Source organism: Tenebrio molitor, chromosome 2, assembly GCF_963966145.1.
Source record: "Tenebrio molitor chromosome 2, icTenMoli1.1, whole genome shotgun sequence".
Lineage (NCBI taxonomy): Eukaryota > Metazoa > Arthropoda > Insecta > Coleoptera > Tenebrionidae > Tenebrio > Tenebrio molitor.
Window position 1 is genome coordinate 11,894,951 of NC_091047.1, and position 144,179 is coordinate 12,039,129.

Sequence of the window (144,179 nt, forward strand, 5' to 3'; positions counted from 1 at the left end):
GATTAAAAATCAGCTGATTTTTTCAGTGACCGGTGAAGGAGTAAAAGTTTCCATTTAGCTGTTTTTTGAGTAATTTAAGTGATTTGTCCGCGCAGATTTCCCCCACCAAATGACATATCTCAGGCCGGCTTAACTCTATGACCGTAGAAGATCGTTTTTTGAGACAAGTTGCGACCACCCATCATCTACAGGTGAGAGTGGAAACTGTTAGAAGACAAAGACGTCTGGTTGAATGTGATTTACTTCCCAGACAACCAGCTTTAGGTCCAATTTTAACGTCAGATCATCGTCGAGCTAAGGTCAAGTTTGCTAGAGAGCACTCGAAAAGAAAAGAAAAGATGATGATTGAAGCCGCATCTTGTTTACAGACGAGTCCAGATTGATCGACGTATCAGAGTGCTTAAACGTAGAAACAAACTTTATTCTCAGCGCAACATTAAAAAATTGCTTCCGCTAAAATTTCATAACATGGGCATAGCTTGCTTGCTTCGACTACAATAATGTATAATGAGTAATAACCCTATACAGGGTGTTTCTGAAATAAGTGCATTAATTTTAACTGGTAATAGAATTCATCAAAAGGAACAACTTTTCTCTCTGCAATTTTGGCGAAAAACGTTGCGTAATGGCTTAAAAAAATAAGAAAGATTTTCCTAAAACCGTTCATATCTCCAAAACTAAGGTACCTAAAAACGTGAAACACCAGATTCTTACGAAGTGGATTTTTTGCTATACGGGTAGATTTATTTGAATTTCGATTTCTGCGTTAAAACACGTTTTCTGGATGAAAATTGATGTTTTTTTCATATTAGCGCTGATCTCAATTAGCCATTGCAGTATTTAGTGGCGTAGGGCTATTTTAGTGAAAAATCTCTCCAATTTTTTTTTTGGAATTAAACATGGTTTTTCGGCAAAATGGTAGATAGAAAAGTTGTTCCTTTTGACGAGTTCTATTACCAGTTAAAATTAATGTACCTATTTCAGAAACACCCTGTATAATAAATAACTCTAAACTATTTAAAAGTACACTAACTTTTTTTTTTAATTGACCCTTAAAAGTTGGTTTATTTACACCAACTGAAAAGGGCGGTTTCATTAATATAGGCACTGTTAGTATTTATTTAATTTTTATTAAAATAGCTACGTAATGTATTGGGTGATTCAAAATGATTGTGGCCAAGTATGGCAAATATGTACGAAAATTTATGTGGCAACTGTGTGGGTAGAGTAGAGTTGATATTTCTTTGACAGTTCATAGTCGCGCAATTTTGAAAACTGTCAAATCAATGTGTAATGATATGAAAAAAAATCAAATGCACGCTTATGAAATATCATACAAATGACAACTCTACCTCATCCACACAGTTGCCACATAAATTTTCGTACATAGTTGCCATACTTGGTCACAATAATTTTGAATCACCCAATATTTACTACAGACAACATTCAAGTAAGGTTACTGAATCCTTCATGTAGATTATCTTGGACAAAGATTGAAACCTTTAGAATTCTGGTACACATCTAGGGTGAAACCTTCAGTTTTTTCCTCGAGTGCAGTTATTGGTTGAAAAAGGTCTATTGTATAAATTTAGTGCAAGATTTAACTTTTCACTTTAACCATTTGTGAGTGTGCCTTTTTTTGTTTCAAAATTTGTCAATTGTTCCGACAAAATATCAAAGATACGTTTGTACGTTACCAGTGGTTTTAGAATTCTCCCAGTTTAATCGACATTGATAATTCGAATAATTCATAATTCACGATAAATTTTTCAACTGTAGAAATAAGCTACATTATAAGATAATATATTATATACCGTGAAATAAAAAATTAGAAGTCCTGTGTTTGGTACAGTCTACATGTTATTTACGAATAGCGTCGACTTGACAGTTTTTCGTATTAGATATTCAATTTAAAGAAATAAACTAAAAGTATTGTTATAGGTATTGTGGGTTAAATTATCTTATTAAGAATGTAAATTGCAATCTACATAAATATCAATGCAGCATTTTTATTAATTATTGTGAATAACAGTTATTTTACCAATTTATTCATGTTAAGTTTACACACATAACTACATTACTACAATTAGATAATACTCGTAGATTAAGTTATCTTATATAGATAATCTTTTTACGTAAAGGTTTGGTATAAAAACTTCAAACCAACAGCAAACAAATCATTTGGTTCGTTTAATAATAATTACTTAAATTCGTGACTTGCAATTATCTCTTATTTATGTTACAAGGAAGCTTGCAGAAGTTTGCTGACAGAAAAGTAAGTTTTAATTAATCAATAGCTTCTTATGTATTAATTAATAGAGACATCAGAGATTTTTTTTATTCGAAATTTATCCGATATTTTAACCAAGAAGAATATTTTATTTTTTAAACGTCACAAAAGTGAAATTTGATCGTCAATGTTAAAGTTTTACCTTATCTGATGAGACAAATAGAGTTGCTACTCTACATGTTGTCTAATCAATCATATAAAATAGAAAAATTATTTATTGTTATCATTCACCCTAACTATGAAAACATTATTTTCAGCTATAATATAACTAGTGGTATGATTATTATGGATGATATTATGAGTGAAATTGAGCTGGAGATTTCACGAGTCCGAAGGACAAGTGAAATGTCCTGCTTCAATTTCAGGAATTTAATATCATCGATGATTAATCATACCACGTGTTATATTCGATGAGACAATATAATGAATGAAATACAAAATTATTCATTTATTTGTTAAACTGAGAAATTTATTTCAATCAAAAATCGTAACGACAAAAGTAAATAAGATAATTTTTTTTTTATTATTATTATCGCTGTGATAGCCATGCAACTAAGGACTTTACGCTTTTTCATTGGATCATTCATGATCACGTGATACATGAATTATATTGTCACCTTATCACTATTCTACTTCAATCTTGATTTTACAAATTCCTATTAAATTGTTGTTTTTTTATCATTTTGTTACTCTTGTTGAAACTTAGGTTTTCATTGTGACATTTTAAAAAAATCGTATGTACAGTTGCGGAATTAACATTTCGGGCATTATTTTTCTGTCACTTCAAGAAAATCTCTGTAAAGCACCTTCTACTGTCATCATGACTGACATTCAAAAATTAAACTTTTCTGTGTCAGTCACTCAATCAATTTTGAATTTTGAGATTTCAGTTAGTTGTACTGAGTGTAATTAAATCATCGCTTTGATATGTTGCCTACCCGTTATTATGCCACAAATGACAATTTTTGAATGCCAAAAAGACAAAAACATGACAAGAGTAAAAAATAAGGTTATTAACGTAAAGGTTGTTTTAGAGTTTATATCATGACATTGACAATAGTGCCCGAAATTTTAAATCCGCAACTGTACCTATTCGGAGCAAAAATTGACTTTATGTGCTTAGGAGTCTTAATGCTCTTAGGCTCGGTTGTAATAAAGCGGTGTCAAGTTCGTTGTTAAAATTAACATAATGTCAAGCGATTTGATTGGAGGATACTTATTTAACACTGGATTTGAATCACCCAATCAAATGGGCGGATTTCCGACTTGACGCGTTGTTAGCTGACACGATGTTAACTAAGCTTTTTACAACCGGCCCAGTATGACATAATACATATATGTACTGTTAAACTCATTTTGTTTGTTGGAGTGTCGGCACAACCTCTTTTCTTCATGTATGTTAGTACGACTGAAGCTACGCCATACGTTTTTAGAAGTTTTGTTTTCCACAGCCATTATCTCTTCTTTTTTTGCCAATCATATTCATATTGTATAAAGGTCCCTTTGTCAATATAAACTTTGTTGACATTCAACATTCATCTGAATATCAGACTATAGTATAATTCAGAATAAGTGGCATCGCGGTAGGCGTTGATTCTCTAAAGTGAGCTTTATGTTAAGTCAAAAAATTTAGTAAACATGTGAAACCGTCATTACTTTATTCTGAGGTTATGCGTTACATTTTGACATGGTTTTCACCCACAGCAGACAAATAATACACTTTTCATAAATGAAACAAGGAAATTCCAAATACTTATAACAAGAAAATAAACACAAAACGATTCCAATGATAATATCAAGGCCAAATTAAAAGCGAAGGTTACCAACAGCATCGAAACTAGGGTATTATTAGTAAGGGTCTTGCTGCCAACGTAAATTTGAATTTCCAACGCCTACCGCGATGCCACTTATTCTGAATTATAGTATGTATATGTTCTGGCTTTCCACAAGTTGTACCTATACTTAATATTTGTATCGAGCCATCAAATTAATTTGTAATCGAGTCATCCGTGGATTTGAATCCGTATGTCTTTTGCGATTGATATGTCGAGATCTAACCTATGTTTCGCGCTGTGGTTATTGGACCATGGAGTTCAAGTAACGACATACGATTTCGGATTCATGGATAACTAGATTACAAATTATTTGATCGCTCTTTATAAATATGTCTTTGACTAAAGAAACTAGTACCAATTCAGACTATAGATACAAATAACTGTAACCTTTAAAAATTAGAGATTTATATACCTTATACTGTAGTATATATATAGTATATATATATACAGGGTGGTCCCGATATAACCTGCCAAAAAAATTCTGGGTCATTAGAAGGATCTGACAAGTCCAAAAAACCCCTTTTCATTAGGTCCAAAATAATGGGGATAAATTAACCCCTATCCACACCCATTCGACGCTGCTGACCACAAAAATACGTACCTACTCAGGAATTAATTGTTGGTGTTTGTAAGGATGACAGTATCTAAGCAATATAGGTACCTGAATCGTTTATGACAAATCTCAAATCTGACAAGCTAAATCAAATTAATGACATTTATTGAAAACGCTGTACACTGTGTGCGTTAATTCACCAGCTTATTTAGGTACAAAAGCTGATTTTGTAGACTAAGATGAATGAGTAACAAATAAAGTGATGTTCTTCAATGTGTAAATAAATGTACAGGTAGTGTGTGCAAAATTGTGTAATAAGAGTATCGTCTTAATTGTGGTTAAATAGCCAAAATAATGTATTGAATAAATTTATTTACACTTTTCATATTCGTACTTTCAACTCTAACTGAGAATATCTACTAACTAATGAAAGGTAAACTAGAGTAGAAAAATTATTTTATAATAAATGTTCTGTGTGCCTTCCGTTGGCATTTAAGCACATTTGAGTACGCCGGTACCAATTTTCATAAACAGAATTCAGCATTTCTGGGTTTTTTCGAATCTGGTTTGCGGCGTCTGTTACGCGTTTCTGGAGTTGGCCTTTTGTATTTATTTCAACTTCGTATACCAAATCTTTCGTGTGGCCCCAAAAATTAAAATCCAAAGGGGTTAAATGGAGGATCGGGGACGACATCGTATTGGAATCAGTCAGAACCAACCTCACATAAATGCAGATGTTGCTCCACAAAAGTACAACGGGACGGAAGGACTCCTTCAGGAAAACGCTCGCGTATGGTCGCCTTGCCGGTCTTGAATTACCACGTGTTTCGCCATAGAGTAAATGCACATCGGCGTATTCTTGTTTTGTGAATTTCATAATTTTTTGAAGGATTCGCAAATTTAAAATTAAACTTGACAAATGTCATAGGTGTTACAGGTACCGTTGCTAAAGAAATTGCAGCCAAGTAACGAGAATTACCTTTTTAAAACCGATTAACTCATTAGCGTACAGCAAATTTTGACCAAATTTTCAATTATTTTTATCTCGAAAACGAAAAGACTTTTATTAGAAACATTTTTTGTGTATGAGTTCTACTCGTCATCACCTATTACTGGATTTCTTCTGGCAGGTTATATCGGGACCACCCTGTATATCAATGTTTCTAGCATCGCAATTGGCTCGGCAATTTCAAGTGTGCCGCTTACAGGGTTATTATAAATTACTAAAACATCATAGTTGGCTGAGCGATTCGTAATCCTCTGTTCTAACAATATATGCAACTTTATGAGGTTACTTGTTTTACCGACTGCATAACTTATAGGGTGTTAATTCTTTATTAACCCCTTGCTAAAAACAATTCAAAGATAAGTAACAATAAGTTGTGTGAGTTTTAAAAATCATTTGTTTATACTAGCATACAACACCTTTTAGAATAAACAGCATTTTGGAGGATAAATCATTTTGGGTTCACAAATGAATTTAGAGAACATTTAAAAGCGAATCAGTCATTCCATGGGTATAACGCGGGTCTAAGTAGCAATAGTTAAATAGGTTTTGGATTTGGCTGACAATATTTCTTATTGGTAGGACCAGAATGGAAAAGCAGAAGGAAAATTTTACCAAGAAGATGTTATCCGAAAAAGTATTCACTTGTGCCATATGTGAAAACTTGCTGATGGTACCCGTAATGATGGTCGAGGACGTTGGAAATGTCTGTCACAAATGTTTTAGAAGTCGGAACGAAGAAAATGGGAAAAGTTTACCGAATACTACACTAAATTCAATCCTACAAGAACTAAAATTACCTTGTAAATTTGAATCGGAAGGTTGTGAGGTTGAAGTTATTTATGGGGATTTGAAAGACCACGAAGAAAAATGTATTTTTCGCACGGTTGAATGCGTTATGCCAAAATCTGATTGCGAATGGAAGGGTAAACTGGTAGATTTACTCAAACATTTTAAGGAGGAACATGCGAAACATGTTATAACCAGCCCCTATGGTATATTTTCTTTCGAGAATACCATCGCAAAATCTGCGAACGTTGTAAAGTTATTGAGCAACAAGAATAAAACCTACATCTTAAAGATTACGGAAGACGAAGATGGTAAAAGTTTGCAACATTTCATCTTAGACATTAAGTCTAACCCTGAAGATGAAGAATTGGTTGTGAAATATGTGGGTAAAACTGATCAGCACAAGTTAAAAGTAAAACGTATGTCATTCAATAGTTTGGATTATGAACACACGGCCAAGAAGATCCATCTGTCGACTCTACGAGAAATTGCAGCAGCCAGTGAAAACATCATGGTCACAATAAAACCTGCAAAGTGCATTTTTAAAAATATGAACGATGAAATACTGAAGCAGCTCGAGTGTCTCGTTTGCAAAGAATTAATGCGACCACCTATACGTCTCTGCAATACTGGACACAGTTTGTGTTCTTCTTGTCGCCAGAAGCTTGATGACTGTCCCACATGTCGTCAACCATGGAGTGGTAGTAGAAACTTCTGTCTCGAAGGCATCACTCCATCTGTACAGTATCCATGTGCATACAGTCAATTCGGATGTTGTGCAACATTTTTAGGAAAGGAAATCGCTCACCACGAAGGAATTTGTGAATATAAGATGTTTACATGTCCTGTATCTGGTTGCAATTTTACTGGAAATTATGTGTCGACTAAGAATCACTTCAAACTTACGCATAAAGACAACTTGAACGAAACAACATCTTATACATTTAATTTTGCGCCTTTGGGAGCTCGATCTAACAGCATCGAACACGTGAAGTATTTCTGCGAATATGGAAATATTTTCAAATTAACGTTCACCCGTTTATCAGATTCATGCAAATGGACGGTTCAAATTTTAAACAATTATGACATGAGTGTTAAGTACTTTTACAAAATTAGTATAACCGATCCCCGGTTGCAGTATCGGAAAATAACAAAATCAAATTTGTGCCTAAACTTTACCACCACCGTGACTGACCACAATATTATTTCATTCACATACTACGATTTGTCGTCGTACAAAAACGCAAATAACGATCAAATTAGTTACTGCTGTCAACTATTCGAACAAAAATCGAATTGATTTTGTCGAAATTTTTGCTAATTTAGCATTACTAGTATTTTTTACAACGTTTTATTGTATTTACTTGGATTTATAAGAAATTATCATTTTGTTTCCTTACATTTACCTACCAAAAAATGTATAATGTGTTCTTCACAATAAAGTGATTATTTTTATCGAACTAATTGTCGATTGACGTTACTTAAAGCAAGTCTAAAATAAATTGGAATACCTATAAATTGTATACATACATAAATACATAACGGGTGCTTTTCTTTAATTTGGCGTCGAAGTAAGCGTTGAACTGTCGATTGTGAAAGCACTATACAGGTTACGGATCACGGATCCACTGTTTAAATTTTACGCTTTTACACGAGTGGTGCGCTCTCAATCGACTCTCCAACGCCTACTTCGACGCCAAATTTAAAAAAACACTCTTCACATACATTCTTACTCTGTTATGACAATATAATTAAGCAACTTTTTCAGATTATTTGTTTTACTGGATGCTTAACCTACAGGATGTTAATTTTTCAATAAATGTGCCTTAAAACATAATTTTTATTTAGTTTATTATTATTTATTTACATTTAAGTCCCGGGCTTATCAGACGGTTATCGTAAAATTGTAAAAAAATAAATCAAAGTTACACCAGCAATGTGTGCTGAAGTTCTTCATCGTCCAGATGATTGATGAATGATTCCAGAAGTTGTTCTCTGTGTCGTTCTCCAGTAATGTTTCCATGAAAGATGAGCCCATACTCGTCTACCAGAAAGTGCTAACCACACTCTAACTTTCTGGATCCTGGGGATGTGGAGGTGTCTCAATTAAAACGTGTGGGTTTTTAAAATAAAAGAGACCAATGATAATAATAGACTACTAAATTGGTTTATAAAAGAACGTAATGACTGGAAGTATGCAAAATGCATATTTTCTCAGTTTTTCATAAATACATTATGTAGAATAAATTTTTGCATATTTAAGGTGTTTTTGCTTTTTTTTAAATTTGCGAAAGGAATTTTTTCATTTCATTATTTAACAGGTAGATGAACATCCGCACCATTAGAGATAGAGTTATTTAATCTCCTTTGCCTGTTTGCGACAAACGGACGGGGCGAACTGTCTTCCAGAAAAACATAGGTCATTTTCCAAGAGGTGAGTTGTTCCCAACAAGAGACGAATTGTTTCCTACTCGAATTAACCCCATGCGGTGATAATCTTCTTATTTGTAAATGTCATGCTTTCACCTATCTTAAAGTTCTTCTGCCCTGTGCTAAATACTTGGGGTACATGGCTAAAAACTGTAGATTTTATTTCAACAAATTGTATATACTCGTACATGTGACGTGAGCTTTTGTTTTACTTTTGAGCTCTGGGGTTGGATTAAAAAGCAACACTGGAAGAGCAACGTCTTTAATCAGAGTTAACGGAATAATAATACATCGTCACTTCGTCACCCTTTTATGTGGGCGTGCATTGGACGTGCTCCTGTCCTAGTTTTGGATCAGCAAAATGGGATTTCGCGGAAGACCTCGCTGCCTCGTGCCATGAAGTGGTACTTTTCGCATTATGCCTTGCTAGCGCGACGCTTGAAGTGGTACGATGAGGTAATTCGGGGCACCAAAATGCAATTCGAGGCGCCGAAATGCCCACATATACGAGTATATGTGTTAACCGTGGGACTCCACGAACGCCACGTCAGCACTGCGTGGACGATCTCGGTGGTACTCGGCGGGAACCGACGGCCCACGACGGGAGCAGGGAGATACGAATCTACCAGCAAAGGGCAGCAAAGGGTCCAGACTTGCATCGAGTTCATCCGGAATTAAAAAAACTCCTTGTTTTGAGGCTATTTGTTTCATTAATTTACCGCCCAATCACAAATCCTGCTAACACTAAGATATTGGCGCGACCTTGACGCGACCTTGAAATACTACAAGAGAGGAAAAAAGGCATTTGCACAAGGTTTGAATGGTGGCAAACGATCTAGGAGGACGCCCTGAGGCTGTCTAGCCAGAAAAAACGCGAAAATTCCAGAAGTAGTTAAAGTGAACAATTACCAAATGTAATAAATCTATATTGACAATCATTACGATTGGCGAAGGTGCTAACAGCTTTTGTAAGACTTGGTTTTTGCCCAAGGGCGTTATCCTTCAATATTTGATAATTAATCGATCAGACTCATCGGTACATATTTGTAAGACTTGGTTTTCGCCCAAGGGCGTTATCCCTCAATATTTGATAATCAGACTCATCGATACACATTAAATTAGACAATCTCAGCTACAGTCGTACGATAATCTACAATCGGACTCACCTCCACCTCATTCAGTCATTCAAACGGTAAAGCACAGGTTTGCTCAATGGGACGGTACAAACATGTAAATGATAAACACCTGACACATCTGTCGCGAATCAAGGTCATACAGTGACTCACCCGGGGGATTCCTCCCCCTAGCCCGATCATGACGAGGGGCTCCAATCACTGGCGTCGTCTTCAGAGCGCTACGTTCCGGGGTTGCGTTGGATAGTCTGGTAGCACCCGTAACAGCCCCGTGTGCAGTTTGGGATGCACGGCCCGCCCGAGGTCTCCACAGAAGAAGACCGCCACGGCCAGCGTGTGAGCCTACAACCCACTTCCATACGATACTGTGCTCCCTCAGTACAGGAGAGCCGGGGTTACCTCCCAACCGTTAATCAAGCACGTATGATCTGTTACATTTGGTTGTCACCACTGGCCGTCTCGACAAGACGCGCCCAGTCAACGGCCGAGCCGTGTCATGAGCCAAAGATGCCTCACCCGGACATCCGGTGCTCAGGAATTATACCATGGTATCTGCCAGAGGTTTTAGCGCATTGGTGGTACTGACATCATAGCCCAGGTTGCCCAAACCTGCTATCACCCAGTTACCGACACACCTGGTAACTGTATCACCGGCTAGCACAAGCCTAATTCACTGCACCACTCCCGGGTCACAGACTATTCACCTGCCGTCACTCTCGTACTCGTACCTTGGACAGCCCGTCGGTTCCAGCTGCTAAAGCTACACTGTCCCTGTTTCGCCTGTGGGACTCGTAAAAATCACCCCCGAGTCAAGGACTTTTCAGAACATAATTTATGAGCCACATGTTTGGGTGGAAGAGGTAGTTTTTCTGTTGCGTTTTTGAAATTCTCTTACACATTAAATTAGACAATCTCAGCTACAGTCATACGATAATCTACAATCGGACTCACCTCCACCTCATTCAGTCATTCAAAGGGTAAAGCATAGGTCCGGACTCGGGTTTGCTCAATGGGACGGTACAAACATGTAAATGATAATCACCTGACACATCTGTCGCGAATCAAGGTCATACAGTGACTCACCCGGGGGATTCCTCCCCCTAGCTTCTATCATGATGAGGGGCTCCAACCACGGGCGTCGTCTTCAGAGCGCTACATTCCTGGGTTGCGTTGGATGTTCTGGTAGCACCTGTAACGACCCCGTGTGCAGTTTGGGGTGCACAGCCCGCCCGCAGTCTCCACAGAGGAAGACCGCCACGGCCAGGGTATGAGCCTACAACCCACTTCCATACGTTACTATGCCCCCTCAGTACCTGGGGACCGGGATGACCTCGTAACCTTATAATCAAGAACGTATGATCGGTGCATTTGGTTGCCACCACCGGCCGTCCCTACGAGACCCGCCCGGTCAACGGCCTAGCCGTGTCATGAGCCAAAGGTGCCCCACCCGGACATCCGGTGCTCAGGAATCATACCCTGGTATAGGGAGGTTTTACGCATTAAGGTACTGATTTATAGCCCAGGTTGCCCAAACCTGCTATCACCCAGTTACCAACACACCTGGTAACTGTATCTCTATTTCCGGCTATCACTAGCCTAATTCACTACACCACTTCCGGGCCACAATTATTCACCTGCCGTCACTCTCGTACTCGTACCTTGGACAGCCCATCGGTTGCAGCTGCCAAGCGACACTGCCCCTGTCTCGCCTGTAGAACTCTTAAAAATCACCCCCGAGTCAAGGACCTTTCAGAACATAATTTATGAGCCACATGTTTAGGGTGGAAGAGGTAGTTTTTCTGTTGCGTTTTTAAAATTCTCTTACACTTTAGTATTTATACCTGTATATTTTTTTGATTTTTCCCAACTTTAAAAAAATCCCTCTTTTATAGCCATTGTTGAAAAAATATCTCTTTATCGCTTTTAAGGTAAAAAATCCCTCTAAAAAGAGAATTCCCTCCCAGTTCCTAAAAAAAAAAGTGCGTCTATGGATATTTTAAAACGACCTTTTGCTTCCTTCAGTGGTTTATTGCCCGCTAACAAAGATTGTCGTAAAAGTGGTGAGTAACCGATCCTCAATAATCCGCAGGTACAAGTCCATAACTATCCAGAGTTTTTGTTACAGGATAGGTAAATAATCCCCTAGTAATGAGACCATCATAAACGACCCAAAATGTTAACTAGTGTTTAAAAAATCGTTTCAGAATATCGATAGACGCACTTTAACACTGCTGATTTCAGGAGGTAGGTCCGATAAAAGTGTTTAAAATAACAGGTCGCTCAAGTGGTTGAATGATTAATGATAAGTTTTTTGCCGCTTCTGTCGTTATGAGTGAGCATTCGCTCCCAAAGTCGACCAAAGATTTTATTTTACGGCCGTTTAGCGCTACGGTTTTAAAGAATTTGCGTAAAGGAGCTTTAAAATGTCGAATCGATACAGCGTCTTGACCATAAGATAGAGTGCCAACACTTTAAGGAAAACACACCAAGAAAGTTGCGCGGCGGACGCAACTACGTTGGTCGAGTCCATTTTTCGATTTCTAAAGTGGGAAGGTAGAACCGCTTACCGGCCATGCGGCGTCAGAGGCGTACGTTCATTCGTGATCTGCTTTGCCAGTGTTCGTTTCGTTGTTTCGTGATTTCAGGGTTGTTTTCTATTGCATTAAAATTTGTTCCTTTCAGAACTAAATAATTTTTATTTCTTTATTTGAGCGAGGTTAGTATTGATAAAAGCGGTATCACAATCATCCAAAAAAAAAACGTATGCCCCCATTTCTGAACGCAAGTGATACGCCACTGGACAACTTCACGGACAGATTTGGATGACTCAACGTGTTCTCCTTAAAGTGTGCGAATTACGTTTATGAGATTTTTGAAGAAGAAAAAATTATTTATTTTTACAGCGTTACAGCGACTTGAGTGCAAGAATGATTGTACCGGTTAACAATTGTTGGTTATTATGGGTTTAGTATTGACTGCTATTTGTACAGGTGTCCCAGAACTCGCGCCCCAGAGAAAACAGACAAATGCCGACCACAATCTCGATTCCAAAAATGCAAACGAAGAACAACAAATCGCTTTAGTACCGCCGTCGTGGTCAACCGTGCTCATTCATCATGTATTCTGCAGCGGATTATGTGGAAATGTTGATAATTTACGGAGAATGTGGAAATGAAGTAAATCCATATGCTCTATTTTCAAGAGCATTTCAGCAACGATTTTATATAAATTTGTGGGTTGGTCTATTAGGGAATCGTGTGGTATGTCTTCAATAGAAATTAGTTTACATGTCAGCTAACTTCCCTCTTTAGGTAGGATCTTTTGAATTTCCTGCACGGTAAGCGCAAGACATTCACCCAGAATTTTGAATGGAGAATTTTTGAACGCAGGATATCCCAATTTGCTTGAAGACATTCCACTTCTTTTTTGTGCTATCGGCTAGTTTCAACACGACGGCGCACTACCACACTTCAGTCGACAAGTTCGAGAAATTTTGGATCAACAGTATCCTCATCGTTTGATAAGTTGTGGTGGTCCACGACACTGGCCTGTGCGGTCCTATTGCCTTATTGCTACAGGAGAACAATTCAGGAGTTGCGTTTAGGAAGCTTTTGCCACAATTACTCCTGAAATGGTTACGAATTCTAACCTGAATCTTTTGAGACTGGCACGATTATGCTTGCAAATGAATGGTGGCCACTTTGAGCACTTCCTCTGATTGTATTTATTTTTCGTTTCATAATCCCTTTTGGCTTGTGTTATACCTTTTCTTCCTGTTTTGTACGATAGGCTTACGTGCATTAGAATAAACAAGGTTGTTTTCAGAACCGCTATTTGTTGTTTTATTTAAAAAAATAAAAACAGATTTATGTGATCGACGGCGAATGTGACATCTTGAATGACATCTGCCTTAACCTAACATGTTGATGTTGACACTTTAGCGGACATGTCATTCTGACATTATTTAATTGTGACAATTTACAAACTTAGCAACCGATTTTATTTACATTAACACCTCAGAGTTCCCTTTCTGGAATTGGTGGATCTTAGATGTCTCACAATTCTCTTATGCAAGCCATTTGAATGAAATTTTGACACTGACGTTTCTCAAAAGTCGGTTTATTGAAAACGTAATAAAATATGCAACCTAGCAACAATTACGGGAAATAGACCTGGATGGCTTAAAATGCTTTGATTGGTCGAATTAAACTGTTCTTTTCTTGAATACCGTTCAAGATAGAAAAAATTTTCATTGAGATTATTTATTTGTCCTTGTATAATCCTAGAAATTCTACCTGAAAGGGCCGTTACCTCCCCCCTTGCAATTGTAAATTTAGTTTAAGCCTGTCCACCTTTTACCAACATTCGAGATCTGTACCTCAACCAGCACACTTCGAACGGAGTGAGCTGGTAAAACGTTAATAAATTGTTATTATTATTAACAAGTCTTTATTCAAAAACATTCGACCTCACCGGGTCAAACATTGGTCCTTCGAGCCGGATTCAGTGCGAACAAGTAGTACAATTCACGAAATCAAACCGCGAGTTCTATCGATAAACGTGGTACGAAACTCCAAGAAGAATCGCCACTTCGAGGAACTCCATTCAACCCAGGATTCAAAGGTTCAACTTCCGACAACGTCCAAGGCAGGCGCTCCAAACTTTCCGAGGCCCATCACGTCGTCAGGTTAGTGTCTCTCTTGATTCCTACCAAATCTACATTAACGTTCAATTAATTCAATACACGCTTCGATTTGCACTGAGATCATATTATTCAAAACAATTCAAATATTCAATCCTCACACATATTCAAGTAACAATCCTTTCAAAATTTATTAAATCAATTTCACAAAATGTCTAAAAAACAACTCGCAGAGGTTGTAATCATCTTAGATACTGTGCAGACAAAATTGCAAAGAATAGAGGAATACGTACAAGGTTTTGATCCCACCAAAGCTAGCATCAACCGCTTAAAAACACGCCAACAAATTCTTGAAGGCATTAGAAAAGAATTTGAAGAGACTCAATATGAGTACGAAATATTAGATTCCAAAAATGACGAAATGAAACAAACTCACATCAGATCTAGAATAGCCTTTGAAAATAAATATTGTGACATCATGTCCGACATGATGGATATTATCGATAAGGTCGAAAATTCCTCTATTTCTCATAGTAACACGGCTCCAACGTCGGGAAACGCCGCTAAAGACGTACCTTTTAATCTACCTGTAATTAATTTAGAAACTTTTTCTGGCAGCTACAAAGACTGGACAAATTTCGAAAATTGTTTCAAATCTGTTATTGATGAAAACAAAAGTCTTAACAACAGGCAAAAATTGCAATATTTAAAATCGTCCCTTCGAGAAGAAGCTTTGCGCGCGGTCGAGTCTTTATCAATATTAGACGAAAACTACGATAAAGCATGGGAAATATTAATAAACCGTTTCAAAAACACTCGCTTAATCGTGCAAGATCACGTCGCGTCAATTCTTAATGCTTCACCTATTAGCAAACAATCTCATTCCCACCTTCGCGAATTATTGGACACGATAACAACAAACATCGCGGCACTCAAAACATTAAAAATTCCGGTAGGTTCATGGGACGCCTTAATAATCCCAATAATTTCTGAGAAATTAGACTACGTCACCAAAAAAGAGTGGCAAACATCCCTTGACACTAGCGTACCCACTTACAACGAGTTCGTCAAATTCTTAGAAAAACGTTGCACTGTTCTCGAATCATTAAATAGCTTGTCAACTAAATCCTCAAATCAAGCAACGAATAACTCACTTCAAAAATCAAATCAATCAAACAAGCGAACGGTCACTTTGGCTGCTACAAACAAAAGAACAAGTTTCTGTACGTATTGTAAAAACTCCGCTCATTTAATTCACCAGTGCGATGAATTTTCAAACCTATCAGTTCCAAGTCGAAACGAAAAGGCCAGAGCAATGAAACTCTGCCTAAATTGCCTCAGAAATAATCATACCACTTCAGATTGTCGCAATACAGCCAAATGTCGTAATTGCAACAAAAAACACCATTCGTTATTGCACATTGAAAATAATCAAACTGAAAATCCAGATCAGGGTGATTCGTCATTAACTTTGAATAATCATGCCTATGCTACAATTCAAGACACCGTAGTCCTAGCTACTGCAGTTGTTCTAATAAAAAATGCCAAAAATGAGTACAAACCATGCAGGTTATTTTTAGATTATGGTTCAATGTCGAACTGCATAACAAGAAAAATGTCAGCAAAATTAGGACTTAAACCTCGAAATGAAAATTTTGAAATCAAGGGTTTAAATGGTACGATCAGTACCGCAAATCAGTCGGTTGTCATAGACATCAAGTCTAAATACAGCTCTTATCAATTAACAAAAATAAAATGCATTGTCGTAGACAAAATTACTGAACATTTGCCGTTAGTAGCCATAAACGCATCAGGATTGGAAATTCCCGCAAATATTCAACTTGCCGATCCAAAATTCTACGAAAGTAGTGAGATTGATTTATTGCTAGGCGCCGCTCTTTTCTGGGCTCTATTATGTATCGGACAAATCGTCTTACCTACGGGATTAGTTTTGCAGAAAACGCACTTTGGTTTTATTGCCGGAGGTCCGTACAACAATAGGGGTTCAAACAAAAATGAGCCACCAATAAACACAACCGCCTGTAATTTGTCTGTAGCCGCGTCTCTTTGTAACAGTACTTTAGAAGACAAGGTCTGCAAATTCTGGGAAATCGAAAATGCAGGTGTCGGGTCTCATGAAGAACAAATGTTATCTTCTGAAGAAATTCATTGTGAAAACCATTTCAAGGCAAATACCAGTCGCGATTTAGACGGTAGATTCATAATAAAACTGCCAATCAAGAACGAAAAACTAGACATTGGCGAATCCAAAAACTTGGCACTAAAGCGCTTTTACAATACCGAAAGAAAATTCGCGAAAAATCCAGAATTAAAACTGGAATATTCAAAATTCATTCAAGAGTATCTGCAATTAAAGCACATGCAATTAGTTAAAAATTTGCCCGATAAAAACTTGTTGAGAAAGGCAATTAAAGTAGGTTTATATTGTGTTTTGTTTTAGTCTCTAAGGTTTCTATGTACAACAAAAATAACAATTAATTAAAATAAAACCTTTTCAAGAGTTCACACTCACAACAGGTTATGGGCCCAGTGAGCGCAGTTCGCGACGAGTAATAAGAGTCATAAGTAAATTAACGAACTTAAAAATACGCGTAATTTGTTCTAACAACGTTCGATGGCCGACGACAAGAATAAGGTCCCTCTCTTCGACGGATCGAATTTTTCGAATTGGAAATTCCGCATGGAGACTCTGCTTGATGAACTCGACCTCCTGGACATCCTGGAAACACCGATGAATGCATCAGTGGAAGCCGTTGATGCCTCAGATATCACGGCACAAGATAAAGTAAAAAAGAAGGAGCAACTAAAGAAAAGGGATAAGAAGTGCAAGTCCCAGATTGTCCAACGAGTGGCCGACAGTCACTTGGAATATGTAAAGGACAAGGAAACTGCATTTGAAATTTGGACGGAACTGACAAATACATTTGAACGTCAAGGTTTGGCAGGTCAGTTACTACTACGAAAAGAGCTTCTGTTGATGAAATATAGCCCCGCGAAGGAAACGTTGGAGGCTCATTTTCTCAAATTTGATCGAGTCATGCGTGATCTACGATCGACTGGTGCCAAGATGGAGGAACAAGACATCGTGTGCCATTTGCTCTTAACGATGCCTGGTGAATACGACTCCGTCGTCACGGCCCTGGAGACGCTCAGTTCAGAAAAACTCACCATGAGCTTTGTGAGGACTCGTCTGCGCGACGAGGACAGGAAACGGGAAGGCAAGCAGCGGAAAAGCAAGAATGAAACGCAGCCACCTTTGGCTTTTGTCACACCGGAAGGAACGAAACAGAAATGGAAAAATGAACGAAGATGTCACAATTGTGGAAAATATGGTCATTATCGTTCAGAATGTAGACTAAATAAATCAAGAAGTGAACATCAACAAAAACAATTCAAAAGTAGGAATGCTAACGTAGCTACAAACAGTGCGTCAGATGAAGGCGAAAGTGAATTCTCAAATGAACACAGTTTCTCGGCTTACCTGAGTGGAAATGTGAAAAGCACGGTTTGGTGCCTTGACTCGGGAGCGTCCGAACATCTGGTAAAAAATGGCAACCATGTCAGTAATATACAGAAACTGGATCATCCTGTGTGCATTAAAATTGCCAAATCAGGTGTCACACTCAAAGCGGAAACATTTGGAGAATTTCGAGGCAAATCTGTTGTTGGAAATAAAGTCTACAATATTTATATTTCAAAAGTCCTTATCGTTCCAGGATTAGAAATCAATCTGTTATCAGTGCGGAAACTTGAGATGCAAGGACTTGCTGTTGTCTTTAAGCAAGGTTGCGGACGGATTCTCAAGGGAGACAAAATTATTGGTGTCGCACAATGCAAGAACAAACTGTACGAGCTCAAACTTCAGGAAAATGTTGAGGTGGCAAATCTCAGCAAGACTGACGGAAGTGGGAAACTTTGGCACCACAGGCTCGGGCATATAGGAAACAGCAAACTGCAAAAACTGTCACAGATTGTGGACGGGGTGACGATCTCTGCGAAGAATGCTGAAACTTCACCGTGTGACGTATGTGTAGGTGGAAAGCAAACGAAACTCCAGCACAAGGAAAAACGACCACGAACAAATAGACCACTGGAACTTGTACACAGTGATCTACTTGGACCTGTCACTCCAGAATCTCACGACAAAAAGAAATACATCTTAACCTTCATTGATGACTTTACACATTTCACTGTCGCCTATCCCATAAGTTCAAAAACTGAAATCCCTCGTTTTTTTAGAAAATATGAAGCCATGGCCACAGCTCATTTCAACCTTAAAATATCACGCTTCAGGTCTGATAATGGTCGTGAGTACATGACGAACGCACTCATGGAGCACTTCGAAAAACAGGGTATCCAGATGGAATGCACGGTTCCTTACACACCGGAACAAAATGGGGTCGCAGAGAGGCTGAACAGGACTATAGTGGAGAAGGCGAGATGTATGCTGCTGTCCAGCAACTTGCCAAAATCGTTTTGGACGGAAGCAGTCACCACAGCGGCTTTTCTGATAAATCGCTCTCCAACTGTAGCACTCGAGAACTGCACTCCGGCGGAAAAATGGTTTGGCTTTAAACCTAACCTTAAAAAGGTACGAATTTTCGGCTGCTTGGTATACCAACATATTCCAAAACAGTTAAACCCGAGGAAATTTGACACTCGAACACGGAAATGCATTCTCCTAGGCTACGCACCAAACGGCTACAGGCTCTGGCTGTTGGAAGAACGAAAAGTCGTAGTTGGGCATGACGTCATCTTCGATGAGGCTACGTTTCCATCACCCTATGGTAACGCTAATACGGCGGATCGGGAGGAGGATACGGAAGAAGAAGATGCGGAAGAAGAGGACACCGAAGAAAAGAAACTCGAAAATGAAGAACCCGATGAAGATGAAGAGGAAAATTGGAATGATGCGACGGAGACTCCGGGAGCGAAGACTCAAAAATTCACACCGACGCAGACAAGCTTACCAAGACGCTCTAGTCGAACTAAAAGGAAGCCCGAGTACTTCGACGAGTACACTGTCATAGCCTTGAACGCCGAGGCCTATGTGGACGAGGCACCCCTGGACTATGAGGATATCAAGAACCTAGAAGACAGAAAAAAATGGTACCAAGCTGTGTTGGAGGAATTGCGCGCATTGGATATTAACGAAACGTGGACTTACACGAAATTGCCACCTGGAAAAACGGCTATCAACAACAAGTGGGTGTTTCGACTGAAAAAGGACGCCAACGGAGAACCACAACGGTACAAGGCGAGGTTGGTGATAAAAGGTTGTTCACAAAAAAGGGGGATAGACTACGACGAAGTATACGCTCCTGTGGCAAGGTTGACAACCATAAGAACACTTCTCTCAGTAATCCACGAAAACAACCTACATGCGATGCAAATGGACGTGAAGAACGCCTTTCTTCACGGAAAACTGAAAGAAACAATCTACATGAAAGTTCCTGATGGAATCAACGGAAAAGACGGACTCGTGTGCAAGTTAAATCGCTCACTATATGGTCTTAAACAAGCACCTCGTGTTTGGAATGAACGGTTTGATACATTTATTAAAGGGATTCACTTCAAACAATCCCCACATGACCGTTGCCTGTATATAAAGATACAAAACGGCACAAAAATCTACCTCCTGCTGTATGTAGATGACATAATTTTGGCTGGAGACGACAAAACGACGCTAGACCAGGTTACAGCCGCTCTCAAAAGAGAATTCTCCATGTCCGACCTCGGAGAATTGCGGAACTTTCTTGGAATAAGTATCACCCGGAACGACAACGAGATGGGACTCTCTCAATTCGGATATATTAAGAAATTGCTGACTCGATTTGGCATGCAAGATTGCAAGGGTGCAAAAACTCCGATGGATGCAAAAATTCAACCCGAGCAAGTTGAACCTGCAGATTGCATCGTTGATACAAAACCATATCGCGAATTAATAGGGTGTCTGATGTATCTTATGCTTTGTACGAGGCCCGATTTAAGTGCTGCTTTAAATTTTTACAGTCGCTTTCAAGCAAACGCAACCGACAAGCAGTGGGTTGAGGCGAAGCGTATGCTCCGATACCTGAAGGATACTCAACATTTTGGGCTGATTTACCGCAGGCAGACAGCTCCAGTCCTCGCAGCTTACGCAGACTCAGACTGGGCAGGATCCTTAGACAGAAAATCCACTACGGGATTTTTACTGCAAGTCCATGGAAACGTCGTCTGCTGGTCGACGAAGAAACAGAACACGGTGGCTCTCTCATCCACGGAAGCGGAGTATGTCGCCTTGGCATGCGCTGCTGCTGAGCTTGTATGGCTCAGAAATCTCCTCCGGGACATGCACGTCACCTACGAGGATTCCACCATCATGTTCGAAGACAACCAATCCTGCATACACTTGCTGAGCAAGTACGAGCACCGAAGGATGAAACACCTAGACGTCAAGTACCACTTTGTCCGGGATTTGGCAATGAGCAAAATCATCGATGTCAAGTATATACCATCGAATGAGCAGAGGGCGGATATCTTGACAAAAGGATTACCACGAACTTCTTTCGAAAAATTAAGATTGCTTATTGGAGTAAAAGAAACTCAAACTTAGATACATCCATAAGTTTCTTTTTTGAGAGTAAAATTACTTTTGTTTTCGCCACTCAACATTTTTTGTTGCTATTGTCGAAATGACCTATTGTAATTGTTGTAATATTAACGTAGAGATTATTTGCATTATATAGAGCTTTAATTGTGGGGGAGTGTTGAGAAAGGCAATTAAAGTAGGTTTATATTGTGTTTTGTTTTAGTCTCTAAGGTTTCTATGTACAACAAAAATAACAATTAATTAAAATAAAACCTTTTCAAGAGTTCACACTCACAACAAAACTCCATATACCTACCGCACCACGCTGTTTTAAAGGAATCAAGCACGACAACTCGCTTGCGAGTAGTTTTCGATGCTTCAGCCAAAACCACAAACAATCGTAGTTTAAACGACAATCTAATGTGCGGTCCTACAATTCAGCGAGATTTATTTTCCATAGTGGTAGAATTTAGAAAATTTCAATACGCCCTAAACGCCGACATAACTAAGATGTATCGACAAATTCTTATCCATCCAGATGACAAATATTGTCAGTTAATTCTTTGGCGCAACAACGCGACTGAGCCAGTAAACACATACGCCTTGACAACGCTAACTTATGGTACAAAACCTGCGAGTTTCATAGCAACGCGATGTTTAAAGGAATTAGCCGAAATTAACTCTCACAAATATCCAAGGGCCTGCGAAATTATCAACAATAACTTTTACATGGACGACCTGTTGACAGTAGCAGATTCTTTAGCGGAATTAATAGAACTCAGAGATCAAATCATAAAAATACTTAAACAAGGTCAATTTGAATTGCGTAAATTTCAATCAAATAATATCACAGCTTTACCCACGAATCAAAACGACGAACCAAATTTAACGGTCCAATTAAACAAAAACGAACAAACAAAAACGTTAGGCTTATATTGGAACCCTAAATTAGACACCCTCAATTACGACATAAATCTAGATGACATTCCGCGAAAGGTAACGAAACGCATAATTCTGTCGGTCACATCCCAAATATTCGATCCGCTTGGACTCATCGGTCCCGTAATAATGAAAGCAAAAATCATTTTACAACAACTATGGGCACTCAAATTGGGATGGGACGAAGCGGTCCCTATGTCTATTCACTCGGCATGGACATCGATGTTAAACGAATTAACGCATGTAAAAAACATAAAAATTCCGCGCTTGATAAGTTCTTACCCACAAGGCAAGGTGATAGAACTGCATGGATTTTGTGACGCATCACAACTAGGCTACCTGCGAACGCATAATAATGAATCGAACGAGTACGACATCAGATTAATATGTGCAAAATCCCGCGTTGCCCCTTTAAAAACCATTACGCTACCGCGATTAGAGCTTTGCGGCGCCCTAATACTTGCGCGACTAATCACAAAGGTGAAAAACAATATTGCTCTCAATTTCTCACGTCAATTTTTGTGGACTGATTCGAGTATTGTTCTGGCTTGGATCAACACCCCACCTAACTCACTAAAAACCTTTGTAAGTAATCGGATTTCGGAAATAATTTCCTTAAGTTCACCTCAAGACTGGCGCCACGTTCGATCCGAAAACAATGCGGCTGACATTCTAAGTCGAGGTGCCTACCCTACCGAAATAATGAAAAACAAAATGTGGTTCACCGGACCACCTTTCTTAAAAAATCACGAAAGTCAATGGCCACAATCGAACATAAACGTTGGTCAAATGGAAATTGCAGAATCACGAGCACCCGCCCTAATTTGCAATCTAAACGTTGAAATCGAATTTCTCAAAAAATTCTCACAATTCAAAAAACTACAAAGAGTCACGGCGTGGACGCTCCGGTTCATAAATAATTGTACAAGTCAAGACAAAAATTTGAAACCAAATTTATCAACCACCGAACTAAAAACCTCTACTATGACAATTGTGCGACTCCTCCAAGAATCTGAATTTCAAAACGAAATTGTATCATTAAAAAACGGAAAACCTTTAAGCAATAATTCGAAATTACTTCCTCTGAACCCATTTCTTGACAATTTCAATATCATACGCGTCGGTGGAAGACTAAAAAACGCAAACATAAATACTGATATCAAATACCCGATATTATTGCCAAAAAATAATTTTGTGACTAAATTAATAATAAAGCACACTCATGAACAGCAGCTTCATGCCGGTCCCCAGGGCACTTTAGCGGCACTCCGCCAAAAATATTGGATAATGTCATCACGCAGTGTCATACGGCAAGTATTACACCAATGTCATAAATGTTTCAAGGTCAAACCAGTAGTGGCAAAATTCAAAATGGGAAACTTTCCCAATCACAGAGTGCAACCTGCACGTCCGTTTGCAACAACTGGTGTTGACTACGCTGGGCCATTTTACGTCCGGGAATTTAGAGGCCGCGGTAAAAAACTAAGCAAGGCGTATATAGCCTTATTCATATGTTTCGTCACAAAAGCTATTCACATAGAACTTGTAATGGACTTGACCACTCAAGAATTTCTTGGCGCTTTAAGACGTTTCATAAGTAGACGTGGTCATCCACATAATCTGTACAGTGACAATGGCACCAATTTTGTAGGCGCTAACAATGAATTAAACGAGCTCTTTAAATTTCTCCAAAACCAACAAACCCAGAACAAAATTCACAACAACTTAACCGAAATGGGTATAAATTGGCATTTTATACCAGCCAAATCGCCCCATATGGGTGGCCTATGGGAAGCCAACATAAAATCTGTAAAACCCCATTTAAAAAAAGTACTGGGCAATTCCCATTTAACGCAGAATGAACTATACACACTCTTGGTCCGAATCGAAGCATGTTTGAATTCCAGACCACTAACCCCGCTAACCGCAGATCCCAACGATCTTGAAGTCCTAACCCCATTCCACTTCCTTATAGGAGAGACACTAACGACTTTTCCAGAATACGATTGGAGTGAGGTGCCAATCAACCGATTGTCGAGATGGCAACTTATAGAAAAGGTCCGTGCCCACTTCTGGAAAAGATGGAGTCGGGAGTATCTCACGTCGCTACAAGGCCGCGGAAAATGGCAAAGGGAGACACCCCCAGCAGCCGACCTTGAGGGTGCAATGGTACTTCTTGTAGAGGATAATATCCAGCCTCTCTGCTGGAAGACAGGGAGAATCGTGGAAACCCACCCCGGAAACGACGGCCACGTAAGAGTCGTCACAGTCAAAACCAACCAAGGACTGGTTAAACGTTCACTACGCAAGGTATGCCCGTTGCCCATCGAAGAGGAGACAACATAAAGTGAAAGTGTATTATGTGAAGGGCAATTTAGTGAAGTGAATAATCCAATATGTTCAGACATTCGTTTCATCATATGTATTTTTGTTTTCCCGTAAATTCTGTCATAGTGATTACTGTATTCAGAATTATGTATTGCTTAACCTACTCATTATGTACTTGAAGCTCAATTCTTGATACCTTCAACGGGGGGAATATGTATAATCCTAGAAATTCTACCTGAAAGGGCCGTTACCTCCCCCCTTGCAATTGTAAATTTAGTTTAAGCCTGTCCACCTTTTACCAACATTCGAGATCTGTACCTCAACCAGCACACTTCGAACGGAGTGAGCTGGTAAAACGTTAATAAATTGTTATTATTATTAACAAGTCTTTATTCAAAAACATTCGACCTCACCGGGTCAAACAGTCCTTTTATGAAGATTTCTCCTTTTTTCTCTGGGGCGCGAGTTCTGGGACACCGTGTTTAGTGATGCGATTATGCACATATTTATAATTGTATGGTATGATAATTTCTTGTTATAACTTTGACGGATTGTATACACTCTGATACTAAGATTACTTATAATACATATTGTTATAGTGATACGATTATACATGTTTATCCTAATTTCCTAATTATATGATGTGTATATGTTTTTTTAATATAACTTGCGGACTCGAGTAGAGTAGATCGGTAACTCCCCCACTCCCCGTTTCTTCCGTCCGTACTCCATCTCGCTGCCGTTCGGCCGTCGAGTCCCACCGGACATACCAACCACCGGAATCGCCCACTTGGTGTTCGTGGAATCCCACGGGCCGCGGGGCACGGGTTAACATTACCACATAATTAAAGTGACCTTCTTTCAACCAGGACCTGGGAAAGATTGCAGTGTAATTTAGCATAAAAACGAGGTAAGTTTCACATTTAATTATAAAGTATTTAATGATTTATTTTTCATTAATTTGTTGAAAAAATCATACGGATTTTTCTGCGTCAACAGGTGCGTTACTGACTTCCAAATTAGTAAAGCAGGTCAACAATAAAATCGCGTTATAATTTTCATTATTACAAAGCGTCGTCTGCGCTGATCGTAATAACAAGTCGTGCCAATCGCTCAAAACTCTGCGTCCGGAAAAAAGTCAAAATATCGGTAGATGTCACCACCTCGCGCATAATGGGAAACTGTAATAGTATTACAGAAATTACAGAAGGAAAAATTTATTCAAATTGTCTAAATTTAAATGTCTAGCTGTTTCTAGCGAATACAAATTGATATCACAAAATGATTTGCATTATTGTCATTGAAGTTCTTATTGTATTTGTTATTTTGACAATCAATGACAATTGATACTTATTCGAGTTTCAAACCCTTTTTATACCTAGCTGTTTCTCGCGAACACAAATTAATATCACAAAATGATTTGCACCGATTATGATTGAAGTTCGTATTGTATTTATTGTTATTTTGATGATCAATGACGAATTAACGGTTGACATTTATTCTAGTTGTAAACCTTCCGTGGTTATTACAGTTTCCATTCATTCGCGATCCAACTGATCCAAGTGCCTCTGGTGGCCATTTCACATCGAATGGCACGACTTGTTATTATCGGCGCGGACGACGTTACAAAGAATAATATTTTTGTAACAATTGAATATCAATTGTCAATATATCCACGACAGATGTAAGTACAGAAGAACACCCGTGACACTACCACGTGGTCTGCGCCAAGAACGTATTTTGGTACGATTTGTACTATGGTACGATGTACGATTTTAATTTGTTGTCAGAATCAGTGTCTCGCATGGTTTTCTCCACATTTTCGCAGCGTTTAGTCTTACTTCAAGTATTTCATCGATTTCTGACAATGGAATGGTGTAAAACTGGCTTTTTCAAGACACAGTCTTGTGAATTTTTCTAAAAATTGTGAGTTAAACATTATGTTTTCGTTTTGTGAGGTTATGGTAAATTTACGTTCAGAGAGGTTTACTGGTAGACTCCAGCCGTTTAGTGAGGATACATTAGGTGGGGGAAACCTGCGCGGTCCAAATATTCCAGTGCCGTAGAAAAACCAGTGCGTCCCACAGAAGTGGTTTATATAAAAACATGTAGTTAAGCAATTTATACTAAGTTTGATGCACAATTAAGTATTGTATTCGTTGCTGTTGATTTAAAAACGGGTGATATAAATAATCGTCGTCTGCGCCGATAATAACAAGTCGTGCCATTCGATGTGAAATGGCCACCAGAGGCACTTGGATCGTGAATGAATGCAAACTGTAATACCTACGAAAGGTTCTCAACTAGAATAAATGTCGATCGTCAATTCGTCATTGATTGCTAAAATAACGTAACTACAATAAGAACTTCAATCATAATCGGTGCAAATCATTTTGTGATATTAATTTGTGTTCGCGAGAAAGAGCTAGACATAGGAAGGGTTCGAAACTCGAATAAATATCAACCGTTAATCAGTCATTGACTGTCAAAATAACAAATACACTAAGAACTTCAATCACAATCAATGCAAAATCAATTTGTGTTCGCTAGAAACAGCTAGACATTTAAATTTTGAAAATTCGAATAAATTTTTCCTTCTATAATTTCTGTAATACTGTTACAGTTTCCTATAATGCGCGAGGTGGTGACATCTACCGATATTTTGCTGGCAAACTCCAACCACCCTTATTTCCTAATAATGGACTGGTCGAACAAAATAGCGTTGTTGCGCATCCCCACCGAATGTATCCTCACTAAACGGCTGGAGTCTAGTTTACTGGTGTTCACATTAGAACAGAAAACGTTTCTGATCGAAAGTTATTTCCTCAAAGGTTTAAAAGTGAATGGTTCATGGATCTACTCCGTACAAAACTGCTTAGAAGAGTTTATCGTTGAATTTCCCATTGTTATTGTCGACCGGAAAACCTTCGAAGACGACCTTAGCCGGTGTGTAAAGTTGTTTCGTGAAACTAAAGGCGTTTACTGAAGAAAAACCACAGGTCGACCACTAAAACGCACTGATGCAGTTATTGAAACTGCACGAAAAATTAATGAAATTATGCAAAATGCTCCCCACACATACGTCAGTTTCGCAACGCAACAGACTTAACCTTGTGTAGGAAAGCAGGAACCGCAGGAACGTGCCACAAATTGTTACCGAAAGAAAAAGCGTGAATTGTATAGTCCTACAGAAACTCTAGTGGAATTCGGCTTTGGTTGTAAATTTATGCTTGTCACTTGAAAAATAGAATTTTATGCTGCAGCAATAATCCTACTGATAGTTGCTAATGAGGGTTGTCAGTTTGGGGTATGCAATGTTAGCTTCAGGCAGGGATGTTACAGGTAGTGGTATAGTCCTACAGAAACTCTAGTAGAATTCGACTTTGGTTGTAAATTTAACAACAACAACCGAAGAATAAGATTTTATCATCAAGTAATAAACTTTGTCATAAATAACACTACCACTACCGGCACTACCTGTAACATCCCTGCCTGAAGCTAGCATTGCGAACCTCAAACCAAGGACCCTCTTAGCATTTATCGGTAGGATTATTGCTGCAGCATAAAATTCTATTTTTCCAGTGACAAACATAAATTTACAACCAAAGTCGAATTCCACTAGAGTTTTTGTAGGACTATAGTTGTATTTATGACAACATTTATTACTTGATAATAAAATCTTATTCTTCGGTTGTTGTTGTTATATTTACAACCAAAGCCGAATTCCACTAGAGTTTCTGTAGGACTATAATTGTGTTTACTTTTTTTCATAATTCATGTCATGCTGTTATTTTCTAGTGAGGTTATGTCGTATTTTAATGCTGCAACACCCGTTTTTCAACACAAAAGATTTCCACAGGTGATGCTACCAGAATATAATGAAAACTTTATAATTCCGATGTATCCTTCAGAGATTTTAATGTGTGTAAATGTTTTGCCTTATTTATTAGGCAAGTATTACCAATTACTACAAACACAATTCAAACTTTTATTCACAAATTTATGAAAAAAGGCAACTCTCAGCAATCTAACAACAATTTAAAAATTTATGAAAAACAGTGTTCACACATTTGACATACATACAAAATGTCAGTAATACGTTGTCTCGGAAACGATTAATTAATTTTATCCCCATTTACAGTAGTGTACCTATATAAAAGTTTACTAAGAGTACGGCAAACAGCGTGATCCAATTTGATTGGTGGATCACTTTTACCACTTTTACCATTGTGACATTCATTGCCGTTCGTCAAATAACAACAATGACAGGCTGCAGTGTAGAAGGATGTAAAAACAGAAGCGAAGATGGTATAATTTTCAAATCTATCTCGAAAAACCCATATAAGCGTTCTATTTGGACAAAGCATGTGAATAGAACGCCACCGAAGAATGGAAGAATATGTGCAGACCATTTTTCAGAAGATCAGTGGGAAAGTACTGAAGAAGCATGCTGCACCTTCTATTTTCGGCTTTCCGAAGTTCTCATTAAATTCAAACATAGAAGAAAAAATGTGTGCTGCGTTACCGGATAATTTAAACCAATTTAAAGAAAATTTTGATCACGTCCGTCTCCAAAAAAAAATTCAGAATTTAAAGAAGAGATTGATGATTTTTAAAGTAAATAACAAAAAATTAAGTAATGCCCTCTGTTAGCTTTTAATCTTAAAAGCTTAAATAATAATGCGTCCGCACTGATCGAGGCGCGTAGTCAATCTGCAGGGGTGCGGTCCGCACTTAAGAATGTGTAAGAATCCGTGGTGTAAGACTAGCACTACTATACAGAATCACCACTTGGACACGTAATGCGGTACGTCTTGGCGCTAACACCCTCTACTTACAAAAACGTCAAAATAAAGAACTAAAAGAAAAATTGGAAAATGTTTTTACAGATCAACTTCAGGCCATTAGAACAAAAAAATTCAGAAAATGTTCAAACGAAACTTTAACCAAATCACTGAAACTTAAGTTTGCATTAAAATTGATGGTTTGTCGTTTAAAAATTTATACTGCGAAATTAAAAAGGGAAATCAGAATCCGCCAAAAAATTAAATGGTCCAGCAAGAGTCATGCCATGAGGGATATGGTTCAAAATTTAAAACAATAGATTCGTATTTAGTATTTAAATGAATGTTTAAGCAAAAATATTTATTATTGTTATATAAAATATTGTTTGGTTTGGTGTTCCAGTATTTTTCATTTTTTTTATTTATTCTGATCCGTTAAAAGAAACTCTTGTGACGCTACTGACCTAATGACATTAAACTGACATAAATTTGGATCAAAAATAGTTGTCAAATATACGCGTTTGCCCTACTCTTATACTTGGGCCAACCAACAGATATAGTAATTAAAAAAGGGGATGTGGCCTAGTTGCGTAGAACGATGTACGCCGAAGCCTGTTTCACAATGAAACAGGTTCTTTCTAACAAACGGAGAATCAAAAGTCTTGAAAAAAGACCATTTTGTAATACAAATCGAAAAATGCCAAGGAAAACAAACAAACACGTGGTCAAACTCCCGAAGCGAGGTTAAAACGAATGAGACGCCGAATGCCGTCAAGTCATTTTTGTAGATGTAAATCAGGCTTTCGAAAATCTGCGCACGTTTTGAATAAGCCAATTGGAAGCTGCTATTTAAAATACGCGGGCACTAGGGGGCGGTTTTATTACTATATCTGTTGGTTGGCCCAAGTATAGTAAACTTTTATATAGGTACACTAATTTACAGTAGCCCTCAATATGTGTATGCTTTTTTTTTTAATAGAAGTGTACAGTTGCGGAATTAAAATTTCGGACAGTATTGTCAGTGTCATGATATAAACTCTAAAACAATCTTTACGTTAGTAACCTCATTTTTTACTCTCAGTATGTTTTTGTTTTTTTGGCATTGATTTGTGGCATAATAACGGGTGGGCAACATATTAAAGCGATGATTTAATTACACTCAGTGCAATTAACTGAAAATTCAAAATTGACTGCGTGACTGACACAGTAAAGTTTAATTTTTGAATGTCATGATGACAGTAAAAGGTGGTTTACAGAGATTTTGTTGAAGTGACAGAAAAATACTGCCCGAAATTTTAATTCCGCAACTGTACATACGTACAACCCTAAATTTGTTCATCTTTTTCTGGTAGACCTTCTTAGTATGTACTTAAACGACTAATGAAAAAAATTGATGCCATACATAACAATTTTTTTGAGAAGATGACAAATTTTACTTAAAAAATTTTAATTAATTTTTAATGTAAAAATTTTAATTGACCTCAAACAAAATCAAACAAACATCTCAGGTTAACAGTAAAATTCAACGCAAATGTTGAAATTGCCTCCCGCCAACTATTTGGCACCCACCGACAATTTGTCCACTGCGCTCAATAATGTCAGGGCTTATTTGTTCGGTTTCAGTGGGAATTCTCTACCGCAAATCGTTCTAAATTGTTTGGTCTATTAAAATAAACCTTCCATTGTAACTAAATCTATTGAAAAAAAAAAAAAAAAAGTTAAAAATTCAATTAAATTTTTTGAAGTAAAATTTGTCATTTTCTCAAAAAAATTGTTATGTAAGGTGTCAATTTTTTTCATTGGTCGTTTAGCTAGTACGAAGGCGTACCAGAAAAATAAGAAAAAAATGGGGGTTGTCATTAAAAAAAATTATTGATGACGTCATTATTAGGAGATGACCAAGCTGTCAATATAAGCAAAGTACTGAACAATATGCACTTTTTAAAAACAAAGTTGACCTGTTCAAGGATTTTTCTCAGAAATTACTACTTACAGTTTTATCGAATTTATTCCGAACTTGACGAACGTACTGTATAAGTTTTGGTTGATAATGCGTTCCCATTTTAACTATTTCTTATTGGTAGGACCAGAATGGAAAAGCAGAACGAAAATTTCACCAAGAAGATGTTATCCGAAAGAGTATTCACTTGTACCATATGTGAACACTTGCTGATGGTGCCCGTAATGATGATCGAGAACGTTGGGAATGTCTGTGACAAATGTTTCAGAAGTCGGAACGTAGAAAAAGGGAAAAGTTTACCGAATACTAAACTAGATACAATCCTACAAGAACTAAAATTTCCTTGTAAATTTGAAACGGAAGGTTGTGACGTTGAAGTTATTTATGGGGACTTGAAAGACCACGAAGAAAAATGTATTTTTCGCACGGTTGAATGCGTTATGCCAAAATCTGATTGCGAGTGGAAGGGTAAACTGGTAGATTTACTCAAACATTTTAAGGAGGAACATGCGAAACATGTTATAACGAGCCCCTATGGTATATTTTCTTTCGAGAATACCATCGCAAAATCTGCGAACGTTGTAAAGTTATTGAGCAACAAGAATAAAACCTATATCTTGAAAATTACGGAAGACGAAGATGGTAAAAGTTTGCAACATTTCATCTTAGACATTAAGTCTAACCCTGAAGATGAAGAATTGGTTGTGAAATATGTGGGTAAAACTGATCAGCACAAGTTAAAAGTAAAACGTCTATCGTTCAATAGTTTGCACTATCAACACACGGCCAAGAAGATCAAACTATCGACTCTACGGGAAATTGCAGCAGCCAGTGAAAACATCATGGCCACAATAAAACCTGCAAAGTGCATTTTTAAAAATATGAACGATGAAATACTGAAGCAGCTCGAGTGTCTCGTTTGCAAAGAATTAATGCGACCACCTATACATCTCTGCAATACTGGACACAGTTTGTGTTCTTCTTGTCGCCAGAAGCTTAAGGTTGTACAATGCCTAAAAATATTACGTTTCACAAACGCAAGATGGCTCTGAACTGGTACACTCTGATAGTTGGCGTATAGGCAACACACCAACCTTCTAGCCTTCCCTTTACAGACTTCAATTTCTTTACAGAAATAAGAAGGGTTGGTGTTCAAGCACAATTATTGTTCTCTCTATTGACCGGTAGGTGGATTCAAACTGGGCCGCTTCCCTTAACCACCTCCTGTCTACCCGAAGCTTTGGGTATCTAACCTATACATGGAAACTGGCAATATATTATTTTTTACTATGGGTATAATCAATCCTGTTAGAAGGTTTTCGAGCCCCGTCTAGCTTCCGTTGGCTCACTTACACTCACTCCAGAGAAATCAAAATAATATTTTAATATAGACAGTTTTTTAAATTTTCCGTAACTAAATCATTTTCATATATAACGTAAGACCTACTAATATCATTTATTACATACTACATATTAAGATGATAAATTAAACAGAAAATAGAAAATATCTTTTTTCTACAACCGTCAAAAAAACGTGACATTTTTGCATCGTTATCGAGTTGCAAAGTATGTCATTTTTTGATAGATCAAAAATAGTTGTCAAAAAGTTTCCTTGGATGCTTTAATATTTTTTTTTCACTACTAGTCTCAGAAGGCGTCATTATTGACTCTCGAACCGACCCCAGAAGTAGAATTTCTCTCCCTTGGTTAAAAAAATAAAATAAAATTTATTTTTTTCACTACTAGTCTCAGAAGGCGTCATTATTGACTCTCGAACCGACCCCAGAAGTAGAATTTCTCTCCCTTGGTTAATAATAATTTTCATTATTAACCAAGGTCAATAATGAACAGCCGTCACTTAGCAACGAAAGATTTTCTTTAATTTTATTGGTTAACGTAGACAGACGATTTTCAATTTTCATAGCAACCGTTGAAAAATGAGAACTCGGATCGTCGCATCGGACAAACAAATTTAATTAATAATTATTATTAGAAAGGGTTTTAACGGATCTAGTAGTGAAAAAAATAATATATACACCACGCTAGAGAAGACAATTTTAAGCCTCGCTTCTTTATTTATTCGCTTCTTTATTTCTTTAATAAACTACCTCGGCTTAAAAAAATGTCTTCTCTACCTTGGCGTATAATATACTATTTTCACTGTTTTTACGGTGAAAAAAAATATTAAAACACACAAGGAAAATTTTACAAAAATTCATAACCAAGTAACCAGCGCAAGCGGGCAACTTGAATGTCTGATCGTTTTGTAGTAGTGTCAGTTTTATTAGCAAAAGTTTAAAAAGCTGTTGTAGAAAAAATAGTGTTTGTATTTCGTGCGCAAAATGATTGTTTTGTTGGCGCATTCGAATGAGTTTGAAGTCTCGACCTGACGGTCTCGACCAATAACTCATTCTCATGCGCCAACAAAAAACAATCATTTTGCGCACTTAATACAAAATAGTTATTTTTATATTAAGTGCGTGAAGAGAGTGTTTTTTGTGCATGAAAAGGTCTTTTACGCCGAGACGAAGGTCGAGGCAGTATAAGCCTTTGAATGCACAAAAACATCTTCACGCACGAAATATAAACAATATTTTTTCTATAATTGATCCAAAAATTGAAATTAAAAATTCAAATTTTTGAAGGAACTCTGAAGTTTCAATGCAGTGACCATGTTGCTAGGTAACTAATAAAAAACAGTGCGTGAAATGAAAAACAGAAATAGTGTCGTATGCGTGAAATTGCATTTCACACACTGTTTTGTATGGTTTCTATGGTTTCGATCTTACTAACAATGCAAAAAGAAAGACACGTAAGAAAATGACCCACTTCATGCACAGATAACTATGCGTGAATTTCAATTTTTTGAATCAATTATATAAAATAGTTATTTTTATATTAAGTGCGCGAAGAGAGTGTTTTTTGTGCATGAAAAGGTCTTTTACGCCGAGACGAAGGTCGAGGCAGTATAAGCCTTTGAATGCACAAAAACATCTTCGCGCACGAAATATAAACAATATTTTTTCTATAATTGATTCAAAAAATTGAAATTAAAAATTCAAATTTTTGAAGGAACTCTGAAGTTACAATGCAGTGACCATGTTGCTAGGTAACTAATAAAAAACAGTGCGCGAAATGAAAAACAGAAATAGTCGTATGCGTGAAATTGCATTTCACACACTGTTTTGTATGGTTTCTATGGTTTCGATCTTACTAACAATGCAAAAAAAATACACGTTAGAAAATGATCCACTTCAGGCACAGATAACTATGCGTGAATTTCAATTTTTTGAATCAATTATAGAAAAATAACTATTAAACCTTATTGTTCTCAAGTGCCACTTTATTTGACCAAAAATATTTGTCGTGTCATTTTTTCATTTCTTTTTCATTCTCTAGATAATGCATATGTACCCCTTTCCTACTATTTCATCTGAATCGAATAACAGGAAAAAAGTGTTTCCGACTATTAAAGAATGAATGCATTCTTGTTGGATATTCAACGAAAGAATGATATCAATTACACATCCGGTGAGAGAAAATGCTAAAACTCACGGCTGTCGGCCTGATAAAACCAGTTTTTTATGTTATTTTTTAGAATTTGCACCCTTTGTTTTAATTTTTAAAGAAAAAAATAAAATTTTTCAAATTTCAAATTTTCAAATTCTAGGAAATTTTGTATTAATTGGTAATTCAAGGTAACGGATGCAACTACATCTGCAACATATCTTAAAAAGTAGAGTTTGAACATTAATATTGCAAGTTTTTTGGTGTAAATGACAATAATACACTGAAATATTTATAAAAATTTTCTTAGAGATCTATTAAGCTACGAGTGCTTTAAAAGATAGCCATAAACGACTCCAAATTGAATACAATAATAGACCTATTCGAGACGCAGATTCTAAAAATGTTTTTTAACAACAATTAATTGTTTTTTTTAACAATTTTTGAGTTTTTTTTTTGGTCAATAAACAATATGTAGTTGTTTTCACCAATTTCGTCTTTATGTTGAAAAATTAAATATTACTGAACCCATTTTAATATGTAATACATACACTTGCAGACAGTTACGTATTGAAATCATCTGAAGTCTCAGGTTTTGCCGCTGAAATGGCTTGCAAACGCAAACATAGCAAATATAGTTCAATCATTTCGTCAAACTACGTGTTTAAAGGTTTAGCATTTGAAACCTTAGGCCCTTGGTGCAAAGAAGCCATCGATTTCATTAATGTCATCGGAAACCGACTTATCGCGGAGTCAGGCGATTCAAAATCAAAGAAATTCCTTTTCGAGAGGATTTCCCTTGCCATTCAACGTGGAAACGCTGCAAGCATTCGGGGCACTTTTCCAGATTCCGCAATATTATCGGAAATTTTTGTATTATAAAACAAAAATGTTTATGTAATTATGTTATTAATCAAAAATCGTTTTAATATATTGAAAGATCAATATTTTAACAACAACTCAGTGGATTCGTTTGCCTTTGTGCATATAACTGGACATCCTTCTTCGATTTCGGAAGTATTAGTGATATGTATTTTTTATATTCTCCGAAGGATCGGTTTTCTGTGCAAAAATCGTTTTAAAGCTCCCGTCGGCACCCGCTCGAGAGGTACCTGAATTAGAGTTTTCCTGTGCGAATGGTAATGAAACCACATATTTACCTACCCGTCTTTGATCGTTTATGACGGTCAACAAATATTCGCTCACAGAGAGCGTCATCTTGAGTTATTACTGTTTCCTTTTCAAAAGAGTCCAATTCCCAAAATTTGTTAACCATCTGTTCAAGGGCGGGTTCTACAAAGTGACATGAACCGTTTTTTTTTGTTAAATGAAAGAGGACTGGTTTTTTGGATAGCATCATTGTTATTAATTGTTGAGGTGACGGCCTCTTGGACTAACCTTATCTCGTATGATTTGAAAACACACGTGTTATATGTATAACCATAAAGTTGTCTGATTCTGGTATCCTATAATAATTGTTCTATACAAACAAAAGGGATAGGTGTAACCTAACACAGAATACGAAAAAGTTGGATAATAGTAACATTTATTTAAATTATAAAGATCACAGATTAAAATATGTGCCTGCATAACAATAATAAAAGTAAAATAATATTGTTATAATGTAATTTATGGCTATCACCATCCCTGTCCCTTTTGCAGGTAGTCTTAGCTAAAATATAAAAGCGGGACCAGGGGTAGTGAATGGTCTGATAGCCATAAATTACATTATCACAATATGCAGATAAAACTAAAGTAAACTGTTACCGTATAACAACATATCCCTAACAGACGCACATAGATCTACATAGATCTAGTACTGTAACGTTATAATAAACTTAGGACTACGAGTATGTACTATGTATAATACGACATCTATTTATTCATTTTATTCGACCGGCGCAGCGGCAGAAATAAACAAACGACGTAGGCGTTTGCGTCTTGGCCTGACGACAGGGTCACCGGAACGTGAACCCGAGGGTGAGGGTGACAAAGACACTTTCCTGCTCGACACCTTGCTATAATTTCAACAAAAATGTATGAAAAAACTACCGGTCAGTGCGATACAATTATGTCGTTGTCTACGGTGACCAGACTTCAAAGGGCCACAGAGCAATAAATACCAAGTCAGTGTATTTTGGGAAAAACCTTGTTTGCACCTGTATTCATTCTAATATCACAAATAGAAAAATTCAATCATTACTTTAATTACCATGGTGACGAATTAATCTCTTTCTGGCATATACATATACTTAGTCCATTCAAAAATCAAAAAACCACCACCTGTTGCTTTAGGTTCGTAAAATTTAAAAACCCTAGATAGTTATTTTTTCTTACTATGTTTGTAACTATAAATTATTAATTTATTATTTATTAATTATTTATTTGATTCAAAATAAAATTCAATAGCTTTGAATTTCGTTCAATTTGTTTTATTATTGCTCAGCACGTTTCATTTATTTATTAATTCTTATTATTTTTACTTGCCTAGAATAGAATTCACACGAACCCCTGATAAATTTGAGTAATTTGAAGCTTAATAAATACTTAACTTCAAAATTACAATTCTCACTAAATTTTACACTAGACAGCGTTGCCGATAGTAATTATCGAGGAAAATGCGACGTTGGTGGTTTTTTGATTTTTTAATGGACTTTAATTGCATAAATCTACATAATATATCGTTTATGGACCTTAATTAACGGCAACTTTAATAACGGTGTCGTCAGTAAAATAATGCACATTTAATATTCAAACAGTTATTGAATACGTTGAAGAAATTACTAAAGAATTAAAAGATTTTATATCCAGTATATCCAGTTGTTACAAAAATTCGAAAAAAAAAAAGTTTGATTATGAGGCGAATGATGAACCAATCAATAACCCTAAAGATAATTTTAAAATTCAATTTTTCTTTGTTACGACGTGATCAAGAATGACTGAATCTGAATCTGTTGCTATATTATAACAATGAAATTTGGCAAGTTTGAAATTTACCATCAAAGGTTCATTTTTAATTGCATAAAGACGGCCGGCAGGCGTGTGCAAAGTGTGCGACTGCACACGGTCCCGCGGCTTGAGGGCCCCGCGCCTTAGAGGACTCCGCACTAATAATTCCAACAGAATTAAACAAACGATGTTTTTATATTTAAATTACAAAAAAAGAAAGACATTTTATGAGCGCCTATTGTTGGTTTAGGGATGCCATAAGAAACAGGTGCTCGCATTGCTTGAAAAAAAATGAAGCACTAAATTAATCATATAATATTGTTTGGAATCGCCGGGTCCTTTAGAGAACACCGACGAAGACCTCCCGCCACCGGTGAGCTAGGCTAAACACTTGTGGACTTGTGCTTCTACTATCATGAATTAGGGGGTATATTTTTATGGTCATGGTCGTTTCCACTTTCTCTTTTCAGAGTAAAATTTGGAAACATGTGTTTTTAAAAGGTTTGAAAATATAAGAGGTAAAATTAAAAGAGTAGCCGAATAGAATAGAGCTTTGAACGGATCTTCGTTCGGGAATCAAAGAACCTAGATTATAGTGATGTTTGTTACGATTTTTTCATTAAAAAGCACGAAATTTTAAGTGATAGATAGGTAGGTATAGACTATAGAGGGCACCCGCGCACACTTTGCACACGGCCCCGCAAATGTTTACGCCGGCCTTGCATAAACATAACCGACATAACCAAAAACTGTTAATGTCGTGTCAAGTTAAAACATCCGGTCAGTGCCAATTATGAGACAAAGAACACCGATGTTTTTCAATTGTTTAATTGCCAACAGACTCACGCTGTATTTTAGACACTACGCTCTCAGGAAAGTAACGTAAATCATTGTAAAGATTTACATTTAAAATTGAATAATGATAAAGATTCAAATGATCGTGATATCGATAGCATTGACCTGTTCGAGGAACTCAAAACTTACGATTAAGTATATTATTACAAGATTTACAAGAACGTTTAACTGATTTATCTACAGTGTGAACATAAAGTTTGGAACAAAATTTATAATAGCATTATGTGATGTTTTTAGGAAAATCGCTAGGGTAGGTCGATTTCATTTTGAAAAATGCCATCGTGTGGCGTGCAACTTGTTTAAATGACGTCATTGGTTTTTGCGCAATGACTTCATCACCAATTTTTTTAAATGAGAACCCCCACTTTTTTCTTCATTTTTTGCATACCAGTTAACCAGTTCAAAAATACGCCTCAATCATATAAATTTTGTGCTCTGTACTGAAAACCATAATTCAAAAACTGTCTGACAGATTTTGATATTCAAAAAATGATTAACAAAAATGCACGATATAGCGTCGACAATTATTTGAAAATCCATGACCATCTTTGACCAAGATAATTTTTGATATCGCGATATATAGATAAATGAAATTAAAGCCATAACTACGTAATTGCACCTTGCAAGAGTGATTGTTATCCTAATGATGTTTTACCAATCTATTTTACAGTTTCTTGAAATAAATAAACTGTTTTGTCTGTCTAGTAGTTTGCAGATGGCACTGGTGACATTGGAGTTAGTAATTGACAAGATATCCGTCCAAGCTATGAGGACGCTACTGTGCAGTGTTGCATTAGTAGTGTTGCACTTTGAAATCATAAACTCAAAATGCTTTTTTTGAGGAAAAAAATATTGTTGCAGTCAATTATTTGATGTAAATCTTCTTTTTATTATATTTACGAACTGTACAATGGGTTTTTAATTTTAGTTAATGTATTTTTGCTTGATTTCGAATCGTCATTTTTTTATTTTTTTATGCAAAAACTGTACATTCAAAATCACTCAAAAAAATGGAACACTTACAGAAAAGCTATTGTAACCTGATGTTGGATTTTCATTAAAATTTATCATCCCATTTTTAATATAAAAAATAAAATGTGGTTAAAAACATGGTTTTTCTAATTTTTTTAAGAAACTGTACGGTAGATTTTTTTTAAATTAATCTTATATTAAGCTTGAATTATTTGTAAGCGCTGGTAATTTTTTCAGATTTTTTGAATGTAAGGTAATTTTTTTCTTGACCATAGTACAACCTCACCACATGTCGTCAACCATGGAGTGGTAGTAGAAACTTCTGTCTCGAAGCCATCACTCCATCTGTACAGTATCCATGTGCATACAGTCAATTCGGATGTTGTGCAACATTTTTAGGAAAGGAAATCGCTCACCACGAAGGAATTTGTGAATACAAGATGTTTACATGTCCTGTATCTGGTTGCAATTTTACTGGAAATTATGTGTCGACTAAGAACCACTTCAAACTTACGCATAAAGACAACTTGAACGAAACAACATCTTATACATTTAATTTTGCGCCTTTGGGAGCTCGATCTAACAGCATCGAACACGTGAAGTATTTCTGCGGTTGCAGTATCGGAAAGTAACAAAATCAAATTTGTGCCTAAACTTTACCACCACCGTGACTGATCACAATATTATTTCTTTCACATACAACGATTTGTCGTCGTACAAAGATGCAAATAACGATCAAATTAGTTACTGCTGTCAGCTATTCGAACAAAAATCGAATTGAATTTAGCATTAGGACTAGTATTTTTTACAACGTTTTATTGTATTTATTTGGATTTATAAGAAATTACCATTTTATTTCCTTACATTTACCTACCAAAAAATGTACCTAATGTTCTTCACAATAAAGTGATTATTTTTATCGAACTAATTGTCGATTGACGTTACTTAAAACAAGTCTAAAATAAATTGGAATACCTATAAATTGTATTGTATACATATACATATATAAATACATACATACATTCTTACTCCTGTTATAACGATATAAATTAAATTAATTAAGCAACTTTTTCAGATTACGTATTTGTTTTACTGGATTCTTAGCCTACAGAATGTTAATTCTTCAATAAATGTGCCGTAAAACATCATTTTTATTTACTTATTTTACTTTATTATTATGATAATAATAAGATATTACTAAATTGATTTCTCAGTTTTTCATAAATACATTATGTAAATACATTTTTGCATATTTAAGGTGTTTTTGCATTTTTTTTTTTTAATTTGGGATAGGAATTTTTTCATTTCATTATTTAACAGGTAGATGAACATCCGCACCATTGAGATAGAGTTATTTAATCTCCTTTGCCTGTTTGCGACAAACGGAGGAGGCGAACTGTCTCCCAGAAAGACACAGGTCATTTTCCAAGAGGTGAGTTGTTCTCAACAAGATACGAATTGTTTCCTACTCGAATTCACCCCATGCGGTGATAATCTTCTTATTTCTAAATGAAGTGCTTTCACCTATCTTAAAGTTACCAGGAATTTTTCTGCCCCCAGAGCCTATGCTAAATAGTTGGGCTACCTGTCTAAAAGCTGTAGATTTTATTTCAACAAATTATAATGAAATAAAAGAGGTCATTTTAGATGTACAGCTAAATATTTTTAGAGCGGTTTAGCAGAGCTCGTTCAAATTTGACACACAGTAGAAGTGTTAATTCTAACATAATTTATTTTGAAGATACAAGGCCAACTTGATTTTTTTTAAATAGCACGGGTGGTCAAATTTAATATTTTTATTTTTCACTTTAGTATAATTGCATGATAACTCCTAGGATACGAAATACGTAAAAATGTCCATAACAACCGGGGAATAAAACAGGGCCTAATAAGAATAAGCGGGCGTAATAAGAATAAACGGGCGTAATGAATTCATAACGCCCTCATCAATTCATAATTGCAAAGATGCCAATTTTTTTAAAGAACACGAATAGTGAAAAATAAAATCTTGTATGCACCACGGCGTCACCGAATGATTACGCCCATCGAACGATATCCATCTCTCGGGCTAACGCCCTCGAGCTGGATTCATCGTTCTCCGGGCATAATCATCGTTGTAACACCCTTGGTGCATAAATAGCTATTGAAGAGTATTTTTTTTCGAATTCAGTGATGTAACACATGAAAATCTTATTTTAATCCATACTTGCCATGGCATCTGACGAGCGGCAGATTAAGTTATTATCCCCCAAACAATTGGCAGATAAAGTAAACTAGCTTTCTGGAACGGTCCGATAACTTAATGGCCGGTTAAATCAAGCGTTGCTATAGAAACGCTAGAAAGTGACCAATCACATTACATGATTTTTGTATTTATCGGAGAGTTAACTAACTATCCAAATAAAATGTTTCCAGAAACCGGACCTAAATCATTTGAAATTCCTAATTCAAATTTTAACAAATTCGTTTCTGAATCTGACATATTGAAAGCTAAAGTGAATAATTGCAAATGTTCGCAAATTTCAAATTGAGAGAAACATCAAATTAATGTTCACTAGGTTAATTGATTTTTTTAGCATTCTCAAATTTTTGTCAAATGTGTAATGAAAGGGGAAGAATTGCAATTGTTTTATTGCACAAAATAACTAAAATCGTTTCCACTTGTAATTAGAAAAGTAACAAAACAAAGTAAAAACGGAGTTAGTAGAAAACACAGAAACAAGGGTAATATCGTACATCATTTAGTTTTGTAAAAACCAGATGTGCGAACAGGAGAATGAAGATTACAAACTAATTAGGGCGGTTTTGGGAAATTCAAACCAATGTAGAACAATTCTTAGAAATAGCAAATCAGCGAAATTGCAAGTGCATGGCATGGCATGGCAAAGGTTAAACTGGTTAACTGGTTAAACTCATAAGAGCGTTTCAAGCCCAGTTCTAGATTCTAAAATTTTATTAATTGTTTCATTTTATCTCTGTTTTTTGATGTACAGTTATTGTATAGTCAGTAAATTAGGGTCATTTTCAGTTTTGTAAAATAGCGGTACATACCGGATGTAGAATTGTTTTACGAGATAGCATTTTACATGGAAAAATAAGAAGTTTAAATTATTTGCTCTTCTAACAATTTTACGGCAAAATAGTTAGTTAAAATGAAAGTTGGGGAGAATTAAAATTACATACCTACTCTCTAATTTCAGTCTTACTTTTTTTCTAACATCTTGTGGTACTGAAAGAAAGGCAAGAACGGAGTTAAGGCAAAAATACTAAAAAGTAGTACTAGCTATGAAATTTGACTAAAATTATTATTTGTCGGATGGTTTCACTATTATTTAATTTTCTTTTGATTTGCCCTTCAAATGGACGAATGAAAAGGTATCTTCCATTCGCCGCACACTAGTTGCGTCCCGCGGTCAAACCGACCCCTAAAATCCTATACTAGTTGCGTCCCGGTTGACCATTTTCCTACCTGTGGATTAAAATAAATGAATCCCACTCCTCCTATTCCCTACAGTATCGGTAGGATGTTTAGTGATAAGGGTGATTGGTTGAAATTTTATGAGTTACATTATTTTTGCCATCTCAAGGTTCAAATTATTTGACTATCTCGTTGAATGGTACTTACATAGCTGAAGATTCCCACTCTCCACCTGATATGTGGGCTGAAAACAGTTCAAGTTCCCAACGCATGTGAAAGATTTCACTCAAAATTCAATGCATCTTTTTATTGTGGGCATCCAAATATATTTCAGTTTATAGAAAGAAGTATTGAAGAATTTTCAGATATACAGTTACATACAAATTAAGAAGTGCATCATTTCCAAAAAAGGTTTACCGAAAAGCTTTTATTGATAAAAAGAAATTTATAGAAAATCAAATTAATAAATTAAAGACAAATGAAATTAGCCCATTCCAATTTGTGAAAAGGGTTGAATATACTTGTAACTGTTTGCCACATGTAAAATTAAAATTAAAATTTGTAATTATGTGTATATTGTAGTTTGGTAACGAGAAATTGGAACTTTAGCTTCTTGACTTGCAATGGGTTGGTTGTAAAGATTATAATATTGAAGATTTACGATAGTGATCAGTTTTTGCCTGCCGACGAGCTAGTCTAGTATACCTGCTAGTTATTAAAAAGGGATGCCGAATATCGGCAAAATGCAGATTGTTTGTACTTCCTGGAAAGAAGTGCTCATAATTAATCTTCCTTATTGTAATTTTTACAACCTACCCTAAACCCATTGCAAGTAAAGAAGCTAAAGTTCCAATTTCTCGTTCCCAAACTATATCAATAAACTTTTATCAACACAACAGACGTTTTATTAGGTGTATTTTGTTAATTTCATGTTGTTGGTTGTAATTAGTAAGCAGCCTTCCTGGAAGATCTCCGGGACGCAACTAGTATACAAGCCGTTAAGCGACCCGTATTAAAATCTAACCGCGGGACGCAACTAGTATGCGACCCTTCCATTAAATGTTCAGACTTCTCTAACTGAGGCAAATGTTGTTTGGAAGTTTCTTAATAATACCATTTAAAGAAAGAAATAAAATGTCATGCCTAGTAGGTACCTACTACTTTTTAATATTTTTGTGTTAACTCCTTTCTCGCCTTTCTTTTAGTACCACAAGATGTTAGAATAAAACTATGATTGAAATTAGACAGTCATTTTAATTCTCTTTAACTTTCATCTTAACTATTTTGCCATAAACTTGTTAGGGGAGCAAATAATTTAAACTCACTATTTTTACATGTAAAATCCTATGTCTCGGTAAACAATTCTACACCCGTTATGTAGATATATTAGGTTTGGCCCTAACAAAAGGCTTATCTTATCTTAAACATTCAAAATTATGATGGAAAATAAAAACGGTTATATAAAAAACTCTAGAAATATTTGAAAGCTATCGCGCTTAGCTAAAGTAAACAATTTAGAATCTTACAGTGTTGATTGGCCATTTTGGTCAAGTATGGGGTGAGAAAGTGGGGTGTTCGAAAATAATCACAACGAAAGTAGAATAGCTGGGGGTACGGTCAGTATCGACATTCGACAGCGGCCATTTTTGTGTCCACGTGTTGTGCAAGTACAAGGTAAATTATTTCTCTAATTCTTCTACTTTAATAAATTGTAGTCAACATTTAATTATTCAACCAGCATTAGTTCTTTTCTGGCACTAAAGTAAAGGTAGATTATTGTCCTTGAGAATTCGATTATAACAAGCAACTTGGTTTGTTTTAAATTCTTTAAAAATATCAAAATGTCGATAATATACATTTATTTCGAAAAGTTCCAAAAACATGCATTTGCATAAGTCTATTAATCTATCCTAAACTATGAAGGTATATAATTATTTAGTATTTGTATTTTTATTTTCGGTAATTGTTCACTTTAACTACTTCTGGAATTTTCGCGTTTTTTCTGGCTAGACAGCTTCAGGACGTCCTCTTACATCGTTTCCCACCAGTCAAACCTTGTGCAACTGAAAATTTTCCTTACCCTTTAGTTTTTTTTTTTTTTGTTTTTTTTTTTTGTTTTTTTTTGCCTTTCCATTTTCACCTAACAGGCCTATCAGGTACCTTTTACGGTCGGCTTGGTTTCTTTTTTTTCCTTTGTGGTGCGGCGGGGCTCCGGGGTACTTTCCCCGGCTACCTACGCCCACCCTCTCTCCTCTCCTTTTTCTGGACGACACAACACGAATATCACAACACACAACATCCATGGGAGGCCATCCGGCCTGGGATTTGAACCCTGCTGACCTCGCGGTGGTGTCGGGAGAGTGTCGCTCTTCCTTCCACCACCCTACCGTCAGCCCCTACTAGACATACACACACATCCATGGCCCGGCGGAGTTTCCTTCCTTCGAAAAAATCCCCCCCCTTCGGTGGGATTCGAACCCACTAGCGCCGGGACCTTACCCTTTAGTTATACTAAGACTTGGCGCGACCTTGACGCGACCTTGAAACACAACAAGAGAGAAAAAAAGGCATTTGCACAAGGTTTGAATGGTGGGACACGATCTAGGAGGACGCCCTGAGGGTGTCTAGCCAGAAAAAACGCGAAAATTCCAGAAGTAGTTAAAGTGAACAATTACCTTATTTTCTTTGACGGCACTAGACAACAAACTTGAAAAAACATCCAGTAGTTATGTAAATTAGTAATTGTAAATAGTAATATCCCGAGTGCTCGATAATTTCATTTTCTCGACTGCGCGAAACTCATTCTTTCATCGCATTTGGTCCCAATTCCCTAATCAACATCGGCCGGCAAACGACCACATTTCTATTTACGTGATCTAAAGCTTGTTTGACACGATGCTAAATTTCGTAGTAAATTTGTTAGAAAATGAGAGAGACCCTTGACAGGACCAATGAACGATCAGGATCATAGTCTGTCTTTGTCAGATCCTGATCGTTCATTGGTCCTCTCTCATTTACTAGTAAATTTTCTCACAAATTTAGTATCGTGTCAAACAAGCTTTAGACGAGAAGGTTGTTTTCTTTCGTGCTCCTCTCCTCTGCACAAAAGACTGCGGCTCTTTTAAAGGGTCCGGGTAAAACGGCTATCTTCTTCGACGGGATGCATCTGCTACCCCGGCGTTAATAAAGGCATGGGTCAACAAATCTCGACACCGGCCCCGAAGATGGAATCGACAGTTCGACCGCTCCAGAGGGCCGGTGGTAACAATATGTAAATAAATTATCAACAGCAAAATCAAAACTCAACTCTTGTCAAAATGATTTTAATTTTAATATGAATATTGTTTGCTTGGCAATTATAGGTACGAGAACAAATGTACGAAAAAATGTAAAGGTTTTTTCACTTATAATTACACGAGAGCTTTTTTTTGTCAACAAAAAAAAAAAACAACTTTCTAAACTTCGTCCAGCGAGAGATTGGGAGATTTTAAATTTTACTAAATTAATCCAACACTATAACTATTAATTAACTATTTCTTATTGATAGAACCATAATGGAAAAGCAGGACGAAGATTTTACCCAGAAGATGTTATTTGAAAAAGTATGCACTTGTGCCATATGTGAAAACATGCTGATGGTGCCCGTAAAGGCGCGTACAGACTACGCGAACCGAGCATGTAATGTAACATGTAATGTAATGCTCGTCGCAAAATTGGTGCCACGAACAGCCGACGAACCGAGCACACAACGAACAGCTATACTCTGTCCACTGATGATAGATTGCGCGCTTTTTTACAGACACAGAGACGAGTGTCTACACTTTATAACATTTGCTATATCATTAATACTCGAAGAATAAATAATTCCAACAACAGTTTATAACAATTATTGAAAATACCTGTACTGAAACTTCATTTAGAGTCACAGCTGTAATTCTGTAAACAACATCATAGGCATAGGATAACTACTGGCTGGATGGAGAGTTTTGTATTTTTCGGTGCGTTATGTTTTTAAGTGATTTTTTTTATAATCGTCTCAGTTCAGTTCGATAGTTCCGAGGTTGCGTGTCATTACAGCTACATTATACAGGGTCGCTAAAAAGTATGGATTCAGCTAAATATTTTCAGAACGGTTTAGCAGAACGCATTGAAATTTGGCACACAGGTAGAAGTGTTTAAATTTTATCATCTGATAGTTTTTTCAATTTTCTAACGTCATTTATTTTGAAGATGCAAAACTAACTTGTTTTTTTTTAAATGGCACGGGGGATTTAAATGTAATATTTTTGAAAAGAGTATTTTTTGTGAATTCAGTGAAGTAACACATGCCCACATCGCCGCCATTTTGAAAATTTTTTTTTGCTTAAAAATTATGTATTTCGCGTTTAAACTTTTTATCTTTTTTATTAAAATGTATCTGTTTCAGTTAAATGTCTTACTTCTACACTTATACTTTTATTAAGTTTTTGGCCAAAGTGCAGGCGGCAAAGAATTAACAATGGCTAAAAAAACATTCCAAAGGTCAAATTTTTTCAAATTTTATTAATTCGATAATTTTTTTATAAAGTTTCGAGTAAATTGAGATATGCATGTTCTACATCACTGGATTCACAAAAAAATATTCTTTTTAACGGTGTTAAATTTGACCTCTCGTGCTATTTAAAAAAAATCAATTTGGCTTTGTATCTTCAAAATAAAAGATGTTATAAAATTGAAAAAAATATCAGCCTATAGAATTTAAACACTTCTAGCTGTGTGCCAAATTTCAACGAGCTCTGCTAAACCGTTTTGAAAATATTTAGCTGTATCGATACTTTTTAGCGACCTGTATGTGATAAGAGTGATAACGAAAAACCGTTAGCTTTAATTTTGTGTAGTGATGCAGTAAGAATTATGTGGAATCTGATGAAAAAAGAGAAAAAGGCTCGACGAACTTTATAAAGATTTAAAGTTCCAACATATTAGCGGACAGCATAAAATTTTTAATAGAATGTCTCCCACAGACGAGACGGTGAGAATTTACTAACCAAAATAGGACCCAAAAATCTCCAAAAAGAATACGCGTTTTCGATGTGCAATCTCAATTTAAAGCAGGTAAGTATTAACGCAAATATTGTTAGTTCAGAAATTTGTTTAACGAATTAAAAGTAGCTACAATGAAGAAAATGAAGAAATTTTTTTTTCTTTACCATTTTACAGGTAAACTTTTGTAATGACAATTTGTCAGTAGAAAACGTTTCTGCACCACCGGTCATTTTCACGTGTTTACCGATTTCATGAACATGTTTACTTATCAAAAGACGGTAAGTAATCAAATAAGAAATTATTGTTTAGATTCGGCATCGCGTGCAGAGCAATGGGCCATAAACTAATATGAAAAATGTAAAAAATGCCTTCTTTGGAAAAATCAAACAATTTAATAAATTAAAAAGAACATTTTATCTATTTATTAATAGTTCCGATGATGCAAAAATATTATTAAGCATCACGGGTGCTTGTCCCTCAGAATAACTGAATGCCCATTTTGGGGCCGATTTCTAATTTTACCTGAAAAGGTAGGAGCGAAGTTGCTGTTGATTATAACATTTACTCATTCATTTGTTAGGCTGTCTTACAAATATGGTGATCCATACATTTTATTAAATACATACCATAACTTACTACTCTTTAAATAAATTACAAGGAAGCGTTCGTCTGATTTGGACGGCGAAGCTGTGAACCTCGAGAGCGCATGCGCGCCACGAACGGTTCGCAGTGCTCCGCTCAGTGTCGGTTTTCTGACGAACACAAAGCGCCATTCACAAACGCATCTCGACAAAGGGAGCTGACCACAGTCATAAACTCATAAATCTAATCTCCAACAATTTCAGTTCCCATTAGTTTTTGTCCCTTATTTAAACGGTCTTGATTGTCAAATGAAACACTGTAGTTTTTTCATTTATGCTGAACAAAATAAATAGGTTATTATTATTTTTGAAAGCAACTCTTTACAGTAACTAATAAATAAGTTTCACATTTTCTAAAATATTGCGAATTGTGTCAATTTGTTGTAAAAATGCATAAGTCGAGATGGAGCATGCCATCAGCTTGGCAAATCAATCCGATGTTTAAGTCAATTATTGTTATATTACTACAGATTAATTCCCACATACATCAAACGTGCGTGTTCAGCGCTTGCTTTCATCCAATCAAAAATGTTTATCGCGGATAAATCGTCTTCCTAGTTTGTCTTCTGTCAAAAACGAATAAAATTGCATGTTACGCCAGTCAGATTCCCAAATTGTTTTTAATAATTGTGTTTTTAATAACTGTAAGTATTAATAGTTATTTAATAAACTAGTTTGTTAATGAAGGCGATTAATAATCGAAACTGTTTAAAAAGCACGAACGAGTGTAGCGAGTGAGTGGCTTTAATAGTTGAGATTATTAATCGCCCATTAACAAAAGAGTTAATTACAAAAATTTTTCGTTGACCGCAAACTTTTTTTTTTTTTGGTGACAAATTTTGAAATTAAAGCCAAATCAAAACCAATTTCATCTTTTTCCATAAAGATGACAGCTTATAAATACCTTCATCCTTTTTTTGTCTTCAGGGTAGGCCATTTTTAAAATTTTCAACACTTTCCATTTACTTTTCCACAAAGAATGTCAGAAGACGTCAACTCCATTGACATTCAATTTCACGTAAAAATCACGGTTGCTAAGGAAACCTAGTTACCTTTGAAAAATATGACATGCAAATTATAACCAAAAATGTCGGCTTTTGAAAAAGTGAATTCGTAATTGTGCAGTTATGGAGCTATAAAATATAGAAAACCCTGCTGCACTACCTGCTGCACTGTTGGTAAGTGCAAACAACGCATGTTCGAGGTTGTTTATACATCAAAATATCATCAAAACGTCAAAATCGCAAAAATCGTTGATTAATGAAAAATAGTGTATTAATGAGGTCCATTAATACACTATAATTTAGACAAAATAATTAATTAATATTGAAATTAACAAGCGGTCAACGGAAAAAATAAATAATTAACGTTAAAGTTTGAATTCTGGAATTAATCTTGCCAAAAATAACGCGACCTAATTTGTTAAATTTGATAAAAAAATTAGGTCTTGTTATTTTACCTTCGATTATAATTTAATTTTTTTAAACAATAATTCGTTTTTTTTTTTTGATGACACGGAGTCTATTTTCGGTACCAAAACTAAAAAACAACCAACATTCTACCTACTTTCTCCGAAGATGTGCAGTTATGGCTTTGCCTTTTTTTTTAATTGTACGACGGGTGCAATATGATTAAAAAAGAGAAGAAGCGGCGACGTTGGTGGCGAACCGAACTCTATAGAAAACGCGTCGGTAGTGAACTTATGCAGGATTTAAAATTTCAACATGTCAGTGGACATTATAAAAATTTTACAAGAATGTCTCCTACAGACTTTGACAAATTATTGACAATGATAGGACCGAAAATCTCGAAAAAAGATACTACTTGTACGTTCGCGGGAGAATGAAAATTTTATTTTGAAAGCACACTTTAGCGACGAATCCCTTCCTTGTAACCTCCTACCTTTTCAGGTAAAATTAGAAATCGGCCCCAAAACGGGCATCCATTTTATTCTGACCATCGCCGAAATACGGGCACAGCACCCGTGATGGTTACATATTTTTTTATTGGTAACCTATTTTACATACTTAATTAAAGCACGCCTCAGTGTGTATAAATCCAACTTTCAAAAACGCGGGTTTTTTAAAGTTTCCAGAGTAACATCAACAGCCCGAGAGGACCTGAGAAACGTGCACTCTCCATCCCGCCACTAGTTTTCCTACGGCTATGATGTTGTTAACAGAATTACAGCTGTGAATCTGAATGAAGTTGAATTATTTATTCTTCGAGTATGTATTAATGATAAACAAATGTTATGTGCGCTATTCGACTTTTTGCAGCATAGACACTCGTCTCTGTGTCTGTAAAAAGGCGTGCGATCTATCAGTGAACGGAGTATAGAAGCTGTTCGTTGCGCGCTCGGTTCGTCGGCTGTTCGTGGCACCAATTTTGCGACGAGCATTACATTACATGTTACATTACATGCTCGGTTCGCGTAGTCTGTACGCACCCTAATGTTAGTCGAGAACGTTGGGAATGTCTGTCACAAATGTTTCGGAAGTCTGAGTGAAGAAAAAGGGAAAAGTTTACCAAATACTGCACTAAATGCAATCCTACAAGGATTAAAATTTCTTTGTCAATTTGAATCGGAAGGTTGTGACGTTGAAGTTATTTATGGGGATTTGAAAGACCACGAAGAAAAGTGTATTTTTCGCACGGTTGAATGCGTTATGCCAAAATCTGATTGCGAATGGAAGGGTAAACTGGCAGATTTACTCAAACATTTTAAGGAGGAACATGGGAAACATGTTATAACCAGCCCGAATGATATTTTTTCTTTCGAGAATACCATTGCAAAATCTGCGGACGTTGTAAAGTTATTGAACAACAAGAATAAAATGTACCTCTTAAAGATTACGGAAGACGAAGATGGTAAAAGTTTGCTACACTTTATCTTCGACATTAAGTCTAACCCTGAAGATGAGGAAGAAGAATTGGTTGTAAAATATGTGGGTAAAACTGATCAATACCAGTTAAAAGTGAAACGTATGTCGTTCAATAGTTTGCATTATAAACACACCGCCAAGAAGATCCTTCTATCGACTCTACGGGAAATTGCACAAGCCAGTGAAAACATCATGGTCACAATAAAACCTGCAAAGTGCATCTTTAAAAAAATGAACGATGAAATACTGAAGCAGCTCGAGTGTCCCGTTTGCAAAGAATTAATGCGACCACCTATACATCTCTGCAATACTGGACACAGTTTGTGTTCTTCTTGTCGCCAGAAGCTTGATGAGTGTCCCACATGTCGTCAACCATGGAGTAATAGTAGAAACTTCTGTCTCGAAGCCATGACCCTATCTGTACAATATCCATGTGCATACAGTCAATTCGGATGTTACGAAACATTTTTAGGACAAGAAATCGCTTATCACGAAGTAATTTGTGAACACAAGATGTTTACATGTCCCGTACCTGGATGCGATTTTACTGGAAATTATGTGTCGACTAAGAACCACTTCAAGCTTACACATAAAGACAGCTTGATCAAAACAACATCTTATACTCGTACATTTAATTTTGCACAATATACTCGTAATAACAAGAGAACTTCACATGTTCGGGTGAAGTATTTTTGGGAATATGGAAATATTTTCAGATTAACGTTCACGTGTTTACCAAAAGCATGCAAATGGACGGTTCAGATTTTAAACAATTATGACATCAGCGTTAAGTACTTTTACAAGATCAGTATAACCGATCCCCAGTTGCAGGATCGGATAATAACAAAGACAAATTTGTGCCTAAACTTTCCACCCACGGTGACTAACGTTTCCAGAATCTTGGCTGGCAACCACATTATTTCTTTCACATACCACGATTTGTCGTCGTACAAAGATCCAGATAACGGGAACATTTGTTACTACTGTCAAATATTCCAAAAAAAATCAAATTAATGTTGTCGAAATTTTACTAATTTAGCATTAGGACCTACTAATAATCTTTACGTTTTTTTGTTTTGACTTAGATTTATAAAAAATTACCATTTTATTTTATTACATTTACCAACAAAATTTATTATGTATTCTTCACAATAAAGTGGATGTGTTTATAGTTTTACGTTTTATTCACAAATCTCGAATTAATGGTCGATTTGGGTTACTTAAAACAAGTCTAAAATAAATTGGAGGTAATTGTTCACTTTAACTACTTCTGGAATTTTCGCGGTTTTTCTGGCGAGACAGCCTCAGGGCGTCCTCCTAGATCATTTCCTACCATTCAGACCTTGTCGATATACTTAACTTTGTATGTTCTACTGTTCAGTTTTCCACCCAGTCTCTCCAATTATTAGTAGCCACTCTACTCTACTCCCAGCTTCTGTCTTCAGATTTTTTATACGAAAAAAAAAAGAAAGAACAAACCTAAGTCCATTCAAAAATCAAAACACCACCACTCGTTGCTTTAGGTTGGTAAAATTCAAAAAACCCTAGGTAGATATTTTTTCATACTATGTTGGTAACTATAAATTATGACATTTATTTGATTCAAAATAAAATTCACTTGATTTTAATTTCGTTCATATTGTTTTATTAGCAACACGTTTCTTTTATTTATTGATTCTTATTATTTTTAGAAAAACAAGACACTTAGAATAAACATTTAACCTCAAAATTACAAGTCTCACCAAATTTTACACTAGACAGCGTTGCCGATAGTAATTATCGAGGAAAATGCGACGTTGGTGGTTTTTTGATTTTTGAATGGACTTTATGTAATGAATTAAAAATTTAATTAAGAAAATTACAAAAAGATGTGTTTAAAATAGTCCTTCAATCTCGCCAGTATCTGAGTTTACATCAATATCGTAAATAGCGGGCCTTGTGGATAAACCTGGCATTGTTGAAATCTACAAGAAAAAACAAGTAGTAAAAACTCACAAGAAATATTTTTTTTACTTACTTCTCCAACGATTGGAATAACAAATCCAGCTCCAGCAGATAAGCTAACATCATTGATTTTCAAATCAAAGCCTGTGGGAGCCCCCTTAATCGTTGGATCCCCAGTTAGAGAACCGGCGGTCTTGGCCATGCAAATTGGCAAATTTCCGTAACCCTTTTCTTCGTACATCTTCAGTTTCGATGCTACTTCAGATGTGTAAACAACATTCTTAGCACCGTACATTTCTCTAGAGATGGTCTGGATTTTTTCATCGAATGGTTTATCCAAATCGTATAAAAATTTGAACTGATTTGGTCGGTCACAAGCCGACATAACAGCTTCTGCCAACTTGACTGCCCCGGCTCCACCATCGGCCCAGTGGCTGCTGACGGCAGCACCGAAAGCCCCGTTCCTCACAGCCTCTTCTTGTACCAACTTGAGCTCCGCTTCTGTGTCAGTTCTAGATAAACAATTCTCGAGGATCTCGAAATAAGAAAACAAAACAAACTTACTCGAACGAATTTATGCAGACTACTACCGGTAGACTAAACTTGTTGCCATTGCTGATATGCTTAATTAGATTAGGAAGTCCGTTCCTCACCAAGTCGAGGTTTTCTTTCAAATATTCAGGCTTGAGAGGCGCTCCCGGGGGTACGGGTGGGCCGCCCCCGTGCATCTTCAGCGCCCTTATAGTCGTCACGAGGACAACACAATCTGGGATGTCACCGGATGTTCTACACTTAATATTTAGCAGCTTCTCCATTCCGATATCTGAACCAAAACCGCCCTCTGTAAGAACATATCCTTTCTCCCCGACGAGCTTAAGGGCTACTTTGTCAGCTAAAATGGACGAACATCCGTGGGCAATGTTTGCGAACGGGCCCGCGTGCACCAAAACCGGCGAGCCCTCCAGTGTTTGCATTAAATTGGGGTGAATTGCGTCCTTCAGGAGGACCATAAGAGCACCAGTCACGCCCAAGTCGTCTGCTGTTACAGGTTCGCCTTTTTTGTCGAACGCTACAATCATCGAACCCATACGCTGCTTAAAATCTTTTATGTCTTTTGTCAGTGCCAAAATAGCCATGAGTTCGCTAGCCACAGTTATTTTGAAACTTGTCTCTCGAATTAGACCTTTCTCTGTTGCAGACTGACCCACGGTAATTTTTCGAAGGTATCTGTCATTAGTATCAATCACTGGAATTCAAAAATTCACTCAAAAATTATAAAAACAATCCGTATAACTTGCCTCTCGTCCAAATCACTCGTTTTGGGTCAATATCCAACCTGGCAAATCTCACTTTTTCATCACGAGTCAGTTGATTCGGATCGGTTTTATTTATAGCAAGCCTGCGAAGTCTTCTCAGTTGTATTTCTGTAAACTTTCTGGTCCCTTTGATTGTAGGAACCAGGCGATTAAATAAAACCTCGTCTCCTTGTGTGGCTTCATGGAAGATTCTTGCATCCAGTTGAGCCGCTACTAGATTATTTGCTGCTGTGAGAGCGTGAAAATCTCCTGTCAAATGTAGATTAAATTCTTCCATAGGAATTACTTGAGCATAGCCTCCGCCAGCGGCGCCGCCTTTAACGAATTCAGTCGATAAAGTAGATCCAGAAAGTCTACACTCACCTTTGATGCCAAAAGTAGGACCTTGTGAAGGTTGACGTAGCGTAGCGAATGCATTTACTCCTTTATGAATGTTTAAAGCTTGTGCTAAACCAAGTAATGTGGTACTCTTCCCTTCCCCTAAAGGTGTTGGTGTTATCCTATTAAAAATGTGTGAGTGAAAATGTAGGTACTCATTACTGAAGTATAAACTCACCCAACAACAACTACATATTTGCCATTTTTTTCATTTTGTAATCTATCCAAAATGGATAAAGAAACTTTGGCTTTTGTTGTTCCGTACGGTGAGATTTCGTCAGACTTAATACCGATTTCCTCCGCTAGCTGAAGAATGTTTTTGGGTTGTTGAGACCGAGCGATGTCGATGTCTCTATTTTATCAAATAGTAATGAATTGTAATGTAACTATTCATTTAAATACTCTACCTTGGAACCGGTCGTTTTAGGTTCAAGGGAAGTTTAGTCAAGTTCCACTTTGTACCAAGTAATCGATTTCCAATTTTTTGTGTATTGTACACACCATTTCTGGTTAATATCGTAACAAACATCATATGTAGTTAGTTAAGAAAGATTTTGGTTTAACTTCTCCAACTGGAAAACTGCAATAATAGTTATTTATTTAACGAGTTCGTGTGTAAATTGGGCTTTTTTTGGTATGAGTGGGCTGTTATTTCAGAAAATTTTTCGTTTCACTCGCGTTTTAAAGGTCCACGAGTGCCAAAAAAAGTCCAATTTACACAAGAACGAGTTGAATACAACATTTTTTTGTTCGACGACCCCCTTAAAAACTCCAAATCGTTTAAAATCTTTATCAAAATCCGTTCACATAGGAGAAAATTCCCAAATTCTAACAGTGTCGAACAAAAAATAAATATTTAAGTGATGTGCAAAACAAAAAATTGAGCTTGGGTCTGGTATCTTTGTTATTTTTACCTAAATAACTTACGTAGTTTTCTCTTTTGCCCTATAATCTGAACAAAGAATAAAAACAAGTTGTGTAAATAATATTTGTTTCCTAGTCTTTGGAAATTGGAACTTTTGATATTGTTCTAAGTGTTGCTTTCCAAAAAATAAGTATGTAAATGAAAGTTTTTCTGTTAGAGAAAAAAAAATTAATTAAATTTGAAGCAACGAATTCATCTTCACCTTTACTGAAAGACTTCTAAAGGGCACGCTAATTGTAAACAATTTTGACAACCGGAGTATCAAGATCTTGACAATGCTTGGCTAGATAGCAAAAATGAGATAGTCGATACTCAACTAATGAATATTTTGTTAACGAGCTTGGTACTAAAGACTTCGCAAGTAATAATCGTTGACTTCAATAATTCAAAAGAAAAAATAATACTAAAAATCTCCTACTTAAATGTCATGCAGAAGTTCTATGTTGGTAAAAAAGAAGCTGAAGCTTTTATCATGTTGGGTCATTTAATAGTATATTATGATACAAGTTTATAAGGAAGCCTTTAAAGCACGCGCGACGAGTTTAAGAGCACGACGCGTAGCGGAGTGCTTTTAACGTCGCAAGTGCTTTAAAGGCCCTTATAAACGTGTATCATACGCTATTTTTTATTATACCTGGACTACAATCTGAAAATTATAATAAAGAAAGTAAATTGAAATACCTTTTTCGAAGTAATCTGTGTCGTTGATATAGAAATGATCAATTGTTGCTGTTTCGTTGCTATCATAAATTTTCTATAAATGTTTATTTATCATTGTTCAAAATGTAGGTGAATTTGTTGTTACCTAAGCAACCTTTAAAGCTCGGCGTGCTTGAATCGCCTGTTTTCGCACGCTCAGGCGTGCTTAAAACGGCGATTCTGATGCAGGTATAATAAAAAAATTATTAACCAGTTCAGCAACTGTAATGAAAACTAACACTTTTTTTTCTCAAAATAGAGTAGGTATATGCAATTCACGATGTTTTGGCATAAGGGGAGGCTATGATTTCATTTTTTAAAGTTGGATACATGTTTGATTTCTGTCATCTCTGCTGTCACTAAAGTGCCTGACATGCGGACCTATCAAAATGAACGTAACATGTTGCCGAATTTACCGTAATCATAATTAAGCGACGTTAAAACGTATTGATGGTGTTTATATTAGACTGCAGAACATATTTTCAGTAAGTTACAGTGAAGTCAAGTTCTTTTTATGTATAAATTGAATCGTAGGTGAGTACAAGATAAATATGTAGCACGGATAGTGAAGGAAGAAACAACGACCCAATTGAAATGGCACAGGGGTTTTGTAAGACCTATTATAACTTCGCCATAGAGTTGTGAATGAGTGGCTTGAGTCTATTTTGAAATGTACTCCTGAAATTTGCCAACATTTTTGTAGATATTGTGAAGAACTTATTTCGGAAGATTGGGCAAAATTAATGGGAAATCTTTCATTTGAAAACGTTCTTCCTTTAATAATAATTCAGAATTTTCTAATGAAATTATGGAAGTTGAATAATTTTGTTCTTTTTTGTCATGGACGATGGGTGTGTAAATATTTTGCAGAAAGATTAGAATAACGTAAGACTTAATAAGTAGGTACAAGATTTTATACAATCTAGTTCTAGGAACGTTTTGGTTAACATGAAAAATTCATTGAGAAGTTACTAATTGGTTGGTTAAGATACTGTATAAATGGGTTATCTAAGTGGTGCATAAATGGACAGGAGTCACTTTGTCTTTCGGTCCCGGCCCTTACTATTCTGTAGTCTGTTCAAGTCAGTTTCCTGTTTTGTTAAAATGGATTAAAAATGTGTGAGTATTGTTCTATTGTAAACTAGTAAAACTGACAACAATGCACTAGACAATGTCGCAGTTTATAACCTCAAACTTAGAAAAACATAACCTAATTCAACAAACAGCTTTACTGCCAACTTAAATGCACTTTTTCCATGGCCTCCCCTTATGCCAAAACATCGTGAATGGTATATACTTACTTATCTATTTTTTCTAATGTTTTTGAATGTATTATGTATCTGATTTTATTTAACAAACCTCCCTTTCAATAATTCTGGATAACTGAAAACTCATGTGTTAAGGAAACACAAGTGGAACTTGAAGAATAGGTACGCAATGAAATTATTCCATTTATCAAGGAGTATTTTTATTAATCTATTTCACAAGTTAATTCTGTTATCAACGTCAGAAATAAAATCTAAATCATTGTTAATCCCGCTTTTAATCATGTTACTGATGTGACATTTGAATTGAATACATACATACATACTTATTAACATAGATAACGATCAAATTATTAAACAGAATGATAATGCCGTATGATTTCCCATTCGTTAAGCCTTTCATTAGCTAAATAATTGATTAGACAAAGTGAGAGTATATGCCAAGCACTATGTTAGACAGAGACAAAACAATTTAACGACGTTCTTCAACTTTAATGAAAGGGAAATCATACGGCCCAATGCTAAAACAAATTATCTGCCTAATAGATAACGGCTGTTTTTTTTTTAATTTGTCGTTGAACTGTCGATTGTGAACGCACTATACAGGTTAAGGATCACGGATCAGCTGGTCAAATCTTTTTACACAAGTGGTGCGATCTGAATCGACTCTCCAACGCCTACTTCGACGCCAAATTTTAAAAAACACCCTTTATTTATTGCATAATACCTAATTGAAGCAAAAATGGTATATTATTATAACTTATTATTATATTAATAAAGACGTTTAGATTTGCGTAGATATGTTTTCTCACTATAAATCAATTTGATTGGTCCAAATTTGAAAAATGCTGCAATTCGATTGGTTAAAAATTTTCGAGTTGGATTGTCATCGTGAAAAAATTTTTTTTCAAAATTCGATGTGTTGCGACAATTTTTTGGCGCAGTGTATATGTAGGTATATAACTACATTATGTATTTAGTTCAGAAATGTGAAAATTGAACGATAAGATACAAGTGTTACACAAAAAATGCAATGCAAACATGTTTCTTTGGGTATCCCCAATTATGTTCTCGTTTTCAAAAAGGAAAATGTTTGATCCTTTTTGAAAACGAAAACATAATTTTTAATGAGATGAAAATGATAATTAGGGTCATGTGCATTTAACTAGAACAGAATTTGTAACACCTGCATTAAGTTGCATAATGTTGAATCGAGATAAAAACTTAAAAACTTGTGATGTGATTTCTGATAATTATTTTGAAATCAAGATTTGTACAATAAGTAAAAACGATAAGAAATTTGTAACAAGGTTTGTAGATATTAATCAATGTAGCATCCTTTTATCATTGCAGTTTTCGTCATCTGTCTTTAAAAGATAACGTAAGATTTAATTAGCTTAAAAAATGAGGATACAAAGACATCTAATTATTTGACATTTTTTGACATATTCTACGGAAAAGTTTTTCATTTTTAGAATTATTTAATAGAACGACTTATTTGTAAAAAATATGTATACTGGGTTATTCACCCTAGAGTTCCCGCGAAAATTTAATGTTATGCAACACAACATACTAAAAGCTCAAATTGTTAGATACCATGTTTAACGTTTTACAAATAAGGAATCAAAGCAGTTTCATTTACGAAGATTATACGAAGAAATATTGGATGAAATCAACGTTAGACAAAAACGTTAGAAATAGGCCTATTTGGATATCTTGGAGACTAAACATGTGCAGGTTGAATCATGTCTGTTTGTTCATCGTTTGAATACACGATAAAATCGTGTAAAACGTACGAATTTTTTTATTATGTCAGGCTATTATAAAATTATTCTTCTTATAACATTACATAGAGAACAAAAACGTTCTAGCAAACTGAGCTTTTGGTATTTTATGTTGCATAACATTAAATTTTCGCTGGAACTCTACGGTGAATAACCCTCTACATATTGGACGTTATAAAATATTTAAATACATTTTGGTTTCTAGTTGTTGAATATTTGATTAAAGCTTTTGAAACACATATTTTATTTGACGCAATTAGTAATAGATTAAAAATTTACTTTCTAGATGAAAACAATCCATTGTTCAATTTTTTATTATTTGACAAACTTACCTGCATTTGCGTTAAGAAACACCACAATCAATTACTGTTGCACCAGGAATGAATCGACTTCCTTTGACTAATTTTTTATAGTCATTTCTTATCTCTAGAATTTACGGAAACTCTACTTATGGCTGTTGCAGATTTTATCAAATTCATTTCAAAACCTAATATTGATAAATTGAAAATAAGTAGGTATTGCACAAAATAAGTATGTACGATTAAGATCGATCCTATTAATATAAATTTTGCAACATATAAATAAATCGGAAAAAATATGTAACTTGTCCATTATGACGGATGTGATGCAAACACTCAAAATTTCAAAAAGATCGAAGATTTTGTTATCAGAAAAAAGTGAAACGTTTCGTAAAAATATAAGAATGGTGCACAACGAATTTGTTGTGATAAACGAGAAATGAAGTTTTGCTTTCATTTTATATTATTTCCCTAATTCTGTCAACGGTTTCTAAAATCCATATTGATGGTCGTCCACTTCGCTATTTCGTTTTACACTTCCAAATTCCCGAAATGTAACGCCATACGTTAACGGAAACAAGAGTAACGACGACCCCACCTGTCCACACATTAGAATACACGTTACTTTGCATTTGTTTGTAAATAATTTCCACGATGTGAACCAAAGCAAGGATTTAATTAATTAGAGTAGAGGATTAAGTAATATTTAACGTGATTAGTTTATTTAATTTCTTATCGAAAAACAAGTAACACAATACCGTTGGTCTATAGGTACTCCTAAAATTTTAATAAAAGCATATAAAATATGTGTATTTTTGATCAGTTGATGTATAAAATGTCAATCGCTAAAACAATCCCTCTATGTTCCCAGTTTCAGTATTCACGTCCAAATCATATATAGCTGGTCTGGTTGGCAACCCTGGCATCGTTGTAATCTACAAAAAATCGATAATTAAACAAGAAACGTGACAACGCTTTCGTTTACCTCTCCGACGATCGGTATAATAAACCCTGCCCCAACAGATATGTGAACGTCGTTTATCTTCAAGTCAAAGCCGGTCGGTGCCCCTTTAATCGTCGGATCCCCTGTGAGAGACAACTGTGTTTTTGCCATGCAAATCGGCAATTTTCCGTAGCCTAGCTTCTCGTACATCTTCAGTTTGTCTGTTACTCCCGGAGAGTAGACAATCTTGCCAGCACCATACATTTCCGTAGCGATAATCTTAATCTTTTCTTCGATCGGTTTGTCCAAATCGTACAAAAATTTGAAATCGCTGTGCCGCTTGCAAGCCGCGATGACCGCATCTGCCAACTTAACGGCCCCAGATCCTCCCTCCGAATAGTGGTCGCTGACGACAGCATCCAAAGCTCCATTTTGCATAGCAGCATCCTGTACCATCTTAAGTTCCGCATCAGAATCATTCCTGCAGAGACAAAATCACTTTGTGCCTAAAGCAAACGTCATCGGATCTTACCCGTGCAAGTTGATGGAGACCACCACCGGCAAACCGAACTTCTTTGCGTTGTTGATGTGTTTGATCATGTTCGGCAGCCCCTTTTTCAACAGGTCCAGATTCTCTTGTGTGTAGACGGGGTCGAGAGGACGTCCTGGGACCACAGCGGGTCCTCCTCCGTGCATCTTTAAGGCTCTGATCGTGGCCACCAGGACGACACAATCGGGGATGTACCCGGAAGTGCGACTTTTAATATCCAAGAGTTTCTCCATTCCGATGTCTGAACCGAAACCGGCCTCCGTGACGACGTATCCGTCTTTGCCGGCAAGTTTCGACGCTACTATGTCGGCCAAAACGGAAGAGCATCCGTGGGCGATGTTGGCGAACGGTCCAGAATGCACCAAAACAGGCGAGCCTTCGATGGTTTGCATCAAGTTGGGCTGGAGGGTGTCCTTCAAGAGAACCATGATAGCTCCTGTCACTCCGAGATCGTCAGCGGTGACAGGCTCTCCTTTTTTGCTAAAAGCCACGACGATCTTGGAGACCCGTTCTTTGAAATCCTTCATGTTTTTAGCCAAAGCTAAAATGGCCATGAGTTCGCTGGCAACCGTTATCGAAAAACTGCTTTCTCGAGACAAACCCTTCTCTGTCGGCGACTGACCGATGGTAATTTTACGGAGGTATCTGTCGTTAATATCTATCACTGTAAAAGGTGCAAATAAATGGAGGGGAAATCAAAAAAGTATGCGATTTTACCTCTTGTCCAAGAAATAGTTTTTGGGTCAATATCCAATCGAGCAAATCGAGCCCTCTCCTCCTTCGTTAATTGATTCGGATCAGTCTTATTGATGCCGAGTTTCTGAATCCTTCTCTGTTGTATTGCGGAGAACTTTCTGATTCCTTTGATTGTGGGAACAAGGCGATCAAACATAGCGTCATCGGACTGGGTGGCTTCGTGAAACATTCTGGCATCCAACTGGGCGGCTAACAGATTATGAGCTGCCGTGATGGCGTGAATGTCACCTGTCAGATGTAGGTTGAAGTCTTCCATGGGAATCACTTGAGCGTAGCCACCACCAGCGGCGCCACCTACATTTACGTCAAGTTAGCAACTAACTCAATCGCCTCATACAACCGTACCTTTGACACCGAAAGTTGGACCCTGAGATGGTTGTCGCAAAGTCACTAACGCATTGAGTCCTTTGTGAACGCTTAAAGCTTGAGCCAGACCAACTGAAGTTGTAGTTTTACCCTCCCCTAACGGTGTAGGTGTTATTCTAAAAACATCTCAAATTATTACATGTTTCGAATCGATCACTATCACCTTACCCTACAACGATAATATATTTTGCATGTCTCTGGTCTTGCAATCTATCTAATATAGACAGGGAAATTTTAGCCTTTTTGCTTCCGTACGGAATGATTTCGTTATGGTAGATTCCGATTTCATCTGCCAAGTAGACGACATTTATGGGCTCGTGCGCCCGCGCTATTTCGATATCGCTGAAAAGAATTTATCTTTAAATTTGCGAATAAACAAGGTACACTGGTAAGAACCTGGGAACTGGTTTTTGTTTTTTTAATCGGAGGGGGCGTAAATTCCATTTTATGTTTAACATGCGATCGGCGACTTTTTGGGCGCTGATAACAGTATTTTTCATTAACATGGCCACAGTCATCGGACCAACGCCTCCAGGAACTGGTGTGATGTGAGATGCTACCTGGCTGGCCTCATCGTAAGCAACATCCCCGACGAGTCTTTGGCCAGATTTCTTTGAAGGATCTAAAATAAATGGTGCAATATTATGTACTGTTTTATTTTCATCATATCGACAAGCGCAGGGCATTTTGTTAATGATGTCTTGAATGTTGCAGATTTTATTAAGTTATAATGAAGTTATAATGAAAGTACACTTCTGTGTATTAAAATTAATCACAGAAAATATGTTTTCTATAATTTATTCAAAAAATTGGTAGGTATTTAGGCACGTCGCACAGTTACTTATGCGTGAAGTGGGTCATTTTCTTATATGCAATTTTTTTTCTATTTTGCAAAAGGAGTTCTTTTCGATACCCATTTCAGGAACATTTAGTTAAATTTTTAATGTTGGCAGTGACTTAAACTGAGTAGTTGCTAGGTGATCACTGCACTTCACGACACTTTAAATAAATTCAAAACTTGCAATTGTTCGTCTAGTTACCAGTGTTACCAACCCTTTATATCTGCCAAATAAATTTTCCTAGCATTCTTTTGAACCTTTTTTTAATTTAAAATTTAAAATAGGGGCAAAATAGAAAAAACATTGTCATAACAACGGTTTCAACAAAATTTTTCAATCTAGTATCATTTTAAGTGTTGAAACGAAAAAGAAAAAGAACACGACATCTCTTCACTTTCCTCTAATGTTGACTTATCATCAAATACAAATAAATCGTCCATTTAGTTTCATTAATTGTAATAATGTAAAATATCACTTGGCTCAAAGCGAATATAAAAAACGTCACGATATATTCGCTAAAATTATACACATGAATTTAGCTGTTAAATTCAATTTATTAAAGAATACACAACCACATTATAGTTATACACCAGAAAGTTGTTTGGAAAATGACAGTTACAAGTTATATTTTGATAGAACAATTTTAACTGACATTCATATTAAGCATAACAGACCAGACATTATAATTTTAAATAAACAACAAAAGCAAGCATATCTTTTAGATATAGCTGTTCCAAATTCACATAATATAACACAGACATATAACACAAAAATTAATAAATATTTATAACTCTCCGTTGCTATAAGAAATCTTTGGTGTTTAGAAAAAATTTCGATTTTACCACTTGTAATTTCAGCAACGCGAATAGTACCGCAATCTCTTTTTAAAAATTTAAAAATTCTGGATTTAGATAACACATTGGTAGTTGAAATTCAAAAAGGTATATTATTATACTCATGTCACATCGTGAGGAAGTTCCTTAACATTGACACACATAATACACATAATACACAACAAAGTCAAAATGCGGAGGCGAGACGCCGGTAATTATGTTGATAAGCACTGCACTATTACTTGATAGTGATGTCCGTAATAGTGTATGTACTCCGGCAAAATTGCCGTGCCGCCGGGTGGAGGTGGGATACGAATAATTGTAATAATGTAAATATCACTTTTATTGTTAATTCAATTAATAAAGATTTATAAAGGTTAATTTTTTACTTTATGACTCTAGGGACTAAAAGAGACACTTTAGTCCCTGTTATATGGCACTCAAATTAGTACTTTAGTCCCGGAAGTGCAAAAACATTTTTAGATATTACATTCTTTGATATATTGGGTAATTCAAAATGATTGTGGCCAAGTATGGCAACTATGTACGAAAATTTATGTGGCAACTGTGTGGATGAGGTAGAGTTGTCATTTGTATGACATTTCATAAGCGTGCATTTGATTTTTTTGATATCATTACACATTGATTTGACAGTTTTCAAAATTGCGCGACTATGAACTGTCAAAAAAATATCAACTCTACCCTACCCACACAGTTGCCACATAAATTTTCGTACATAGTTGCCATACGTCAATATCTACTTGAAAAAAATGTGCTTAGCATTTAAGAAGTATTTAATGTTTTATGTGTAAATTTGCACAATTGAGACAGTTGATAAATTGACAAACTATTAGGTACACCTATTCCTATCTTGATGTACCAATAAATCAAAGTTCATTCGCTTGTTCATAATACACGCATTAAAACTTTTTAATTTTATTCAAAAGTAAATCATTTTTCGAATAACGATTTGATTTTGTGAGTTTTAGTAATTATTACCTACCTATTATTTACCAAATTCGCTGCGTAAAAATAACCCAATATGTACCTATTTAAATAATGCAAGTTTAAAAACAAAAAGGTTTGGCCTTGATTTCATTATCATCATATAACAATAAGTACAAACTATTTACTCAAATAATTTGAACTTTAAACCATTACCTACCTGTGTTATTGTATTTTATTAAAATGAAATGTCATAAAATTTATTACCATACATATACAGAAGTCTTGATGGCTGTTATTTCAGAAAATTTTCAATATTGATTCATTCTTCAAAACGTATTCTTACAATAACATACCACCCATTAAAAATATTTTTTATTATATCTGAATCATCATCCCTGTTTTTGACACTAAAATGCGTGCAAAAAAGGGCCATTAAAACGCTAAAGCTTTAAAGGTTGCTTAGGTAACAACAAATTCACCTACATTTTGAACAATGATAAATACACATTTATACAATATTTATAACAAATATACATGGCAACGAAACAACAATTGACCATTTCTATATCAACGATTAATGACACAGATTACCTCCGAAAAGGTATTTCAATTTTTTTTTTTTTTTTGTTATAATTTTCAGATTGTAGTGCAGGTATAATAAAAAAATAGAGTATGATACACGTTTATAAGGGCCTTTAAAGCACTTGTGACGTCTTAAACTCGTCACGCGTGCTTTAAAGGCTTCCTTATAAACTCGTATCATAATATACTAATATACAATTTTAATTTTTAAAAAGCGCCAAAAAACTTCTAGCGTATTTTTAATATTCAGTTAATTTCGGATTCAACGATATATTTATGTTAAGATAACTACGTTGGGGTTATTTTAATTCGATTTGGATGTTTTACAAGGTTTAAACCGTTCTGTAAAAAATTGCAATTGGATACAACCAATTTCTACTTAACGTCGGCATATGTTATTTACAAAATCAGTAAATAAAAAACAAAATAAAAACCACACAAAACATACCATCGGAATCAGACTCTGAATTATTCAACTTGTTTTGTGGATCCATTTCGTTCTGTATGCACCGGTGACACAAAATACGAATGCAAATGAGTAATTTAAAGCAACACCGTAAGATTAAATACAATTCCACGGGGTAATTAGAACTTCACTTTTACCTAAACAATTTGCACTTGTGAAGGTCACGAAGATTTATGCTTTCAGCTGTTTCTCTAGTCTAGTGATTGGGACCCTCAAATATTTTCATTTTGTCAACTTTCATCAACATCCATTTTAAATGTTACAAAAAAAAGACAACGATTTACATATATTTATGTAAAAAAGAGTAAATAAAATGTAGGTATACAAATTTCAAAGACTTTTGGCAATTATTAATAAAGCGAAAAATCTGCAATAAACATCGCTTACACAATAAAATATAATAATTTATGAATTAGAATAGCTATTCTATCATATTCTGTTCTATATGTAGTGCTATAGGTAGGTAACTGAAACTTTCGCGTAATTTAATGCTTCTTATATCCTTATCGCTGTTATAAAAATGGAATGTGTTAATTGAAAATTAATTAATTCCTATCTAGTTATAATATGTACCTGGTGACAAGAAAAACTAGACCATTCCAGTTATCGACATCGTAAAAACAATCTCTTTTTAACGGTGAAATAAATTTAGAAAAATACTTGATTTATAAGTACATACATATTTTCTTTTTTATTGCAAGCTTAAATTCTAAAGTTGTAAAATGAGTTACTCTATTTCAAAAGCAAGGAAGCAAAGGTAAGTGCAGTCGCGAACAATAAATTTTGATCGTCAATGTCATATTAAAATTTTGTAGTATTGTCACAATGGTCGAGTCAGGTCAATTTTTCTAAGCTTGATTCTGTCCAATGTAAAGAAAATGTCAATAATAAAAATGTTAAAGTTTTCTGAATCATGGGCACAATATCACATTCCAATAAAGTAAGAATAATTTCTTTGAATAATTAATATAATTCCAACATATACCTTTTTGGTTCGACACTGTCAGAATTTGAGAATTTTCTCCTATGTGAACGGATTTTGATAAATGTCACAACTTGTCAAAACGAAACGTCAAGCTAATTTTAAACATTTTAAATGATTTGGAGCTTTTAAAGGGCTCGTCGAACCAAAAAACGTTGTATTTAACTCGCTCGTGTGTAAATTGGGCCTTTTTTGGCACTCGTGAGTCTTTAAAACGCTCGTTTCACTCGCGTATTAAAATGGCTCACGCGTGCCAAAAAAGGCCCAATTTGCACACAAACTCGTCAAACTACTATTACGTTTCATTTCATCAATAAAGTTTGACAAAGAGAACATAGTGACAATTAATGCCATTCAAGATGTTCTAGATTGTGTAATAGAACACTTGCCGTTCAAAAAACAAAAAATGAAAAGAAAACTTTACAGCACTCACGATTTTACAATCGACATTTCTTTCGAAGATTAATTTTAATTTTTCAAAAAGAAATTATTTTCTGCCAATAATAATAATTTATCTCAACAAATACAACTTACCTGGTATTGCGTTTATACCGCAGTCGATGACCACAGCACCAGGTTTAACCCAACTTCCTTTAACCAACTCTGGTTTTCCTACTGCTACCACCAGGATATCTGCCCTTAGACACTACAAATACGTCAATGTTTTGCAATTAAAATATTTTACGACACGATAATTTTATTGAAATTACGACATCACTCTGACAAGATAATATTGATAAAGAATGAAAGAAAATTTTCAAGAACGATTACCAACAAGTTGTCAGCATTCGATTAAAATTATTGTCAACACGAAGAATTATTAACGATGCAATCCGAAAACTTTAAAAACTCCAAAATAGGTTTGATTGATAGACCGAAATCAATCTAAAAATATATTAAAGTTGTAGTTACCTTCTCCTTCAAATCTTTGGTTTTTGAATGGCATATGGTAACGGTTGCATGATTCCATTTCAACAATTCCGCAACAGGAGTACCAACGATTTTGCTTCTCCCCAAAACAACCACTTCAGCCCCTGCTAATCTAGCACCTGACTGTTTGATAAGTTCAATGACACCAAAAGGAGTGCAAGGAATAAAAGATGTGAAATCTCCCACAGCTGTACGTCCCTCGTTTATCGTGTTCAACCTGTGGTTTTCTCAAGTTAGTACAATAAAACAAAAAAAAAAGGTTTCCCTACCCGTCAACATCTTTATCTGGAGATACTGTATCTGTGATTAAGTGAGAATCGATTTTGTTAATGCAGTCAAGGGGCATTTGTACGATAATACCATGGATCTTATGGTCTTCGTTAAGCTTGTCCAGTCTCAAAAGAAGCTAGAACGATATGTTATTGACAAGATTTTGTTTCATTTTGTTTTGTTCAATAATTCGCAAATAGTAAAAAATTCTGTTAGTATAAAAAAAAGTATTCTGCAATTTGGTCAAAGAATGATATTTTAAAAATAATCTTTTTTGAAATTCTTCTCTGAGTTGTACTGTACGGTTTCAAGTCTTTATTCACTTTATAACTTTATTATCCAAAGTTCTTATCCTTAGTCCTTCTATTCTTCGAGTTAATTTTATATTTATTATAGGTATCTGTTTGTTTAATCAAATAAAAAAATCTCAAAATTTGTGTTAAATTCTTTGACGCTACATTTCTTTGGCCAAGTGCCACTCGCATGCCACTTTTCTTGCATGTTTGACAATACCTCAGCTTCCGTCGTCGATCTCGGCATTTTCACATGTTCCGTTCTTATACCAATTTCCGAAGCAGACTTAATCTTGGCCCTAATGTATACATTTGAATCTTCGCGACCGCCGACTTGCACGATAGCCAAGCCAGGCTGAAAATTTGGCAACTGTGTCCTAAGTATGGCAACTTCTTTGGTGAGTTGTGCTGTAATATCTCTAAGACAAGAATGGTAAGATAATAATTCATCGATTTAATTCGGGACCATTACTTAGCTATGGCTGTGCCACGCAGCACTGTTGCTTTCGGCGTTGTCGACGCCATCCTCGACAGCCACTCTGAAACTAACAACAACTCGGGATGAACTGAAAGTTATTTCGAAAAATAACGAGATAATGGAAGCAACATGGCAGAAAGGTTAGAAGTTATCATGACTTGGTAATAACGCTTATGAAATACGAGGAAATATTACGACTACGTGTAGTTAATAACATATTTTTCAGTTATTACATCTGTTAAAAAAAATACCCAACGATCGCATAATGACAGGTACTTTAACATATGAGTATACTACTGCCACAGAAAATATTCATACTCTCTCACTTCTTTTTGCACCTTGCTTAGATAGGTACTAACTATGTATGTAGTTCTAAAACTATTATTAGGTTTCTAATTCGCATCGATTATAAGGCATTTCTGCTTCCAGTGAAAAAATAAATTAATTAAAATGTTGGTAGAAAGAATAAAACTCATCATAGTCATATTGATAAATTAGACAGATTGATGAAATGTAATGAAAATTTTTTTAATAATTTCGGTGAAGTACTCTAATAACGTCATAATTATTAATACCTAACCGCTAATAAGATCATATTATTATTATTTTTAATTAGTCCTGTACTACATATTTACGAAACAAAGACGAGGTAACGTAGTGTTATCTGAAGATAGCTGGTCACATACCTATGTATAGATACTAATAAAAGTCGATATCCATTTTTGAATAACATTGATAATTTTTTATTGTTCAGCAATAATTTCAAAATAGCACTAATTTATAATTAATGTATTATTTGACTAAATGATAAATATTTTATAATTAAGTAACCGTTAGACGTCTTTTTATTACAAAGATAATTTATTCCTCACATGATGTGATATGAATTACGTAAACAAATATTTCATCAAAACAGTTTTCATTTTTTTATTACGTAATAGGGTAATAATGTCGAAAACAAAGTTGAAAATCATAAACACATTTTTCCAAACAATTAGATATAAAAATCTATGAAAAGTGAGAGGAGATGAAAATGCTTTTATATAAATAAAACTATAATTTAGATTGAATGAAATGCCATCAAAAATTTCTATCCAAAAAAATTACGAAACTCTTCATTATCCATTAAATACGAGTTGCAGTAGATAGGGCCGATTTCACCAACGCCAGTTAACGTTAACTGTAGGTTAAAATGCTTCGTTACTTTAGTTACCTATTGTTGTAACAATGTTTACGTCTATTTTAATCTGTAGTTAAATTTAACTCACGTTGGTGAAACCGGCCCTAAATGGTATAATGTGAGACGCATTTTCTTGTAGCCAAAAAGCCATAGTATGAATAACTAAATAAAACTCCGTTTCTGAGTTCGATGCCGGTAAGTCGTAAACCCGGGTTGTCATAAATCAATAATAATCACCGCTTAACACACGCACATGCAAATGTCTTTTGTTGGGAAGATAGGTACTTGCGTTCGGCTCATGTTAACAAATTGGCCATCCTCGTTCTGAAAGCTGTGTGCTGGCGTAAGAGTGAGAAAACATGATGTTTGGAAGATGCCAGGTAAGGGTACTTTAGAGCAGGAAATCCAAAAAGTTGAATAGTTTGTCGAAAATTGGTGTTGTAAAAATTATTCTTAAAAATATTAATGTTTCTGCTTATAATTAATTATTCATGAAATGTTTTGGACGCACTGGAATCTGTCAGCGCTTCGGTCGTTTTATGGCTTAGCGGCATCGGGCTCGGAATCGGCAAAAGTCCCCATGAATTTTGAAGTGAAGACCTCCTTGCTATTCTTAATCGAAACGTTCAAGCTGACCATTGTTAATGCTGAGTAGTATCTAGAAGCGAATATTTTGTTTTGGTAGCGAAAATTTCTCTTAAAAAACTGCTACTTTCATCAAGTGTTTATTTCCTTCGCCATTTTTTCATTTTTCCAGTACAGCCATAACGTTCGCACATTTTTGTAGTCGTTTTTTTCAATGTACCTAGTCGCTCATTTTAGATTTGTGTGAGCCACCGATGTCAAAATTTATAAAGTATGGAATTTAGACTAAACACTGGTTTTGTACCACATTTGAATAAATGTACGTGAGGGAACTTATTTTTGCTCACCCATTAGTCTGTTGGAGACCAGCATTATCCTTGACACATTCATCTGGAACTATTAATTTGCAAATCCACATCTCCGTCAAACTTCAACAACTTCACAAAACTTGACAGACGTATGAATGTTAAAAGACTGTCCCTGTTACCACTAGCCAACGCGATCCTTCTGGACATTTTAAAGTAAATACTATTGCTTTTGAAAAATCAGGGCGAAGTATGTACATATTGAGTCTAGATAATAAGAATGTTGTGTTCTATACATTGCACTAACATGCCAAACAAATTTTGTTCTATTCAAACGAAGATATCCTAAAAAAATAATAACATATAACATATAAAAGGCCCTAAGTAATATCATACTAAGTTGATTAAGTTTCTTATTAAAGTCAAACCTTTGTACGTTTAATCATCTTTACATACTTATCCTAAATACACAAATCAAGTAAGAATCTACAAAAATTATCTCCAAATATCGTGATGTATTGAGTATTGTATTGCCATCAAGAGTCTATGTATGGTTGCAATATTTTTGTATCTTTATTTTTTGTGACTTAATTGATTTCAATAGTTGTAATTTTTTATGATTCTTGACTTCATATTTATGTATAACAATAATATACATAGTTTAACATCACGTCAATATTTGCTGGCTTTTTTGGATGTGTAAATGTGGCAGTTCGCATCTGACACTTGGAGTTTTCATCATTTTTTAAAGTGTAACTACCTAGTGCTGGACAGTTATTTATGTTGTTTATGATATTTTTTGTTTTGTTTTCAATTAGGTACACCTTTTAGAAGTTCTTGTTTTTAGGCAACCAATTAGTCACATCTATATAATATAGGTAACATTATGTATTGTACAGTAGCATATTTCCACAACAGACACACACTGTCCTTTCCAATTGATAAATTTTACACGGCATGTGCCGATATACATACATTGTAAACACAGATATATTCAAAATGGATTAATTATCAACAATAATGCTAATGAGTATGCAACCAACAATACGAAAGGTGGACAGCTGATAACAGTGGCAAATTTTTTATTCAAAAGATTTAATTAAGAAAACTCACATGTTCTTATCCTTTCTACATTATTCTCTGACATTATATCCACATAAACAATACTGGAGACTGTATTTCCACATTCTTTCATTATTCGGGCTTTTTTATTCAATTTACTTCACCGTGAAATTGTATGCAATAGAAAAAGTAAAAGAATTTAATTTGCTAATTTTAACATTTTGATAATGCAAAACAATATTGAATTAATCAAACTTTTAAAAACTTGGTACGTTTGTAGGTAAAATAAGTGCGGTCAATTTTTTTTTGTAATAAAAAATGTTCAAACAATAAATTAGTGTTGAAATTAAAATGTATTGTATTAGGTATGTATTCACGTGTGCATTTTTAAAAAACGATGAAACGATAGTGTGAAAAAATATAAAAAGAATAATAGATTTGTAAACGAGTGCTAGACTGTGAAACAATTTTTTTTTTACATTATTCTTTTAGCACCATCGCGTTAGTTATTTCCTAAAAGTTAGGTTGAAGTTGAATATTTAAACGACTTACTAATGGCGCTAGTTTTCGTTGGATGTTAGTAAAATAAGATAAATTATGGCTTTTATTAATAATGAGTACCTAACGACGATCAATTGCAGGGTCAGTGGTGGCCATAAATAATAATAATATCATGAATCATGATTTACAACTTAGCAACTTACCATTATTTTTCTTTTTTATAATCGTCCTTTTCACTGTCTGTAAGCGAACCGTTAATATTTCTATAATTTTTAGAATAATTTTAATCACTGTATCATAAAATATGAAATACATGTTTAAGGCTTGAAATGAAATATAAACTTTACAAATACTTATCTAAAAATACAACTTAATAATGAAAGACAAACATTTATTTTATTTTATTTAGGTTATTAAAATATCTATTTCGCGCCTTTTTTGTGACAAGATCTAGTAATTTTCTTGAATCAATGTTGGTAATCGATTTTTATATATAATATCACAAAAAAAAATGTTTTTCCAAAATTATGTCCATAAATAGAATTATAAACTTTACAAATGATTTTATAAAATGAATCCGAAAAATAGCAATGAGTTTTTAAAATGCATAATTTATTTTATTATTTTTTATTTATAAGGTTGGTAAATGTGGAGAGTGAATAGACGAATAGAGTGAACTGTCACTGTCAAGAGCAATCAAAAGTGAAGGAAAAATTTGACGTTTTTGCAATCGTAGTGTTAAGGTAATTATTTAAAAGGTTTTATAAGGAGTAAAAAATGTTCTCATGATATTAACCGTAATTTGTTATGGACTTTTGTTGATATAAAAGTTTCCATTATCGACCTCTTCATAAAATACAACCCGCCTGATCAACGTCGTGACAGTGATTACATAAACCATCATTCTCAGTGTAGTTCTTTCGTATTTCCAAAACCATGAAACTCATACGACTTAAAATAGTTTTAAAAGGACTTTAGAACAAATTGTGGATGTGGTCCGTTTATATTTAAAATGAGGTCTCTTCAGAGCTAACCTAGAATTGAAAATCTTATTTTTAGGTGAGTTTCACGCAATGGCAGACAGAATCGCAAAGCCTTCGAGGCCCATGAAATATCCATACACATTTACTGCAAAAATTGCGCAGTTTCCATTTAAGTTTTACATTAAGAACAATTGGATGTGGAGATATTACCCTATTGCTGTTGTCCTGTGTATACCTGTCTTCAATTCAATTAGTAAATTAGGTAAGTAAGAAAGTAATGTTGTAATATTTGTATTAATGTGTGTTGTTTTAGCAAACTCACCTGAAAACGTTGCAAAGTGGGCTGAAATCCGTCGTAAAGAAGCTGCCGGGCACCACTAAGGAATTCTGGAGATAGTCGTATTAGACGCACTTTTTATGTTATACATAACATCATACATTGTTTAACATTTAGAAACGGCATTATACTAGAAAATAAAAATGTTTTTTTTTACCCAATTCTTATCCTAAATTGAAGGGAGCTATTTAACTTTTTATTAAATAAAAAAAGTGAACGAACATTTTGAAACACATTTTTTTTATAGAATTACAAAAAGTCCATGAAACGTTAAATGGGCAGGTGTGAAGAAATGCCCAGAAGTATTCAAATTGTATTAAAAGTTGCATAAGTAGAAAGACATTTTGTAAGAAGAGTTGCATACATGATTTGTCTTTTAATAAAATTATTTTACCAGGAGATTACCTTAAGAGAAAGTAAATACGCACGTGAACAAAATATTCAAATATGTTTGCGAATAACCCAGTACTCGATTACTCATTCATTCTTACCTCACCCATGGTAGGAACCACTACATCTACGAAGGTTAAAGTTTTGTTTTACTCGTCAACAATGGTGTTTAAAATGTTTCATGAAAAATAAAATCTATCTTTTCACACTAACTCTAGTTTATATTATCATATCATATTGAATGTGAAAGTGTAGTGTATTGAAAAATAATTACGCGAGCATTACTTTAACAGTGAAAGTGTAAACATACGTGGTGAATCAAAAATGTGATGGAAATTGTGGAAACTGTTAAAATGTAGTGTGAAGCACTGAAAATGGCTCTAGTGGAATCATGTTTTTGTTGCAGTTTGGCAATAGCGTCCGGATTTTTCGCTGTGTACCTTTTGGTGAGTAACTAAATATGATTTGGAACTTAAGACATGTACGGCACATTTAAAAACCAATGCCGAAATGTAATAAGTACAGTTACTAATAATGTCTGTGTTGTTTATAAAGTAGGTACTTATTTCATTCTGAACTGTCTTATTTGATAAGTGTTAAAATTATATAAGAGTGTAAATACGCTGCCGAAGATGTATTTTTTAAAGTACCCACCACCTACATTTCTTCTCAAAATGAATCCTTTTTGTTAACTATAAAAGTATATCCCTTCACAAATAAATGAATTTAAACTAGGTACTATATTTTAAGGATACTCTTGGATTTTAGTAGGTAGTCAAAAGTCATGTTACCAAGGATTTTTACTGATGCTAACATTTTTCATTTTGTTTTCTATATTGGTTTAAATAATTACACATAAAGAACAATATGTCCATTTATAATACTTAAGTAATTTATAATATTTAAGTACCTACCTAATTTAAGTATTAGCGATCCACTTACTACAAAACGTTGAGAATATGGTAATGTAGGTAGGCAGTTTTTAAATCCAATAATTATTGTTCCAAATGTCCTTCTTTACCCATTAGTAGACGCGATGGCCTATTTTATAACTAAGAGTAGATTGAAAATTTTGCTTTCCCTTCATTTAGTGTACATGAAAATACAATAAACCTGTACAAATACAAATACACTTACTTATTTAATTTTTATGAAATCTATTTGTCGTTCTTCTTACTACAAAGCGTTCAGTACATTTTGCATAATTCAACTTATGCTACAGTGGTACACTTAGCTGACGTAATATTATTGTTTCAGACACATTTTTCAAAATTCCATTCACGTGTAATGAAATTAATGTTTTGTTTACATTATTATCGACTTGCATTTGCATATTGATGCCGTATACTCACAACGGGAAATACCATTTTATTTATTTTCTTGCAGAATACTAGTAAGTACTAAGTACTAGATTTATAAATAAGAACAAAATCCCGTAAAAATTCGGTGTAATTCACCGTTATTAACATTTTTTCGTAAATTTTTTTTGTTCAAACATTTCACATTAGATTAACAAAAGTAAATAAGGAACCACTGTCGGTGTAAATATCTTTTACAGTGCTTCTGTTATGTATTTACATTAAATGTTTCATAATTCATATTCCTATATGTGTTACAAGTGGTTTCCATTTAACATGCACGATAGCGCCATTGTAATTTATAGACAAATTCTATTTATTTGTTTGTAATAGAAATTCTAACTATAAAGTGATTGCAAAATAAATTTCTCTAATAATCACCTATTGCATAAAAACTGTGCAATTTATTGTTGGCACCAACATCTAGGATAGAAGGCTATGATTGATTACTTATTGGGTCAAGACTTAAGTGGTACTTGCGGGTTCCAACTCGCTATATAGAACCTGACCAATTTAAAAAAAAAACCTCTGAAATTCTGACAGTTAAATATACATTTATTTCGACAGGATAATATTTGTAGTGTTAATAGACGTGAGGAATTCTTGATTTCAGACAATCATTGCACAAGTCCTAAAAACAGAGAATGAACACCAAATACGACACCAACATCAATCAATAATTTTATACTTGTCATAGAGGTCAAAATTTTTGTCGAAACCTTGAAGGAAAAACTTTTCTTTATTCTTTCATTTAAATTTAAGATACATAATTAGTAATCCGAGGATTCCACTAATTGCTTTCACTTTGATTTAAATCAACATTAGGTACCGTGAGAAAAAAATATTTTTTTTAACAAAACAATTTTGTGTTTTTTTTTATATGTATACATATTTTTCTCTAAAATTCTTCAATTCTCGTAAAACTCTGCCAACATATCCATGAGCAATAAATCGACAATAAGGATGTAAATATTATATATCCTAGAAAGAAGCATGAACATGGTATTTGTCATCACTTCTCATAAAATGTAAATGTTGGAACGTAGGTATCGACCCTGAAACTGCATTGTCTTCTGAGGTACCTATATGTGTATTCGTATTGACAATGGAAACAAAAACATCGTTTTTAAAGACGAGCTATAACTAGGTATATCGTTTGTGGTAAGAAATATAAATCAAGCCAACAAAAAGAGATGTAGTCAGTAGAACGTTGTCATTTTATTGTTCATTAATGGTAGCTTGTCTTTCTACAGCTCAATTATTCTCAGAACTAATTACTGATGTGGATGAAAGTGATGGCGAGAGTGACACCAGAGTTGCGATTTCACGGAAAATGTGAACTTTGTGTAGAATTTTTTTAAGGTCTTGTTACTAGCTATCTTGCAGTTTGATTCTAACATGACAAGTGCGACCGTCGCAAGTCAACTTGAAATCGGCTTCTAATTATACAAATATTTGTTAGTCAGTATTCGAATTTTATCACCAAGAAAATGACATTCTCAATAACCAGCACATAACTCTCTAAATTCAATAGTATGATGTGGAACAATTGTTTCATCTGCCCGAGGAACAATAATTACAAAGAAATAATATTTTATTAAGTACGTAATATGCATGAGGAGTGGTGGTTCCTGCAGAGTCCTTGCAACAATTTAATAGTTATTTATTTAACGAGTTCGTGGGTAAATTGGGCTTTTTTTGTTAAGAGTGGACCAGATTAAAACGCGAGTGAAACGAGCGTTTTAAAGGCCCACGTGTGCCAAAAAAAATCCAATTTACACAAGAACGAGTTGAATACGTTTTTTTTATTTGACGACCCCCTTTAAGGCTCCAAATCGCTTAAAATCTTTAAAATTAACTTGACGTTTCGTTTTGACAAGTGGTCACATTTATCAAAATCCCTTCAGATAGGAGAAAATTCTCAAATTCTGACAGTCTCGAACAAAAAAGAGATGTATACGCATAATTTTTTTTATTTATCAGTTTACCACAGGAAGCTATTTTTAGAACTGTTTTTAGTATTTGCGTTATTTACTCAATAAAAATAAATTTTCCAATGATAAAAAATATAACTAGAGAACAGCATAATCCGTTCAAGAATTTATTGTCCGTGTCCATTTTAGAGAGGATGCATTCCTCGGAGGTGGATGTACTTTCTTTGTTCGTAATCTACTCAACAACATTTTTTTTTAATTTTAAGTCAAAAGTGTTGTTTAGATACAATATTCTAAGTATAAAGACTTCCCCACTTAAATACTCTTTTCTTAAAGCCCTCAAAATAAAACCATTATTACTCCAATGTATCGCATAGGTAGGTACACTGTACAGAGCATGCCAAAACATTTAAAAAAACTGCTTGTAAATTTCCACTAAATCATATGTTATTATGTTATCAATACAATTCATTATTATTGTTATAACTATCCTATACTAACATTTCCTCATCACTGGAAAAACAGGTAGCTATTCTCTGACTTTTGTGAACAACAAATAGTTGCACGAGCCTAGATCTGGCGAATACAGTGCGTCAGGTGCTGAAGAGTTGTCATAGTGCCACATAACTTCACGCAAGTTTGCCTGGACGTGTCTCTTCGAAAACTTGTGTCCCACAATGTAATAAATAAAACTGTTAACTGTTTTCCCATTCTCCAGAGAAACTGACGATATGCTCATTAAAAAACTCCTCCATTTTCTTTGTGATCTCTCAATTTTTTAGAGAAATTTATCAACATGAAACTTTTATTGCTTGCTTTCAGAAACATAGTAGTCAATTCAGTATTTGTCTTGTTACGGTACTGAATCCGTTTTCAAACAACGTTTGGACAGGCAGAACTCATTGTGGAATGCACTTTATCTGGATATACATACAATAAACTGATAGCGCATCAAAATAATAATGCACTTGCTTGAGAAAAATAAATAGATATAGTAGATAATTTTAAAACGTTTTATTTTTTATTGAATAGTAAAGTAGGTATATGGAGTAGATATAAATATAAGTAAAGAATCATGGTTAAATATAAGTAAAGAATCATAGTTGAATATAAGTAAAGAATCATAGTAAAATAATAATTAATGATGTTTTGTACTTAAATATGTTTTGAGTTTATTGTTCAAGCTAGTTTGTAGGCATGTTTCAATCTTGAGCTCATTTTCAAAATTCCGATAGGCTGTTACACTTTGTACGTGATCACGATCATTCACTTTACATTACAAGAACAGTGGCTGCAAGTCTTTCCGAAGAGTCGTCGGTTTCCACAAGCAAATTTTTGTAGTCCAAGCAAGAGTATACTATGACAGTAATAATGTGATGAGTAACACATCACATCTACTGCAACCGTCACTTTATTATTGTCATAGGTAGTTTACTCTTGCTCGGACTACAAAAAATTGCTTGTGGAACCGACGACTCTTCGGAAAGACTTGCTGCCACTGTTCTTGTTTTCGATGAAAATAGTAAGGCTCTGGTTAGTGTGAATTTCGAAAATGTTTTGTGTGTGTAGTCGGTTAATATGCTTCACAATTTTATCATAGTCTAGGGCCAGGTAATCGCACCGGGGAAGCGGACATTTTAACAGTTCACATTTTTCTTGCACCTTTTTTCCACTTAGTAAATGATTCTGGAGGATTGACACAATTTCATAATTTCGTATTGATGTCATCGGGTTCTTGCAATTCGGACATTGTTTTACTTTTGCGTTGCAGTTTTCATAAATCGTGTGACCTGTTTTTTGTGTTATCATTTCCTCGCAAATGTTGCAAGCAACAAACCTTCTCTGATCTGAATCTTCAGTCATTGCTGTAAAAAAATGCTCTATTTGAAACAATTTGAAAACAGTTTTCAATTTACCTGTAGTTTTTATGTGACAAAAGTTACTAACTGATGTTATATTGGAGGTACAGTAAGTTAACTATTTCTTTCTCAACCAAGACCAAACACTGTTTTATTCTCGTTGAAAAAGTAAAAGAAAAAACATCGAACTCGCCATATCAGTTTTGCGGAGGTCGAAGTTTGCTGGTCCACAAAACGACGAAATGTTATTTGGCAACAGAATTATTTAATCAAAAATGTATTACCTCTCACATTATAATAATTATTATTAGATTGTTAAACATTAAAAAATAGGTGCCTACACAAACAATTAACTAAATCACTTGTCTGATCCAACGAAAAGATTAGATTTTGTTGTTAAAAATTTGATCTAAATTTTGAAGGTAAAGTTTGTCCAGCGAGAGATTGGTTGACATAAACACCAATAAATTTTACGTAGAGGAAGTAGTACAGTCGCCATCAATAATAATTTTTTTTCACTACTAATAATAAAGTCTAGCGTTATCGGTTATCATAGAACACTGAGAAGTTTCGTTTTTCTACGTTGGCTCAGTGACAGGTAAATAATTTTTCATTATTAACCAGTGGTGAATAATGGAACAACCGTCACCTAGCAACGAAAGATTGTCGTCTATTTCATTGGTTAACGTAGACGATTTTCATACCAACTGTCAAGAATGACAACTCGAACCCTCGCATCCGACAAAATAATTTGATTAATAATTATCATCAGAAAGGGTTTTAACGTATCTAGTAGTGAAAAAAATAGTATATAAACCACGGTGGAGAAGTCCCTTATAGCCTTCGCGCCTTACAACCCTCGGCGCGCCTCGGGCTCTAATCTTGGCGCTCTGGCTATAATCATGAACTTCTCCACCTTGGTATATAATATACTATTGGACACTAGTGTCATCGTGCTGTCATACATTCTAAAATGACCTTTATGTATTAATAACCTTAATTTTGATTGTCTCTATTTTGAAAATGTGAATGTAAGATTTACCGACAAAACATTCAAGAAGTTTTAAAAATCAGACAAATGGAATAGAACAAGGTTTCATATTGACAAATTGTAAATAAATTTGACAACAGTTTCATCATTCATATGTGACACTTTCAATAAAGCATGATTTAGAGTAATTTTTTTATATGACAGAAAAATGATGTCCAAAATTTAATGATCGCTATTAGGCATTCACGATCTTTTTGGGACCGAGTTGGCTATGATTTTTTCTTTTCATGTTGGACTAACTGAGTCAGTGATGCAATGGATGCAATTTTTTTTCTGTCAGTGTCTGTTCGACAGATTTTTTATTTTAATATTCGTACGAAACTACAGTTGGGTTCAAAAAAAAACGGGAAATGAAATTTGACCTAGCGTGAATTGGAAATTTAATTTGGCAATTTATGTCAATTTGTGTCTGTTTGACAGTAGTATTTCTGACACATAAGTGCAGTTTTTTAACCTAAATTCTAAAAGGCCGTTTCAAACTATAAAAATTTAATAAAATCTGACAGAACTTTTTCTGACAGTTTCCGTTTTTTTTGAAGCCAACCGTACATCAAAGGAACAGTCAAAATTGCCAAAATAAAACAATTTCTATTAAACGATTTAATTTAATTTAAAAAGGACATAGGTATGTCTTTAGGAAGTCGAAAAATCCCGCTTCGAAAATTCCACAGTTGATAGTTCAGTTAATTTACGATGGAATCACTTCCAAGAGTACAAAAAATATACCGGAGTAAATCTGGGATAATTCTTTAAACTCACCTCTCTGTATCGAAAACTACGGCAGATAGAGCAATAAAAGTCACAACAAAGAAATCTGGTCATTTCATGAAAAACCATACTTAATTTATCCGATTTAAAAGATGTGTTAAGTGTGTGGAAAAGAAAACAACGTGGCGGAAGTAATTTTGCTAATACTTAGATAAAATTTTACAACCTCCAGGGACAGTTTACAGAAGCGAAATTAAGTTAATCGTAATCAAATGCCAGATTAACTGAACACGTGATCAGATTGAACCAATCGAAGTTTCGGATTAAAATTTAATTCGAATTAAACATTTAATTCTCTTTCTATAAACTGGCCCCCAAACTATTTCGTAAAGCACAAAATTGTATATAATATAAAATAAATTATTTACAAATAACTAAACGAGTGTTTATTATAAAAAAAAAAAATGGGAAAAACCTTCACGACGACATTATGTAAATCATGACCTAACAGATGCCGGCTGTGTAATATTTAATTCTATTTTTCTCATCATACTGGCACACAACGATGACATCTTTAAAAAAAACACCCATTGTTCCATCTTTATTTCAAAACAAAATTACTTTCACCATGATATCCTGAAACAAGGTAAAATCAGCTGTTAATATTTTCAAGGTTCAACATCTGTGGGACTGTGGGCGTTATTGCGTAGCAAGCTACTTTTTTCATTTCTCTTCAACACCGGAAAGTGAATTCACTCGAGAAACCGTAAGACAGAGAAACGAATTAGTGACAAAAATTCGCCAAGTGGGGCGTGTCGGATATAAGTAATTAATTTGCACGGCTTCCATCGTAGCACGTTGAAATATGGTTTATTAAATTGTGGGAAACTGAGATCTGATCTCACTTTCTTTTTCTAGAGATTATTGTTAATTTCGAAAAACTTTCGATTAATTCAAGTACTAAGTACTTAATTTCGGCGGAGCGTTTCTAAGAAAATATAAATCAACATTAATTAAATTCAAATTCATACGACACCCCGAGGGCATTTTTTTTACTTTACAGCTAATAAGTAATAACTGATGCACTTGCCAATTAGAACTTGAATTTTTTTTCCACTTAATTTGTAATAAAAAGAGAATTATTAATTAAAAGTGAAAGTTAAGATAATTTATTTATTTGAAATCCAAAATGAAAACACATCCAGAGTACACAACCAAATGCAGAATGACCCGTTACGGTAATGTAAAATCTAGAAATCTGTTTTTTGCTGTTACAACTTTTTTTATTAATATTTAAATTTAAATAAATAAATTCCGCAAAATATTAATCAAATATGAAATCTAATTTAATATGTAAATAAGACCTAAATTAAAATAAAATAAAAACGGTTAATGGCAAATCGCGCAATAAAGAATTTTATTTTGTTTACTTCTACGAGTTCGTTCCTTTAGATGTGGATGCCAAGGTAAATGGTACCTACATGAAATTAATTAACAATTCAAGTGTTATGGTAAGAAACAGTTACATTACTGTCTTGTGAATCAACGGAAACATAAAAGGCTACAGACTATAAGTGGGCTCTGAAAAAAGAATTTCATTGTATCTTCAATTCGAGAAGGTTTTTCGCTTCTTTATTTACTGAATTACGTTGACAACAAACTATTTGCCGTAATAAATGCAGAAATTAATACTAAATTTGAAATTTAAAACAGAAAAACACAGAGATAAATGACGTCATATTTTACAAACAAAAACTTAACTACTTCCCTTGTTGACTGTTATTTAAATAAAAATTCATGTATTTCAAGGATAACATTCCTCGTTTCAAATTTAAAAACTGGACCTCGTAATTACTGACTGACTTGCACAAATAGTTCACAGAAGCCAAGAAAAAGTCTTATCATTTACTTATAAATAGGTCTCAACAGTAAAGTTTTTGTACTGTATTATATAAGCTTGAAATTTGGTTAGCCTCTTGAATAACTAGGGCTGTATGGTTTTACTGGTTAAACCAGTTGAAGCAGTTGACTTGGTTAATTAGCTGATGGTTAAACCGGTTAAAATTCCCAACTAGCTAAAAAGCCAAACCGGCCAAAGAAACTAACCGGTTGGCATATTTGGCCGCTTAAATTAATTGGTTAATCAAGTGCATGTGTTCAATTTAAAGAATTTTATACTTGACTAATAACTAATTAACCAAGTTAACTATTAAAACATAACGTACTTAATTAACCAGTTTTAATCGTTTAAAGGATTCACCAACGTTAATTAAAGTTAACTGTATGTTAAAATGCTTCGTTACTTTAGTTACCTATTGTCATAACAATGTTTTCCTATATTTTAACCTACAGTTAACTTTAACTGGCGTTGGTGAATCTGGCCCTTAGTCAGTTAACCATCCAAATTGATTAATCTGTTATTTTTTGGCGGGTTTGGCTCTTTAACCAGTTTAACCATCGTCTAATTAACCAAGAAAACCTTTAACTGATTACATCAGTTAAATCCTACAGTTCTACTCGAGATTTTTAAATTAAAAGTATTAATTTGTAGTAATTTACACTGTTTTTCTAAGAACACATTTACAGTTTATGAAAAAATATGTTATTTCAAGTGAATTTTACATAATACATATTTCAAATCAATAAAAATTCGGTTTTTGAATAAGAAAATTAGACTCTCAAATTTTCAAAGTTTATACGGTTTAATTTATTTAAAAATTTGGAAGAACTAGATTCCTGACTCACCTAACGGTTATTTAAACAAATAAAAAAACACATAAATGCGACAGTGAGAGTATGTTGTCAAAACGAAACAACTATAAATAACGTTGTTTACTTTCACTCTTAAATACAGTGAAGTTCAAAATTATGAATGAACGTTTGATCTGTTATCTGTTAACAGAGATAACATGACAGCATTATAGAAAGTTGTTATTTATTAAAGAATTAAACTAAATAACAATCAATATTAGGTATAATTTAAAATGCTTCGATCAGGAACTATGGAAATACAATTTTTATCTTTGTTCTCTTTTTATTATATGTTATTATATTGTTAGTTAAATGTAACTGCATATTTTACAAAATGTGTCAAGTCTTTTATTGTTTCAATATAAAAATATCGGTATGTGGGAACTATACATGACCTTTATGTTCCAAAATAATTTTTCAAAATAAATTTTAACAAGAAAAGGTTTAGTAGAATTTATCAGAAGTCTAATAGTTATTTATGTATTAAGCGCGTAAGAGGGCTTTTATGGTCTGAGGTGTGATTTTTGAGCCCGAGTGATAACGAGGGCTAAAAACACGCTGAAGGCCATAAAAGCCAGTTCACGCCCGCAGTACATACACTAATTTATGCACGATTAAGACCTAAAACCCTAACATTTAACAAAAATTAATAAATAAATGTCTGCCCACACCACGGGATGTTTGCATCGCGTAGTGCTCCCGTCAAATTTTTAGTTTTGCGCGTAACCTTGGGAACAGTGAAAACACCCGTAACCATTATGCCAGTTGCAATTTTCGGTTATAAATTCATTAACGAAATGATAAACGAGGATGAGAAAGCGGCAGAAATGAGTGTCCAGTATCGAGTAATCCCCATTCGGGATTAGGTAATTTAAGTTAAGTAGTAATTTTTTTCCTCATTTCACCAAAAATGTTTTTGACTTTTATTTGACATATCTTTATGGTCCACGGGCACAAATTGATCCGTGGGCCATAAAGAGACGTTTATGTCAAGAAAATTTGTGCATAATTGTCAAATTATAATATAATCGTGCATAAAAAATATAGGTATATCTGGTCGAGTATTGTGAAAAATTTCATGAATGCATAATCATGTAATAAACAATCGTTGTTGATCTTGCGCCCGTTGAGAAACAACTTGTCATAAATATATTTGTTCAGTTGAGTAGACCATTTTGTAATATTGGATACCAGTTAGTTTTGGAAGAACTATTTTCAATAAAAATAGAGCATAAAATAAACAAAAAAACATTTTATCACAAATTCTTGACTAGATTTTTATTTAGACGATCAAAATTATCAGAAACATCCCAATAGGTGCTTTGTTGCATACCTAAGTTACCATGAACAAATGAAATTGCATAAAACTGTGAATATTTCAAAAACCACTGGCCCAGTTGCCACCAAAATTTATTACGCTGGGGTTCCTACTAAGACAAACATTTTTTACAGTAAAAAACCAAATCGATGAATTTTTGCAGAAGTTATTCATATTCCATAAACAGACAGACACAGACGCATCACAGCTGTCATGCGGAAAACCCCTTTTCTTTACGTTTTCATCATAAGACAATTAGAATTTAATCTTATCTCGGAACGTTTTTTCGACCCTATCACAGTGCTTCTTCACTTCATTATGGAACATAGTAATAAAAAGAATTGAAGATGAAACTTTTCAGTAAAAAATGCATCACTAAAAATTTCAATCAATTGTCAATCATTGTTAAATATTTTTCCTACGTTGAAAAGAACGCCACTATAGAGTAATAAACTTTGCAAACGCTACTTTTCATGTTTGATGGACTAATATACGTCTACCATTTATGGTGAGTAACTGATTAAATTTGTTGGTGCGAATTTAAATGAGGGACCATTGAACTGACTCTGTTAACATAAATATATAATCGGCACTTATTTAATAAAAAATAATGAATGCTCCTTATTGATAATTACCGTCGGTGAGCACAGACACGTTCGACTCCATCGAACTTCCGCATTTTTACTGTGTACCAATAATCATTGAGCAATTTTAACAGATCATTTGTTTTTTCAGATTGCATACCTGATAGCCTTTGCTTTCGAGCTACTGTGGATTCTGGAGTCCTTGGTGGCCTTGCCGGCCGCTGCAGTCTTGTTATGTGCAGGATATTTCACAATGGCCCTGTTTGCAGCATTGCTAATCCACGGTTTAGCTACGGTAATGTTAGATCTAGATACGTATGTGTATGAACACAGATAATTGGATTTTTTCTTTAGTTATTGTTTCATTAATCAACAAACTAATAATAACAAGAATTAACGTTTTTTAAACAATCACCATAACAATCGAAATAAATAGGTACAGTTAGCCAGTTATCGAGATTTTATTTGTGTTAGTAACAATAAGACACGTTCAAGGTTGGAAATAGTCCTTTATTATTTTAATTGAGCTTTCCAATTCGAACACGGCAATATGTATCAGATGGTTGTGGGCTATACGGTATAATAAACAATTCATCTCAAAAGAAAGCTTCCACATAAAAAACGATTAATATATTTAAAGACCACTTTCTCGGTTTCATGGAAAGCAACGATAAATTAAACAAAATCAGTTCTAAGTCTGTTCACATTTTTGAAAGACAACAAGCGGTCATTGATACAAATTAAAAATCACTTTCTATAACAGGTGGTAAATAGTGCCATTGGTAAGTTGATTGACTGTTTAAACGACTTAAGTAGAAGAATAACGAGCAGTCTGCATACAAAAATTTGCAATTTAAATTGAAAGTAACAACTGAAAATCAATAACACGTTTTTTCTCATGGGCAACAAGCGTGGAATAAAACATGTATGCGTATTTTTTATTTATCAGATTAGAATAAATTATGTATTCCCATTCGAATTTCACATTTTCTTTATAAATCGTGCCGAAAACATTTTTGAACAAAAACTTAAATGTTTGTCAAATTTCAATATCAAAAAAATTGTTGATGTTATAAAAGTGAAAATTTCTCTTTTATGGCACATGGCAATGACACAATGAAATACATAGATGGAACGTTTTAATATCATCATTTTCTTATAAGTAGCTAAAACGAAATTTAAATGTTTTTTCTGTTACTATTAATACCGTGTATCGACGCGAAAAATTCGAGTGGGTTTAACTCTGGTGTCATTAACGTTATAATGTTGAAATTTTAAGATGTGAGTCAACGCGTAGGGGAACGCCCTCGTCCATTCTTTTTTGTACATTTGTGCAAAGAAATTAATGATTGGGTACCTATCTAACTTTGAAAATTGGAAAATTTAATATTTTTATCCATTAGAAAAATTAAGTTGCTTTGGTAAGAGTAGGTAATGAAAATGCACAAAGAAGTACATAGTCAAAACTTAAGCGAGACAGAAAATGTTTAATTGTGCGATTACCAATAACAAATAACAATTGTTTCAGTTTCAAAACAATTGCAACATTTTGATTTTAAACAAATTAAATGCGTATAGTATCATTTATGTTCAAACAGTAGTGCAATCGATTTTCAAACTCATTTTAAATATTTTGGAAAATTGTTGTTCTTAAATTAGGCCAAATTAATTTTTCAAAAACTTTAAAAAAATGTATGTACTTCAAAAGCAAAATACAAGTAATGACGCAACTACTACAGTGTTTTTATGTAACTCTGACGGGTGCAGTTAGGAAACTATAATATTTACCAAATGAACAAAGCGGAATTTTTATTTTTGCAGGTTGAAACAAAATTTGAATTTTGCTAGAACCGCTCGTTGCAGATGACGGATTGAATAACCGAGATTAGGAAACCGGAGGTTTTATGTTTTTCGGTTAAAATGTATTTTAAAGAAAATTGACCGTTGTGTTAGGATATTTTTTAAATAAATTTATTTAGTGTGTGAAAGAGACAAGCGCTAGCTCTTTGCTGTTCATTTAAATTTTATAGTTTTACAACTCGACCCTTCAGAGTCACGTGAAAACCCTATACAAGGTGTTTCACGTAACTTTCCGAGATCTACGCCGAATTTATGCAACTTAATATTCAGTAGTTTTATTTTATTAATTATCATATAATTAATTTATCGTTGATGAAAGTTATAGTTATAAATGAACGAAGTATTACTGGTTGTATTTAAAGTTCATCAGGGTCGGAAAGTTACGTGAAACACTTGTATATTAAGTGACTCACGTAAGATGTTCAAATGTATACCTACTAAATAATTCTCGATCTCGAGACAAACTGTTGACCTGATCTAGTTGAAAAAAATTAAATTGAATAACCTGTTTATGAGTTATGGTTTCATTAGCATTTACATCCACCCACATCTAGACAAAAACGAAAAAAAAACAGACTCAATATTATAATATTGTTCTAGGTATTATGTGAGACGCTAAAATCGACACGCTGAAATCACCTTTATTGGCTATGACGTCATATGACTCCCTCAACGGTCATTTATATGCGTCAAATTTAAAAATCTATTATACAGGGTGTCTCAAAATTCACGAATTCCGAATTCAGAGCGTGGTAGAGAACGACCCACTGGAGCTTGAAAAATACTTAGACAAAAAAATTCGCTCTTCCTGAAGAAGATATAAGCACTTTAATTTTGTTCAATACGTAGCAGCCTTCATATACACAGTGACAAAATACTATTTTAGCTACGTTGCCGTTCCATTTTTAAGAAAAATTACAAAAATTTAAGATTTTTTTACTCCAAAGTAAAGCTATTCTTCAAAAAATTGTTTTACGTTATTATTTTACACAATCATCTACACCATAAATAACAATAAACACTGAATTTTGAGACACCCTGTAGTATTAATTTTTACCCGCATATTATAATTCACAAAAATTTTTGTTTGTTTGACACTGTCAGAATTTTCTCCTGTGTGAACGGATTTTGATAAATGTCACAACTTGTCAAAACGAAACATCAAGCTAATTTTACAGATTTTAAGCGATTTAGAGCCTTTAAGGGGCTCGTCGAACAACAAACCTTGTATTCAACTCGTTGGTGTGTCAATTAATAGGCTTTTTTTGGCACTCGTGGGCCTTTAAAACGCTCGTTTCACTCGCGTCTTAAACTGGCCCACTCGTACCAAAAAAACCCCAGTTTACACAAGAACTGGTCAAATAAACTATTATTATCTGGGAGCTATATAATTGAAGAATTTTTCACAAATGTGACGATGATTTCAAGTGAATTGGATAAAAAAAATATGAGTGAAATTTTTAACCGTTATGTCACAATTACTTAGGTTTATTGTGTTTAAACACAACACACTAATTTTCTTTTTGAAAATTTTTGGCAAACATCTATTTTCCTGCATCCCACACAATAAATTGATGTAATTTTTCTCTTTTACTAGAAAAATACTTTGTGCCTCATAGCTTGGATGTTCTCCGTGACAATATTAACATTTCCAGAAGCTGGCATGGTAATTTACATGAGCATCCAATACTGGGTAAGCCTCTCTTCTTCTTCTTCCAACAACCGAAGCTGATACTTTTGTTCCAGAGAATCGAAACACTCTACGGAGTGACAGAATTGGCCAGCTGGCTCGTTAGGATACTAGTTAATGTGATACAATTAATTTTAATTCAGTCGCTGTACACGTCCTGGAAAGATGAAGAACTTGTGGAGAAAAGACTACAAGATTTAAACATGACAGCAATACCGATACCGCGAGAATCGCTGCAATCACTGAACAGTCAGTATTACCAAAACAACGCCTACGACAATTCTTCGGAAGAACTCAACATGACTCTCAAGAGGTACCACAACAAATAAAATAAAGACATCTAGCTTCACTACTGTTGTAGGGCTGCATCCAACCCCCAGATCTGGAACGGCTCCGTACCCAATAACCTGATGGCTTCTCTTCAGTTTGACGGCTTCCAGTTTTGCACAACACAAAGCGAATTCAACGCTAGCATTTTCATGCCGAATTTTGTCAACGACATTAACATGAGTACTTAGTAAGATGCTTGTACAGCGCTTGGGATTAATCGTGTTTTTGTAGGTAAAAAAGCTCAGTCTTTGATGGACTTAAGAATACTTGACGACAGTCCAGATAAAGCCAATTATCCGTCGATGACAGCGAAAACCATTACAGACACGAGCAGTGCAATTATTCCCAACTTTGATTCGAACCATCCTAGAATACACAAATGTGCTTCGGTTGATGCTCTCAACGACATCAACAAATCTGGACACGTTATAAAAAACAGAACAGGATTCTACGCACAGTCGATACCAAATTATAGCGTTCCGATTTATTATGGACCTTTGGACGGTCCAGATTTCTTGATATACAAGAAACAAGTAGACAAATTGAGCAGCAAAAATTCGTTAAGCAATGCTTCAGCTGACGACGTTCAGAAATATAGAGATGTCGCTTTGTAATGTGACGTATAAAGGTTGTTCGGTTTGAATTTATACTTACCAAATTGTGCCATTTTGTCAACTTAGATCTGTAGAGTTATGTTACAGTGTAGAACAAATGATGATGTTCAAAAACGTAAAATGGTTGTGTTTTAGTAAATTATATTTTTGTACATACATTACTGTGAATATTAAACTTTATCGTTTTAACAATCATTTAGTTGACTGATGTTGCCCATGGTGGTGTCATTGGTTGTGGGTTCTGGAGGTAAGACATAACTATGGCGGAAATCGACAACATGAACGAGCTTAAAATCTGAAACAGATACATCATTATTACAACCACATAAATCATGTTACTGTTATATTAACGACTGTCGTTTTTTGCAGTAATGATTACGCAAACAACAATTTTACAAATTAAACAACAAACTTAAGACTGCTTTCGCAGTTGACAGACCGTGTGATTTCACGTGAGAGTTTCCTAATTTGTTACAAAATATTTCTACAATAGTAACTAAATATTTTAAAAAACTGACATGTTGCAAATACAAAAACTTAACGTGGTTCTTATCAAATTTACAAGTCCGCCAGCGTGCCGCTTCACTGGATCTTCGTAATTTCTTCAAGAAGACTGTGATAAAGAAATCCATGCGGACTCTTTCCAAGAACAAGCTAATATGTTATGTGAAAGATAAATATGTAAATAGAATTACTGAAAAAAAAGCCTGAACACGGCTTCTCTGAAATCGTTTTGCAGTCTTGTGTGCACATATTTATTTATTACGCGATTTAACCAGTCATAGTTTGTTTAAATGTTAAGCCACGTTCACACACTGGTAGCTTACTCACAAGGCTTGTTTTATTATTATTACCCCACCAATTTTCCACTGGTATTCTGAATATAGCATTATCAAAAATCAAAGATATACTTTCACTTTTTGTGCACTATTGTGATTATTTAATTTTGCTCTGTAAATGAGATATTGTATTGTATAGGAGCGCTTAAACCATGCACGTTCCGAATGAGGGTGACAACATAAGAAGTTAAAGATTATAGTCTCAGCATTGTTTGTTTTATTGGCGACAAAGAATTTAGGAGCAATAGGTTTTTTTTGGAATATTAAAAAATATTCTGATTACATAATAAGTAAACCCTGTTCAAAAGTCAAAAAACTATTGTGGGGCAAATAACACAAATTTTTGTTGTGGCATCGATGCTATTAAGAGGTGCTATTTCAACCCTCTCATTAGTGCAATAGGATGCTATAGTTTGTCCAGTGAGAGACTGGTTGACACAAAAATCACAAAATTCTTCATAGAGAAAGTAGTACCTAGCGCACGTAAAATATGAAATATATGCTTCAAGCAGTAACATTTTTGCCCTGAAATTATACTCTAATCAATGAATTCTATGTAGTGCAATTTGTAATGTTGGGTTAATTTAATAAAATTTAAAATCTCCCAATCTCTCGCTGGACGAAGTTTAGTTGCTTGGTATGGGTTGGAATAGTTCTGCTGATTCTTAATGACTGTTTGGTGGTTTGATCGTTTTGTTTCTTTTTTTTTTGCTTTGTCTTTTACTTGGTTGACCTGTAATTGGGACATCCTGTTGGTCAACTTGTCCAAATAATAACAATAGTAATAAGACACATTTCTCATGACATTTTATATTACTTATCACAGTGACAGATAAGTAATTTCCACCACAATAGTTTTTTGATTTTTGAACAGCGTTCAAACACCGTTCACGTTGTTTTGGCATAAATAGGAGCCATGATTTATTTTTTTAACGTTGAACACACTGATTTCCGTCACCAAAATGCCTGTCATGCAGACCTATCAAAACGAACATAACATGTTGCCGAATTTCCCGCGATAAATGAGTATTACCTATTCTTCTATTACAAACTACTAAAACTGACAACAATGCACTAGCATTGACGCTATTTATAACATCAAACTTAGAAAAACATAATCTAATTTAATAGACAGCTTTACCACCAAAATTTCCATGGCCTTCTCCACTATGCCAAAACAACATGAATGCATTTTAGTTGGACAATTTGTAAAATAAAGTAGCAGGCTTTGAAACAAATGAAGAAGCTACTGTCAACAAAAATTCATATTGTAATAAGCTGTTATTTAGAATTTTGTAATTGCCCTGAACAACGAAAGTCAGAATTCCTTAGAAACTGTATTTACGCGGTCCTTGAAAAATGGCCTAAAGCTGAAGTGGTCACCCATTTCTAAGGAAGAAAATAATAATAAAGCGTTATGAAGAATGAAAACTGACTAAAAAAACGGACAATCAGAAAGTGAATTAAAAATGCACGACCTGGCAGTCCGGCATTTTTAAAAGTGTAGTATGAATGAGTGGTCCCCGCGGAGCGCTAGTGTACGGGCGTTTTTTAGGGATATTATTTATTTTAAGTTTTTGTCACCGAGAATTTTTCTTGTTCAAATGACATTTTGAATTTGGAGTCAAAAAACCTTTTGTTTTTTGCTGCTTTGAAATTAAATTCGTGAATCTATTCCTTATTGTCCGTTGTTTTTGTGTTAAGTGTTGTTATTGTTCTTTGTTATATTGCGCACTAATGATTATTTAAGCGTGAAGCGTTCGTTTTGTGGCGCCCTCCTCGGCCGAACTTGATTCTTTCTCGCAAACATTTTCAATTTTCATAAAGCATTTCTCACGAAATGAACAGGCCGGTTATAATACAGCAGATCGTGGAAAAATCCCACAAAGATGCACTGAAAAACAGTTGAAACTAATTTCTGTAAGTTGCAGAAACGAGACAAATTCTCAAAATGTTTAGAGAAAGTTTTTATCTTGCACAATGGAAAATACTTCACTATTGGAAAAACAAATATTGCGTCGGGTAGGTACTATACAAAAAACAAGAGCTTAGCTCCCAGTGAAGACTACTTTTGAGACAGACAAACAGAAGTGTTGTCTTTCTCTTGATATCGATCGAGTTCGTGACGTTGTGATCAATGTTAATGTTCACATTAATCAAAACAAGTGATCGCGGCTGCTATTTCATTTCCCCAAAGATTTGAATCCTAATATTCCCAAGGGTCACCCGATTGAGGAGTTTTGGGTAAAACCTTTGGTAAAACTGAGTAATTAAGTATAAGAGGCAGAGAAGCAAATCTGCTGAAAAAGAACAAAATGAAGTAGATCAATTAGGTAGTCATCCGGAATCCGAGATATGAAGAAAACAAAGCCATTTGTAATTCTGAAGTAGTTCAAATTTATCGTTAAATTTCTCTATTTAGTTTTGCATCAAACATTACTTTCCCAAACTGTTCTTTACTAAAAAATGGATACAACAATAAAAATACAATTTAATTAAGTATGTGAAAGTTAAATTCGTTTAAAATTTCATTTTAAATTTATCATTCTTATTACAAAGAATCTTCTAATACGAAAAATCACGACTTTTCTTATCATTTTAGTTTAATAATAATTTTAGTTTGTTTGGAACGTTCTGTGCCTTACGTTTCTCCTGTACTTCACAGACTATTGTCTATCTAATATATTTATTTGCAATAATTTTAAGATTACTTTCTCATAGAATTTCTAAAATTATAACCTTTTGCAAGTTTTAAATTAAAACTGACAGCAGCGTAACATACTATTACTGCCATGGCACCTAACCCTTCTTGGTGAGAAATGTTAATCAGATGTTAATTATAGTGATTTATTGAATGGTTTCTTCTTCCTCAATTTTCATAATATTAGAAGTACCGACGTTTTTACCTGTTTGGTGTCGTCCGACAGCCGAGAATTGGCAAAACTGATGCACGAACAGTACAGAGCCACCCATGCGCACCATTTGAGTCTCATCATGAGACCGCACATACTGAAAATCATCCCTGAAATAAAATAACAACACATTTTTAATAATATTTATTATATATTATATATATTTTGTAATAAGTGTAATAAAATACGAATGTTTTGGTACTTTACTACAAAAATGTTAAATTCTTTTCGAAACGTTCCAAGTCCTCTTCGCTAACGTATTCCCTCAACACTTTCATGATCGACATGAGATTATAAATAAGCAAAGTGTTTTTTCGGAGCACATCAAGATGTATTAAACGCGGATGATTGTGAATAATTAACGAAGAGGATTTTATAGTATTTTACATTACAAGCCAGGTAAAATGGTTTTTACTGGCGAATGGAGGATATAACTGACGAGTCGAAGACGAGTCAGTTACCTCCTTGAGCCAGTAAAACCAGTTACCTGGCGTGTCTTGTATAATATTTTATTTGTTACTAAATTGTAAACAACCAAATAAAGGTCGAATAAAATTTAAAATGATCAAATTCTGTTTTCTTCCAAATTATTGCTCAAAACTCAGAAACCTTAGAAGTACAATTACTATGACAACGCGCCGTTTGTTCAAATTGTTTATTTCCGTCAAGATTTTTTCTCAAATGAACGTGCCAGAAGAAATCAAAAAGGAAGCTATAAACGTGGCTTCCAGTTTACTGCCAGCGAAGTCTTTATCAAGATATGAACGAGAATAGGAAGAATTTAAAAATTGGCAGAAAAGCAATAACGTAACTGGTGTAACGGAAGACGTTCTTTTGGTGTATCTTCACCAACTATCAGAAAAATTTAGCCCCAATTCTTTGTGGTCGAAATGGTCCATGTTAAAAAGCTGCCTGGAGATTAAAGAAAATGTTGAAGTTCGTAGGTTTGTTTTCTTATTACAGACGTTATCAAAAAAATGATATTTTAACTTGACATTTGTATATTTCATAAGGTAATTGCCTTTCTCAAGAGAAAAAATGAGCGTTACGTTCCGAAGAAGGCAAAGGTTTTAACAAAAGAGCAAGTGGAAACATTTCTTGTTGAAGCTCCTCATGAAGTCATGACCATTGGTTGTTATATAAAGTGATTGCAATTTTTGGAATTTTTGGTGCTTGCCGGTGTGAAATTGCTAAAAAAATGTTTCCTGGGCGAAACTCAACAGATGCGGCTTCCACTTCGACAAATGTAGCTTCTACTTCGGGAGGTGCTACAATTAATTGTCCAATGACGAGCGAATTCACTTCCGCTTCAGGAATGTTCGACATTAGCGAAAATTCTAATTGTACATTTAATTTTAATTTGTATGAAACAAAGAAATAAAAATGTTCAAATGTTAAAAACGCTATCTTTTCCAAATTTCAAATTTCTCTACTAACTTGTTAAATTCATAACTGGTCTGCTGTCAATTTAACACTACTAGCCAGTTAAAATGACTTTTCAACGTCAAGTGACAGTTCGAATAAATGACGTTTACAATTTAGTAACAAATAAAAATTTTAACTCCTTTCGTCTTTCTCTTTTTGTTATAAAGTCACAAAACATGCTATAGATTAGTTTGCGGATGAAAATCAATATAATGGTAGGTACTTGAATAAAAAATAAATAATTGATACAACACAACAAAAATTACAAAGTTCACGAAAAATGAACTGGACTTAAAAATGAATAGAGTCTGATGTAGATTTATTTTACATAAGTATATGTAAGTAAAAAATACAATTTTGTCGTATCGTTCGTGCAGTCCAGTTTTCTCAAACAATCTATTATTCCTCTACATTCTTTACAGAAAGAAACAATAATTTTATCGTTAACACAGCCATAATCTTCTACGTTCTCCATAAACTTTTCAGATTTCCTAAAATTTCCCTAATACATCTATTATCATGTTGAGACATGTAAAGAATTTATAGGTAATAGTGAGCTAACTACACTAGAGAAATCTCACACAAATCATACATTAAAACGAAAATAGCAATATTTTTGTAGTCTTATAAAAAGAAAAATCCAAGCCGTGACCGGGCCAGACGAAATGAAGCCGTAATAGATGAGTATACATTACAATAATCTACACTAGAGGACAAATATTCCACTACACTGATTGATAATTATTCTAATTTAAATTGGATTATTACAAAAATAGTGATATCATAACAGTAGCAATTTAAATTTTATGCAACGAACAAAAAATGATGAAAATCACAGTTTCAAATAGCACCAAATTCAAAAAATTTGGCTTAATATTCTTCTCATTTTTTTTTAAATATTTATTCCTGGCCCCAACCCTTCACACAATCTTCACTTAAATAATTTCTTAATTCAAAATTTATTGAAGCCGAGGCGTAAGGGACCAGTTTTATTTACATACTATACAAAATTTTACATAATTTACATTTTACACTATAAAATGGGCCAATCAGCAGTCATCACTACGCCTCAAATTAACAAACGAGCTGAAGCTCCTTTCCCGGGAAGCAAAAGCGTTTTTCTTTGCAAAATAACCAAAGAGTTCAACTCCATACCATTACATATTAGAACATGGCAGTGTCACACTGAAAATTGCGAGAAATAAAAGCCGTAACCGTAACTGATAAATCACGACAGTTACAAAAAGTTTCAGTCGTAAACAAATACTTCACCAATACTATGACAGAATAAAGTTGTCATCATACAATCAATCATACAAAAGCAACTAAGGCTATAACGAAGTCTGATATCCATGCGAAAAGTCTGAGTATTTAGTAGAAAGGGTTATACTATATCACCCTCGCTCCCACGACACTAACACGAGACGAAACCGACGCTTCAACGGAATCTACTGTTGACCGGTTTCGTTAGGCGCGGTGCTTGTAGTGGTGGTGGTGGTGGTCGGGTTGACCATTGGAGTTGAAGTGGTTAGAATGGGAGTCGCCGCTCCCGGAGCCTGGCTCTTTGGAATCTGCGATCGAAGAAAATTGTTTTCGGTCTCCAACTGCTGAATTTTCTCCATCAATTCGGCGATCTTCTCTTTGAGCACTTCCACCTCCTCCCGAACCGTATACATGAGGTGACTCTTGACCAGATCCATCGCTTGTTCGATCTTGTTGTCGATCGCGTTGACCACGGGATTCGTCTTCGAGGGGTCGTCGGGATTATCCGACGTCACTTCCGTTCCGCTACTCGTCTCGTTGACGGTTTCTGCGGACGCATCCGGATTCTCTAATACGGTCAAACTATTAACGTTCATATCGAACTGGGGATTCGTATACACGTTGTTCGCTTGAGTCTTATCTAAAATTGAAGGAACTGACACGACTTGCGGGGCTTGATTTTGATCGAAAATGGGCGCCGGGACGACTTTGGGGGCCGACTGGTTTTGGTCGAAAACTTGAGTATTTTGCACAACGTTCGGTTGCACCTGAGTAGAATTCTGCGACTGATTCGGGAGCTGTTGGAAGTTGGTGTTCTGTTGGTACTGCTGGTTTTGAATGACAGGAACTGATTGAGACTGGGTGCTGTTCTGCACCACCGGTATTTGGTTTTGAATGTTGGGTTGGGAAATCTGCGACTGGCTGACGACCGGCTGTTGGACGCTGGTGTTCAAGATGACACTTTTCGCCGCCTGAGTGGGCAGACTGCTCGACGTGACCTGCTGCTGCTCGTTCTGCTGCGGAAATGCGTGTCCGTTGACCATCGGCGCCGTCACGTTGGGCTGTCCGGCGTACGTCTGGCTCTGCTGGAAATTCGCCGGCAACTGCACGGTTTGAGACGTCGGCACGAAGGCGCTACCCTGGTTCTGGAGGATGTTGGCCGGGACGTACTGAACGTTCTGGTAGTTCGGGGGCAGGGCAAAGCCGGAATTCTGCACCACCCCCGTCGCGAAATACGGCTGGGAGGCGTTGATGAACTGCGTCGGCATGCTGCTGGGCACCCCCGTCGCGTTCACCAGCTGCTGGGGCAGCGTCTGGGTCTGCATGTTGGCCCCCGGCGGGTAAAAATACTGAGTTTGGGGTATCATCTGCGCCGGCACGTTGGGAAAAAACTGCGTGCCGTTGGTGTAACCGCCCTGCAGCAGCATCTGCTGGATCTGCTGCTGCGGCAGGCTCTGCGTCTGGAGGTAGACTCCCGCGGCCGGGACCGAGATGCTCCCCGTCGATTGGGTCACTTTACTCGGCTGGGTTATGGGCGGTGGGGCCTCGTCGACGTAGTCCATGCATTTCCACCGGCCCCTCTTGAACGGTTCCAAACTCGCGATCTTTACCACCTTGAAGCGGTCGTTCCTGCTCGGAGTCGAGTGCAGGTCTTTGGAATCGTCCGGGAGCTGCTTCGCCGTGGTGTCGATCACCGTGTCGGTGGATATGGTGACCGTTTCTGTGGGTAAGTCTGCGATGCTGACGTTGGTCGGTATTATGGCGACGCCGTATTGAGGGCTGGTGGGTATCACGTTGGTGGCGTTCGAGTTGGGGGCCGTCTCTTCGGCCTGGCCTTCTTCAGCCGTGTGGTGGGGCTGCAGGTTCGGCTCAGCGATCGTCGCCGTGGATACGTTCACAGCACCGACGCCGTCCACCACGTGTTTGTCTGCCGTAGCCTCCGCTGCTGCATTTGCCGTGGTCGCGCGTTGACCTACGGAATGCAAACATTAGATGACATCCTCGTTCCGTGTTACCCACTCACACCCAATATGGCCGCTCTTTTATAAAGGTACTAACGCGACAACTCTACCGGAGACGTTCGACCGCAAGGATGCACCACCCCCGGTTTCTACGCGAGATGTTTACTATCGAATCGAGAAAGTAATCGAACTTTCTAATTTTACTCGGGTCCGACTCGATTTGACTTAAAATAGAATGGAGATAAAGATAATTCCAACTCTGCCACATTAATATTAATAGAACTCGTTTGCTTACGTGTGTGTACTTATTTACATTCATTTAAATGAAGATTCTATTACTAAAATCGATAAGGCGACCACAGTTAAATTTAGATACTACGCAAAAAGAGTGTTAAGTGAATGATGATAACAATATTGAAAACTAATTTTATTCGACAAATTAATTTTTTTTAAAATGGTACACCAGCTGCACTATGCAAAAAACTCATTCGAGGAGTGTCAAGGATACATCACAGAGCAAACAGCTCGATAAAATTAGTCATAATTGAACAATTGAGCAATAAAAGTCAATTTTTCTTTACAAAGAAAGGCAACAGTGACCCGCCTTTGTGATTTCAATCGACAATTTTTCTCGTCGATCTCAAACGTAAAAGTTAATCGAAAGTACTAATTGATTTTTAGAAACTACTTTTTTACACACAATTCACGTTTAAGCGTTTATAAAAGTGCAATAAGTCATCCTTGATTTATAAGTGGATAACGACGCATTAAAAAATCTTCCGAACACAAAACGGTGTAACTATCAACAACGCAACAACGTTAGCTCTTTGCACAAAGAATCTAAGAACTTGATTTTCACGTCTGTACTTACATTCGGATAAAATATTCATCTATCACACATCACACTGTTAAAGTGTGTCTGTCGTAAACAGACTTACTGTGATTTGTCATTCCAATAAAAAACAATCTCCTCGGCAACTCAAACAATTTATTAAAACCTCTTAGTTGTCGAGACGGTTTAAAATATCGTATAAGGGCCACAAATGAGGATAGTTAAACCGATTTAATCGTAACGACTACACGATCAGCTTTATCGTTGCAATAACTAATATCAGTTAATCTTATAGGGGTGAGTAATATTTGAATTTGTTATCCTCTTTTTGACTCTTGTTGCATCTGAGATATTTGTCAATCTAACAAAATTAAATGTAACAATTTGTATATTGTTATACGACTTGCACAAGACAGTCTATTGTGGAACGAGTTCGACAACATGTCTTGTGAAACGAGTGTAACATGCTATTTTTTCTATTTCGGCTTCATTAATTTCATTTTTTTAATATAAAATAATTATCTAGTGACTTTTATTTTAATGAAATTGGGTTGGTATTGACGAAGCAATGTCATTTCATTTAAAATTACATTTCAAATTGTCTTCCAATTGTTGTTACAATAAATAATCTACCCCTTAGGGCCCGTATTCACCAACGCTAGTTAAAGTTAACTGTAGGTTAAAATATACGAAAACATTGTTATAACAATAGGTAACTAAAGTAACGAAGTATTTTAACCTACAGTTAACGTTAACTGGCGTTGGTGAATACGGCCGTAGGCCCGATTGCACCAACGCCAGCTAAAGCTAATTGTAGGTTAAAATGCTTTGTTACTTTAGTTACCTATTGTTATAACAATGTTTTCGCGAATTTTAATTTGTAGTTAAATTTAACTTACGTTGGTGCAACCGGCCCTGAGTAGTTTATTTTGATTCTACAACATGGATTCAGATTACCACATTTAACACTGACATTTACTATCAATACCAACCCTATATTAAAAATCACTAGAAACGATTCTATAAAATTGAAGTTTGTGCAACTGTTTTTAGTAGAGGTATTTTCATATTTGGTGGCGGAAACAAAAGACTGAGAAATGTCACAAAATTGTATTGTCAGTGTCAAATTTCTCATAAACGCCGTAAAAAGGAATGTCCAGGTAAATTTAAATTTTCGCTAAATAGATTGAAAAAATAAATTCTAAGGAAACCAATTTTTGTCAGTGCTTCAAAAGGAAAAGTTATTCTCATATAATCAAGCGTATTACAAATTATGTCTCTAGTTCGACGATTAATAACTTTCTTATTGTCAATTTGCTGCATTTCTGTCGAAATCACGAACGTCTTTGAGAAATTTGACACTGACAATATAAATTTGTGACATTTCTCTGTCTTTTGTTTCCGCCATCAAATATGAAAATATCTCTATCACAAAGTACTCATTGTAACACCGAAGTAGAAAATAGTAGTTATACGAGTTTTATAAGACGCTTCATTTTGACACGAGTGTCACAGTGCGTCTTATAAAACGAGTATAATATACTATTTTTTCTACTTTGGTCGCATTAATTTGATAAAAACTCAAAAATCTAATTATGAAATAATCTAGGGACTTTTTTGTGTGGCGCGAGTTATGGTGCCATTTCTGTGAAATTTATGTCAAATGTTTTAATTGTTAACAGGAGCTCGCTAGAGATGCCGGACGCCGGCCAGCGTGCTATTACAGAAATTCCAACGTAATACATACAGTGGCGAGCACGGAATTTCGCACACATTGGACATTTCACTGACTTAATTTTATTAAAATGAGATACCTACTGGCGGCAGTTTCGTGACAGTTTAGATGAAACATCAGTCATGATCACATATATCATGCGTATCCCACCTCATTATTGATTATAATGACAATAAAGCTTAGAGTAGATAGTTTTTTTTTAATGACGTACAAATTGGCGTGCGAAATTCCGTGCTCCCCACTGTACATATAAAAAAAAAAACAAAAACAGTTTCACAAAAAGTTCCTTTGTGACACTACTTTTAGTTTTGCAAAGACTCACTTATAATATAATAACAAAGCAGAAAAAAGAATGTTTAACACCACTTGATACTCAAAGATAGTGCTTCTTTTTATTGAATTCACTGTAACAATGACTAGGTATGATAAATGAATAAGTTATATTGAATTTAAAGCCCTACAAGCTAAATTTTATGTTATTCGATTTATTCGTAATTTTCCGATTGCACAACACAAACTTTACATCACAATGTCATTTGTGTAAATTTCGGTTTACACTTGTCACATTACAAAAACATCAATTCGATTCATTTCATGTTTGCAAATTAATTTACAACACAGAAAAAATTGAAAGTGATTAAATTTGAAAAAATCGAAGACTACTTTTTATCGTTAAATTTATGCAGTTGTAAATCAAGATTAAATACTTGCTGTGCTATTTCTATACAAACAATAAATCGCTCTTGGACTTTAAATAAAATAGGTAACTGATATAATATACCATCGTTTTTACAAGATTCAACTCCCCTATTCAATTCTATAACTGACCGTGAAAATGAATCTAAAGATGGCGATAGTATAATTTAAATAATTTACTACTTCCAAAACAATATAGCGTTGGCGCAACACTGCATGAGTCACGAGTCACTCACTTCACAATGACGATTTTTGAGAATTACGTATCGGTCCATATTTTAACACTACGTAAAACAGTTGTAGTACAAAGTACTTGGTAATTTTTTTCAGGACTGCTGGGACACTTTCATTCTTGCACATGCGAAACGGTTTCATTTTTAGACATGAAGCACAGACCAGTAATAAAATAAATACAACGAACACTAAAATAAATTATTCTGCTACACATAACATTGGGAAGTCCAGCGTCCGTTCTGTTTCATTCTTACTATCTTTTTGTAACAACAATAAAAATACACTACATTACTACACCTTTTATTTTATTTGAATTTTTAGTGTGGGAGTAGACCATCAAAAAATCATCAATAAAAGTAAACTTAAAAAGTGTCATCAAAGTGAACAGCTCAACAGGTCGCAACAATGATCCCCCATAAAAAATGTATTATTGGTTGTAATCAAAAACGTACAATATTTACATTTTTCTCGTATTTTTAATTTACAGACCTGAGACACCTTTACATGATCTGAATGTGAAGATAGCCTTCAAGGTTCCCGCTAAAGATGTGTGGCAGTCTCCGGGCACAGAAACCAGGACCATCTCACGCAGCTTAACAACTTAATAACAACGAGGAACGAATACGAGCTGAATGGACTTCAGACATTCAGGTTCACGTTGAGATTTAACAAAACTTATGCTCTATGGACTTGAACAATGCTTCAAAGAGCAGTGGACACACATTTTATTTACAAATGATTCTGAATGTCGTTTATCAATATAGCGACCATGGTCAACAACAAAACGTGCACACATTATCGTTGATACCCCTTTCCATTAAAAAATACTCTTTAACGCCCATAAATAAACTTTGAATATGGGGCGCGTATTTTCTCCTGAAAAACCGATCACTTATCTGTGCAATATACCTAAATAGCATTTTATCGAAATTTCCTAATAATGTTTTATCAATTGTTTTTGATGACGTAATTTTCACAAAAAATGTAGGCGTGCAATTTGGAGAGACTAAAATAAACTCTATCTGATTAAAACAACTTATCTAATTAGTGTTTAAAAAAAATTCGATTTCATCCTTTACCAAATTCAGATGCAAAAAACGTGCAGCACCAATTATAATGATATGCAAAATGATATACAAAAAAATGATAAAATCTATGATTTTTTGTTCATTAACATAATAGTTGCATGCTTATCCTTAGAAACTGTTAAAAAATAATTAAAACCATTACAAAACCACGAAATTTTCAACATATTAGTGTCAATTTTATAAAAGCTTATTTGCTTATTTGAGGTCAAAACTGATGATGATAAAGAAAATTTCAAATCGAGTCAGCCTTGGAAATGAAAACTCATTTGAGATGAAAACTGACTGTCACTGCATCATATAACGTGTGATCAAGAAAATTTGTAATCGAGTCAGCCTTGAAGATGAAACCGCTGTCTTCTCCGATTGATTCGTTTAATTGTGGCATCTAAAGTTACATGATTTGAAGATCTCAATACAATTAACTTTAGTTACTAAAACGTTAATGTTTTAAACATGTACGGAGAAACTGCACCCTTAAAACTAATGTGTCGACGTTAATTTAAATTTTTTGTCAGATTCTTGGTAGACATTTCGCTGTAATTTGCACACGAAACGTCAACAAGCAATTTCATTCTCGCATTCATGTTTTCCAGTCATTTGTAACGATAAAACCTGACTTAAAAACTATCACATCCGCCACTTTTCTTATTGTTTCTTTCATTTTATCTGACAATTAATTATTATCAGTGAAGTTCAATCACGGTCAGTTTCAAAGCTGACTTGATTTGATCACACGATAGTCCTCATAGACCTTTACAAATACAAAAGTAAAATTCCAAACATACTGGAACAGAATAAAAATATATTTCTTTAATTTTCATATTAACCAAATCAAAGTATGACCTGAAATCAAAATTATCGCATCTCTTGTAAACCCTTTGCTACTTTCTCTTTCTTGGCAACTTTTTCAAGACTATCCCTAATACTCGAAAACTCAATTTCATTTTTTAATACACCAAGTTTTTCAATTAAACAGAGTTTGTTAAAACGATACTCAATCTGTCTTAACGTGCCATTTAAGTAATGAACAATTTAAAAAGAACCACTCACTTTTTCCTAACGTTTTTACACACTCCACGGCAAGGTTGCAATTTTAAAATATGATTAAACAGAATTTACATAACACATTGAAAATTTCTTGCATTCTCTTCTCGTTCAAAATAACTATTCTAAGTAAAACTGTCACACTTTTTCTCTTGCAATGTCTCTGTAACATTTCGAATTTAATGAATAAGGATTCAAACACACATTAATGGGTACAACTTGACTCACGTCCAGATTGCTGGTCACTGACATATGATTCGTCATACCATTATCACTGCACATCTTAATGGCAATGTCACATCTTCTTGAACAAACAATTACTTATTTAAACAATAATATCGAAACCTTTGTTCTAAATGTTTCATAAAATTCCACTGGTTCTGATTGACTATTGATTTCGCTCTTGTCAACAAATCTAAAGCAAAGTGCACCTTATTCCTTCAGCGACATCTCAGAGATGAACGACACGACTGATTTAGAAGTCTTATCGATCTTTTCGTCATATCCTAACAACGTTTATTTCAAACAATAAAACTTCTTACTCAAATAAGAGAAAGTGTTGGACAAACTACACACAAAACGTGTTCGTCTGAATCCGCTGAGGGTTTAATTAGGAGAAGTGCTACTCTTTTTTATTGTCACAAATTTGTCACCCAACATATGTTGGTGGCGAAACAGCAATCGCTACAACTGAAACAAATACCAGAAGTTGTCCACTACCTTTTACAATACAAAACAAGTTGTCTAAAGCAAGTTTGGAATAGTTTTGAACCTTGCGTTGACTACAAATAAGATTGTCGATAACTCAAATCATGTTAATAAGTTTGCTGTTTGGCAAACAAATATGCAAATGTTAAAAAGTAAATTCATTCTGGCGGCGACGGCGCCAACGATCGGGAAATGTATTCAAAATGATCGCGACGGTATTAACACAAAAAAATTTACAATCTCGGGGATATTGTATTATCACATCAAAGTGCAACAGCTGCAACGATTGTGGAGCGTGAAATGGACGATCTACCATTTCCTCCACTTTCTCTAGACCTAGATGTGACAGAATTGGATCTTCTCACAGAGTTGACAGTCACCTTCCATAATCGGTATCTGTAACAGATCTGAGATCCCTGCCGTGTTTTTTTTTCCTGATTGTATCAAAAGTTGAGATATTTATTTTTATACTATTAAATCAAATCTTATTTTTAGACGTTTAAACGTCTACTACCATGCCTCTCTTTCAGTACTGTTACAATATCTCTATTCACTTTGAGTGGTTTTCTATTTTATCATCCAATCGTTAATTTTAACATTTTCCCAGTTGCAAATTTGAATTCAAATACGTGCTTACGCACTTCGACCGCCTTTTTTGTTCTTTTTTTTTAATTAATCTTCGATGAGTACAATAATTAATTAAAAAGAAATAACTGGATCAACACATTATTAAATTCTTTTCTCCTTTTTACAATATAAGCAAAAAGAAGTGTAATACAGAGAAATGTATTTAAAAAAGTTAACCTAGTTGTACCTATAGTTTTTGTCCATAAAGTTGCGTTAATTTTTAGAAAATTCTATAGAACAAAAGACAGGATAAGGAATCTAAATTAAATTGAGGAAGAAAAATCTTAATTGCTAGCTATATGATGTAGGCCAATGTCAGCAGCTGGTTTGTCCTTTTACACTAACAATTCCTACAAAATTGTGACATTTTTCTTTGCTGTTACTCGTAAGTTCAAAATAAATCTGCAGATTCGACACTTACAAGCAAACTTAACGCTCTAGAGATGTGTTATCGACTGAGTTCACCGGTCACTTTCGGCTGCTTGTTAAAGTAGCAAAACTGGACTGACTGAACAACGCAACCACGCTTAAAGCCTAACTACATCAGAAACTCACCTAAGATGTTCATATAATCTGGTGTGAGATCTTCCCCCTGTCCATTGGTATTCGCAGTTGGTGGTTTATACCTTTGAACTTTGTCTGGTCTTCGAGGATCAACACTACCAGGAAGCATTCTGACCTGCAAATCAGATTTATATTAGTTTAACCTACATGACGCCAATCGCGGAATATTTTTTCAAGTCAATAACAATGAGCAAATGTACGATAATAAACGAAGGAGACCCCAACATAGAACTGTCAAACAGTGGATGAAATGGCGATTTCTGACGACACAACGCAACGGGGACGTTACAACTTCATCTCTTATTAAATGCAACTACACAAACGTTGTGATTTCGCTGTTACTCACTTTTAATCTAGGATATTACTCACGAATTATGTTAAAGTATACTTATATGAAATCACAATGGCGACAAGCACAACCTATGCGAATTAATAAATGTCATAATACAGTGGCGTAGGTCATGAAAGTTTGTGGGTGCGGAATTTGTTATTCGGAAAATTATGTTTGTTAGTATTGGGAGATGTTTACAAATTGCATAGCTCACAATTGTACCGCTCCATTCTTCACGAATTTGTGCTTGCCAAGATTGCAGTGAAATTTCGTTACATATTTCTGACACCACATTGGCGTACTAATTTTTACTAGCGCCAGGGAAGACCTCAAGGTTGAATTATTTTTACAATCGCCCTAATTTATTAGTTACCTTTTATTTTAGACTTGCGATAAAACACCTTCTACATCACAAATCAAATTCAACAAAATTCGTTTCAAATACTCTAAATTATTTTCTTTTCCTGTTTATTGATTGGGTTCTAACTGTGTCAATGTAACGTAATAAAACATAGAAATTCGTTTCCTAATTCCACCTCGGTCACATCCAGTTATAAATCAGCAACTGAATTACCTTCAGTTTTTTATGGTTTGTTTGTGTATAATTTAAATAAAAACAACCACTACAAAACTAGACTTTTATTTGTTAAGACTCCAAACTGAAACAATCACGTTGTATTTTATGGCATTTAAATATGTACATGTCAAGGAAAGGGTCTACTGTCAAAGTGGTACGGCTATCTTATTTTTCACGGGTTGTTATCACTCTTTGTAAAAGAAAAACATTATGATTTTATAAACACCAATGAAAGGTAAGATGGTAATCATCACTTCGACTGCTAAGTATATCTTTGATTGCTAGGAGATAGGCATTTTCGGAATCTGAATAATATGCCTGTAAGTGGCGTACAACATGCTGTTGAAGCTCTTCACGATATCAGTTACAAATGCACTGACCGGTCTTATGTAATACTTCACACCCAATTCTTTGCGCCGTGCGTAGTTCTCAGCTACTTGTAAACGGTTATAGTACATCAAGAAATTGCGATCGGTGGAAATAGGTTTTTCGATGTCAGCGACATTTCCAAAGCCAACTTTTACAAGTGATTCTCCAAGGTTAATAAATTTTTGTTTATTCTGCAACAAAATTTATTCAATTTGTGATTGTTGTTTGTAGAACACTGACCTTTTCATTCTTAGGTAACAACACTTGGCACTGAACAAAATCTCGTCCTTTAGCTAATGGAATAAACTTAACCTCGTGACCAGTCACTACGGCTTGTAACCAACTCAAACCGAGTCCTGAAACCGTGACTCCAGAGATTTTGACAGGTAGATGACCGCCTGGTAGTCCTGGTAAAGCTAATAAAGGTTTATGACGAACCATTAGTAAAGCTCCATTTGGATCTATGCTCTCTACTAGTCCTGTCAACTCTTTTCGTTCTTTAATAAAACGATCAGGAATATCTTTGGGTTTGCGAAATCTGCTAAACTACAAACGACATAGATCAATTAAATGCACAAATGTGAAAGACAGTACAAAAATAGTGACTTACAGGTCGAACTCGTCTGATTGCGACACTTAGGCCGATCAATGCTACCGAATAACAACCGAGCTGGAAGACAATGCAATTAGTGTAAATTAGCACAAATATGATTTAAGATACCTGTACGCCCCTGTTGTCTTGCTCCATTAGATTGATAACATGGCCAAATACGTTTTTGATTTCGTCCATCCTTCCTGTTTAATTAAATCGACCAGTTCAAATTACACGGACATCTCTGCCAAGAGTGTTATGCTAATAATAAAAATTACTATCACTGTGTTATAACGCCGATTTCGTGGAGTTAACAAACTTACATGAATTTTTTTCGTTTCAACAACATTTAATTCGCGTAGGCATCTGGATTTGATGTCGTTTTTTATTATGTCATCAACATCCATAATGAATATTTTCCATACATAGCAAAATTTTGAAAATTTAGAGAAATATTACAAAGCAAAATGGTTCATAATGTTCATCTTCATTTTTGTATGATATAGGTACTTCTTTTTTTTTTAATTGTATCAAATGTGATTACTTCATATTTAACAGAAAATAATTAATTGAAAGAGATTACGTTTGAACCGATTGTTTTGCTATCGAACAAAAGAGGTCGCCAAAGAATTTTAAGCTACAGATTTCTTTTTATATTAGTTTTGGTAGAATTTTCTAAACATTCTGATAACGTATTAATTTAAAAATGTATCTAGGTGCCACTACCCTTACCAAATTAGTCTTTGACCAAAGTGCAGATTAATGTTTAAAATTGATAACAATAACTACCGGGTGACTATAAATGAATGTGATTTTTTTTCTTAAGTTAGAAACATTTTTCAAAAATTACTTTGGCAAACCTGATATGTTTAATCAACACATTGGCGTACATTGTATGTATTAATAGGTAATAATAAATTGTGTCAAATAGCGAGTACGCCTATGTTTATGTCAATTATCACATTAACCCTTTGCGGGCAGCATTTAGAAAAAAATGTTTGCCACTTATGTATCGTGTGAGCAACAAGTACTGATTGAGTTGGCAATAAATTCTGGTGATTTTTGGTGACTTTTATGTCATGTTCCAACGAGAAAACCATTTTATTAATAAAAGATTACAAAAACCAAAACGTTTAAATTTGAAATGTATAGCAGCTGTCAATAATGTCAATAAAACAAACCGAAATAGGTACCATTCACAGTCTTGAAAATTTTATGTAAAATTTTTTTTTGCCAACTGAAACAGTTATTGTTGCTCACCCTGTATAATTTTACGCAATACTGATAAATAAATAGGTAGAAAATTCAGATGTATTTTTCAAAATTTTATTTCTTCTTGTTTTTCCAAAAAAATGTGGTAGGTATAGCACCCATACCACTAAGCCACCAATAGTAAAAAAATACAAAATCAATTTTTTTTATAAAAGTTCTGAAAACATATTTTTTGTCGGACAGACATAAGCCGACAGCACAAGTACTGCAAGACCATCTCAATCTTCTTTGATGGTCGCGTGTGCCAGATAAACATAACCCACATCTGCGAGAATTTCCGTAGACTGATCCGTAGATTGATCCCATCTCTTCTCAAGGGGTATTAGTAGTGGCTTATAATTATTTTTCAATTTGATAACCTGTGCTTCACTTGGTCTTCCTTTTTTTAGTACTTCACTTCCAGCGCCTACCAATCCTGCTACTCGTACTATGCCAAACGAAATGCCTTCAGATTCAGATTCATACCACTGTTTTCACATCGTTGTTGAAAAATGATAAATACATTAACTACGCTAACGTCGATAAAATGCCAGAATATTCGTGGCCACGATTTTCTACTTTTTTTCTACTTTTTCTATCAATTTCATATCATAAGTGTGTTTTAACATGTCGGCTTTGTCAACAAAGCCCATGTTTTGGTTTGGTTATAACTTTTCAAAACTCTCGGACACGAAACATTTTCCTTTTCACCGTTCTTTATTTTTCTTATCACTTGGTCAGTTTCGGCAGGGTTTTCATAATTGGATGCCAACAGAACTGCTCCTTTGTCCATTCATTTTATGGATATTGTTTTGAAATCATTATTTACTATCTATGAACAACAAGTACCATTTATTCTACAAAAAACGTTGCCTGGCAGAGCCAGTCCAGAGTCAAAGACGATTACTGAATATCCAGAACAAAATTTAAACACTCTTTATTAAAATTTATTAATTGATTTAGTTGATTTGTAACGGAAATGCGAATATTAAATATACAGGCTCTTTCCTAAAAAACGCCGCAAACCGTAGCTTTAATAAACAAAAGAAGAAGTCAAAGGGATAAATGTCATTTAATTAGTTAGGTAGTACTTTCATGCCTATTTTGACAAACTGGTTTTACTGTTTATTAACTGATTATCCAGTGGATAACAATCAACTGACCGACATGCTGCAAGTATTTTTCGAATGTAATAAAAATCGCAATCAAGCGATACGTCTTTCCCCAACCGCTTTCCTAACAGGGAAATTCCAGAACCATTGACATTGTTATTGTTTTCCACAGCGCGCTTTTTATTCAGTTAAAAAAATGCTCCGAGAGTATCCTTTTGTGATCTGACTTTTTTATTAAGTATTTCTACGCATTCATTCTATACCTACTTCAACTGAAGCATTTCCATTATTTTTTGACGCAATTAATACATCAAGACATTCTACCATTTTATTCGGATCTAAAAAAATACTTACACCACTTCCTGTTTGTACGAGACTTTTCATAGAAAGGAATTTTTCGAATGTCTTCTAAAACACTTTTATATTGAGTGATTCAAAATGATTGTGGATAAGTATGGCTACTATGTACGAAAATTTATGTGGCATGGCAACTGTGTGGGTAGGATAGAGTTGACATTTCTTTGGACAGTTCATAGTCGCGCAATTTTGAAAATTCTCAAATCAATGTGCAATGATATAAAAAAAATCAAATGCACGCTTATGAAACGTCAATACGTCATACAAATGTCAACTCTACCCCACCCAAACAGTTGCTATATAAATTTTCGTACATAGTTGCCATACTTTTATCCACAATCATTTTGAATCATCCAATATTTTATAAATATTTTAATTAGATCAAAATATGAAATTTATATTGGTATATGGGTAATTGTTCACTTTAACTACTTCTGGAATTTTCGCGTTTTTTCTGACTAGACAGCCTCAGGGCGTCCTCCTAGATCGTGTCCCACCATTCAAACCTTGTGCAAATGCCTTTTTTTTCTCTTGTTGTGTTTCAAGGTCGCGTCAAGGTCGCGCTAAGTCTTAGTATAACTAAAGGGTAAGGAAATTTTTCATTTGCACAAGGTTTGACTGGTGGGAAACGATGTAGGAGGACGTCCTGAGGCTGTCTAGCCAGAAAAAACGCGAAAATTCCAGAAGTAGTTAAAGTGAACAATTATGTATTTTGATTTACCTATTGTCACGATGCGATCTGTAATAAAAGTTCTAGAGCTTGGGACATATTTTGTCATCCACGATGTACCCAAGGAACGCTCAAACTCTATCCACATTTATGTAAAATAGGTTTGTCAGATGGTTTACCACCATAAATCAAAAGTTCAACGATGCCTTTATAGTATTCTCGATAAAGATCAACCAGTCTAAGGAATTGTAATATTTTTTTTTGTTCGACACTGTCAGAATTTGAGAATTTTCTCCTATGTGAACGGATTTTGATAAATGTCACAACTTGTCAAAACGAAACGTCAAGCTAATTTTAAAGGTTTTAAGCGATTTGAAGCCTTTAAAGGGCTCGTCGAACAAAAAAACGTTGTATTCAACTCGTTCGTGTGTAAATTGGGCCTTTTTTGGCACTCGTGGGCCTTTAAAACGCTCGTTTCACTCGCGTTTTAAAATGGCCCACGCGTGCCAAAAAAGGCCCAATTTACACACAAACTCGTCAAATAAACTACTATTTACACACAAATCATGTGATATGTAGAGCGAAAATTATGTAAAATGTCTAAGATATTACAAAAACAAATCAAACTCTCAAATGTGTGATCTTTTACACGCTATTTACAAATTTGAATTATTAGTGTAGGTATGTACAGTGACTTGGGATAATAATTATTATGTTAGAAGTATTATTTAATTATTTAATAGTATATTAAGTGATAAGATTTGTAATTTTTAATTTTAATAGAGTAGGCGGACCAGACTGCATAACTCCTCGCAGGAACGGATTTTTGAATGCAAAGGCTACCTACATTCAATTTTTCTTATTCACTCGAGAGAGATTAATCCGACGACGTGAAATGAACATATTTTTTATAAAATCGATTCTTGTTTCATTTTTGACAAGCTCCATTAAACGACTTTTTCGTGTGGAAGGTACTCCAAGTGAGGAGAACGTCTTTTAATTAGCATAAATCGCATTCACGTTTTAAGTGAAGGAATCCAGTTCAGATGTAGGACTGCGCTTCATGGGAGAGATGTGGGTCGAAGGTCTGGCGAAATAAAAGTTTGATAAATGGCGTCGGCGTTAATTTATTATTCGTGTTAATTACTCCTGCGCGCCGCATAAAAATGATAAAAGAAAAAACGTCGAAATCAAGTCCGTCCGAGGCGATGGCGAGGCAAAATAAAATAAAACCCGGAGCAATTTACCTTTCGTTTCAAGAACGTAATAAATTTTCTCTTTCAATTGAAGCGTAAAAATACGGTTAGAAAAATGTTGGAAACAATTTATTGTTCGTTGCCGCAACGACGCATTTGTTATTTGAAAAGTTATGGTCCCCAATTTACAGAGCAGAAGAAGTTGTTCGAGTACGCAACAAAAACTCCACAACCCAAAAATAACAACGAAACAATCCAATATCCAGGGAATTGTAATCGAGAACCGGCCGAAACCATAACAAAAACACATAAGGACGCAATATCGAATATCATACAGCCATAAAACTTGCTATTCCTTTTTACTGTCCCATACATTGTAAGTTCCGTCGCCTTAAGGACGAAAATCGCCTGTTGTGGCTTCGCTATCTAGTGTGCCGCGTTCGTAATAATAACAATCTCTCTCAGTGGGCCGCGGAAGGACCCTACCGCAGGCAGATGTCATTTCCAGCGATAGTTCGCTTCGTTAGACGATCTAAAGATCCAAGAAGCGATCCCAACAAAAACTAAGCTCCTTTAAATTATCGTGTCTGGAAACAGGAAATATTGTACTTTAGGTATCCTCGGCTCTCTCGATCCCACTTCTGATTTATAAAGACGATCACGACCTACAGCTTTTACCGGCATTGTTTTAATGCGCTTCTGCTGTTTCGCACGAATTTATCAAGCTCATTAATAGCTTTATTTTTCAAAGTTTCTCCTCTGAAATATTTACTTTCGAGCTTCGAAAGTACATTCTCATCAACATAAAACAACGCTGACGTTGAAAACGTAATCGATTTACGTAACGTCCGTGGCGAATAAATGTTGAGACAAATGTTCTATTTATTTTTATTGTCATGAATAATAAAATCCGCAACTACTAGAAAACTCTTTGTTTTGTTCACAAAACATGCGTATTGACAACTGACAACTATAATTTTGTAACGAAGTTATATTAGATTATGGAAAAATATTTCACAAACTCGATGTTTGTCCACCTGCGGTCCGCGGACCCCAGGGCTGTCGGAGGGTTGCAATGGTTCCGTGAAACTAAAAAGGTGAACCACTGGTCTGACATACACAAAGTGATTCATGACTTCATGATAATATTGATAATCAATGGTGAGCCTAACAAAATTTGTGATGCAACCAACAATACATGTCCCCCATACGACTAAAGATTGCCAAGTTAAGCAATTACTCCACATTATGATTTTGATTAAATTTGACAAATGTAATGTCGGGCATGTTGACTATGTTTTATAAAATAATTAAAATACATATTATATGTATGTTTTTTTAGATCTACATAATCAGTGCAAATGTAATGTTGCCTGCACCACAAATCTCGCTAGGCTTATTATTACTCGTGAATCACCCTGAATTGTTTATAAACAATTTAAATGTATAAAATAAATAAAAACAATGTACAAACTGCATTTTAACCTGTCGACACTAGATTTATGTCTTTGGTTTACAATAGGGAATAAACGCAAGTACATTGTTCAGTCAGTATCAGTGGTGCATAGAGCGCATTATTTTACACAAAGTGTAAGAAATATTGTTATGAGCCGTAAAAGCGACCGAGCAACACGATCTTCTTGCATCCAAGACTTGGAGAGCCATTGTAAGATCAGGAGCTGGTCAAATACAGTAAGCTGTAGTCTAATGAAGAGTTCGATATAATACGATCTCTCGGCTTTTGCAAAACTGGAAATGTTTGACAGAGAGAAGGTTAAAGTTGACTATCAACAACTCCAAGGAATGCATTGACATTACTTGCGCGAATCAACAGTCAGATTAAGGCAATCTTGTGTTTGAACGAATTTGCTGCAGGTACTGGAAGGCTCATGTCACCAGGAATAGTACGAAATCGTTTTCAAAATATGCGCTCGAAAACCGATGATTTGCATTCCTATTTGTAGAAATTATAAGAAGAGTTGGAGGACGTAACTGGGCACAAAAAGACTGGATTTAAGTACTTTTCAGTGACAAATCCAGATTTAGGACACTACAAGGTGTCACGAGTAATAAATAATGAGCTCGACGGAATTGAAAATGCAACCCACAATACATTTGGAAGGTAAAGCTGGATATTTACCGCGTCCATATCCAGCCTTACCTACATTCCAAATGTATTGTGGAATTCTATTTTCAATTCCGTCGGGTTTATTATTACTCGGGAATCACCTTGTATATGATAACAGACTTACTCTGTTAGAACGTCACCATGGAACAAGAAGTAATGTACAATTTGTTCGAAAAAGACCACAATATGAAGATGACCACAATGTGAACGTGATGATTGGGTTTGAAAAGTCGTACGGATCTTTAATTTATGAGTAATTGAGGAACGGCAGTGATTGTTTAGTTTATAGTGCTCCTATAGTATAGGGTCATAGTTCACTTTTGAGGGTAAGTCAATTTTGTGAATCAATGATTTTACGTACAGGGTATTGGCAAAGTAGACTGGTCTGCACATTGGCTGAATTCCAACCAATTGAGAATTGAACGTATCTAAAATGCACTAATTACATTTGTTTATACGCATATTTCAAAAACACCCTGTATATCTTAGGTAATCACTCTCGGTCTTGCGATAACCGTTCACTAGTCCGCATCGTACGCATTAAATAGATGGGAAAAATGTTGTCTGCGTTCTTTTAGAATTTTAGATGAAAGTGAGTTCACTTACCGAGTAGAAGCGTCTAGGCATAGACCGCCAGTAAATCTGATAAGATTTCTCGAGAGGGCAACATTTTCACTCCAAACGACAAATGCGGATAATGTCAGAACGAAATTAGAAAATTGAATCGTTGTACTTGTATTGTTCGAGTGGTGATGCTGATAAAATAAACCGATTTTGGATTACTTTTGGTTAACAACCAACATGAATCAACGACGTGGTAGCTTTAATAAAGCTGCTAATTTATTGAATACAAAAGTAACAAAGCCGATTAAAATAATTTTACTAATCATTCATTCTAAACATTAACAAAGTTACCACGAAAGATGTTTATAAAATGCAATTAGCTGCGGCAATTAGTACGATGCCACGTCAAACTTTTTGTATTGCTTATTTTGTCAACGCTGGACATTAGAAGACAGAACCCCAAAACTCTCGATTTTCATGTTGTTTAATTATTATTATTAACGTGTTTTTAATAACTCAGCATCTTGTTTTCTTTACTATTATTGTACTACAGGGTGAGCAACAATAACTGTGTGAGTTGGCAAAAAAAAATTTTACATAAAATTTTCAAGACTGTGAATTGTACCTATTTTGGTTTGTTTTATTGATATTATTGACAGCTGGTATACATTTCAAATTTAAACGTCTTGGTTTTTGTAATCTTTTATTAATAAAATGGTTTTCTCGTTGGAACATGACATAAAAGTCACCAAAAATCACCAGAATTTATTGCCAACTCAATCAGTACCTACAGTCGGAACGTTATAGATATGGATTGGGGACTTGTCGTTAAGTTGGCACTACCAGCAAAAGTAACTAGGCGCGCCAATAAGGTTATTGGAATTTATGACAGATCTCACTAATGTACAGTTCAATCATAAGTTTTAAGCGACCTTGAGTTTGACAATCCATATCCAAAACGTTTCGAGTATACTTGTTGCTCACACGGTAGTATGGTTATGTTCCATTTTTGAACTAACAAATGGTCCAACGAATCAACAGTTTTCATAGGAAGATACAATTTTCGCCAAAAGTAAAAAAGACAAATAATTTGTCAGTCACTTAAAGAATAATAAAGAATAAAAATGTCTTCTTAATATTCTTGATGTTATGCTTCGGTTTTTCTATGGTGTCAAAAATATGATTGATAAAGTTAATGTAATGAACAAGGATCAAGTTGTTTGAGTTCTGATGACAGCAGCAATAACTGAAAAAATTACTCTAAGCTGTGACGGATGCTATCAGGTTGGAATCGCTGTTGACAATTAAGCATTTATGGTTGTCAAAACATGGAGGATTATTAAGATTTAACAGACTTCATACCAGTTATAATTTGATGGGTATTGTGAGTAACACTGCCAAATACCAGCAGGTGCCACGCGTTTTATGGTTAAATACGTCCGCTCTAATTTGTTTTTTTTCTTCTGCTCGCACGTTGCAAGTTCAGCGTTTGCAGCTCGTGTAATTTCTAAATTGAAAACATTCTCAGGTTCACTCAGAGAACACTTCTTCAATTTAGTGTAATTGATATAAGATTTAAATTGCATCTACTCCAATTTTTATCAAATTAAAACTCAAACTTTTTGAAGAAAGAAATGTATCCTTCGACTTCACGCGGGTGAATTTCGCTGAACACATTAACAGTACAAACCATAAATTTATCTGAGCGAAGTCAAGGCTACAAGCTATTATTAATTCATTACAAAGATTATAAATAATGCATTTTCTACCACTTTTAGGCTTCTTTATAAGTCACATTTTCGATTTGCCCCTGTGCAGCAAGTTAAAATAGATGATCACTGTCACTTTACCACAGTAAAACTACGTCAAACGGTCTATGAGAAAAGCAGTTTTCACGTAGGTGCGGATCAATCAACGATAATTTCAATGTTTGGCTACAGACAACACAAATAAAATACAAATTAAAAACAAACTACTAAATTATAATGTACTCGTAAGTTTAATATCAAATTCCTCAAAAAATGAAATCATGTGGACATATAAAAAAATATGAGGCCATAATTTTGATTTTCTTAGAAATTAACATTAATGTTAAACACTTTTTTTTAAATGGCTACTAATAGATATTTTTTTAAGTTTCATTTTGTAGAAATATATGTAGAAAAATTAAATATTCAACAGAAAAAATAAATGAAACATGGGACAAGTGATGTATGATGCATATTTACGTAGATATTCACCTTTCCTGTTCGTGATATGTAAATCACATTCTGATTGCTTCCAAAGCAGACACCAATTACTTTATTTTCGATGATTTTATTATGCATAATTTAATGAGTATGAAACACACTGTGAATATTAACCATCAAATTACTACACTGAAAAAAGCTCAAAGACATCTCAATCTTCGCAAGGAAAGATGGAATTAAAATGAAATAGTTTACATAATTTTTTATTGTTCCGGTTGCTACTGTGCCAAAAATTTGGTATCATTAAATTTTTTCTTTCCCGTTGAGTTTTTAAAATATAAGTCAGGTCAATTTTATTTTTTTTAAAAACCTTTCTTTTATTGTAAGTTTTCCATTTCTTTCCGTTTTCACAATGAAATTTCAGAAGAAATAAATTCTACAAGGTTATTCACACAAGAGTCTGCGCCTGACATGCATGCAACCCAAATTACATTTAGACACCCTGGTTTTTATAATAGCCCTGTATAGTAAGAAAAAATACTAACAAACAAAATTATGTACAAAAAATTACCCTCAGTTATAATATCCGCTGAAAAAATTGCCCCCAAAACTCTTATTGCATTATGATTAGATAGCTATTGTGAACCCATTATTATTAAAGAAATACAATAAAAAATTATGTGGAATGTAAATGTTACAGTAGGGGGTTTTATTCAGAAAAAACTTATTCCTAATTAAAATTCATTGGATTGGATAATACGAGTATCACGTCGATTTTAATGATTAAAATAGTGAAGAGTTTTATACGGACCATGTGAAAATTAAAAATTATAATTATCGTACCTTTTTGTTCAAAACACTTAATTTTTCTGGAGTTATTATTAGTTATTCATTATCTTAGAGCGACAATTTAGTAGGATAGGAAATAATGCCCTTTGGCATTGACTGGACTACTATATTGTTTTCGCATGTTTTCTAAATCTTCCGATTCTTGAGTGGTTTATATTTTTGAGGGATTTTCAAAAATCTCAATTTTTAATGGATTTTTTTTACGGTTTTAAAGGGTTTTTAAATTATATTTCAGGTTTAAAAAGAGTCCAAAACTCGGAAATTCAATTTTTATTGTTTTTCCACTTTCACGTGGTTATTTAAATTATCCTCAATTTTGAAGGGTCTGTTTTTTGGTGTGACAAAGGAGGTTTAAAAAATTATTATTTTTATGCGCTTGCTAATGATTTTCTGAAGTTTCCAATTACTCCTGATCCAGAAAACAAAATAAATACAACAATCTTTATATGTTTAAAATTTTCCAATTTCAAAAAATATGGAAGAGATTTGTTTCACACTTCCCCAAGGATTATTTTCTTGTAATTTTGTCACAATTTATATCCAAGATTTTGAGCTTTTTATCAAATTTTTAACAATCTATGAAAGTGCTTAATTTGAAGCAGTATAAAGATTTTTGAAAATTGTATGTACTTTGTTCCAAAGTGTCCAATTTGACCTGGTCCAGAATTAACATTTACTACCTGTTTTGTTTTGTTTCGACCAATCTGAAGCCTAAATTTGATCGAAATTCGTATTAAACCTCCGCTTAGTTCATACGTTATCCTGCACTATGCGTCTCTTCTGTGGAAGCGTTTTGAATTATTTATCCAGTCGACCGTTCCAGTAATTTAAATATCATTTTACTTCAAAAAGTGCATGCGATAAAGTTTACCGTAGAAAAGAATAAAATATCGTTATTTTCAAAGCAGCAGTTTAATGCATCATCTACAGATGACAAATGATGAACATTTCCATTCATCATAAGAAGGATGAAGAAGAATCTTTATTTATATCTGACGATACTTCACAAATTCTTTACGCCGTCATAAATCCCTGTCTTCATAATTCTCTTTTAAAAGCTTCACCTTTATCCTGTTACCGTGTCCCATTCAACTTTCCGTATTTTGATAATTGTTTTTTATCTGTTCGACAGATAGGCTCCTGCCAGACTCCACATCATGTCTCTTCTGGACCCCTCTCTGCTTGCTCCAATTGATTCATTTGCGTCAGGTGTGCCCGCCGGAAGGGAACAGAGTTAATGAAAAAAAACCCAACCATAACGAACTTAATTCCATAAGTTCGTGCAGGAGGCTCTCTATTTCAGGGCTGCATTAAATATCAAAGGGTCCATCTCGACCACGGTACGCTGATTACATACTACAAATACCGGGTTTATGTTCCCTCCAATCTATCAAGCTAAAAACTACATGAACCATGTCACTCTCGGCTCTTTAATCAAATGAAATGACACATCAATCGGCGCACCAACAAAGCAACGAACATAAAAAGTTATCCATGCTGTATATGTATATACGGCCTACATAAACGCGGGTTAGTGGCCTTTTGCTTCGATACGCTATCGGATCCACCATGTGTACCAAGTATTTAAATCCGAACCTTATCGAATTTATTAGTGCAGCGCAAAAAAGCAGCGGAGCTTTATCCAAATTTTGCGAGATAATAACGGCAGTTGCAGTTGCGCCCCCGAGGCATAAATTAATTACGCTACCCCTAAAGCAGGACAAATGGACCATTATCTGTTATTGTTGTTCCGTACAACTACATGGGGCCCGGTCTACCGTGTAGATGTGTGTGTCAATTGCACCGTTTGTTGCGGAAATTATTAACGCATTCTGACTGAAACAGTGCACTCGTTTCGGGATTACTGCGAAAAAATTCAGCCGTTATGGAAATCGAGGCGAGTTTATAAACATGATATTATCGGTAAATTACCGGAAATGGGTTTATAAGGAGACTGCTAACAGGAATTTCTATGGTGATGGCTATTATTCCAATTATATTATTTATTCTTCGATAAGACCGGTGAAAAGCGCTCCCGTTGAATATTTTAACTTATTTGGAGGAGTAGACGTCCATGTAAAATATTAAATTGGTGTATGCGCCAGACTGATTAATTAGTTTAGTATTAAAATTTATTAGACGGTTTTGTCGTTTGAAAATCATTATTGTTTGCTTTCCATTTATTTTATTTGCGATTTAAATTATCTTAGAGGGCGATTTAGTGGAAAAAATAAAACACAAAGTAAAATACTCTGTGAGATAAATTATAAATATTTATTCAGCAACAGTCCATCTAAAAGTTCCAAAGCACTGTTTATTCTGTTCTATAAAGGTACACCTACAGGTTGTTTTTAAACTGCTTTTAATTACCAACAGCTTTGCAACTTCCAACGGTAAACAGTTAATTATTCGTTAGTAGTTTATCCAACATTTTATCTAGACTTTTCGTGAAGATATCCGCCAGACTGTTTTATATTTTTACAAATACTTACAAGGAAAAATACGAGTACTTTTCCAAATAGTGGAAAAGGGTTTTCGTAAATAACTAATAAAAGTTGAATACATGAATAGAGACATAAAGAAGACATACACAAAAAAACAACAGAAGCTGTAAAGAACTTGATACATATCTCTCTCGTGCCAAAACAAAATTACTTGTTTAATCTTACTGGATTATACTTAGTTAAGCATTTGATATTTTGCTAAACTTACATAGTGTGATGACCCTGATGACAAATTGAAAAAAAAATCCAATTTCTTAACTATTTATGGAATAGACAATAATTGTTATTGGCAGTGGCGTACCGCAGGATAATCTCTTGGGACCTCTTCTCTTTTTATATTATTTACCAATAATAAAATATCTACCGACTCGACCTCGTCTCTGTCTTCAATCTCTGGGCTTAGCCCAAAAAATTCACTTCTTTCTACTCTTAATGATATAATCTACGATTTTTCAAACAAGAAATCTAAAATGGAATGGCGAATAACTCCACGTGCATCCGAATCCGAATTTTAATCAATCTTGCTGTTAATGGAACAGATTTAGAAAAGAGTGTAGTAGTAGTAGTAGTCTTTGTAGTTAATAAGATAGTATTTGCTTTCTTAACAGATTTTCCACATTATTGAGACGTTCAAAGAGTGGAGCTGCAGAGTTGCAGTCTCAAGACATTTTTGAAATTCACATCACTGATCTGCGCAATAGAGTCATCAAGTTCATAGTATCATCTATTTTATCATAATATTATAATTTTGAAAAAAAAACCACTGCTGTAATCCCTCTTGGCAATTAATTTGAGCTGTCCGGCCATTTTCTTTTATTCACCGAAGTGAAGTGTTACAAAACACACTTGCTTCGGTTTCATTGGCTCACCCTGTATACTACAGATCAGATTAGGTCAGATGTGTAATTTAAGGATTAGTCTTAAAAGTGAACCTTGTGTTATTCTGCCAGTTACAAGTCACGACGAGGACATTGCTTTAACAGCTTTAACAGAGAACGTTCTACGCAATAAAAATGCACATATTCATTAAAGTAGGTTACCACAAATGGCATAATGCCCAAGTTTAATGGCTAAAGCATTGATGAGGCACAGGATTGAACACGAAACTCTAAGAACATTAGGACTATAGGATTTGCGTTGTTGAGCTTAAGTGACCAATTGTTTAAGTTTGCAGCGACAAAACCACAAAGGAAAGTCCATGTTGATTGAGGAATTGTTTATAGCGAAAGAGACTAATAATTAACAATTGTTTTATCACCCTTTAGTAAACTGCAGTGCAGTCATCTGCGAATCAAAAATATTTCTAGTAAAAGAATTTAAAAGCATAAACAGAATTGTCAAGTTTGTAGTAGAATTACCATAAAATGGTATACCACTGTACCAATTTTTCAAATTTATTTTTTCAAGCTATGAAAAATGTTTTTTAGGTAGGTACTCGGCAGCGCCTCGGCGAGAAAACTGAGACTCAGACGAAAAAGATGCACTTTTTGACCTTGATACATAAATAACTATTATAGTCATCTTTTTTAACTTTCATAATTGGTATTTTTTGTTATTTGTACGTTTTTAAAAATGAAAGAAATCCCGTTGAAGAATAAATCGGCATCTTCTGCATTAACGTCTTAAAATGTAAGCAATTTATGTATTGATAACGCATTTTACAATTAGTTTTGTCAAATACAGAGTGATTTTGGCTTTGAATTGGTTTATTTGATTTAAGTGTTTTTTTATGTTTCAATCACCCTAAATTTAGAAACTGAAGTTAAAAAATTTTTTGGCTGTAGTTTAGTCTAGTTTATTTATGAGGTAGGTATTATATTTTTTATTAAATCTCTTAATATTGGACGTTCAGAATGTGAATAAAAACCAACTTTCCTTTATTATGGCATCGTGGTGTTGCCAAAGTTTTTACAGTTTTATACTCCATGCAGAAAACGTAGCAGGATTTTCTTAGGTTCACCTAAGGAATTATTTTGATGTTTCACTCCAGTAACGAGTAATTGTCTTGTCTAATTAATAAAGAGTATAGTGTAACATTATAAATCTTACCTATTATCGGGTGTTCATTTCAATTTATCATCAAAGTTGGCGTTGAAGAGTCGATTGTGAACGCACCACTCGTCAGTCTGCAGAGTAAAAACACAAATAACGCTAAAAGTGAGGTTAGATTTAAACAGCTGATGCGTTCACAATTGACTGATATAAAGAGCAATTGTCCTGATTGTGAGTATGTGTTACATACACTGTATCCTGAAAACTAGACCTAATAATTATTTTTTGGAATTTATTTCCAATTAGACGATTGACCTAAATTAGCTTATGGCGTTCAGGAAAGGTTTTGACAGTTGATCGGTGCTATTTAAAAGATCGGGCTAATCGTTGACTTGTTTTTTGTTAATAACATTTGTATAATGTTGTGCGCATGCCGTAAGACTGCAGAAAAACAAATTGTTTTTCAGTGTTGTTTTCCAACATCGCTTTTCATTCTGAACGACATCCACTGTTTTGATCTTGTGTATATTTTTAGTAACTCGTTATTTATATCTTGAAGCTGTGTATTTGAATAATTTTTGACACGATAATATTTGCCGTCTTCACGACAAAGTTTGCCTTCACATTGGCTCTCGAATTGTGTATACATCGAGAAAACTAAATTAAGATGTCCTTCTGCATTCTTTACGGTCACTACGTCTTGTGCTAATGAGGACCGATCGTCGAGATAAAATAACTCGAATGACAAAGTAAAACTTCCGAGAGGCAATATTCCAAAAACGTAATGGGCGTGCAGAAGACGTAAAAAATGATTTTTATATTTGCCCGGCTTCCGTGGAAGTCGTCTGCGACCGCAGAGCCTGGTCCGGGTCGTCGTTCCCACTATTTGCGCTTCGATTAGAGGGGCCCATGTAGCATTTGCTGGCACTCCATCGAACGTTACCCAACTGCAAACAATTCACACCAATATCTTTTAGAAACAGCACTTTCCAATTTACTAATCAACAATGCAAACAATGCCGCTCGACGGTATATCGGCGGCTTTTTATAACTCTTCCATAAATTGTCGACTCTGTTTACTGACCTAAGTACACTTTGCGGCGGTAACGGCAAAAATCCACCCAGTGTTGCACTTTAAAACCAGGTAATCCTTTTATGACTCCCTTGCCAGCATCGCAGATATGCATATCTGGAGGTGGTCGAAGTATCGTCGAACAATGCCTGTCTGACGTCAGAGGCGAAGAAGTGAGGGCGGCGCATTGTTAGGTCATCAGAGAACCATTCATATCACTTGGTAGGACAATAGGCTCAAACTCGAGCACGACGTCTTCAAACTAGCACTGCTGCCGACCTGCCAAACCCACTCCTAGTCTAGTGCTCACCGACAGACATGCTGACTCGAATTAATCATCGTCAGTAATTGTCCTTCGAGCTTTGAAGTCTCGCCACTCGAGCGCTGGAGCTTCCTAAAGAACGGAAACATTTATTAGAGACATTCCTTATCATCCTCGGCTCAGTGGCGGTTCGTTGGATTTCTTTTCTGGGAGGGCTGGTCTCAAATGATGCTGGACCCGACGAATAATCCTATCAAACAATCCTTGCATTAAATTTAATTGAATAGAACAATGTCCTATTGTTTGTTATAATTCATTGTATATCAGTCATTATTGTATGGTTTTCCAAAGGATAACGCAACGAGGAAAATGAAAAATAAATGGAAACATGGAACGGAACAAATATTTAGAATATTTATTTTAATTAACACACCACAATTAGAGCGGCTAACAAACTTTTTTGAATTTATAAAATTCAAAATTAGAGTGTGCCTTTTCGATATGGACATTTTTGTGACAATTTTATATTCTCGGTAATTGTTCACTTTAACTACTTGTGGAATTTTCACGTTTTTTCTGGATAGACAGCGTCAGGGCGTCCTCCTAGATCGTGTCCCACCATTCAAACCTTGTGCAAATGCCTTTTTTTCTCTCTTGTTGTGTTTCAAGGTCGCGTCAAGGTCGCGCCAAGTCTTAGTATAACTAAAGGGGAAGGAAAATTTTCATTTGCACAAGGTTTGAGTGGTGGGAAACGATGTAGGAGGACGTCCTGAGGCTGTCTAGCCAGAAAAAACGCGAAAATTCCAGAAGTAGTTAAAGTGAACAATTACCACATTCTCTAAATAATTTTTAGTGTTACAAGAATATTTCTAGATTAAATATAATTTGTTATATAAGGCTGGGATTACACCGGATCAAAATTGTCTTAGTCAGCCATAGTCAAAGAAAACCATCTTCAACAGCGCAAAACAATATACTGGATGCATTGGATCAAATGAGCCACCCCACACTGCATTAGTCATTTTGTCTGAGACAGCTTTGACTAATGTAGTGTTCTACGCTTCCATTTGATCCAATCTATTTGTTCGAGACAGTTTTCTTTGACTCACAATAGGGCTGACTAAGATAGTTTTGTCTGACCCGGTGTGCCTAAATAAACAAGTATGTAATTCATTTGATTTGGGTCTCTAGCACATACAACTTTATTGTCTTCCTAGCTTTGGCTTCTGGTTTTGTTCGCGTATATTTATGAATGTGACAACGTCAATATCAATCTGAATCTGCATTTGAAAATTTTTCCAAATATTCGTGTACATTTCTGGTTGAACCCTCCCCTATCACTGAAGCTTTGTGAAAGAAAAATAAGTTAAAATAAAATAAAAATGACTTAAAAGTTCAAGTTCCTTTAAAAAAGTTAAGTTAACCTAACAAATTACGACAATAAACTAGTTAAGAATTATGGAATTAGAAGAAATCAGGTTAATAATAGTATCTTAGACAATAATAACTAACTTAAAGTAAGGATTAAATAAAAAATTAGCTTCTGACTTTTAGGATTGCAGCGAAAAAATTAAGATTTGACACGACCGCACGCCGCGCCGGCTAGATTAAAATGGACGAAACGAGAATGAGCGAGGTGAGCTCACTACACTGCAATATATTAGGCACAGACTTGTCATTACTGCACTCTCCCTAACATCATACGGTGGTGAATCCAAATTCAGAACACGATCAGGAATTTCCTCTTTCTATTGAATTTTGTTTGCAGAAAATCTATCAATTCGTTTTTGAGTTAAATGAATTCAAACAGTGACAGAAGACAAATATTCTAAAAACTGCAAAAATGGATTCAAAAAGTTCGAAAATTTGTTTAAATATCTACATAACACATTTCAATTTATAGCTTTGCTTCTTCTATTGACTAATTAATTTTCGCTCAAATTTGAAGTTTTTTACCATTTAAAAAATCTTCTTTTTCATCATAACCGAAAAAGTTTCAGAATCAGTGACGTATTAAACATTGAATTAATACTTTTACATATTTCATTACCATGCTTAAAAATAATAATAATCAACTTGCTAAATAAGTATGTAATTTGAATTTTAAAACGAAATGAATACAACCTTTGAAAACGCCATGTTTACCTATAATTTTGTGTAAATGCTTTACTTTATCGCTTCGCCAACGACTTTTATTATTTTTATCAAATAAACAACAGTATTAGCAACGCAGTTTATCTTGTCCTATCACGTATAATATGTATTTTATGGCACGTAAGACACGAAAATGCTCTAAACTTTAAAACTTCTTCAGAAACGAATAACATTTTATCATTTGTGATAGAATTGAAAAACCGAATTTTAAATTTTATTTCTTCATCAAAATATTCAATGTTAAGTCTTCCTCCAAGATGTAGTAAATGTTGTTTAGATGACTGCTATTTATTGTATGCTTGAAACGCAAGTGAAAATTATAATTAAAAAAGTAAACATGGAGGTATAGATTTCTGAAGTCGGCTGTGTCTTCTCTTGGAAGGGATCAAAATTGCTACAGTCGGAACGTTATGGATGTGGATTGGGGACTTGTCGTTAAGTTGGCACTACCAGCAAAAGTAACTAGGCACGCCAATAAGGTTATTGGAATTTATGACAGATCTCACTAATGTACAGTTCAATCATAAGTTTTAAGCGACCTTGAGTTTGACAATCCATATCCAAAACATTTCGAGTATACTTTAGTTCCTCTTTTGAGACTAAAAGGCAAAAATCGTTTTATACAGGGTATTTCACGAGTGATAGTGAGCACTGTGGAAATGCAAATGCAACCCACAATACACTTCCAAAGTAAACGTGGGTATTTTAAATATCGTATTGTTTTAAAATGAAATTATGAATCCATGATGACTCCATGTTTCCAATCATTAACGATGAAAAAACAGACATGATTTTGATTTATGGCGAATGTACCTAATAAAATGCTTCTCCCGTTGCGCATTTATGTAGACATTTTCCCAAAATCTCTACACAGTTAACTATGTTTACGTTTTTTGAATCAAAAAACAAATATCCATGTTAGCTTTGCAAATGTATTGCGGGTTGCATTTTCAGTTCCGTCGGGCTCATTATAACTCGTCAAATATCCTGTAAAAAGGCCGTATAAAAAAACTTTTCAAAATAGATTTCTGATCATAATAGGACCAAGAGTTTCTAATTACATAATATTTATCAAAACTAATGAAACGTCAAACTTCACGCATGATGTAATTCCCCTCATGCAAGGGGGCGAAAGTTAGATTAAATACAAATGCGCCAAACCAAAACACGCCTCCTTTTGTAATCACAACCTGATTTTTTGTATTTTTCAAAAAAAAAAATCAGAAGTTATTTAACGTGGAATGAGTTAATTAGATTGATTAGCTAACTCTTCAGCTGGTAGAAATATTGCACTGTTGTCCCCAAAAGCTCTTCGTTAAACTTAACCTACTTTGTGCATTTCGGAGACAGTACTTCCTAGAATACGATATATGTATAAAACCACCCTTGACTTTAATATAGGGTAAGATTCTTAAGATTCATCCCCTTTAAATACAACTTTTTAGCCGCTGTCAGTGTTACATTCTCTCCAAGCAAAACATTTCATGCAGTGAAGTATTTACACCTCGCTTTAATTTAAATATAACTTTGCATATGATTATCCACATTAATTGCTTTGGGAACACGTCGTGAACGCAAAAAATAATAAAAACACATTTTGAATGTGTTGTGTCGGCAGTGACGACCTCCACTGTGTCGGTTTCTTGTTGGTCCGTTCTCTTCCTCCTGTGCCGCCTCCATTTTCGATACTTACACGGATTTACAACGACAATAATTTCGAACCTATTAAAAAGTTTCTTTTGTGCGGCACCCTCATTGTTCTCTAGCCTTTGTGCGAGATAATGAGCAATTTGTACAGAGAGGATATTAAAGACATCACACGCACGTCCAGCTGACTTTTAAAGTTTAATTCCGACAACACAATGGAGGTACGTTGCGTATATTACCTCCTCAACTTCAGAAGTTTTTCCACGCTACGCTGCTTTATTATTCTACGCTCCACATTTCGTGATAAGCCGCAATGAATGGTAATAGTTTTTCCAAAGTTCAATCCGGAGAAGCGCCGGATCCATTTTTAATAAAGCTTTAAGGATTTAACATCGGTAACCCTCGAAGAGACAATAACATTCTAATCAGCGCTGTTGTGCTTCGCGGGTCAGAGCCAAAGCAAGAACCTCATTAATTTAAATTTACTTATGAATCTAGACAAAGACTTAAAATTACCGTAAATCTTTGGAATTAACTGTAGCACTCCAAATCGCGGCTGGTCTTAAATAAGCGCTTCCGGTGTTCCCAACTTGCATAACTTGGTCCCTGTTCTGATTATTATATCCGGGAAATGTTCATTTACATACTTATTTGACAAGAATGGACAAACTTTGTATAAACGAGGGCTTTCAGCGCTTCACATGGCCCGATTTAATTTTATGTTTTATTTATAGCGGAATTCATTTGAACGCGGTTGTGTCTTGATGACAAGTTTCTTGAATCTTTTTAAAAAGCGTGCAAGGTTGTTTGGAAATGCAAATCTGTTGAGGTCATGCACGGGATCTTTGGATGAAATTCGAACCGGTACAATCTCACCGGATCGGGGTACGAGCTTGAGTGGTCTGGCCGCCGATTATACTAGATTACCATGACAAGGGGTTTACTGCCCCCTCAAACAATGAGGGAGCGCTCGTCAGGATCAGCTGACTCTCTCTGGCATATTGCCGAGCATTAATTATTTTAGATAACCTTTTTCATTCAACCTATAACCGAATTACAGATTAAGGGATACCTACTGTTGATTTTGACGTCACCACCGATCTCATTGATATTCTCAATTTGCGAAGTGGGTCAGAAATGACGTAAAGTGTCGGCGTTTGGGCAAATATAGCATTTTGACATGAATTTATCAGAACGAATGTGGCTCGAACTCGAACATATACTTTTCCTTTCATGCTCAATAGCTCAATTAATGTGGTCAATGCATTAGTTGGTGTTGCACGAATAACAGAAAATAAAACAAGCTTTCATTAAAAACTAACAGTCAATATAGTAGGAAATCGCGAATTTTTTATTCTTTGTAGGACAAAAAAAAATAAAATATTGAAATACATAGATATTGCAGCACAAAATGATTCTAAAACCATAATTATATGTAGATATCGTGTGTTCCACAAAAAACTCACTCGCAGCAAGCCATGACAAAAGTGAAGTATGTCTTAGTATCAGATGTGAAATGAACTACTAAAGTAAATTTATAGGTTATCTGTCACAACTCACAATATGATGAAAATTTGTAAGTAACAAATGAACTACTTCCAATGATCCTAAAATCGACATGACCAGTCTATCTATCTCTATAGTCATGGCTTACTGCGAGTGAGTTTTTATTGGAACACACGATATATTAAAAAAAATTAAACTCTGTAGGTACAAGGTGATTCAAGTTTTACCGCCCGAGCGAAAACACACACTTCTAATCGATTTAAAATTCTCAAAAAATTCAGGAATGATTGTGTAACGCTGTAGAACATTCTGTAAAAATTTCAATTTTTTTAATGAAACTAGTAAATATTTCGTTTTAATTCAATAACCGCTAGATTAATTTACATAATTTTTCACTGAGAGTCCTTTCAAACATTTAGTAAAAATTTGATATCATTGAAATCATGAAAGCGTCACCGGTTTTTGAAATAAATGGAATTCGATATTAAAGTGCAAAATTTACCTATGATTTATTATTAAATTGGACGGTCACTTCCACAATAGAGGTTGACATGGGTTATTTATGGTACTTAAAGGGACTAAAGAATTACTGGAAAAGTTCTCAACAGATGTTTCCCAACAATGAATTATTTATTTATGACACTGCAGTTGTAAATCTTGATCATTTTTCGTTAATATTAAAATTGGAATAATTCAAAAACTAATCATTTTCTTTTGATGCGAATTTCATAAATATGTTCTTTGAATTAATTGTGAATTATGAGCGTGCGCGGATTTTTTTTTTATTTTGGTCAAAATCAATTTTTAAAATTTTATGGCTCTGAATGAAGCAATACTGGAAAATTGATTGCACACGTTTGAAGCCTTATATGAAGGGAATGTAGCCCTAAAGCTTCGTAATTTTTACTAATTTTTTAATAGGGTTAATCGTGCGGGCGGTAAAACTTGAATCACCCTGTACAGTTTCAGATAACTTCTTTCGATATCTATAACGTGAAGCAAAATATCGACTATTTGAGAGATCGCAGTTGTCTACAATTACCTACAATTTAGCTAAGCACCCGAAAAGATGCACCTCATGAAGTTCTATCGGGTGTTCATTTAAATTTCTCCTCAAAGTTGGCGTTGAAGAGTCGATTATGAACGCAGCACAGATTACCACGGATTTTTGCCTTGTTTGTGTTCTTACTCTGCAGACGGACGAGTGGTCCATTCACAATCGACTCTTCAACGCCAACTTTAAGGAGAAATTTAAATGAACGCACGATACGAGCGTACAACAGTTCAAATATCTACCCCTAGTCGTTTAGTTTGAAAAGAAAAATGTAATACTTAAATTAATTTTATTACAATTATTTTTACTGAAATGGAATATCTTCGAAAAAAAACATGTGGCCAGGAATTATCTAACCGTTATACAATCTAACCTTTTTCTGAAATTTAAATTCCATGAGAAACCATGTCTTGAGAAATAAAATTGTACCTGCATGCTTTGTTCTTTCTCCCGATAATATAATCGAATTACCGTAACATGTAATTTTAGAAAATGATGCAATCTTTCATTACGCTCTTGCACTGAGAGAAATTGAAATGTTTTATATAAGTATATCAGGTTTCTGAGGCACCTTGCAAAACTCATGAATTGATCTAAAAATATCTCTTCTAGTCGAAAATTAACAGATACAATAAGAAATTTACAAAAAAAATTTACAAATTTACAAGTTAGATAATTATTGGGTTGTTTTTATGCAAATATTAGAGAGCAAGTTTTTTTTACGAATTCCAAACAAATTTATGAAAAATTGAAAATTGAGTACATATTTTTCTTTCGGAATATCAGAATAAAATGTAGGAAGTGGTGAATTCTTTAATCAATCTTTTAAATTTATTATTTCTTTAGTTTATTGTTTTTTAGACCTCTGAATAGTTTCCAAATGGACGAAAAGTAACTCTTTTTCGGCCGCACTTTTTCGGCCGCACTTTTCTGACCCTGGACCCTGGCGCCATCTGTTGGTCTGTTTAGTAAGTTAACAACGAAACCGACAAAACCGAGTAAACCGACTGAAAACAAATAAATATTTGACAGTTAAATATAACCAAAGTATTTTATTTGCCCGAAAAAGTGTTGTATCGTTTATTTCTGGTGCTTATTTGGGACATAATAAGAAAGTGAACCTTCATATAATCGACAGCAACAGCGTGATGAAAAAATGTGTAATACAACAGCAAAAGTGATGAATAAATGTCTAATACGCCGCCGGACATCGCAGATGATAAACGCAATAATTATTGTCCTGTCACCTAAATAAGAACATATGTAATTGTATTGCAAATACATAGTAAATTTCTCGTTTTGTCAGTTTCGGCCAGGTATTTTGAAATCTGAAACTCTGTGCACCGCTGCTGACAAATCTAATCTGTATAATCAATTGCCGTCGGTACATTTGAATCGCATAATGTTGCGAGTCTTACACCGCAACCCCATCAAGATCTTTTCTATACCATTAAGTTTAAAGGCAAGAAAGGAAATGTCAATAACGGGATTGATGGAATCGGTTTTAAAAGTCTTGCGAATTTTAAAAGGAGATATTTAGATAGAGCACAAAGCAATTTAGACAATATAGGAGTGTTATAAATAACAAGCACAAAGACCTTATCAGGTGATCGAATTTCGTTGTGACAGGAGGGTAAGTAACATTTGAAACCTTGAACCGTGGCGTCTATTTTTAACATCGTCTATTAATTTTAATTGATTAATTAATAAAAGCTGAAAAATGTTTGAATTTTTTTATATTAAAATGTTATGAAATAATAACATAATAATAAAGGATTCCTTTCATGTCACTCTTCATAACGAACACAAGACTTTTATTCAAGAGGTAAATTCTTTTTAGTTTTTTCTTCATTACATGGGGAATTTTCTACACCTGAGTCCACATAATGTCATAAATTTGAAGGTATTTTTGTGAGGAGGTAGTTTACTTAGTCGTAAATTAAGGTCGGTATTCGAAAAGCAATTAATCCGGCGATCGAGTAATCGAGTAATAGATTGGTTCCTACTGCCCACAAATCATGGTGCGGCCGGTCCCAACAGAACAGAACCCTATTGAAGATAATTGATAAAAAAAGTTCGGCGTGCTATAGTTAAAGCAAATTTTTCAAGAGTTGTTGTATCACGTGACCTCAATTAACGTTTTCCGAACGGAAAGAAAAGCTCCATTTCGCGTTTCCCGAAGCGGTGCCGCTGGCAGTCCCTTTTGTGAAACGAATCTCCATCATGACAAGACCCATTCATATCAGTATCTCCACAGACGTATCAAAATCTCGCATTCATGCCATTGTCACGGCTATCTGCGATCTGCGACGGAGCCTCGCCTGCTGCGACCCGGAGCACCGTAATTATGCCGATGCAACAACGGCTAATGGCCGGCGTGCATTATCGAATATTGACGACGCTTTGTTTCGCCATACATAAATCACGACCCACGGGAAACTACCCTTTAATCCATGCATGACGGTGAATTTTTTAACGGCGCGTTAATTAAACCCCGCACAGGTTAGAACTGCAACATGGCGGAGAGGTAGAGCTTTCGGCCGGGGTTTACTTTAAATAGGGCCATTAATTTCGCTAGAGATTATCTGAAAAAACGTATTAGTCTAACAAGGTCAGAACTACATGCTTCGTAGGTAAACTAATTATATTTAATTGCCCGACCTCCTAATTGACGTTTTTCATGGTGCCCCACGATACCAAAGGCGGCGAAAGCTCTTTTCCTAACTAGAGAAATTTCGCTTCATAAATTACTCATGTTCAAGATAAATAGGGGACCCATTATAAATATACAAACAAGCGCTTGATGTTTTTATAATAACCAGATGTTCACTACAGGGGCGTTATCTAATAGAGCGAGTAGTCTCATCCTGTAGTTTCATTTTAAATTTTATGGGTAGCATCAGGTAAGTGCAAGGCGAAACACTTGCTTTGCTCTCGACGTTAAAATAATGATCATAAAGAAAGGATGAAAGAAAGGACTGTAATGAAGGAAATAATAATAGCTTATGGTTTGTCTATGTAAAGGTGCATTCAGACATGACGGACCAGCACGAACGAACAATTCTAGTGGTAGTTTGGACACGTAGACCAACACGAATGAGCACCAATAAGTATGAACAATCACGAACGGACATAGAGAATAGCGGTCTGTTTCTGTCGGTACATCAAAGAGCTTTGCCTGTTCGTGTTCGTTTGTGTCCGTCTAGTGCGGACTTAGCTTAATCATACACTAGTCGTCTTGTACAGTTAGGAAACAGTGGCAGAAATGGTTTAGAACAAATTCACTTCACAGTGATATTTTTTTTCTAATGAATCGAATATTTTGTTTATTTGAGTGATGTTATTTAAATCACTAATGAGAGTATTGGAAACGGTGCTTTTTAGATAAGGCCAAATAAAAAATATATATTTAGTATCGAAATAAATTTTATTGTCAAATGCAAGCGATATCATTTCTATGAAAAACATTACAAAATCTGTTGATAGACGTATTGTTGCCAAGCAACAAGTTTGAGAAAGAATCTGGAGAATTATATGCCATTCACGATGTTTTGGCATAAGGGGAGGCCATGGAAAAAGTGCATTTAAGTTGGCAGTAAAGCCTGTCTGTTGAATTTGGTTATGGTTTTCTAAATTTGAGGTTATAAACTGCGTCATTGTCTAGTGCATTGTTGTCAGTTTTACTAGTTTGCAATAGAACAATACTCACACATTTTTAATCCAATTTTACAAAACAGGAAACTGACTTGAACATACTACAGAATAGTAGGGACCGGGACCGAAAGACGAAGTGGCTCCTGTTAATTTATGCACCACTTAGATAACCCACCTATACAGTGTCTTAACCAACCAGTTAGTAACTTCTCAATGAATTTTTCATTTTAACCAAAACATTCCTAAAACTAGATTGTATAAAATCTTGTACCTACTTATTAAGCCTTACTTTATTCGAATCTTTCTGCAAAATATTTACACACCCATTGTCTATGACAAAAAAGAACAAAACTATTCAACTTCCATAATTTCATTAGTAAATTCTGAATCATTACCTGCATCAAAATCCCAATCAAATTCCGAGTCAGATTCTCCTAATGAAATTATTAAAGGAAGAACGTTTTCAAATGAAAGATTTCACATTAATTTTGCCCAATCTTCCGAAATAAGTTCTTCACAATATCAATCACAGGATCAAGCCATAAATTCACAACTCTATCGCGAAGTTATAATAGGTGTTACAAAAACCCTGTGCCATTTCAATTGGGTCGTTGTTTCTTCCTGCTACATATTTATCTTGTACTCACCTACGATTCAATTTATACACAAAAAAAAAACTTGACTTCATTGTAACTTACTGAAAATATATCCTGCAGTCTAATACAAACACCATCAATACGTTTTAAAGTCGCTTAATTATGATTACGGTAAATTCGGCAACATGTTACGTTCATTTTGATAGGTCCGCATGTCAGGCACTTTAGTGACAGCAGAGATGACAGAAATCAAACATGTATCCAACGTTAAAAAATGAAATCATAGCCTCCCCTTATGCCAAAACATTATGAATGGTATATATTTTCAATTTATTCTCACTGCACTCTCGAGGGGTATTCGGAGGATTATTTTTTTCATGAGTACAAAATAAAAAATACAAAAAAAAAATTTATACACTACTCAAAAAATAAAAGTAGTCACTTTTTTGAACTTCGATATTTTTTTTATATTTTAAGGGATTTGAATCAAACTTGGAGTGTATATTGAACCATCTTTTATTAAAGAAATTACAAAATTGTACGCGAATGCTCCTTGTTATAATCAACTTAGAGCCTCAAATGTTCGAACAATACAAAAACTAAAATGAAAAAAATCACTTAAGAAGAAATGTTTAAACAGACTTTGGACCATTTTAGTCTTAAACAATATTAGATCATTCTGACAGTTCAGTAACATTTAAAAGAAGCAATGGCTCAGCAATTAACGTTGACAGAAGTTAATAGAGCTGTACCGTTACGCGAACGACATTCACAACTTTATGTTGCCAAACAGCTTGGGGTTGTGCAGGAAATTGTGTGGAAGCTTTGGAAACGATACCGAAAAACAGGTACCGTAACAAGGCGAGCATGCACAAGTCCAAAGAGTAAAACTACGGCAGGTGATGAGCGTTTTCTGCGATTGCAAGCCCTTCGAAATCGCACACATACTGCGCGGAACCTGCAAAAACATCTAGTGAGGACAAGAGGAACAAGAATTAGCGACCAAACAGTCTGCAATAGGTTAAGAGAGGCTGAATTGAGAACAAGACGTTCTGCAAAATTGCCCAAATTGACCAGAGAACATCGTTAAAGAAGTTTTGAATTTGAAAGAGAACACTTAAACTGACAACTTCGTCATTGGACTCCTGTCATGTTTAGTGATGAGTCCAAGTTTGTTCTGTCAAGTAATGGTGAAGGTGTAAGAGTCTGGAGGAGGGCTTTAGAACATTTCATGTCAAATACAGTGCATGAAACCGTCCCTTTTGGTGGTGTATCCATAATGGTGTGGTGTGGAATAACAATAAACATTCGCAAGGACCTTATTTTTCTTCGCAATGGTGGCCTAACAGCTCGAAGGTACATTGATGAGATTTTAGAATGTCAAGTGATCCCAAGAGCAAATGTTGTTGACAAAATTTTGTTTTTATGCAAGGTAATGCCAGACAGCACATTACTCACATCGTCACTGATGATCTTGATGATCACAGTATCCGTAAAATGGATTGACCCGCATGCAGCGCAGACATAAATCCACTCGAACATGTTTGAGAACATTTAGGGAAACATGTTCGAGGATGTCCAAATCCTCCAATTACAACTGAACAGTTGGCATAGGCTTTAGTTGAAGAACGGGTCAATTTTCCCCAAGATGGGTTGCGAAGGCTTATTCGAAGTCTGCAACGACGTTTGCCAGGCAAGAGGAAGCCACACCAGATATTAACATCACAATTGGTACAAATTAGCCAAGTTGTCAGACTTTTTTTAATCCAATTTGATTTCAAACTCTTTATTTTTGCACATATTAGTACATAGATGTTAGTAGTAGGTTGCTCCAGTGTCCCTCTGTTTTTAATTTGTTAAAATAAGTTCAATAATTAATGGTTCCTTACATAATCCAAGTTTGAACGAAATCTCTTAAAATACATATAAAAAAAATTTCGAAGTTCAAAAAAGTGGCTACTACTATCGCACTGAATCGTTTTTCGTTCATTTTCAACAATTGATGACACTTACTGTCAAATTGAAAAATACGTTGTCACTGAACAAAAATTAAAACAAAATACGAACTATAATTATTCTCACTTGGATAATAGGGAGTTTGCGGTAGCCCATTTTCTGTTACGTTATACGAGAATTTTTTCTCTCTCTTTCGCTCCTTCTTCCCTCTCCTTCCCTCCAATACCTGTTTTCTCTCTCCTCGTTCCACCTCTAAATCTCATCATCATTTTTCTTTCTTATGCACTCTCTCTTCCCAGGTACTCCGGAATCTTCTCTGTCATACGCCTCTCATATTTCTTGTTGTATGTAGATTCTTTGATTCTTCCCCTTCTTTCTTACTTGTCTGTGTCTTTGTCCCTTTCACTCAACTCTACATTCATACATCTTCCTTTTGATCTTAATCTTTCCACTTCTTCACTGGCATATTCGTTTCTCTGATAATATTTCTTTCTCTTCTCCGTGTTTTTTTCTTTTCTCTCCTGCATTACGTTAATATCCTGCATTTATCCCCTCCATCCATTTTGTCTTTGCCCATCTCTTTCCCGCTTTTACTCTGAGCCTATTCCTCTTACACTCTTGCCTCACTACGTAACTTGGCGTTTCTCTGTCTACTCCTAGCACCCCTCTCAAATTTATTTATTTCTATTGCTTCCTTTATGAGTACTTGTCGGAAGTTCATTGTTCTGTCGAGTATTTGAGTGTCTGGTATGGCTATTTTATGTCCGGTTCGTCCTATGTAGTAGCTTTTTGAAATGTTTGCTACAAAATTAGAATAATTGTGAATGCTTCACTGGTTTCATTATAGAAGGTAAATCGGGGTATTTTAGGATATGCTTTAACTTGAGGTGTGATTTCTGTTATGTTTGTCTGACAGAATTGACACTCTGTTGAATGAGCTTTTGGTTCTCTTTAGTCTACTAAAGTATTGGAACTGCAAAAGACATATGACGAGAAGCATTTGCTCATCCCTTAAGAAGCCTAACACACTTATACAGCAGATATGAAGGCCCGATTCTCGTCTTAGTCGCCCACTTTCCAATAAAATAAAAACGATAACACTGTTTAAGAATGGGGTAAAGTTATGCTTTTGAGCTTTAAATATACAGTGTGGAAACTACTTATGGAATAAATTCAGTAATTTCAAAACTAATGACATTTGTCGAAAACGCTGAAACAGGTCAATTTTTATTTCTCATAGTGTTTATTTTAAGTTGGTTCACTTGTTCATGACGTCATCCATTTTTGAGTTATGACGTCATTAGCAATTTTTTTAAATGACAATCCCCACTTTTTTCTTCTGTTTTTGATAAACCTTCCTACTACCTAAACGATAAATGAAAAAAATTATTGGCTTACATAACAATTTTTTTGAGAAAACGACAAATTTTATGTAAAAATTTTAATTGACCTCAAACAAAAACAAGAAAATATCTAAAGTTAACAATAAAATGTTACGCAAATGTTGAAATTGTCCCCCGCCAACCATTTGGCACTCACCGACACTTTGTACACTTCGCTCAATAATGTCACGGCTGATTTGTTCCATTTCAGCGCAAATTCTTTGCCTAAATCTTCTAAATTGTTTGATCTATTAAAATAAATCTTTTATTTTATATAAACCCATACAAAAGAATTTTTACATTAAAAATTATACATTAAATTTTTGAAGTAAAATTTGTCATTAAAAAAAAAATTGTTATATGTATAAGGTACCAATGTTTTTCCATTCATCGTTTAGCTAGTGCGAAGATCTATCAGAAAGAGAAGAAAAAAGTGGGGGTTGTCATTTAAAAAAATTGGTGATGACGTCATACCTAAAAAATGGATGACGTCATGAACAAGTGAAGCAACTGAAAATAAGAGAGAAATAAAAATTGACCTGTTTCAGTGTTTTTTACAAATGTCATTATTTTTGAAATTACTGAATTTATTCCATAAGTAGTTTCCACACTGTATATTAATTGGCCACACACGTGACAGAAAATCTCACAACAAGATTTATTTAAGTCACTGTAAGTACTACTGTAATGTGGGTGATAGGAAACAACAACAGGGAAACAAAATATGTAAAAATCAGAGTCAACTTTTTATGAGAAAAGCTTTGTTAACCAATCTAATGGGCTATAGACATCAATTACCTTGGAAGAGATATAAACACTTTATTCACAATGCACGTGTAAGTATATTTAACAAAAGATCTACAACAGCAATAAATGCAAGAGTTAAATAAGTTCGAAAACTTTCAGGGTAACCTAATAAAGATGCAAATATCAAAATAAAAAAATTATTCTTTTCAAATTTAATTAAATGATTGCGTTTTCTTTGTCACTCAGTATTTATTCTCTTAGGCAGTTTTAATATTTTATTCGTTAAATTGTCTACTTGTGTCTTGATAAGAAGCTTTATTAGACACAGCGAATGGGAAGCGATCTAATACCATAAGCGACTTAGAGAATGACCATATACATGAGTCACGATAATATTTCTTTCGGAAAGGACACCCGTCCGGATATCGATTACCAAAACTCAGTATAACCCACAACCCCTATTAATCAAGAAAATTTAAGAGATAACACTTGCTACTTTAATTGCATCCGTTTTATGGGTTTCATTATTTAAACTAGAGACCTTTAATTTAGAGCAAATCGAGCGTGAACAAGTAACTTCTGTAATTCGAAAGAGCTATAACATGTCGGCGATATACATTAATAACAAAGATAACGCACCCAGCACACATTAAAGAGAAAAGTGGAACTAAACTAAAAATTAATGACAGAAGTTGGGACCCAGTCGTGAGTGCTTTAAATGATACGAAAGTAATAAACGTAAATCGAAAGATAACTGCAAAATCACTGCATATAAAAAAATCATTGAACATAAAGTCTGTCTAAATTCTAAATTTCTAACACTGCATTCTACGTTAGAAATACATCCGGCAACACTGTTTGGTGAAAAATGCCTCAGGTTGCATTGGATGATTCAAAATGATTGTCGATAAGTATGGCAACTATGTACGAAAATGTATGTGGCAACTGTGTGGGTGGGGTAGATTTGACATTTGTATGATATAAGGGTACATTTGATTTTTTATATCATTGCACATTGATTTGACAATTTTCAAAATATTGCCACATACATTTTCGTACATAGTTGCCATACTTATCCACAATCATTTTGAATCATCCAATATTTGTGAGGTTATCATTCTCTGTGTCGTTTTTACAACTCAAGATTTCAGAATAAAGGAAAAGTACGGTGCCAACTTTTTTATCTCTTCGAAGCATTTTACTAGAGCATTTTTCATTTTAGCGTCAAGTAAATTACGTTGTTTTGTTTTCGAATAATGTTTAAAAAATAATTATACATATGTATTGTCAACTTTGGTTATAACAATCCCCGATTTAGAAATATTTTTATTTTGCCAAATTAATTCAACAGGTGTTGGAAATTTAGAATTGAGACAGAGCATAGGAAATATTTCTACATAAGCAGTCATTTCAACAAAACGAAACCTAACAACCGGAACAACGTATAAATGCATTTCGTAATTGGTGCAAATCACGAGGTCTGCAGCAAACACGGTGAGCCATAAAATGCGCAACTATGAAAGTTTGAGTCAACTTTTACGCGTTTGCATTTTCAGGCTCGGCTCTGAACAAACATTAAATCTCACTATTTACAGGTACAATAATAAAGATCAAAGCGAGCGCGTTTGCTTCTCTACATAAAGCTCTAAAAGCCGAAAGTGGGAAAAGTATAATAATTTAATTCAACAGTCGGCGAGGCGACGAATGTTCAAACTCAAACGAACCGGCTTTGTACTTAACGTCGTGCAATTCGGGACCTGCAAACCGTATTAGTTTTATGGCAATATAGCACCTATAAAATAAAAACAATTGTTGAATCGTAAAAAGTAACGGTACAAGATTATATCGGTCGTTTGGAGGCAAAGTATTGAAAAGAATTAACTTTTGTTGTGTTTGTTTGGTTCGTGTTCCCTTCTAGTTAGCCAGTTTGACTAGACTTCTGTGAATTTTGGCTATAAACGAGTTTATGCATCCCAGGCACGCAATATTCAACTAATAATTTATTATTTTATAGCGTCCGTTTATTTTTAATCTTTTGCTTTAAAAATATACGTACGAAGAGCCATCTCAGAAAACAAATATACCGATATGTGATGTGCGGATGTATCCCTGAAAAACAGCACAAATATTTAGAAACTCGCTCAATAGAACTATAATTCCTTGTCTTTTATTGCGTTTCCAAACAGTGTCACTAAGATAATATTTTTCCTAATTTTATTGAAGAATTGTGTACATTTACAATGCATAATTTTGCATGTACGTACTTCGCTGAAGGATGCACGAAGACATCTTGAAAAATAAAATTACCCTAAATCTCTTTGCGTCACGCTTTTATTTCGTAAAGTGTAACTCGGTGTTCAATCGCCCCTATCTAGAGGGATTGACGGTCTTAGTTGTTTAACTGAACCAAGGGAAGTACAGTGAGCGGCAAAAGTATGGAATAAATTCCTTAAAAATTAAACAAAATTTTTTTTAAAAAAATCTTTGGACAGGTCAACTTTAGTTTATAAAAATACAGGTTTTAGTACCAAAGAAAATTCCAAGCAGTCAATTGTTTTCGAGTTATGACGTCATCGATACTTTTTTTAAATGGAAACCCCCTATTTTTTTTCTTGATTCTGATAGCCCTTTTAATTGTCTAAACGCCAGTATAAAAATTTTGTTATCTTACATAAGGAAATTGTTGAGAAAAAAAATAATAAAGTTGGAACAAATAAATTTTATAACGAACAAAAACAAGTCAAAAACTGTGTTACTAAGTACTTAAAATTATGGAATTAAATGTTTGAATTGCCATCCCCCAGCTTGTTGACAATAAGCAAGTTTATGAAGAAATTCCCCCTGTTTTAGTTTTAACCCCGCATCCAATCAAAATTAAAATTTCTATACGTTGTGTTTCTGTTAAATGAGTCATTTTCGAAAACGTTTTGTAAAACAAATAACACATACGAATGAAATTGACAGTAACATTTGACTGTTTGATTTACCTACTTGATTTTTTGACTTGTTTTTGTTCGTTATAAAATTTATTTTTTCCAACTTTATTTTTTTTTCTCAAAAATTTCCTTATGTAAGATAACAAAATTTTTATACTGTCATTTAGACAATTAAAAGGGCTATCAGAATCAAGAAAAAAAAATAAGGGGTTTCCATTTAAAAAAAGTATCGATGACGTCATTACTCGAAAACAAATGACTGCTTGGAATTTTCTTTGGTACTAAAACATGTATTTTTATAAACTAAAATTGACCTGTTCAAAGATTTTTTTGAAAAAAATTTTGTTTAATTTTTAAGGAATTTATTCCATACTTTTGCCGCTCACTGTATATTAATGGGTCGTTTAATGAGATCAGGGGTGGAAATAATTAGAATTGTAAAATTATTAACATAGAAGATTTCGATTTTGCGATCTCCTAAACAGTAGGTGATGTGTTGTGTTGTCATTGGCTAATTAGTTAACTTAAGAGTATCTTATTGTTGGGTATCAAACCAACATTAAATTCTGAACAAAGCAAGGGAAAGGCTTATCTGAGCTTGTAAATGTTCTTTATGGAGATTCTTCCGTTTTATATTTCATCAAAAGGAAGGGGTGAAACAGTCCCCTACAGAAACAGGTGTACCGAAGGAAAAGTACATCAAGGAATTTCTGCGGAATTAGTTAACAAAAAATATTATTATGAGAAAGAAATATGAGTAAAGATTAATTAATTCCAAATTCAAGGCACTTTTACGGGTATAATTTACAGCTTTTTGGCTAATTCCAAGACGCAACTTCTTGCGAATTTCACTCAAAAAATCTAGTGAGTCGAGAAACCTGTGAACAGATTTTATTTTACTTTAGCAATTAACGTAAACTATGTTAGTCCAATCAAAATGGGTCCAAGATGCTTTAAAAATATTCTGCTTTATATAAAGATCCAAACATCTAGAAACAATTAACCGATTTCTTAAATAAAGAAACTAAATGAAATAATGATTGAAATAACGAATCGAAAATATATGAAAACTTACATGAACAGTGAATAATAAAGGAATGTAGTGTTGGTAAAAATTTCATTAAAATCCTTCTCCTTCTAAGAAAATATATGAGTATTTATGTATTTATGAGTATACGAATGATCATCAGATTATAAAAATCATTCTGAATTATCATTCAATTTTTGAAATTATCCGATTTTCCCCTTCACTTCATTACACTGCAGACTGCAGCAAATCTTCGTTAACGAACTGTGGAGACCACACGAACATGCTCATGACGATTATTTGTTCCTTTTAATGCGTGGAGGTTGACCGACTCTAGGCGGAATAATGGTCAAGTACATACACGGCAAATATTCGTCCAAGAATACGAATATTATATCGACGCTTTCGCGATTCATAGCGAGCATCGAAAATTCGTAGACGAATAACGCACGAGTGGAGCCGTGGTATTTAATAGTGGATTATATCATTAAGAGTAGAAGTGAATCTTTTTGTGCTAAGCGCAGAGATTGAAGACCGAGACGAAATCGGCAACTGGGCGAAGCACAAAAAGATGTTCTACTCTGAATGATATAGAATGATACATATACTATTTTATCTTCAAGCGGATCAGAACATATCAACATACACACGAGCAATTTTAAATAGTAGAATAGATTCTGCAACATGTGCTTACCGCAGAAAAATATTTTATTGGGATATTTTTATGACGGTATCTTTTATGTTCTGTTTTAATTTGAGCAAACAATTTAGAGAAAATTAATTCTACTAACAGATGCT

The 144,179-nt window shown here is 34.8% G+C and overlaps 9 protein-coding genes and 2 long non-coding RNA genes across 32 annotated transcripts; 6 read left to right on the top strand and 5 right to left on the bottom strand.

Annotated features, from left to right (window-relative positions):
* Positions 1–2,130: 2,130 nt before the first annotated feature.
* LOC138123370 (uncharacterized) lies at positions 2,131–40,488 on the top strand. The gene is made up of 3 exons (XM_069038056.1): positions 2,131–2,275; positions 6,267–7,641; positions 40,214–40,488. Exons 2-3 carry the CDS (start codon positions 6,274–6,276, stop codon positions 40,343–40,345), a joined length of 1,500 nt encoding a protein of 499 aa, XP_068894157.1. The 5' UTR covers positions 2,131–2,275; positions 6,267–6,273; the 3' UTR covers positions 40,346–40,488.
* LOC138123366 (E3 ubiquitin-protein ligase sina-like) lies at positions 21,575–46,630 on the top strand. Of its 5 annotated transcripts, XM_069038039.1 has the most exons (3): positions 26,242–26,529; positions 27,369–27,483; positions 31,406–32,348. In XM_069038039.1, exons 1-3 carry the CDS (start codon positions 26,478–26,480, stop codon positions 32,331–32,333), a joined length of 1,095 nt encoding a protein of 364 aa, XP_068894140.1. In that variant the 5' UTR covers positions 26,242–26,477; the 3' UTR covers positions 32,334–32,348. The 5 variants fall into 5 exon arrangements, 2 of the variants coding, with proteins under 2 accessions (XP_068894140.1, XP_068894139.1); XR_011156768.1 differs by lacking the exons at positions 26,242–26,529; positions 27,369–27,483; positions 31,406–32,348 and adding exons at positions 21,575–25,447; positions 46,530–46,630; XR_011156767.1 differs by lacking the exons at positions 26,242–26,529; positions 27,369–27,483; positions 31,406–32,348 and adding exons at positions 21,575–25,447; positions 40,885–41,156.
* Positions 46,631–49,081: 2,451 nt separating this feature from the next.
* Positions 49,082–53,235, top strand: LOC138123371 (uncharacterized). Its single transcript, XM_069038057.1, has one exon. The coding sequence runs from the start codon at positions 51,102–51,104 to the stop codon at positions 52,545–52,547; it is 1,446 nt and encodes a 481-aa protein (XP_068894158.1). The 5' UTR covers positions 49,082–51,101; the 3' UTR covers positions 52,548–53,235.
* A 130-nt stretch (positions 53,236–53,365) lies between these two features.
* Positions 53,366–60,334, bottom strand: LOC138123367 (C-1-tetrahydrofolate synthase, cytoplasmic-like). The gene is made up of 8 exons (XM_069038040.1): positions 60,177–60,334; positions 55,579–55,751; positions 55,350–55,523; positions 55,157–55,293; positions 54,776–55,108; positions 54,042–54,723; positions 53,551–53,989; positions 53,366–53,497 (listed from the first exon to the last, which is right to left on the bottom strand). The coding sequence occupies exons 2-8, from the start codon at positions 55,701–55,703 to the stop codon at positions 53,408–53,410; spliced, it is 1,980 nt and encodes a 659-aa protein (XP_068894141.1). The 5' UTR covers positions 55,704–55,751; positions 60,177–60,334; the 3' UTR covers positions 53,366–53,407.
* Positions 60,335–60,843: 509 nt separating this feature from the next.
* pug (pug C-1-tetrahydrofolate synthase, cytoplasmic) lies at positions 60,844–73,342 on the bottom strand. 2 transcript variants are annotated; one of them, XM_069038035.1, is made up of 13 exons: positions 73,216–73,342; positions 69,374–69,446; positions 69,122–69,320; positions 68,608–68,744; positions 68,321–68,555; positions 67,943–68,054; positions 63,155–63,380; positions 62,927–63,100; positions 62,738–62,874; positions 62,354–62,686; positions 61,619–62,300; positions 61,129–61,567; positions 60,844–61,078 (listed from the first exon to the last, which is right to left on the bottom strand). In XM_069038035.1, the coding sequence occupies exons 1-13, from the start codon at positions 73,325–73,327 to the stop codon at positions 60,989–60,991; spliced, it is 2,949 nt and encodes a 982-aa protein (XP_068894136.1). In that variant the 5' UTR covers positions 73,328–73,342; the 3' UTR covers positions 60,844–60,988. The 2 variants fall into 2 exon arrangements, with proteins under 2 accessions (XP_068894136.1, XP_068894137.1); XM_069038036.1 differs by lacking the exon at positions 73,216–73,342 and adding an exon at positions 71,492–71,635.
* A 302-nt stretch (positions 73,343–73,644) lies between these two features.
* roh (reduction of Rh1) lies at positions 73,645–74,476 on the top strand. 2 transcript variants are annotated; one of them, XM_069038063.1, is made up of 3 exons: positions 73,645–73,755; positions 74,072–74,257; positions 74,309–74,476. In XM_069038063.1, the coding sequence occupies exons 2-3, from the start codon at positions 74,086–74,088 to the stop codon at positions 74,374–74,376; spliced, it is 240 nt and encodes a 79-aa protein (XP_068894164.1). In that variant the 5' UTR covers positions 73,645–73,755; positions 74,072–74,085; the 3' UTR covers positions 74,377–74,476. The 2 variants fall into 2 exon arrangements, with proteins under 2 accessions (XP_068894164.1, XP_068894165.1); XM_069038064.1 differs by lacking the exon at positions 73,645–73,755 and adding an exon at positions 73,860–74,007.
* Positions 74,477–74,797: 321 nt separating this feature from the next.
* On the top strand, positions 74,798–90,974 carry Rcd6 (Reduction in Cnn dots 6). Of its 2 annotated transcripts, XM_069038058.1 has the most exons (6): positions 74,800–75,168; positions 86,437–86,580; positions 89,743–89,838; positions 89,892–90,148; positions 90,197–90,345; positions 90,397–90,974. In XM_069038058.1, exons 1-6 carry the CDS (start codon positions 75,097–75,099, stop codon positions 90,777–90,779), a joined length of 1,101 nt encoding a protein of 366 aa, XP_068894159.1. In that variant the 5' UTR covers positions 74,800–75,096; the 3' UTR covers positions 90,780–90,974. The 2 variants fall into 2 exon arrangements, with proteins under 2 accessions (XP_068894160.1, XP_068894159.1); XM_069038059.1 differs by lacking the exon at positions 86,437–86,580 and having other exon boundaries at positions 74,798–75,168.
* LOC138123377 (uncharacterized) lies at positions 79,014–80,172 on the bottom strand. Its single transcript, XR_011156769.1, has 2 exons — positions 79,931–80,172; positions 79,014–79,879 (listed from the first exon to the last, which is right to left on the bottom strand). It is a non-coding gene; the product is annotated as an uncharacterized lncRNA (long non-coding RNA).
* Positions 90,904–107,386, bottom strand: LOC138123368 (PAT complex subunit Asterix). Of its 14 annotated transcripts, none has more exons than XM_069038053.1 (4): positions 107,253–107,379; positions 106,699–106,822; positions 94,525–94,640; positions 90,904–91,074 (listed from the first exon to the last, which is right to left on the bottom strand). In XM_069038053.1, exons 2-4 carry the CDS (start codon positions 106,814–106,816, stop codon positions 90,976–90,978), a joined length of 333 nt encoding a protein of 110 aa, XP_068894154.1. In that variant the 5' UTR covers positions 106,817–106,822; positions 107,253–107,379; the 3' UTR covers positions 90,904–90,975. The 14 variants fall into 14 exon arrangements, with proteins under 14 accessions (XP_068894154.1, XP_068894151.1, XP_068894155.1 ...); XM_069038050.1 differs by lacking the exon at positions 107,253–107,379 and adding an exon at positions 107,054–107,196; XM_069038054.1 differs by lacking the exon at positions 107,253–107,379 and adding an exon at positions 107,077–107,095.
* Positions 107,231–108,052, top strand: LOC138123378 (uncharacterized). Its single transcript, XR_011156770.1, has 2 exons — positions 107,231–107,372; positions 107,424–108,052. It is a non-coding gene; the product is annotated as an uncharacterized lncRNA (long non-coding RNA).
* Positions 107,663–109,085, bottom strand: LOC138123375 (protein C3orf33). Of its 2 annotated transcripts, none has more exons than XM_069038062.1 (5): positions 108,900–109,085; positions 108,706–108,853; positions 108,595–108,654; positions 108,225–108,530; positions 107,663–108,175 (listed from the first exon to the last, which is right to left on the bottom strand). In XM_069038062.1, the coding sequence occupies exons 2-5, from the start codon at positions 108,772–108,774 to the stop codon at positions 107,897–107,899; spliced, it is 714 nt and encodes a 237-aa protein (XP_068894163.1). In that variant the 5' UTR covers positions 108,775–108,853; positions 108,900–109,085; the 3' UTR covers positions 107,663–107,896. The 2 variants fall into 2 exon arrangements, with proteins under 2 accessions (XP_068894163.1, XP_068894162.1); XM_069038061.1 differs by having other exon boundaries at positions 108,706–108,837; positions 108,900–109,084.
* Between the last annotated feature and the right edge of the window lie 35,094 nt (positions 109,086–144,179).

Bases quoted from the DNA above. Each gene is read 5' to 3' on its own strand.
- LOC138123366 (XM_069038038.1), top strand. From the start codon at position 27,170: ATGCGCGAGGTGGTGACATCTACCGATATTTTGCTGGCAAACTCCAAC. The intron at 27,484-31,405 runs GTGTGTAAAGTT...TCTTATTGGTAG, and splicing joins TTCGAAGACGACCTTAGCCG to GACCAGAATGGAAAAGCAGA.
- LOC138123367 (XM_069038040.1), bottom strand. From the start codon at position 55,703: ATGATGTTTGTTACGATATTAACCAGAAATGGTGTGTACAATACACAA. The intron at 54,724-54,775 runs GCAAGTTATACG...TTTGAATTCCAG, and splicing joins ACGAGTGATTTGGACGAGAG to TGATTGATACTAATGACAGA. The intron at 53,498-53,550 runs GTAAGTAAAAAA...TTTTTCTTGTAG, and splicing joins TTATTCCAATCGTTGGAGAA to ATTTCAACAATGCCAGGTTT.
- LOC138123370 (XM_069038056.1), top strand. From the start codon at position 6,274: ATGGAAAAGCAGAAGGAAAATTTTACCAAGAAGATGTTATCCGAAAAA. The intron at 7,642-40,213 runs CTAAACTTTACC...TCAAATTTGTGC, and splicing joins TAACAAAATCAAATTTGTGC to CTAAACTTTACCACCACCGT.
- roh (XM_069038063.1), top strand. From the start codon at position 74,086: ATGGCAGACAGAATCGCAAAGCCTTCGAGGCCCATGAAATATCCATAC. The intron at 74,258-74,308 runs GTAAGTAAGAAA...GTGTTGTTTTAG, and splicing joins CAATTCAATTAGTAAATTAG to CAAACTCACCTGAAAACGTT.
- pug (XM_069038035.1), bottom strand. From the start codon at position 73,327: ATGTATTTCATATTTTATGATACAGTGATTAAAATTATTCTAAAAATT. The intron at 68,745-69,121 runs GTATTGTCAAAC...ATATCGTTCTAG, and splicing joins GATCGACGACGGAAGCTGAG to CTTCTTTTGAGACTGGACAA. The intron at 61,568-61,618 runs GTAAGATCCGAT...TTGTCTCTGCAG, and splicing joins GTCTCCATCAACTTGCACGG to GAATGATTCTGATGCGGAAC.
- LOC138123368 (XM_069038041.1), bottom strand. From the start codon at position 106,934: ATGTTGGGGTCTCCTTCGTTTATTATC. The intron at 106,823-106,907 runs GTACATTTGCTC...TCTGATTTGCAG, and splicing joins GGTCTCCTTCGTTTATTATC to GTCAGAATGCTTCCTGGTAG. The intron at 99,191-106,698 runs GTGAGTTTCTGA...TGCATTCCGTAG, and splicing joins AGATTATATGAACATCTTAG to GTCAACGCGCGACCACGGCA.
- LOC138123371 (XM_069038057.1), top strand. From the start codon at position 51,102: ATGTTAGTCGAGAACGTTGGGAATGTCTGTCACAAATGTTTCGGAAGT.
- Rcd6 (XM_069038058.1), top strand. From the start codon at position 75,097: ATGGCTCTAGTGGAATCATGTTTTTGTTGCAGTTTGGCAATAGCGTCC. The intron at 86,581-89,742 runs GTAATGTTAGAT...CTCTTTTACTAG, and splicing joins TAATCCACGGTTTAGCTACG to AAAAATACTTTGTGCCTCAT. The intron at 89,839-89,891 runs GTAAGCCTCTCT...CTTTTGTTCCAG, and splicing joins ACATGAGCATCCAATACTGG to AGAATCGAAACACTCTACGG.
- LOC138123375 (XM_069038062.1), bottom strand. From the start codon at position 108,774: ATGGACGAAATCAAAAACGTATTTGGCCATGTTATCAATCTAATGGAG. The intron at 108,531-108,594 runs GTAAGTCACTAT...TGTCGTTTGTAG, and splicing joins CAATCAGACGAGTTCGACCT to TTTAGCAGATTTCGCAAACC. The intron at 108,176-108,224 runs GTCAGTGTTCTA...ATTTTGTTGCAG, and splicing joins TGTTACCTAAGAATGAAAAG to AATAAACAAAAATTTATTAA.